Genomic DNA, 112,993 nt, shown 5'->3' with positions numbered 1-112,993 from the left:
TTTAGCTTTAACCACCCGAAGGAAATACCACTGATCCTGGGTTAGGCAGGGGCAATGAAGACACCAACGCCAGATTAAGGATAACGGCAGCTTTACTGAGGCAAGACAGGTGATATAGTCTTTGCAGTACAGCCCAATATCCCAGGGAGGTGACCAGTGACACAGGGGGACCTTGCAGGCTTGCTGGGACTTGCAGTAGTTAGACTGACTTTAGTGCAGGCCACAGTGACTACAGATGGACTTGACTTGACAGAGATGGTGACTGACAATAAGATGACTTGACTTACTGATGACCGACTTGTGGCTGCAGGACTTTAGGCTTGAGGCCTCCAATGCTCTGGATACAGAAACTGGAACAACTCGACCGGACTTGACCTCAGCAATAGTAGCAATGTGCTAAGAGAGCATGGAAAGAGAGTAATTGCAGCCCCTCCCCTGGTTATATAGGGGGGCTGTGCAAGGAGCCCATAGGTCACTTGGGGAGTCACCTGGTCACTAGTGCCTCCTGGGTAACAACCATGTGGTACAAACATTAACCTCTTAAGGACGCAGGGCGTACCTGTACACTCTGCGCCCGGTCCCGGAAAATAACGTGGGGACTCTGGGCTAATAGCGTGTGGCACCGATCATTGTACTGCGCGCTATTAACCCTTTAGTTAATCGCCGTGTCTAAAATGAAAGTGAAAGCTTCCTGGCAGCTCAGTCGGGCTGATCGGGACATCGCGATAAAATCGCGATGTCCTGATCAGCTAGCACGCCAGCGGAGGTCCCCTCACCTGTCTCTGTCGCATCCGATCGGCAATTGATTGCTCCAAGCCTGTGATACAGGCTTGAGCAATCGATTGCCTATAACACTGATCAATGCAAAGCCATGGCTTTGCAGTGAACAGTGTAAAAGATCAGTGTGTGCAGTGTTATAGCCCCCGATGGGAGCTATAACACTGCAAAAAAAAAGTGGAAAAAAAAGTTAATAAAGGTCATTTAACCCCTTCCATAATAAAAGTCACCCCCCCCTTTTCCCATAAAAAAAACATATGTGGAATCACCGCGTGCGGAAATGTCAGAAGTATAAAAATATATCGTTAATTAAACCGCTCGGTCAATGGAGTACGCGCAAAAAAAATCCAAAGTCCAAAATTGCGTATTTTTGGTCACTTTTTATATCATGAAAAAATGAATTAAAAGCTATCAAAAAGTCCGATCAAGACAAAAATGGTACCAATAAAAACTTCAGATCACGGCGCAAAAAATGAGCCCTCATACCGGCCCATATGCGGAAAAATAAAAAAGTGATAGGGGTCAGAATATAAGAATTTTTTACTTAAACATTTTCCTGCATGTAGTTATGATTTTTGTTTCAGAAGTACGACAAAATCCAACCTATATAAGTAGGGTATCATTTTAACCGTATGGACCTACAGAATAAAGAGAAGGTGTCATTTTTACTGAAAAATGTACTGCGTAGAAACGGAAGCCCCCAAAAGTTACAAAATTGCTTTTTTTTCTTCAATTTTGTTGCACAATTAATCTTTTTTCCGTTTCGCCGTGGATTTTTTGGTAAATTGACTAATGTCACTGCAAAGTTGAATTGATGGCACAAAAAATAAGCCATCATATGGAATTTTATGTGCAAAATTGAAAGCGTTATAATTTTTAGATTGTGATGAGGAAAAAATTAAAATGCAAAAACAGAAAAACCCTGGATCCTTAAGGGGTTAAAGAAACAGTACACTTTTATAATACAAACATATATACATTATGGGGATAATATTAGGGGGACCCCAGGGACATGCAGAGACTCTGCCTGACAGGGCAGAAGCAAAGTACGGGGCCACACCATCCCGTCCTGGGACACCACACCATTACGCAAGAGCAACTTTCGATCTTATAGATGATCACTGAATAGTATGAAAACTGCTATTCAAAGCAGCAAACCCATGGTGCTTCCAAGAAAGTACAATAAATATAATAACACCAGCAATTGATCAATACATTGTACGTTAACAAATGATTCACTGTCTGTTTATAGGTTGTAGTAGACCGACCGCACATTTTTTATTGTGACTTTTACTTCATGAAACATATAATAAATTAAAGATTTCATATAAATAATGGTGTTTGTTAATAGTCCGTGACTGGTACCTATTTGCTACTCGTAATTTTGACCTTGGAATAGCGTTCTGTGTTTTACTGCTGCTTGTTATTTTTCATTGTCTTTTGTTTTCTTTAGGTAGAAACACCGTATTGGCTTCCTGCTGGGTAATAAAATGTATTTTGATACATTACCGAATCTGGCAAACAGATGCCCGAAAATATAACAGAGACATATACTCAGCAGCAAATGTATTAAGACCAGAGCCATGTGTGTGGAGGTTACTCAGCAAGCCTTTGGGTCACAGAGTCAGTTGTAGGTTTATAGAGTCATTGCCGAAATTGGTAAGGTTTTCCATATTAAAGTGACACAGAGGTGCTGGTTTGTACATTTCACACATTGTAAACCTTCTGGACTTTTTATGTAGAGTGTGGGGAGTACAAAATGCAAGTGCAAGAAAAAAAAACTGACTTATGACCGGGGCAAATCTAATGCAACAGTAAGACTTATGCAAATTAACCAGTGTGCAACAAAGGAACAAATAACAATAAATCAAAATCAGTTTGTTAGTCCCTGACTACGAATCTGTCAAGAGTGTAATGAACTTTAGAGCGTACCATATTTTTCGCCATATAAGACGCACCCAATTTTAAAGGATGAAAATTTAGAAAAAAAAGATTCTGAACCTTCAACCTGCGGACCTCCAGATGTTGCAAAACTACAACTCCCAGCATGCCCGGACAGCTGTTGGCTGTCCGGGCATGCCAGGAGTTGTAGTTTTGCAACATCTGGAGGTCCGCAGGTTGAAGACCACTGGTATAGGAAGTAACACTCACGTGTCCCCGCCGCTCCGGACCCGTCACCGCTGCCCTGGATGTTGCCGCGTCCCCAGGGTGTCCCCGTCGCTCCGGAACGTCTCTGCTGCCCAGTATCCTCGCTCTCCGTCGCCGCCATCACGCCGCTATGCACGCCGCTCCCATTGGATGATGGGACGGCGTCCGCGACGACGTGATGATGACGACGAAGGAGAGCGCCGGCCATGCAGGGGATCCCGGCACAGAGCAGACACCAACTAGGCAGGTAAGGTCCCTCCCGGTGTCCTGTAAGCTGTTCGGGACGCCGCGATTTTACCGCGGCGGTCCCGAACAGCCCGACTGAGCAGCCGGATTAGTGTCACAGACACAGCGGTCAGCTTTGATCACCGCGTCTGAAGGGTTCATACAGGGCATCCCCGCAATCGGTGATGTCCTGTATTAGCCGCGGGTCCCGGCCGTTGATGGACCGCCGCGATAGGACAGGTTTTAATGTGTATTTGCTGTATAAGACGCACCAACTTTTACCCCCCAGTTTTGGGGAAGAAAAAGTGTGTCTTATGCGGCAAAAAACACGGTACTTCCTTTAGAGCCAAATATGGTGGGTTTAAGTCCTGTCGACCAAAATAAATATTAGTCTTTCAGTGAATCCTACTGTTGTCCTGGCTCATCATGGTAATGTCATAGTGTGATGCATGTTCAAAACCAATTATTTGGTGCAAAATACTGTACAAAGTGGCACGAAAATCACTCTACATTTTCAAAGTGGTAAACCGTATATACTCGAGTATAAGCTGAGTTTTTCAGCACAATTTTTCGTGCTGAAAACACCCCCCTCGGCTTATACTCGAGTGAACTCTCTGCCTTTCAATCCCTTCTCAGTGGTCTTCAACCTGCGGACCTCCAGATGTTGCAAAACTACAACTCCCAGCTTGCCCGGACAGCCATCGGCTGTCCGGGCATGCTGGGAGTTGTAGTTTTGAAACATCTGGAGGTCCGCAGGTTGAAGACCACTGGGGCCTTCGTCGTCATCCAGACCCCCCTTTAGTTTTCTACTCACCTCCCCTCGGTGGGAAGGAAGGGTGAGCTGGTCCGGGCCATCTATGCTGCAGGGACCGTCCGGTGGGAAGGGTTAGTCGTTCCGGGCTGTCCATTTTCACCGAGAGGCCCTCTTCTCGGGTTGTTCCGGGTCGGCCCCGGACTAGTGACGTTGCCTTGACGATGACGCACAGGGACGTCCGTGCGCAGCAGACATACCTGCGCATGAACGTCCCTGTGCGTCATCGTCAAGGCACCGTCACTAGTGGCTGTCCGGGCATGCTGGGAGTTGTAGTTTTGCAACATCTGGAGGTCCGCAGGTTGAAGACCACTGATGACAGGCGATGATGAAGGGGGGGAATGATGATGGGGCTGATGATGACGGGGGTCTGGATGATGACAGGGGGATGATGACGGGGTTATGATGACGGGGGTGAAAATGACAGGGTGATGATGAGGGGAGTCTGGATGATGACAGGGTGATGATGAGGGGGTGTTACTGACGGGGGTCTGGATGATGACAGGGGGGGATGATGACAGGGGGGGGGATGATGTATTTCCCACCCTAGGCTTATAGTCGAGTCAATAACCTTTCCTGGGTTTTTGGGGTGAAATTAGGGGCCTCGGCTTATATTCGGGTCGGCTTATACTCAAGTATATACGGTACATACAAAACAAATTAAAGTTTACACAATGCACTCCAGTTTAGCAAAAGTGGACATGGTGTGGAATTTAGAAACAAAATAAAAAAAAAATAAAAAAAAAATGGTGGAACTGCTTTCCAATCCAACCAAATATAAAGGAAGTATTATTATTATTATTAGACAAAAATCACTTGGTGTATGTGGAGGGTTGTGTAATCACCTTCTGTGACCCACCACTAACACCTTAGAGGCAAAGGCTTTTTAAGAATTATAACCTCCTCCTCTATTGTAGCCAATATCCACATCTGCAGGGGGTGCTAGGACTATCCCGGATCTCATTTATATGGTCCGATATAATGCACAATAAAACAAAAATAAATAAATAAATAAATCCAGAGCTCTAAAGGTATTGGTTATCCTCACTCCAGGTTCCCCTTGTATTATTCATTCTATAAATATATACAGTATACCACCTAGGTTTCAGGTCTGGTAGAGGCACTCCAGGACCAAAATCGCTAGTTCCAAAACTTTTTATTTGAAGTAAAACCTGCATGGTGTCGAATTTAGTCTAGAGTACATTATCCATGGGATGGTGTAAAATTAAAAAATTCTGATTTTTTTTTAAAAAATGTTTCCACTTGACATTGCAACATAATACTTTAAGTATTTTTAGAACTAAATTTATTTTTGAATGTGGTCTGTACATCATCTATTGCGGCTTACTTTGAACTGGAGGCATGCTTGCCATTTCTGATTTGCAGGAATGTTGCATGTATTTTTGCAGCAAATCAGTTTTAATATGATAAAAATGGCACGATTTACCATGATCTGCAAAATCCATCACACGGTTTCAAAAAAATTGTAGTTAAAAATAGCAGTACCATGATGGTGCTTCAGCCGTACTGCAAATAAAACCCAATGTGTGAACACAGCCTAAAATTATCTTACCTCCTTATGGGGGGCATTTATCATTGTTTTCTTTGGTATGTGAGTTCTGAAGTCATTTTTTCTGCTTTAGTTTTGCTACATATTTATCATACCAAAACAAGGGGTCGATAAATGGAGCACATGAGGGAAAGACAAATGCCACAGTTTAGACATTTTTGAGACTTCTTTTTGAGTTTTTAACCCGTTGGGGACGAACCTGTATGCCCTTCACCAACTCCCTTTCCATAACGCGGGGCCACGCCGTGTCATAGCGGGTCGGGCCCAGCCTCTAACAACTTCTGGGACCCGTGGCTAATAGCGCGTGGCACTATTAACCCTTTAGACGTTAATAGTGGCGTTCAAAGTTGATCGCTGCATCTAAAGTGAAACTAAACTGCTGCTGGTTTGTTCAGGGGTCTTTTCGGGATCGCCGCAGCGAAATCGCAGTGTCCCGAACAGCTGAAGGACACGAGTACTGTTGCATGTCCCCCTACCTGCCTCCTGGTGTCCGATCGCCGAATGACTGCTCAGTGCCTGAGATCCAGGCATGAGCAGTCAAGCGGCAGAATCATCGATCAATGGTTTCCTATAAGAAACCATTGATTAATGTAAAAGATCAGTGTGTGCAATAAAAATGTGAAAAAAAAGTTAATAAAGATCATTTAACGCCTTCCCTATTAAAAGTTTGAATCACCCCCCTTTTCCCATAAAAAAAACAGTGTAAATAAAAATAAACGTATGTGGTATTGCCGCATTCGGAAATGTCTGAATTATAAAAACTTATATTAAACTGCACAGTCAATGGTGTATGCGCAAAAAAATTCCAAAGTACAAAATAGCGTATTTTTAGTCCCTTTTTATACCATGAAAAAATTTATAAAAAGCGATCAAAAAGTCCGATCAATAAAAAATGGTACTGCTAAAAAAATAGCCCTCATACCGCCCCCGTACGTGAAAAAATAAAAAAGTTATAGGGGCCAGAAGATGACAATTTTAAACGTATAAATTTTCCTGCATGTAGTTATGATTTTTTCCAGAAATATGACAAAATCAAACCTATATAAGAAGGGTATCATTTTAATCATATGGACCTACAGAATAAAGATAAGGTATCATTTTTACCGAAAAATGTACTGCGTAGAAACGGAAGCCTCCAAAATTTACAAAATGGCACTTTTTCTTTTGTCGCACAATGATTTTTGTTTCCGTTTAGTTGTCGATTTTTGGGTAAAATGACTGATGTCATTAAAAAGTAGAATTGTAGAATTGGTGGCACAAAAAATAAGCCATCATATGGATTTTTTTGGTGCAAAATTGAAAAGGTTGTGATTTTTAAAAGGTAAGGAGGGAAAAACGAAAGTGCAAAAATGGAAAAACCCTGAGTCCCCAAGGGGTTAAAGGTGCTCACAAAAGGCAAATTTGTAAGCCAGGTCAGACCTGGAGTTGACTTGCGACATTTGGAAGAGGTTTGTAACTTTTTTTTTGCCTTTGTGCAACATTTGCACATCAAAAATGTGCAACCAATACAATGTGAAAAGTGCTTAGGTAAGGCTGTTTTTATGCGTACCCACAAAAGTCGCAAAAAAAGTGCTTAGGCGCACATGACACGTGCGTCCAGAGTAGGCAGAAAAAAAGGCTATAAATACCATAATAAATGTTCCCATATCTTTTTCAGCATGTCAAAATCATTTTAGGAGGATTTTTTTTTGGCCTTTTATAGCAGGTATGTTTTCACTCCATTATTGGATTCAAATCCTGATGTTTTAAGTGAATTTCATTTGGACTTTTTTTAATTTTTTTTGCATTTGCCTAGTTATTCTTTACTTGTGCATGTCTGCATTTGCAGTGTTCCAAACCTGCACCCCATTGAGCACATCTGGAACCTCATTGGTTGACAATTGCAAAGGGAGCTGCTTTAGTGCCTTCAGCATGGCAGAAAACTCCTCAGGCAACCATTAATAGCCTTAAAGGGGTACTCTGGTACTTCCAGTACTTATCAGCTGCTGTATACTACAGAGGACGTTGTGTAGTTCTTTGCTGACACCCTTTGTATGTGTCTGTAGATAGGAGCAAATCTCCATAGTAAACCTCTCCTGCTCCAGACAGTTCCTGACATGGACAGAGGTGTCAGCAGAGAGCACTGTGGTCAGACAAGGGTGTGATAACACATTCCATTTTAATTCCCTGGAAAAATTAAGTAAAACACTAATAAAATCACACTTCAAGGATTGAGTCTAAGTTCCCTGACATATTTATACGCACATGTTTGTCTGTAATTGGCAAAAGAAATTCCCTTTTGTTTTTGCCGACTACAGACAAAAATTACAGACCCACAAAATAATGTGAGGACATTTTTTGCAGTGTGAACTTAATTTAAAAAAGGAAAACTGAAGCTCCTTAGGACATCTTAGTATACAATAAGGCATATAATAGCTCATGTATACAACCTTTTTGCCATAGTAGATGTAATATAATAAGCTTGAAAAGTATGAGAACTGTGTAGATTATCCCAAAATCCCTACAAGTATACTCATTTCTCAGTATAATTGCCTATGTATTATATATAACTTGGTGTAACATCAATCAAAATCAAGATGTAGCAAGTTGTTATCAAGATGGAATGATATCATACCGCCCTGCGGCGTCCACGTGAGTCATCTCTGACTAGACAAAGTTACATCTTCACATTTTTCCACCTCGTATAATTATTATAACAATTGTTATGTGCTGACGTATTGCAGATGTAAACATAAAGTCGGGGAGACAAAAAGGAAATGCAAGCAATATGCTTTCCTCATCTACTGACGAAGGGCGCCATTTTGTTGTTTAGATTCTGGCTCTAACTTTTTATAATACAAAAAGGGTGTATTCAGTAATGGCATTTTGGTCATATGTTTGTTATTATCTTAAATGATGATGTTCTGTATCTAGTGTTTTGCAGTAGAGAAGAGTACATTTCCTCACGAGCCATCTAACCAAATAAAATCTTTATGCTCCCAAAGTTATTTTCTCTTGGAACTCCCCATAATAAAGAGCATTTCAGGTGATTGTCAATAGGAAGATTCTTTCGTCATTCTGTCAAAAAATTTTTAATTCCCCATTTATTCATTATGTAAGGCTGGGTTCACATATGTCTGACATCCGGCATCTCGACAGCCTAGATCTCGACGCAACTGATGCCACAACTGATGACAAGTTGTCATCAGTTGTATGGCATCCGGCACTCATTGTTGCAAGCTGCGATCCCCTGACCATTGCCCTCCGGCGTGTCCAACTATCCAGTGTCAACATTGAGACACTGGATGATAGTGAACTGTCCCATTAAAATGAATGGTATATGTTCTAGCATCAGTTTCCCTCCATTGCACCCCGGAGGGAAACTATGGCGGATGCTGTGAACCCAGCCTTACTTAACTGGAAATATACACGTCATTACTGAGGGTCAGATATTGGCAATGTATAAATTAGCTTAATATATTTTATTTAGCCTACTACAGTCCAACTACACTCTTAGGTTCCCAGCTTGGAACCATGTACCATGTACAGTATATATATATATATATATATATATATATATATATATATGTGTGTGTGTCAAATATTTAAATGTGTCCAAAACAACTTGATTTAGTAGTAAGAGTCAAATGTTACAAATGCAGATTCTGCAGTTCCTGATGAATTATAGATTTCCTAGGCTTGTCATGAGTTCCTTGTGGGAGGAATATTCACATAAATAGATTGTGGGACATAATAAAATAATGCAATAAACATAAATGAGAATTGTAAAACAATACTGCAGTGTGACTGATATTCCGGCAGTACTATTCCACTGATACTTCAGTATGGAACTGGTAAAAAGGTCCAGCAATAGGAATATATGGTTAATATATAAAGAATGTCCAAAACCAGTGTCCAATATTGAACAGGTTGACCACTGAAAAGTAAATATGAAGTTATATTACCCGATCTGCTGTGCCTTCTCAATCTCGCTTGTGAGCGTTGAAGTAAGCTGACCTGTGGGCGTTTGCAGGTGCCTGAGGAAGGGGTTGAATACTTTGTATAAAGCACCCCGAAACGCGTTTAACCTGAATGCAGTGTGACTGGTATATGGACTTTTTAACCATCATTCATATGGACTTTTAGCTACCATTTGTCTGACATCCATTCCAGTTACATTCCAGCCATAGTCCGAGCAAAGATCCAGTATTGCCATCATGATCCATTTTCTAGTGCTGTGAACCATCGGTTGCCACTTGTTACACTTACTGCTTCTACTATCCATCTGCTAATTCATCTGTTGCCTATTACATCTGCTGATCCTGAAGGAGTTCAACGAGAAACACTGCTAGCATCCAGACCTCTGCAGCTACTGCACGGCAAACAGTGCCGTCTGAACCAGCTGCGCCAACGCCTGCAAGCGCCCACAGGTCAGCTTACTTCAACGCTCACAAGCCAGATTGAGAAGGCACAGCAGATCGGGTAATATAACTTCAGATTTACTTTTCAGTGGTCAACCTGTTCAATATTGGACATTGGCTTTGGACATTCTTTATATATTAACCTTATATTCATTTATTCCTATTGCTGGACCTTTTCACCAGTTCCATACTGGAGTATCAGTGGAATAGTACTGCCGGAATATCAGTCACACTGCAGTATTGTTTTATAATTATCATTAATGTTTATTGCATTACTTTATTATGTCTCACAATCTATTTATGTGAATATTCCTCCCACAAGGGCCCTGTGAGGGGAAATTCTTTGAATATATTGTTTGCATTTGTACTTTAATACATTTTATTCATTTGATATTTGAAGCATGGTCTCAGCCATCAAATAAATTTACCAAATTGAATATCAATATATTACTGTCCTAGGGGTGTGGGCTGGTTTCTTTTATTCTACAATTTATTGCAAATTTGCACACCTTGGGTATAGGTTTATTGCCTTATCCACCTCGGCCAGTATATAAGAGTGAGCTGCTCCAGCATTTTCCCTTTGTCATGCGTTCCATCTGATATTCTTAATGGAGAAGTATCATAAACATTATACCCTATCCGCAGGATAAGGGATACGTTTTTGATCGCAGGGGGGTCTGACCGCTGGGACCCCCGCGATCTCCTGTACAGCCCCTAGCTCTCTCTAGGAATAGAGCATTTCGACCCCCACACTAAGTGGCAGACAACACCCCCCTCCATATATCTCTCTATGGGAGAGCTGAAGATAGCTGAACAACTCTCCCCTAGAGATATATGGAGGGGAGGGTATCAGCCACCGCTTCGTGCGGAGATGGACATGTCCCGTTCCCCATATAGGAGATTGTGGGGATATGTTTTTGTTCATGAAATATCTACTTTAAAGCAGAAATGAAGGAAACAGCATAGCAAGGGATTACACTAAGCATTAAACTGCTGCTGCCACTGCATTTACTTTTCACGCACAGTGTGGACCCTCTGAAGCAGGCAGACAAGCTCACAGTTTAGGCTGTTTTTACACTTTGCTAAGCAGTTTACAGTCAGGTCTGTGTAACAAAAATTGTGGTACAGGTCCCAGCACATGGGCAAAGAAAGCCTTGGCCTCCCCCCATATACTCAACAGAGACAACAAGTGTGTCCTTTTGGCCTCTGTTCGGGATGTATGTGGCAGAGTTAAATGAATGGATAGAGATTGGTGCAAGTCAGGGGTGAAGCATGTTAGCAATAAACTGGGCACTACTTTCTTTCAGAAGAGGATGTAAATCTGAGGCTCAGGGGATATAAATTTTACAAGATGCATGTGCCCCCTGAACCTGAGATACACAACCCCTTCTGAAAGAAAGTTACTGTCATGGTGGCTACTGGAGGAAAGATGTTCATACAGTAAAATCCCCATCTCAGGAATGAGGAGACATAGAAACAAAATACAATATGAAATGTATCCAGGGCACCACAGACTACAAACCGATATAAACAACTAGAATTTAAAGGGAACCTGTCATTAGTTGCAGCATTTCAGAGTCAATAATAGATGGTTGCAATAAGGGAGCCTGTGTTTGTTTCATATTGCCTGTGGTTTGGGGATCATGAAACAGGCATAGGTTCCCTTTTAAATCTTCATTAGATGGTATTTCCCAAGCAGTAGTTTAGAGTATAAAGTGTAGCAGATGTCTTACCTATCTTGATACCCAGGTATGCTATCTGGTCAGACCATTTTCATGCTTTAACAAAGGTTAAAGGGGTACTCCACTGCCCCAGCATCCGGAACATTTTGTTCCAAACTCTCGGTGCGGGCTGTGGGGGTCGTGACGTCACCCCACGCCCCCTCGTGATGTCACACCACACACCCTCAATAGACTTGCATTGAGGGGGTGTGGTGTGACATCACAAGGGGCGTGGCATGACATCATGACTCCTGCAGCCCCCAACAAGTGTTCAGAACAAAATGTTCTGAACGCTGGGGTTGTGGAGTACCCCTGTAAGGTAGTTAGGGGACACTTATTTATAGCATCTACCTTTCGAAACATTAAATTCTAACCCAAAATTTAAAACATGTGGCGCTAGATGCCAAAGGGGTTTAGAATTAAACATAATAATGTCGTCTGAAAATAATGAAAGTTTCATTTATTTACCTATATGTTACTGTAAAGATTTGTATATTCAAAATATCTGGTCAAGGACTACGATTACTACGTTTTTTGAAGATTTATATTAGTAAGGAGCTCAAAAATCTCTGGCATTGGCTGCAAAATTGGAAACGTTTAATGTGTATATATGTGAGTAGGAAGCTTTACTCGATTCTTGTGCAGGGTTTGAGGAGTGAGCAATAAAGTTTTAGAAGTGTAAATTAGAAATGCAGTTTCTCAGTACAGATCCTGCTTCCAGATCTACTGGTTGCCATGTGGTTGCAGTTCTGTCACTGTATTTCACTACATTCATTTTGCACTAGTATTTCTCATGTAATTAATACCGAATGTTCTGCATATTTATAATGGCCTGGCATACAATTGTTTTAACTTACGATGGGCTTTTAGAAGCCATTATAAGTTGAATACAGCACCAACTTGTCGGGACCATTAGCAGACTGCTAAATGTGTCCTGTCCTGCCGCCACATACATGTTTGGGGAAGTGGGTGTGTGTGCTGGGTATGGGCGGGCATAGTGACAGCCTTTAGGATGGATGCGCTGATCGCAAGCATGATGTGCTTAAAAACTCACTTCTTTTGGAGTCACCCCAGCCTCCAGCTTGCAAGCTCCACGGCCGCCTGCCTTTAGGATCTGGGAATTGGCAGTAACAGTTTAGTGGGATCCTTGTCCACACCCTGCTGCAGTACCAGTTGGTGATGACTCTTTCTCAGCCGCCACTGGCTATGCTCGGCCTGCAGCTGGGGAAGGATGAGGAGGAAAACGCAGCCCTGCCTTTCAGCGGGAACAGGCTGCTGTCAGGATCCCAGCCAAGGTGGGTGCAATTGCATTTTCTTCTTTGTTTAAATAACTTGGCCATGTTTTATTGGTTACCAGCGGGAAGGCCGTTGTGCAAGGTTGGGTGTGGGTAGAGTATTGCTTATTTGTACTATTTTTCATGTTACTTTGGGTTGACATTTCTAACGCTTCAAAACTAATTACCAGTTTTCCATAGAGTTATGGACTCAACATACAATGGTCGTCCTGGAACCAATTAATATTGTATGTTGAAGGACCACTGTATTGTGAATCTACTACTGAGCTGCCATCTACTGTATTGTGAATCTACTACTGAGCTGCCATGGTTACACTTGTAGGTGCATGTGAGAAAACACCCTATACAAATCAATGCTACATATACTTAAACGGGGTTATCCACCATAAGGGGATTTTAGTACATACCTGCCAGATAGCAATGGACATGCTTAAGAAGGATCTGTGCTTGTCTTGGGACTAAATGGCCGTGTTGTGAGATAACCGAGGATATCATTTTGTGAACTGGGTATTTCCTGTTGGATTTCATTCTCTAAACTACACATCCCATAGTTCTATAGGTTGTAAGTGAAAATCACTTCCTCCCACTCATCAGCCACCCCACCCACTGAAACACAAATGAGTTGCATTCCATGCAAAAAGACCAGTGTTTTCTAACCAGGGTGCCTATAGCTGTTGCAAAGTGATCTCTCTCCCACCAAGTGGTCGCTCCACCCATTGAATCAGGACAGGCTTGCTTTGCACAATTGACTAGTGATGTCACATCTCTACGTACTGCAACCTGGGAAATCCCGAGACCTGAGTCATTTTGTATGCTGTTAAAAATAAACAATGGGGTGAAAATCACATGAGAATTGTGAGACCACTGTCACACACAGGTACAGACACTATATTATGAACTACACTAATTTTTCAGCCCCTGTAGCACAGTCAAATAAAAAAAATCCTGGAATACCCCTTTAACTTGTATAATGTGAATAAAGATGAGCGAACTTTTGAAAAATTCGATCCGGCTGATTTGCCGAATTTTACGAAAAAATTAGTTTCGATCTGAATCTATATTAAAAACGGCTATTTCTGGCCTACAGAGAGCCTGAATAGGGGTGTAGAACACTTTGCTGTGTTCTAACACGTATATGGAGTGTGCTGGTATAGTGAAATAATACTGTTATTCAGAATGACATGCAGATTACCAGCATTACTTTTAGAATCACTGCCGCAGAGCGGCACAATGACAGAGCCTGGAGGTGGCATCAGTGTGAGGAGACCATATAGTGACTGAATGACACAGCATGGAGGTGTTGGCAGCATGAGGAGACCATATAGTGGCTGAATGACACAGCCTGGAGGTGTTCACAGCATGAGGAGACCATATAGTGGCTGAATGACACAGCGTGGAGGTGTTGGTAGCATGAGGAGACCATATAGTGTCTGAATGGCACAGCCAGGAGTTGGCAACAGCATGAGTAGACACTAGGTCTTCACAATCCCTAAGATTAAAAGATGAATTCTGAAATTTAAACCGAAGATTTTGGGTAGCTAGTGCTACCATAACAAAAATTTTATTCCCAGACCCAGCAGCATCAGTAAACCATATATTGCCTGAATGACACAGACTGGAGTTGGCTGAAGCATGAGGAGATCCCAGGGCTTCACAATCCCTAAGAAAAAAGACGAAGTTTGAAATTTAAACTGAAGATTTTGGGTAGCTAGTGCTATCATAACAAAAGTTTTAATTCCCAGATCCAGGCCCAGCAGCATCAGTAAACCATATATTGCCTGAATGGCACAGCCTGGAGATGGCAAAAGCACAAGGAGACCATTGAAATAAAATAATTTAAAATAGAAATGTAAGATTTTGAAATTTAAATTGAGGATTTTGAAATGGAACTTTTAACTCTCAAGTTTTAGTGTCCCGGGCCCCGTTGTGTGGGTACAAAGGACCAAAACTAACAAGGAGTCACATGTCACATGGCAGCACAATGACAGAGCCTGGAGGTGGCATCAGTAGGAGGAGACCATATAGTGTCTGAATGGCATGACGAGACCATTGAAATTTATGATTTTTACATTTAAGATTTTGAAATTGAAATTATGCATTTTGTAATTGAAATTTCACTCCTCTGCCTGACATACTTATTGCATATATGAGGGGAGTACAATACGCTTCACTTCACTTAAAACAATATTTGTCTAGAACAGCAGCAGGTGTATACTATTGGCTGTCCTTTCACAGTATATAGACCCTTGACAGATTAACAGGTACAAAATAGTACACTACTTAGATGTAGGTATGTGGTATGCACTTATGAGGCCAGAAAACAGTACGCTTAAAAATACTTGTTTACCTGTGTCCCAGATTCCAAAATTCCTTTATAATCAGAAATTGTCAGAATTAGTGTTGAGCGGCATAGGCCATATTCGAATGCGCGATTTTTCGCGAATATATGGACGAATATTCGTCATATATTTGCTAAATTCGCATATTAGTAATATTCGCGTTTTATTTTCCTATATGCAAATATTCGCATATGCGAATACGCATAAAAATAAAATAAAATAAATATGCGAAAATAAACGAAAATTAGCATATGCAAAAATTAACATAAGCGAAAAATCACAAATGCGAAAATTTGCATATGCGAAAATTTGCATATGCGAAAATTAGCACGTGCGAAAATTAGCATATGCGGAAAATTAGGCTAAACGAAAATCCGCAAATGCGAAAATTAGCATAAGCTAACAGCATGTGCGAAAATTCGCAAATGCGAAACTTAGCATATGCTAAAATTAGCGTAAGCGAAAATTCGCAAAAGCCTATTTTACACCACACAAGCTGGAAGCAGAGAGGGGTGATCACTGTGATGTGTACTGTGAAGAAAAAAAAAAAAAAAAAAAAAAGAATATTCGTAATTACGAATATATAGTGCTATATTCGCGAAATTGCGCATAAAATAAAATTCTCATTTCGAATATTCGCGAGCAACACTAATTCTGACTAGTGCTGCTCGCAAATATTCGAAATGAGAATTTTATTTGTGAATATCGCATATTCGCGATTTCGCGAATATTTACGAATATAGCACTATGCTAATTTTCGCATTTGCGAATTTTTCGTTTATCCTAATGTTCGCATAATTTTCGTATATGTTAATTTTCGCACATGCTGATTTTCGCATATGCAAATTTTCGCATATTCTAATGTTTGCATATGCTAATTTTCACATATGCAAAATTTTGCATTTGCGATTTTTTGTTTATGCTAATTTTCGTATATACGAATATTTGCATGTACGAAAATAAAAACGCGAATATTACTAATATGCGAATTTAGCAAATATATGACGAATATTCGTCCATATATTCGTGCAAAATCGCGAATTCGAATATGGCCTATGCCACTCAACACTAGTCAGAATGCCACCTGACATTCAAAATAATAAAATGATACATACGTTCTCTGAAGAAAAGGATCCATCATTAGATGACAATATGAGTATTGTGTGTTCCAGTGACATTAGCTCATCGGAGGAACAGGAAAACATGATACAACTTAATTCTACAACTGAAGAACCACAACAAAGAATGAACGACTTAAAGCCAACTGGAACTGAGGAACTTCAAAATGTTAAATCTACCACCTGGGATAGTCTGTCAATTCCAACAGGCGGTGGTCAGTATCCACAGTTCCCTGTTTCTGCTAGTCCTTGGCAATTTTCCTTTTTTTACTGGTCTGGTATCAACGTGGCAATAATGCTGGAAGAGTAACGCAAGGATAGCCATATGTTTCCTACAATACACAGTCAATATATGGAGACCATATAGTGCCTTAATGGCACAGCCTGGAGGTGGCAAAAGCATGAGGAGACCATTGAAATTTAAATTTTAAATAGAAATGTAAGATTTTTAAATCGAGATTGAGGATTTTGAAATTGAACTTTTAACTCCCAAGTTTTAGTGTCCCGGGCCCCGGCGTGTGGGTACAAAGGACCAAATCTAACAAGGAGTCACATGGCAGCACAATGACAAAGCCTGGAGGTGGCATCAGTATGAGGAGACCATATAGTGGCTGAATGATTGCCTGGAGTTTGTGGCAGCATAGGGAGACCATATAGTGTCTGAATGGCACAACCAGGAGGTGGCTGAAGAATGAGGATACCAAATAGTGGCTAAATGGCACAGCCTGGGGGTGGCATCAGGAGCCCTGAAAGTGACCCATATGCAAGGAATTTCTGAAACTGAAGACCAGCACCTTAATTATGATTTGCACTATCCATGGCAGCACAATAAGAGAGCCTGGAGGTGGTAGCATGAGCATGAGGAGACCATAGAACAGCACAATTAGAGAGCCTGGAGGTGGCAGCATCAGCATGAGGAGACCATAGAGCAGCACAATTAGAGAGTTGGGAGATGGCAGCATCAGCATGAGGAGACCATATGGCGGCACATTGACAGAGCCTGGAGGTGGTAGCATCAGCATGAGGAGACCATAAGGTGGCACAATGACAGAGTGTGAAGGCAGTAGCATTAGCATTAGGAGACCATAGAGCAGCAGAATGAGAGAGCCTGGACGTGGCAGCATAAGCATGAGGAGACCATGTAGTGGCACAATGACAGAGGCTGGAGGTGGTAGCATTAGCATGAGGAGACCATAGAGCAGCACAATGACAGAACCTGGAGGTGGCAGCAGCAGCATGAGGGCCATGCCAACTGAGGGATGAGTCTGAGGAACCATCCGACTGTTGACTGGGGGTTTCGGATGTCACTTGGAATGAAGTGGATGACCGAGTAAACCGATCAATTATTGTTGCTGGGTTGCTGGTCATGACATGACTGCTAGCTGACAACGGAAACTCAGACCTCTCGCTGCGACTCCGGCTGCCACACACCCCTACTCTGCTGCGACTTCTGCCTGCGCCTGATGAATTTAGGCCTCTGCCACTCCTCTGTGCACATCTTGGCACTACTCTGCCTGAAAATACTTATTGCGTAAATGAGGGGAGTACAATACACTTCACTACGCTTACAACAGTATTTGTCTAGAACAGCAGCAGGTGTGTACTATTGGCTGTCCTTTCACAGTATCTAGGCCCTTGACAGATTAACCTGTACGAAATAGTACACTACTTAGATGTAGGTATGTGGTATGCACTTATGAGGGCAGAAAAATGCGCTACAATATGCCTAAAAACTCAGAATTTTTTTAAAACACTAGCCGGTGATTACTTTTGTCTGTCCTTTCACAGTATGTAGGCCCTTGACAGATTAACAGGTACAAAATTGTACACTACTTAGATGTACGTATGCGGTATGCACTGATGAGGGCAGAAAAATGCGCTACAGTACCCTTAAAAAATTCATATTTTTTTAAAACACCAGCAGTACACAACAGTGCTGCAGCCAAAAAAAGCTGTGTACTAAATACAAAATTGCACTCTGTCAATGACTATTAGGAATGGACTGCTGGGTATTATACCGTCTACAGACTAGTATAACCAGCAGATGATTTGTTGTGGAACAAGACACTGAATTGTGCTGAAAAATTATTCCTGCCTCCTCTGCTAAGGTTTGTGAAGTTGATGCAGCTTGTTGAAATGTATGAGGCAACACACAGCTATCTGCCCCTCTCTGTAATACTATGCCGAAGAAAGTGACTGGAAGGTTAATGCCTGCAGCTACAGTAAAATTTATTTTCAGTGAAAAAAAACAATGCTCTCCGTCCATGAGAACGCTGATGTGACTAGGAGGATGTTAAACACTGCTGGACTGCGCTTTTCTCTGCTGTAACACACACAGGCTCTGCGTCCTATGATCCTTCTGCAGTGCATTTTAATGAAGTGAGGAGCCGGAATTATGGCTGCCGATTATATAGGGCTGTGACATCACAGGGGTGACTGGCTGCTGATAGGCTGCATCCTGCATGTGATTCAGGGTCATCCCGCCTACTTCTCTTCCCACCTTACCTTCCCAGCATCCCTTGCCCCATGTACTGACATGTGGATCCGCCATTTTAGATGCCCTGGAGCCTGGAACGCTGTAAAATGGAGTTTAATGAAGCGATTCACATGATAGAATCGCTGTGATATTCGCATTCGTTGCAAATCGAATATTTCCTGAAATTCATAACTAATTTGGGTTCGTCAGCTTCAATTCGCTCATCTCTAAATGTGAAGATCCCTTTATTTGTGCATTATAGGACTGTGATCACACTTTCATCTGTACCAAGACTGGAGGAGAGATTTGTCTTTTGAATATCCTTCACACAAACTAGTCTGCTAGAGAGTTGTACCTCCGGCATTCACTACTGCACTACTGTGAACAAGAGACTGGGGAAGATTTATTAAAACCTGTCCAGAGGAAAAGTTGCTGAGTTGCCCATAGCAACCAATCAGATCGCTTCTTTCATTTTTTTAAAATAGTCTCTGAAAAATGAACGAAACAAACTGATTGGTTGCTATGGGCAACTCAGCACGTTTTCCTCTGGACAGATTTTGATAAGCATGTAAAGAACTATACAGTTATTCTGATAAACCTGTTTCTGGCTATGCCATTGCAACTTAAATATTTAGCATCTACTAGATATGCAAAACAGGCCCTGAGGGACAGATTATCTGCACCCCCTGCAGTGAGGAAAGTGTTTAAAGGGGTACTCCACTGCCCCAGCATCCAGAATGTTTTTTTCTGAATGCTGGGTGCGGGCTGCGGGGGTCGTGACGTCACGGCCGCGCCCCTCATGATGTGACATCACGAGGGGCGTGGCCGTGATGTCACGACCCCCGCAGCCCGCACCCAGCAATCTTGGGTGAGTTCCCACACTTTTTCCCCGGGACTTTACCCCTGCTATTGACTGGTGTCCAATGACACCTTTGAACAACACCTGTGAGATGTTCTACTACTACGTGTGTGAATGTGTACGTGAAGTCAAGGAAACTAGCTAGAGCCTGACTTACTCTGCATATGGAAGGCAAGAACTGGTTTTCTGTTTGATATATAGTAATAAGGGTTAGCGCGATAGGTTTGTCATTTGTAGAATAGTTTTAGTTAAGACCAAGGTCAAAATGAGAACAAAGCTTTTAAAAAGGAGCATATCTGCATTAGTTAAGTTATTTCCAGAAGGCAGGAAGGAGAACTGGCTTGGTGAACACATCACTTACTGTCTGCTACAATAAGACAGTGTTACATTAAAGGACCTATTTCAGGTTTGCAGGTTAAAGCAATTTTTTATTGTTTTCAGTTTCTCTATATTTAAAGGAGAACTCCAGAATATAAAAATTGTCCTCCATACTGCCGGCAGTAAAAAAATAAATAGATGCATACCTTCCTTTACTCCCCCGGTGCCTCCGGTAACTGTCTCCGGTCTCCGCCGCGATCCTCTTCCTGGTTGCCGGTGGTCGATGAGTCATACTGCACTCAGCCAATCACCAGCCACAGCGTAGTCCCAACTCGGCCGGCGATAGGCTGAGTGGCAGTGTGAGAACGCTTCAAGACACACAATTCTTCACTACTCCGGCACCTGCTGCCGGGGCCAAAAATATCACACTGCCGCTCAGCCTATCGCCGGCCGAGTCGGGACTTCACTGCGGCTGGTGATTGGCTGAGTGCAGTATGACTTCCGGACCACCGGCAACCAGGAAGAGGATCGCGAGCCGGAGCCGGTTACCGGAGGCACCGGGGGAGTGAAGGAAGGTATGTACCGTATTTATCAGGGTATACCACGCACCGGCCTATAACACGCACCCTCATTTTACCAAGGATATTTGGGTAAAAAAAGTTTTTTACTCAAATATCCTTGGTAAAATGAGGGTGCGTGTGTGTGCATGTGTATACCCCGATACACTGTTTCTGACCCCGCAGAAACCCCCAGGAAAGGCAGGGGGAGAGAGGCCATCGCTGCCCACTTCTCTCCCCCTGCCTTTCCTGGGGTCTAGAGCCCTGCTGCCGCCGCTTCTCTCCCCCTGGCTATCGGCGCCGCTGCCCCATTGCCTCCCCCATCCCCGGTTTTATGATTACCTGTTGCCGGGGTCGGGTCCGCGCTGCTTCTGGCTCCGGTGTGGCGTCTATGCTATGCACTGCGAGGCACAGTGACGAGTGACACGACGCATAGACGCAACACGCAGCTCATAGCAACGACGCATAGACGCCACACCGGAGCCAGAAGCACAGCGGACCCGACCCCGGCAACAGGTAATCATAAAACCAGGGATGGGGGAGGCAATGGGGCAGCGGCGCCGATAGCCAGGGGGAGAGAAGCGGCGGCAGCAGGGCTCTAGACCCCAGGAAAGGCAGGGGCAGAGAAGCGGGCAGTGACGGCCTCTCTCCCCCTGCCTTTCCTGGGGGCTTCTGCGGGGTCCGAAAAACCGGGGGGGATGGGGGTGGTAATGGGGCAGCGGCATCGGCAGTCTCTGGACCCCAGGATAGGCAGGGGCAGAGAAGACGACAGCGGTGGCGGTCTCTGGACCTGCAAAAGCCGCTGTAGTTCATTGATTTAAAGCGCCCGCTTTAAATCATTGAACTGCAGCGGCTTATCGGCGTATAACACGCAGATAGACTTTAGGCAAAAAAAATTTGCCTTAAAAAATGCGTGTTATACGCCGATAAATACCGTATCCATAAATTATTTTACTGCCGGCAGTATGGGGGACAATTTTTGTATTCTGGAGTTCTCCTTTAAGAACCAAGTAATAAAATATCACATTTCACCCAATTTACCAAAGTTGTTTACCAAAACATTTCTCAGTCAGTAAAGTATAATACATGATAAAACGATTACAGCCATAGTATTGAGCAAATACATTTTAGGAGACAGATGATGTTTCAGGATTTGTATATTAATATTTTTTCTTCTTGTTTACATTTCTGGAAATGATGGTCCACAAAACAGGGCCCATTCACCACTAGAGGTCCAGTGGCTAAGGGGTCAGCCTGTGGGGGACGGCACCATCTGCTATTAAAATATCTATATTTTTACAACTCCCTGACCTGCCTCTTGCTGAACTATTAATACTGGTGTCTCTTCTGGGGGTGGATGTGTGTAGGTGGTCTTGGTCTGTTGCTTCAGACTACAAGTACAGTGGTGCCAACATATTCCCCTAAATACCAAGGACAAGAGGCCCAGAACTGCAGCCCTGATGTTTTTAAGGCATCCAAATGGCGAGACAAAGGGGACTTTCAATGTAACATCAATGACGTGTTTAAGAAAACAGTTCAAGTGCCAATACAGATCTGCTAGAGAGCAGAGTATTATTCATCGTCTCATTCCTACACTGAAGACCTGATGGTCTGGAGTGGTAATGTGATTTTATAGTGTGGACAAACTGAGACAGACTAAAGAGAAGATTAACTTAAAGGGGTTGTCCCATAAAAAATATCTTATCCCCTATTCACAGGATAGAGGATAAGTAGCTGATGGCAGGGGGTCCGACGGCTGGGACCCCCTGCAATCTCCAGGACCAAACCCCAGCTGTAGTCGGCACACTCTCCATTTATTTCTACGGGAGTGCCAAAAAGACCTGAGTACAGTACTCAGGCATCTCTGGCACTCCCATAGAAATGAATGGACCGCATGTCGTCTATAGCACTCGCTCTGGAGCGATTTTCCGAGGTTCCGCTCCAGAGATGGCAGGTACCCCAAAGGTCGGACCTCCGCGATTAGCTACTTATCCCTATCCTGGGAATTAGATAGTTTTCACCAGACAAATCTTTTAACCTACTTTTTGGTAGGAAGTAGCATGGTGTTGAGGGTTTAATGTGATACTGTTGAGGGCATAAGTGTTGCAGAGAGTCCTCAAACTGTTAAGTAGAATACCAACTTTGCTGATGGTGGGGGATTAATTTCATATTTAGAGGGTTGCTTTTAGAGAACAGTAGGTCCTAAGCTATATTTAAATCTACACGTGTTCTACTAGTGGTTTGCTTGTTTGCCAAATTAAAGAGAGCTGGGTCTCTTATATCCATATTACAGCCATATTACCATTAACTGTATATGCAGTGGTATAGCTTGTAGGGGGTTGGGAGGGCAGTTGGCCCAGGAGCAATATTCCTAATGGGGTACTCCACCCCTAGACATCTTATCTCCTATCCAAAGGATAGAGGATAAGATGCCTGATTGCGAGGGTCCCACCATTGGGGACCCCTGCGATCTTTCTGCGGCAGCCCAGACATCCAGTGCACAGAGCGAACTTTGCTCTGTGCTGGATGACTGGCGCTGTGGAGCAGATGCTCTTTATATCACGGTCATATAAAGCATCACAGCAATGCCCTCTTAATGCAAGTCTATGGGAGGGGGGCCACTGGAGGCTCGTGACATCACGGCTTTGCCCCGCTCATGATGTCACGGCCACGCCCCTTCAATGCAAGTCTATGGGAGGGGGCGTGGTCATGACGTCATGAGCGGGGCGAAGCCGTGATGTCACGAGCCTCCGGTGCTCTGGCGCTGCACCCAATGCCCTAATGAACGCCGGGTGCAGTAGCGAGATCGCGGGGGTCCCCAGCAGTGGGACCCTTGCGATCATACATCTTATCCCCTATCCTTTGGATAGGGTATAAGATGTCTAGGGGCCAAGTACCCCTTTAAGTGTGATGCCCCTAAGAATGTTTTGTGAGTGGTAATGCCTTACAATGTATGCATTGCCACTTAGTATTGTACAGGAGCAGAGAGTCCAGTGGTAAACTGGAGTCTTTGCTCCTGTCCGTACATACCGTGGTACACTACGCCAATAGATTAGCATGCTACGTAATGTACGTACAGGACGGAAAGTGGGATTAATTTACTTACTGGCGTATTTACACTTTTTCTGCATCAGAGAGGTTCTGTGACAGTAGTGCTCTGTGCACAGCAGCCTCTGGCAGAGCGAGAAGTGATTGCTAGCAAACACTGCATGCCCTGTTACCGGCTGCCACACACACAGCACTAGTAACAGACAGCCTTCCCCAATCTCCTGTATATTCTAATGCATTTAATTGTAGAATACATAGTGGAAAGCTCTGCGGCAGCGCTTGTGCAGAGCAGGGGAGCGGGGACCAGGACATGGGAATCCCTGCAGTTCCGGACACAAACATTGGCGGCAGCAGAGAACCCTTGTCCCTGGTCTCTCAAGAATACCCATTTAGGGTCTATTCACATGTACAGGATCCTACGCAGATTTGATGCGCAGGATATCAAGCTTTATTCAGTCACTCAGTTTACACTGAAATCTGCAGCAGAAAATCCTGCGCATCAAATCTGCACAGAATACTGTACGTGGGAATAGACCATTAAACAAACAAAATAGCTTTGGCCTATAATAATTTATCCAACATTATTAATGGTATGCTGTATGTATCTTGTATCTATGTAATCATAAATAGTGAAAAGATGAGATCACAATTGGACTTCTATTAGTTCATCCATTGTATTGTCAACATGCTGTCAGGATGCATTAGTTCAAACAGTATAATATGGCGGAATAAACGCAAGACTGAGACATGAAAGTTATGAAAGAATAAGATCTGATCCAGCTTTTAGGAAATGATCCTGATGCAGGTCAAAAAGCAGATTTTGCTAATATTTAAGATGCTGCTACATCTTAATAAAATGCATGCAAAATTGACATTTAAAGGGGTTCTCCACTGCCCTGCCTTCCAGAGCTCCGGAAGTTCATTGCAGCGTCCAGAAGTTCATTACTGCAAACGCTGTGTGCGGGCTTCTGTGTTCGAGACCGCCCCCTCGTGATGTCACGCCCGCCCCCTCGTGATGTCACGCTCGCCCCTCAATGAAAGTCTATGGGAAGGGGGCGCAACCGCTGTCGCGCCCCCTTCCCGTAGACTTTCGTTGAGGGGGCGGGCGTGATGTCATGAGGGGTGGGTGTGATGTCACGATGGGGCGGGCGTGATGTCACGAGGGGGCGGCCTCGAACACGGAAGCCCGCACACAGCGTTCGGAGTAATAAACTTCTGGATGCTGCGAGCGGAGCTCCGGAAGGCAGGGCAGTAGAGAACCCCTTTAATGCTTCTTTGGTTCTTTCAAAAATGTCCTAGAAACATGTCAAAAGTTTTGATTAGCAGGAGTCTGAGTGTTCAGGTCCCCACCGATCAGGAGAACGAAGTTTGCAATCAGCGCGGACACACCTGGTTCTGTGTCACGTAGTAAAAACAAATTCTTCCTGTAAGTCTATGAGAGTGTCTCGATCATGTGACAAAGTAAGCGATAGGAGCGTGCCGTAGCGCAGATGGGTTTTTTATGGGAAGAGGTTTTCTATGGGGATTTTCTAATGCTCTGGGCAGTTCCTGACACGGTCAGAGGTAGCAGCAGAGAGCATTGTAGTCAGACTGGAAAGAGCCACACAACTTCCTCTGGAGCATACAGCAGCTGATAAGTACTGGAAAGCTAAAGATTTTTATATCCTGAGTATAGACAATAAAACAGAGTAGTATCGTCTGTAGAAAATTGCAAGTATATGGCTGTGCAAAATTTCAGCTCACCAGTATGCGTTGTGTAAAGACAACAATGACTCTAACAGCATTGGGTGTCTTACGGTGGTGCAGCTAAACCGTGTTCTGCGGTGCAGGTAATCCTGGCCGTGGTGAAGCCGATGTCCTAGACGGATGGAGGGAAAGGTCCTGGTGTTCTAGAGAGCTATCCACCACAAACAAATGTTCCAAACACTCAGGTCAGATTAACCTAAGCATATATTTATTCATTCAGCCAAACACAGACGTATTTTGATACAACAACATTTCTTACTCAATCTGATTGCAGGCTTAAAGGGGTACTCCGCCCCTAGACATCTTATCCCCTATCCTTTGGATAGGGGATAAGATGTCTGATCGCGGGGGTCCCGGCACCAAGAACCCCCGCAATCTATCCTGCAGCACCCTGTGTCATCTGCTGCACCGAGCGAATTTCGCTCTATGCCTGATGACATGCCATCATGACGTTACGGCCCCGCCCAGTCGTGATGTCACACTCCATCAGCTCAATGCAAGTCTAAGATCACAAGGGGGGGGCCATGACATCATGATACTCCCCTGTATCGCCTGTCATCAGGCACGGAGAGCAAAGTTCGCTCGGTGCAGCAGATGACACAGGGTGCTGCAGGATAGATCGCGGGGGTCCACAGCGGCAGGACCCCAGCAATCAGACATCTTATCCCCTATCCATTGGAAAGGGGATAAGATGTCTAGAGGCGGAGTACCCCTTTAATGTTAAATCAAAGGAGGACAAGACATATATAATGATTTGTTTTGCTCTAAAAGCAGGTTAGTGATGGTTAGAGATGACGTATGTAAACAATGACAAAATGTAAACGATAAACGTGATACGGCGTTATTTAAAAAACAGATTAGTACAAACCATAAGTAGAGGTATAAAATCTAGTCATCCATTAAAACAACTGTTACCGTTAATATCTCAATATGATTTAGTGTCCGGTCAAGCTGAGAGGCAAACATAAAAAAGTATATACTGGGTTTAAGCTTATACTGCTCACAGATACAGTGTTTCATTGCATGTACCCTTGTTAAATAAAAATGGTGAGCTTTATTATACTGCACGATCCATATACAATCTCTATTCGGCATAAATGGTATGCTGGAAAGTTACCTACCGGATGCAGGCGCCGGCGTTTGTGCACCAGATTAAATCCCCAGTGTAGTGTTTTTACATAAGTTGCTGCATGCAAATTGGCATAAGGCTCCCGAAGCTACTGACGCTCACCATTTTTATTTAAAGGGATACTCCAGTGGAAAATATTTTTTGTTTTAAATCAACTGGTGCCAGAAAGCTCAACAGAATTGTAAATTACTTCTATTTAAAAATCTTAATCCTTCCAGTACTTATCAGCTGCTGTATTCTACAGAGGAAGTTCTTTTCTTTTTGAATTTCTTTCTGACCACAGTGCTCTCTGCTGACACCTCTGTCCATGTTAGGAACTGTCCAGATTAGAAGCAAATCCCCATAAAAAACCTCTCCTGCTCTGTACAGTTTCTAGACTACTCCACAGACAGGTGTCTGCAGAGAGCACTGTTGTCAGACTGGAAGGAACTTTACAAATTTCTCTGCAGTATATCTGTAGTATACAGCAGATAATAAGTACTGAAAGGGTTAAGATTTTTAAATAGAAGTAATTTACAAATCTTTTTAACTTTCTGGCACCAGTTGATTTGAAAAAAACTTTTTCCCATCGGAGTTCCCCTTTAATCTGACCTAAGTGTTTGGAAATTTTCGCGGTGGATAGCACTCTAGAATACCGGGACCTTTCCCTCTATCCAACTAGGACATCTAAAAGATTTTTATATAAAAGCAATTTACAAATATGTTTAACTTTCTGGCACCAGTTGATTTAAAAACATTTTTTTTCCACCCACGTGCCCCTTTAACCCCTTAAACCCTTAAATCCATTTTTGCATTTTCGTTTTTTCCTCCTTACCTTTAAAAAATCATAACTCTTTCAATTTTGCACCAAAAAATCCATATGATGGCTTATCTTTTGCGCCACCAATTCTACTTTGTAATGACATCAGTCATTTTACCCAAAAATGTACGGTGAAATGGAAAACATTGTGAGACAAAATAGAAAAAAACACACCATTTTGTAACTATTGGGGGCTTCCGTTTCTGCACAGTACATTTTTCGGTAAATATGACACCTTCTCTTTATTCTGTAGGTCCATATGGTTAAAATGATACCCTACTTATATAGGTTTGATTTTGTCGTACTCCTGGAAAAAATCATAACTACATGCAGGAAAATTTATACGTTAAAAATTGTCATCTTCTGACCCCTATAAAAAAAAAAATCCGCGTATGGGGTGGTATGAGGGCTCATTTTTTGCGCCGTGATCTGATGTTTTTATCGGTACTCTTTTTGCATTGAGAGGACTTATTCATTTTTTCATGATATAAAAAGTGACCAAAAATGCACTATTTTGGACTTAGAATTTTTTTTGCGCGTACGCCATTGACCATGCGGTTTAATTAATGATATATTTGTATAATTCGGACATTTCTGCACGCGCTATTAGCCACTGGTCCCGGCCGTGGCCCCGCATTATAGAACGGGAGTGGACTCATGATGTACCGGTATAAAGGCTAGCTCCCACCATCCGTTTTTTTTTCTGTCCCTGCCTATTGCACATCTATCCCTAACCCCCTCCCTGCCTTTAAATTTTTTTTTTTTACTTTATTAAAATGGCTTTTTGTCTGCCTGGTAGTGTGCTCGCTACCAGGCAGACTTCCCCAGCAGGCGTGACGTCTCTGATGCCTGCTGGGGCCGACACTTCCGTTCTTAGTTCTCCTAACAGGGTGCCTCCAGTTGTTTCACCACTACAACTCCCAGCTTGCCCTGACATCTACTGGCTGTCAGGGCATGTTGAGAGTTGTAGTGGTGAAACCGCTGGAGGCACCCTGTGGTGAAAACAATAACTTTGTTATCGCCGCGTTGCTACCCTGAACCCCGCACCCCCCCAGCCATACCTCTAGTGCAGAGCCTGCTGCGGCGCTACCCCGAACCCCGCTCCCCTTCAGTTATACCTCTAGTGCAGAGCCTGCCGTGGCGCTACCCCGAACCCCGCTCCCCCCCCCAAAGCCATACCTCTAGTGCAGAGCCTGCCGCGGCACTACCCCAAATCCTGCTCCCCCCCAGCCATACCTCTAGTGCAGAGAAGCAGCGGCAGTGGCGTGTAGATGCCGGGAGGCGGGGACGGCGTGTGAAGCCAGGGTGCCAATGCGCTCTTAGCGCTCGCTCCCCCCTGTCTGATTGACAGGCAGGGAGCGAGCGCAGGCTGAATTAATTAGGTCGGTCCTAATTCAGTGGTGACGTCACGCCAGCCTGCAAGCGGCCACTATTTTAATGAAAAAAGTTTTTTATAGGTTTATATTAGAGATATGTTGTAGTACATAAGTACTACAACATATCAAAAAAAAAGTTTGGTGACAGTGCCCATTTAAGGGGTTAAGGACCAAGCCCGTGAGCGTTTTTTGCTAATCTGACCACTGTCACTTTAAGCATTAATAACTCTGGAATGCTTTTACCTTTCATTCTGATTCCGAGATTGTTTTTTTTGTGTGACATATTCTACTTTAGCATAGCGGTAAATTTTCAGCGTTACTTGCATCCTTTTTATGAAAACTTTGCATTCTTTTAACTTTGAAACTCTCTGCTTATAAGGAAAATAGACATTCCAAATAAATTATATATTGATTCACATATACAATATGTCTACTTTATGTTTGCATCATAAAGTTGACATGTTTTTACTTTTGGAAAGCACCAGAGGGCTTCAAAGTTCAGCAGCAATTTTCCAATTTTTTACAATATTCTAAATCGGAATTTTTCAGGGACCAGTTCAGTTTTGAAGTGGATTTGAGGGGTCTTCATATTAGAAATACCCCATAAATGACCCCATTATAAAAACTGCCCCCCCCTAGAGTATTCAAAATGACATTCAGAAAGTGTGTTGACCCTTTAGGTGTTTCACAGGAATAGCAGCAAGGTGAAGGAGAAAATTCAAAATCTTCATTTTTTACACTTACATGTTCTTGAAATTTTACAAGGGGTAAAAGGAGAAAAAGCCCCCCTAAATTTGTAACCTAATTTCTCTTGAGTAAGGAAATACCTCATATGTGTATGTAAAGTTTTCTGCGTGTGCACTACAAGGCTCAGAAGGGAACGAGCGACAATAGAATTTTGGAGAGTGAGTTTTTCTGAAATGGTTTTAGGGGGCATGTCACATTTAGGAAGCCCCTATGGTGCCAAAACAGCAAAAAATAAAAAAAAAACACATGGAATACAATTTTGGAAACTACACCCCTCAAGAAACGTAATAAGGGGTACAGTTAGCCTTAACACCCCACAGGTGTTTCACAACTTTTCGTTAAAATTGGATGTGTAAATGATTTTTTTTTTTCACTAAAATGCAGTTTTTTCCCCAAATTTTAAATTTTTGACAAGGGGTAATAGTAGAAAATGTCCCCTATAATTTATAACGCCATCTTTTCTGAGTATGAAAATACCCCATGCGTGTATGTCAAGTGCACTGCGGGCGTACGGCGATGCTCAGAAGAGAAGGAGCGTCATTGAGCTTTTTGAAAGCAAAATTTTGCTGAAATGGTTTTTGGGGGCATGTCGCATTTAGGAAGCCCCTATGGTGCCAGAACAGCAAAAAAAAAAAAAAAAAAAAAAAAAAGAAACATGTTGCATAGTATTTTGGAAACTACACCACTCAAGGCACATAGCAAGGGGTTCAGTGAGCCTTAACACTCCACAGGTGTTTCACAATTTTTCGTTAAAGTTGGATGTGTAAATTAATGAAATTTTTTTCCCACTAAAATGCTGGTTTTCCCCCAAATTTTACATTTTTACAAGGGGTAATAGGAGAAAATGTCCCCCCCCCCCCAAATTTATAACCCCATTAATTCTGAGTATGGAAGTACCCCATATTAGGACGTAAAATGCTATGTGGGCGAACTACAAGCTCAGAAGAGAAGGAGTCACATTTGGCTTTTGGAAAGCAAATTTAGGAAGCTCCTACGGTGCCAGAACAAAAAAACAAAAAAAAAACACATGGCATACTATTTTGGAAGCTACACCCCTCAAGAAATGGAACAAGGGGTACAGTGAGCCTTAACACCCCACAGGTGTTTCACGACTTTTCGTTAAAGTTGGATGTGTAAATGAATTGAATTATTTTTTTTCACTAAAATGCTGGTGTTCCCCCCTAATTTTACATTTTTACAAGGGATAATAGGAAAAAATGCCCCCCAAAATTTGTAACCCCTATCTCTTCTGAGTATGGAAATATCCAATGTGTGGACATCAAGTGCACTGCGGGCGAACTACAATGCTCAGTAGAGAAAGAGTCACATTTGGCTTTTGGAAAGCAAATTTTGCTGAAACGTTTTTTGGGGGGCATTTAGGAAGCCCCTACGGTGCCAGAACAGCAAAAAAATAAATAAATAAATAAAAACACATGGCATACTATTTTGGAAACTACACCCCTCAAGGAATGTAACAAGGGGTACAGTGAGCCTTAACAGGTGTTTGTTAAATGTTCATTAAATTGGGATGTGAAAAGGAAAAATTTCATTTTTTTATACTAAAATGCTGGGGTTACCCCAAATTTCATTTTCACAAGTGGTAATAAGAGAAAATTTCGCCATAAATTTGTAAATACATTTCTTTGGGATGCAAACTGCTCTGCGGGTGCACAACAGGTCACTGAAGAGCAGGAGTGCAGTCAGGGGCATTGAGCTTCTACATAGCTGCCTATGGAGCCAGAACAGTGGGACCCCCCCTACATGGGGTACACTAAGTTACTAAAGCAGGGTACGGTGGGCTGTAAAATAATAAAATAGGTTATGCTCCCAGAATGATGACCCAGAGCATAGCCAAAACTAAAAAATATGCCCACCCCAAACCCTATGCTCTAAATCATCATTCTGGGAATGTGATGTATGTGGCCATCCCTAACCTGTTGCCTCAAATGCGCACCCCGCTCAGGTGGAAAGAGAACGCTGCACATTTGAGGCAACAGAAAAAAGTCCCCGATGATAGTGACTCATGACCCAGAGAAAAAAAATACCCCCAGAGGTCTTATCAGTTTTTTTTTTTATAAGAGTTTTTTGGGCAATTTAGTGGTTTATGGGGTTAAAATTTGGAATGTACTCTGGACTCTGGACTCTGTACATTGGGGTCAAATTATGTCAAATTAAAATGTAAAGAGAAAATGTTGTACTGCATGGAAGTGAGATACTCCCTGAAGCAGTTTTTAATGCAGAGGCCCAGATGATCAGGGCAAGTGTCACATTGATAGGTGGTGTCCTTCCAAATCCCCCTCTTGTGACACACTCTGCATTTTTTTTTGGGGGGGGGGGGGGATCGTCCCTTCTTTCCAGTGTGGGGGACCTCACTTGGAAAGTGCTGGCCTGGGATGATCCTGGCACCTATATTTCCAGTTCCTTGGGAAGTCCGGCCTGCTCTTTCCCGGTCACCAAAGATCAGGACCTTTTGGACTTCTTCTTGGAACTGGAGGAATGTCCCTTTGTTGCCAGCGTACTGGGACAGTACAAAAGAGTTGTACATGGCAACCTGTACCAAGTAGACCGCAACTTTTTTGTACCATACCCGTGTTATCCGCTTGGCCATGTATGGCTTGAGGACTTGATCAGAGAGATCAACTCCCCCCATATACCGATTGTAGCCCAGAATACAATCAGGCTTGAGGACTGTTGTTGTGGTACCTCGCACAGGGACAGGTGAGCTGCCGTTACCATGAATTGGGATTAGGTTGTGGACACCTAGAGGAGCATGTCCACTTTTGTTTTTACATGTTGCTTCTTGGTATATAAGGTGGTACTAGGACTAGCACTATATATGTGAGTGAGCCGCTTGTGCATAGCTATTTTTGTATGTAATATATACATCCAATGAAAATAGGTTCAATACCTCAGAGTAACAAAAAAGGTTACCCACTATACATAATGTCCAAAGAAATAAGCTTAATCTAATTTCAGACAACATGATGTAGAAAATTCTAATTTTATTAAACATGATAAAGTTACACCCAAAAATTACCCATAAAATCATTTACACAGATAGATTACATTAAAATCCGTGGGGGAGCCAGTAATTTCATATCAAATCAAATATGCATAATCAAATAATATAGGTCAAAGTTTTGTAGCAGCAACAAGGGGTTAATAGGATGCCAAAACACCAACTAATAAAAATGTATGCGATAGACTATGCGAACTAGATACCAGTGTCTGTCAAAACAGCATAGTAACTGTTGGGAGTTATAACCCCCTAGTTAGAGACAGCATGTTATTGTAGAGAGAGCATCAAGATCATAATATTGCACATAATAAGAAATAGCAGCTAGTTAAAGGGGTTGTGCGCTGCCCTGCAGTTCAGAGCTCTGCTCACAGCGTCCGGAAGTTTATTACTCCGAATGCTGTGTGCAGGCTTCCGTGTTCGCAGCCGCCGGGCGTGACGTCACGCCCCCCCCCCCTCAACGAAAGTCTATGGGAAGCGATCGCGCCCCCTTCCCATAGACTTTGGTAGCGCACAACCCCTTTAATAGATAAAGTTCATCATAGTAAGATATTGCATCATAATAGAGAGAGCCTAAGTATCCAAAAAGTGCATGGCAACCAGAATATTCAATAAAGGTACTGATACTGTAATGAAAAATATGTTCCGACTTTGCTGAATAGCCAACCCAATGCAGCATGTAGCATAACCAGCTCCCCATCTTACCCTCCAACGCGTTTCGCCTCGGCTTTGTCCAAGAGCGGTGAGGTAGGGGAACGGTGTGTGTCTTTAATACCTGTGGAGTTTAATGATGGCCAATGACTGTGCAGGCGACATTACCGGGCACTTCCTGCATGCCGCGCGCCCTCCGCCCTGGCCGGGGCCGCGTAAGCTAGCTCCGACGATGGCGCACTGATACGCCGTCATCGGAGCCCGGTCACGGGGTCCCGGACGGAGCCGCGCATCCGCCCAGGAAGTGCACAACATCTGCCGCCATCTTAGTGAAGGGAAACATTCCCTTCACTGGTTGCAATAAAAAGAAACGATTAGCAGCAATGGTGGGACCTTATAATACAATAAAACTGGGTCATGTGTATGTTGAGAATGTGTGTGATAAATACATTTGATGTGCAAAATGAGAATGATAGTGTTGGTGTAAAGAATCAGCGTGAATAAGAATGTGAAAATTAGTTGTGATGAAATTATACTAGTGTAGAGAAGTGTGAATAAAAACTAATAATCTATGAATATACAACTTAAAAATATATAACTAGAAAATATTTGGCCAGACACCTAATAGGAAAATAATACATAGAATAATCAACTGTAACATAATTCATGAAATGTAATTCAGGAAAAATAAAATCCAAAAATGTGTGTACCTATGAAATTATAAAATAATTACAAAAATATAAAAATAAATGTGATATGTAAATTAATGTAAAATAAATAATATAGAAAGATATAATTCATGTTATATAGAATATAGCTCCACCCCTATATAAATAATGCAAAGAAAAAAATCTATAATTCATAGTGTGTAGTATATATGTATAGCTCCACAAACATAGTGTATGATAAATTGTAAATTTATACTGCGGACATCATTTGAACAAAAAATGCCCATGAAGAATACGTGTAAGTGCGTAAAAGATGGTAAAGAATGTGCATATAAAACATGTGCATGGTGACTCTATATAAAAATATATACAATAGATTATACTTAATATACATAAGTATGTGATAAAATACAAATAAGATTGGGCCAAATAAATTGTGAAAAGTAACAAAAACTAAAAATGTGAACAAATGCAAAAAAAATATATACAAAGTACATTAATTGATAGAAATATCATGACCATATACATGACTTCACACTGAATAAAATAAAATGGATAGCTTGTATCGACACAGCATAAATTCCAACTGTCTTGCTGATGACAGATCCCAATCCACATCATGGGGTAGCGCAACGTGGGAAAATCATATGGAGACGAAATAGAATAAAGATAAATATCAACAATGTCAATTCATCATATACCCCCACACAGTCAGATTAAGGATAACTCACACAACCCACACCGTTCACTCCCACCTAAAAACATTTCAAAGCTAAAAACCAAGTATATCCCTGAGAATGGTGGACTATAGGAAACACGAGAAACCCAAGTGCTCGTTAAGGCCTAATGGAGACATGGTCTCCACTTACATTCTATTTGTTCAAGTTTTTTCTTTACATCTCCACCTCTCATCTCCAAATGGATACGATCAACTCCTCTGAATTTTAATGATTTAGCAAGGCCATTATGAAGTACCGTATTTTTCGCCATATAAGATGCTCCGGCATATAAGACGCACCCAATTTTAAAGGAGGAAAATCTAGAAAAAAAAAGATTCTGAACCAAATACTATAGTAAAATATTTTATATCAGTATAGTTCCCCCAAAATAGTTGGCAGTATAGTTCCCCCACAATAGTTGGCAGTATAGTTCCCCCACAATGGTAGGCAGCAAACCCCCCCCCCCCCCTCCACAGTGGTTGGCAGTATAGTTCCCCCACAATAGTTGGCAGTATAGCTCCGCCACAATAGTTGGCAGTATAGTTCCCCCACAATGGTAGGCAGCTCCCCCCCCCCCACAATGGTTGGCAGTATAGTTCCCCCACAATAGTTGGCAGTATAGTTCCCCCACAATGGTAGGCAGCACCCCCCCCCCCACAATGGTTGGCAGTATAGTTCCCCCACAATAGTTGGCTGTATAGTTCCCCCACAATGGTAGGCAGCTCCCCCCCCCCCCCACAGACATACAGCTTCCAGCCATGTACAGTGTACGGCTGGAGGCTGTATGTCTGTGTGCTGCCCCCACAGTGTTCCGGTCACCGCTCCTCTGGCCCGGTGTCACAATCTACTGCTATGGACTATGGACCATAGCAGTAGGTGCCGGGACCGGAGGAGCGGTGACCGGAACACTGAAGATTATGCGCCGCCGGTCACTCAGCAGGCCCCGGCCGGCGCGCAACTTTCTCTGGTCCTCCTGTGCCTCTATGGTTGTACGCACGAGACGTCACTGAGGTCCTGTGCGTACAACCATAGAGAGGCGGAGGATCGCAGGAAGACCACAGGAGGACCGGAGGAGGACGCGCATCGGCCGGGGAATGGTTAGTGACCCGCGGACATCCTTATGTCACACAGGGATGTCCGACATAGGAAAACCTATGATTATCTGCCCAGGCCGGCTCCTGTTTGCGACTGCAGACGGGGGCCGGCCAGAGCAGGTAAAAACTAATCCATGTATACTAAAAACCATGGTGCCTCCAGCTGTTGTGAAACTACAACTACCACATGCCCGGACAGCCTTTGCCGGTCCGGGCATGCTGGGAGTTGTAGTTTCACAACAGCTGGAGGCACCCTGGTTTTTAGCATACAGTTATTAATAATTCACCTGCCCGGCGCCCGGAACTGTATGTTCCAGGCGTAGGGCAATAAACATAGCCGGTGTGAGGTAAAAATTCACCGGCGGTCATGAGGCTGCTACGGGCGCAGCCTCTGTACTTACCGCTGACTTCCCGCTCTCACCCTCAGCAGCCTCGGGCGTATATTCGCCGTATAAGACGCACCAACACAAAAAGTGCATCTTATACGGCGAAAAATACGGTATTCTAAAGTGTCTTGGAATTGGTTTAAATTTTCGGATCCCCTCTGTATCAGATAATTCCACTCGCATGGCCGCTCTAATGTCTCTGATGTGTTTCTGTGCTCGTATGTGTAATTCTCTAGTTGTCATACCGATGTAAATAAATCCACATGGACAAATTGCATAATATATAACTGAGGTCGACTTACAGTTAATATGATGAACAATGTTGTATTGTTTGGCATTGCTAGAGTCCATAAAAGTATTGGTTCTAATCTGCGGGCATACCGAGCACTCTCCACAGGGTACTGATCCCCATCTTGGTCCATGTGAGGAAAAGATATAGGGGAAGATTTATCAAAACCTGTGTAGAGTAAAAGTTGACCAGTTGCCCATAGCAACCAATCAGATAGCTTCTTTCATTTTCATGGTACCCAGTGATAATTCTCACCTCTCCCTTTTCTTGTTTTTTTCTCCTTGGGTTCCAATAACCTCTGCGATTAATTGCCATAGCCCTTGAATATCCATTGGACACAATGCGTGGTGAATAGCCCCTCCTTAGGAACCGTCTCTCAAGTTGAAATGCTTGATTTTCTAATTCCTGTTCAGAATCACATATTCTCCTTGTCCTTAGAAATTGTCCGTAAGGGATTGCACGTATAGTGTGGGATGGGTGAGAAGACCTTGCATGAAGTAATACGTTGACACTTGTTTCTTTGTGATGTATGGTGGTATGCAGGGGTCAAGTCCTGGGAAAATAAGTGTGGGAACTCACCCAAGATTTTCACTCAAGGGCTAGTCCTGCAGGACTCCAGCTAATGGAAACAGTGTTCCTGCTGTAAAAAAAGGGCAGGAACTCCGTTCCCATGCGTTCCTGCAGGACTTGAGCCCTGGCAGTATGTACCTGTCCCTTATTGTCTGTAAAAATCTTTAAGTCAAGAAAATCAATTACCTGTTGACTAATGGTATGAGTAAGTCTGATGTTTTGGTCATTGTTATTCAGATCCTGAATCAATGTTACAAGTGATTAAGACATATCTTGGCAGATGAATGAGATATCGTCTATAAATTTCATCCCGGGGATGACAACCATTTTCAGATGCATCATAAGTAAGCACTTGTTGCTGCTCTCATTTACCAAGAAATAAATTTGCATACGATGGGGCGCATGTTGTGCCCATTGCCACTCCTTGCGTTTGCTGATAACATTTATCTTTAAAGAGGAAAACATTGTGGTGAAGTATGAACTTCAATAAGTGCATCAAAAGTTCCAAAATTTAAGAATCCAAACCCTGCATCATCAGAAAGTACCGACAGGCTGACAACCCGTGACTATGTTGTGCATGACATGATACATACTTTTGAGAAATATTGGCCCTTATTGTCGCAGGACCCTGATATAAAGGGGATTATCACCCCTCGACCATTGGTCACAGTGAGACGAAGTGAAACTTTGCGAGAATATCTGGTGAGAAGTCATTATGTGTCACTTAAACAATATATCATTTCCTCACAGGGAAGATGGGGATCAGTACCCTGTGGAGAGTGCTCGGTATGCCCACAGAAGATTAGAAATAATACTTTTATGGACTCCAGCAATGCCAAACAATACAACATTGTTCATCATATTAACTGTAAGTCGACCTCAGTTATATATTATGCAACTTGTCCATGTGGATTGATTTACGTCGGCATGACAACTAGAGAATTACGCATACAAGCACAGAAACACATCAGAGACATTAGAGCGGCCATGCGAGTGGAATTATCTGATACAGAGGGGATCCGCAAATTGAAACCAATTCCAAGACACTTTAGAATACATCATAATGGCCTTGCTAAATCATTAAAATTCAGAGGAATTGATTGTATCCATATGGGGATAAGAGGTGGAGATGTAAAGAAAAAACTTGAACAAATAGAATGTAAGTGGATCTGCACTTTAAAAACCATCTCTCCATTTGGCCTTAATGAGCACTTGGGTTTCTTGTGTTTCCAATAGTCCACCATTCTCAGGGTATAATTGGTTTTTAGCTTTGAAATGTTTTTAGATGGGAGTGAACGGTGTGGGTCGTGGGAGTTATCCTTATCTGACTGTGTGGGGGTATATGATGTATTGACATTGTTGATATTTATCTTTATTCTAGTTCTTCTCCAAATGATTTTCCAGCGTTGCGCTACCCCATGATATGGATTGGGATCCGTCATCAGCAAGACAGTTGGAATTTATGCTGTGTCGATATAAGATATCCATTTTATTTTATTCAGTGTGAGGTTATATATATGGTCATGATATTTCTATCAATTAATGTACTTTGTATATATATTTTTTTGCATTTGTTGAAATTTTTTGTTTTTTGTTCCTTTTCACGATTTATTTGGCCCAATCTTATTTGTATTTTATCCTATACTCATAAGTATAATTCATTATATATATTTTTATATAGAGTCACCATGCACATGTTTTATATGCACATTCTTCACCATCTTTTACGCACTTACACGTATTCTTCATGAGCATTTTTGTTCAAATGATGTCCGCAGTATAAATTTAAAATGTATCATACACTATGTATGTGGAGCTATACATATATACTACACACTATGAATTATAGATTCTTTTCTTTGCATTATTTATATAGGGATGGAGCTATATTCTAGATAACATGAATTATATCTTTCTATATTATTTGTTTTACATTCATTTACATATCAAATTTATTTTCATATTTAAGTAATTATTTTATCATTTCATAGGTACACACATTTTTGGATTTTATTTTTCATGAATTACATTTCATGAATTATGTTACAGTTGATTATTCTATGTATTATTTTCCTATTAGGTTAACTAATTTTCCCATTCACATTCTTATTCACGTTGATTCTTTACACACACACACACAATTCTTTACACCAACACTATCATTCTCATATTACACATCAAATTTATTTATCACACAAAATCTCAACATACACATGACCCAGTTTTGTTGTATTATAAGGTCCCACCATTGCTGCTACTTCACTAAGATGGCGGCGGACGTTGTGGGCACATGCGCGGCTCCATCCAGGTGCGGGACCACGTGACTGGGCTCAGATGACGGCGCATTAGTGTAACTTTATCATGTTTAATAAAATTAGAAATGTCTACATCAGGTTTTCTGTAATTTGATTAAACTTATTTCTTTGGACATTATTTTTGTGAGTATACTTGTACGAATATCTCTGCAAAAAAAAAAAAAAATCTTTTCTTTCACAAGATTTTTACATAGAAGTAATTTACTAATCTGTTAAACTTTCTGGCACCAGTTGATTTTAAACCAATTGTTTTCCACCAGAGTAACCCTTTAAGAACTATCTTCAGCAGAAAGGAAGAACATGGAGTCCCGGAAGTGATGTTTTGCCCTCCACAAAGCCTCGATCTTAACATTATTGAGTCTGTGTGGGATTACATGAAGAGACAGAAGAAGCTGAGTGAGGCTTCATCCACTAAAGATCTCTGGTTATTTCGTCAAGATGTTTGAAACAACTTTCCTGCCAAAATCCTTCAAAAGCTGTGTAAATGTGTTCCTAGAAGAATTGATGCTATGTTGAAGACAAAGGGTAGTGGCACCAATATTAATTTGTTTTACATTCCTCTTCTGCACATTTACTTTGCATTTAGTTCATTAATAATGATAAACTATTAACATTTCTATTCTTGAAAGCCTTTTCACTCTGTAGCATTATTTTTCAACACCTGCCTAAAACTTTTGCACAGTACTGTATGTCATTTGATCATTAAAAAAAATCTTCTATACATGCATTCAGTAATAAAACTAAAGGCTAGTTGCTACATGAGTAAATACTGTGACTATTAATTAACTGTAATCATTATAATCTAATTACTGAGAAATCTTTGCACTATAACCTGATACTAGGGGAATGAATGAAGCCAAGACGGACAATCTAGACATTTTCTTGATTTATAACTTGACCAAACAGTGACCTCTAATGGTCACCACTGTTATCACAGACCTTGGAGAATTACGATCCATCTCCAAGAGATAAGAGAGGCTCTTTTCCAACGTTATGTGTCATCTCTTTTCATGCTGAGAACATAAGTTATACATTTACTTCAGCAGTAAATAGCAAAACAACTAAAACATGGCTAATTCCATTTCATCTCTCTCTGGATAGTTACCAGCAGCATGTACAATGAGGATTTGCGTGCAAATCGTACTATAACCCAAGGCTTTACATAAACTAAATGCTCAGGTCATTGGGAAATAACTGGTATTTCCAGTTCTATCTTTGTACTTTTCTGCACGCACACTACAGTAACAATGATCTAAGCCAGCTTGAGAGGGAGAGGTGAGGAAAACATCCTAAATGCTAGTTCTGGTCTCACCTCATTCATCTTATTTGAGCCATTCATCCAATGTCTGAGCCTTTACTTGTGAAGAATATGTTTCACGCTGCATATAGGATTTATGTTATCCCAGGCATATGTCCCTATAAATATAAGATTAGTACATGATGATGTCCTTTCTAGGACCCTTACCTACTTTTAGCTGGTCCTTTTCCAACTTATAGACCTAGGATTCTGGTGCTGGTCAGATATTTCTATAACTGGAGAAAGAACCCTAACATAGTGCCTCATACAATGTAAACCACCGCCAGCATAGACCTAGAACAATAAGAAGACTACCATGGAATTGAGCCTGATATGCTGAACATGATTATTAAATAGGTACTCCGCCGCTAGACATGTTATCCCCTATGCAAAGGATGGGGGATAACATGTTTGATCGTGCAGGTCAGGCAACTGGGGACTCCTATGATCTCCTCTGCAGCACCCCAGTCATCAGGTGTACGGAGCGAACACCGCTCTGTGTCGAATGACTGGTGATCACATCTCCCACACCCTCTCCATTCATGTCTATGGGAGAAGGTGTGACAGCGTTGTACTAGCCATCATGCCCCCTCCCATAGATATGAATGGAGGAGGCATGGCGTGACATCACGATCACGAAAGCCCCAGACTACCATGACCGTAACGCCGCAGTGCCAGATCTTGGGGGTCCCAGTGGCCTGACCCCCCAACCCACCCCCCCCCCCCCCCCCCGCAATCAGACATGTTATCCACTATCCTTGGGATAACATGTCTAGGGGTAGAGTACCCCCTTTAATGTTTGCAGCATATGTGACTTTAGTTACAAATATTGTTCACATTTACACTTACAATTTATAATATTAAGACTTTATTATTTGAGTATATGATTTGTAGGGTAATATTGCACATGCGTTCTCTGAGCAATATACAGGATGACAGCTTGATGGTAGAATTGTAGCTGAAAATATATATAATCTTTGCAAAACATAGCAGGCTAACATACCGTAGGTTATTATATTTGATATAGGTTAATAAATAATACATTAACCCCTTTACAGGCCATAACACTTTTACCTGAGCAGAATTGGAGTTAGTAAGGTGGACTACAGCCCGAACCCTGGAGAGGAGTCCTTTCCCGGTAGTTTAATTCTTTATATGCCATGGTCAATAAAGACTGCACCAGGTAAAAGGAATGACAGGAGGGAACTCCATCTGTCACTGCAGGCTGTCGGGCCACACAGGAGCAGCAGGGTCCCAGCTATAACAAAGGCATAGAGTAATACATTATATTACCTGTCTGTGTAATACTGACGGGTAATAATAATGCTTTGGTATACTCAGTATAACAAAGCATTATATAAAAGTGATTAAAAAACAATTAAAAGTATTTAATAAACAAAAATAAACAGAAAAATAAAAACAAATTTGTTTTTCATAAAGATTGTTTTATTTTGTAACATTAGTGACATTACATCATAAGCCCCGATAAAAAAAAAGCCAAAAAAAACATGTCCAGTAGAGACCAAAAGTTTGGACACACTTTCTCATTCAAAGAGTTTTCTTTATTTTCATGACTATGAAAATTGTAGATTCACACTGAAGGCATCAAAACTATGAATTAACACATGTGGAATTATATACATAACAAAAAAAGTGTGAAACAACTGAAAATATGGCATATTCTAGGTGGAAAGTGTCCCCAAGTGCAGTCACAAAAACCATCAAGAGCTACAAAGAAACTGGCTCACATGCGGACCGCCCCAGGAAAGGAAGACCAAGAGTCACCTCTGCTGCGGAGGATAAGTTCATCCGAGTCACCAGCAATCTCAGAAATCGCAGGTTAACAGCAGCTCAGATTAGAGAGCAGGTCAATGCCACACAGAGTCCTAGCAGCAGACACATCTCTAGAACAACTGTTAAGAGGAGACTGTGTGAATCAGGCCTTCATGGTAGAATATCTGCTAGGAAACCACTGCTAAGGACAGGCAACAAGCAGAAGAGACTTGTTTGGGCTAAAGGACACAAGGAATGGACATTAGACCAGTGGAAATCTGTGCTTTTATCTGATGAGTCCAAATTTGAGATCTTTGGTTCCAACAACAGTGTCTTTGTGCGACGCAGAAAAGGTGAACGAATGGACCCTACATGCCTGGTTCCCACCGTGAAGCATGGAGGAGGAGGTGTGATGGTTTGGGGGTGCTTTGCTGATGACACTGTTGGGGATTTATTCTAAATTGAAGGCATACTGAACCAGCATGGCTACCACAGCATCTTTAGTTGGACCAACATTTATTTTTCAACAGGACAATGACCCCAAACACACCTCCAGGCTGTGTAAGGGCTGTTTGACCAAGAAGGAGAGTGATGGGGTGCTGCGCCAGATGACCTGGCCTCCACAGTCACCAGACCTGAACCCAATGAAGGCAAAAGGGCCAACAAGTGCTAAGCATCTCTGTGAACTCCTTCAAGACTGTTGGAAGACCATTTCAGGTGACTACCTCTTGAAGCTCATGAAGAGAATGCCAAGAGTGTGCAAAGCAGTAATCAAAGCAAAAGGTGGCTACTTTAAAGAACCTAGAATATGCCATATTTTCAGTTGTTTCACACTTTTTTGTTATGTATATAATTCCACATGTGTTGATTCATAGTTTTAATGCCTTCAGTGTGAATCTACAATTTTCATAGTCATGAAAATAAAGAAAACTCTTTGAATGAGAAGGTGTGTCCAAACTTTTGGTCTGTACTGTATATATACACATTATCATAGCCCCAAGAAAAACTTCAGCTCATCCTACATAAAACAAGCCATCACACAGCTTGGAATGCAGCGACGCAAAAATAAAAAAAAATTCATAAAAATACGGGAAAAAGATATAAATAACTGTTTTACTGCATTCATACAGACCCAAGGAATAAGGATAAATGTTGATTCGTTCGACTTATGTGCCCAAGGGCTATGTGAAACATGGTGCTGCTTGGCCCCACAAACTTTGACAGACAGGAGACATGTTTACAACAAGGTCTAAGCACAAACACAGTGGCAACTCTTTTTGTCTTTGAGAGTGCTGATCTTTGGTACAGTGGTTGTGGGGGTAGTAAGGGGGTTTCAGAATATACTTGCTAGTCATACTTCAGGCATTATTGTATGTACAACATATATGGGATCTGAGCTAAAGTAATCCAGCATGGCCATTGCCATGGACTGTCTACTTCTTGCTCTGACTGTGTATACAAGCACCATAACTTTGATGGGGGTGCCGGGTATTGGACCCTAAACGATGAGTTGATAGTCCATCGTGTCCATAGGCCATCAATAAAAAGTTTCGGAAAACCACATTACTGCTTCCCTGCATAAATATGATATGAATCTGATATGAATATTCTTTAGTGCACTACAGGGTGTGTCATGCAGAAAACAATATGGAAAAGTGCACATAAATGAAACAAATAAAAAAAAATGGTTATAAGTCATGCCAGTCATAAAAGAGAAAATTGCTGTACATGCGATCAATATAGAGATATAAATATGCTGTATGCAAGCAGATCTAGGCAGGCGGACATTGTTCTTCTAATTCCACATCTGAGGAGAACATTCAGGTTTAATATCCAATTTGTTCTTGAATCCCAGAATCCAGCCGTTTTTCTTCCATTCGCAGCCACTCAGCGGCCATGTTTTGATAAGCTAAGCAGTTTTTCTTTTTCCTTTGTAAGGATATTTCTATCTGATATTTATAGGAAACAGATGGACTGCAGTGCTTTAAGTATATAAAGTCTGGTAAGGTTTAGATTTACTGGGTGTTGCTTATGTCTATACTTCTTTATTTGTATAACCAGATGTTTTTGTTTAACGTACCTGTAAGGCAAACATAAAATGCGAGGTGTTTCATAAAAAGAGTGTAAAACATGCAAATTTACACAAAATGGCTTTAAACGTTTAAGCAGCCTCTAAAAATTACAAGTAATCTGTGACTGACATGTCCTCCATAAACTGCAGATATATCTTTAGGATGTCCTTGTGTAGGAAATTTAGAGGGAGGTAGATGTGCTCAATAAACAGCTCTCTTTACTTACTAGGAGGGCTAAAAACTTTACGTCCTGTAGATAAGAAGGTTCTAATGTCCTGGGATGTCTATAAAATAACTTGGCTGGAGGGACATACTATAGAGAGAAATAAAGGGTTACCAAATACTTCTGGATTTCTTTAGGTATTGACTAAATGACAATGCCTGTCCCCAACTGGAGACGTGACATAACGCCATGCCCCCTTGTGACGTCACATCACGCCCCCTCCATTCATGTCTATGGGAGGGGGCATGACGTGAGATCACGAGGGGGGTGTGGTGTTACGTCACATCTCCAGTCCCGAAAACTTCTGGTTTCCAAACCTGGAGTGTGCTGCAGGGAGATTGCGGGGGATAAAATGTCTAAAGACGGAATACCCCTTTGAGTTATAAATCATAAGTTCAGTAAAATTTAGATTCAGTATAATGTGTAACTTATTGATTAATTCCCTGTTCTTTTCTCAGGAGTCCAGTGGGCGGTGTTACTTAATAACAGGATCACCAGCTGGACTCCTAATAAGAGAAACAGCAGGGATTTCAGTCAATGAATGACAAGTTCATCTGAATATTTTTCTATAAAGATATATATATATATATATATATATATATCAATTTGCTTCTGCCCTTTAACATGAAGCCAATAGTGTAGATAGCATTTTCATGGTGACAGGTGATGTTTGAATCTTTGTAGTATATCTGTACGGTTCTGTATCCATGAGACATAATAGGTTTAAATCTCAGGGGTGTGATCATTGACTGATTTTATCTCTTAAAATATTGACAAGGAACCCCCAAATTCTTATGGACAGAAATGAGGACACCAGCATATTGCATTGTATATAAAAATGAAACAGGGAAAAGTTATAGTCATCTTCCTGCGATAGGAATTGATCACCTAAAAGCTCCTACATTATCCTGATGCCTGGAAAATATTATTTAAATATATCCAATCTGAATGGAGTAAGAGTAAGATTGAGCTGACGGGCAGATGCTGAGACACTACTTCCTACTAGACCTAATAACTGACTGATAATTAAGTTAACTAAAAACTACTAAAAAGTGAGAAACACAATGGGGGTCATTTACTAATGTTATTACGACTGTTTTTTCTCAGGTTTTTCGCCCATATTGGCCCTCATTAACTAAGAGTGGAGTGTCGGTTTGTGTTTTATTTTTTCATTTCCAATCTTTTTTTTCTATTGGTATTTACTAATCTGTCGCATTTTTCCCAATCTTTTTAGTCGCATGGGAGAAATCTGTTGCACGGTTTCTGTTGCAGGGTTCATCTGTCGCAACGTAAAATCTGTTGCAGGGTTAATTCTGTCACATATTAAAATCTGTCGCATGCATAATTCTGTCGCACTGAAAATTCTGTCGCAATGCAACAGATTTTTTTTTTTTAAACACCGGGAAACATATAGATCCATCAATGTACAAGTCGTGGTTGGCCCATATTTTTATATAATTCACGTAGTGGCCAATTATCTGGGTTCCTGCTATGATGTATTCATTTTAAGGAATACTGAATTGTATACTCGATTTGAAGGGGACTATGGAGAGTCTGTTAGGTGAGTGTATGTTTCTACAGTAAAGCCAATAGGTAATCATATTTTTTTATAAAGACTTAATGAAGCATTGAACTGGAGCTGAAGGTTAAAAAAAATTTCTTCCCAGAAAATTCACATGATTTTCAGAGTGGTTTTGGATGAAATGTAAGGAACATGCCTCTTTTCCCGAAAACCAAGTCCATTTTGTAGGGTTTTTTTTCCCCCTCTGAGTGATTTGGATTCTGTCGGGTTTTTTCTGTCGCACGGTCCGTGCAACAGAATTTAGGTGCAAAACTCATCAAAAAGAGTCAGAATCCTGTTAATAAGTATTGTGTTGCACACTCTGTGTGCCAGAATTTGTGACCAAGAAATCCAAAAAACTGACCAACTCTCCATTTTACTCAGAAAACCAGAAAAGGGGTGTGGTCGCTAGTGAAAGGGGCATGGTCATCAAAAAGGGGCATGTCCCCAAGAGTATAGAAAAATCCCAACATATTTACTAATGTTCCCACATAAAATGTGGTGGATTTGAGCTCCTGAAAACCCTACAGCTCAGCAGTTGTAAAAAGAGCAAAATGTAGGGAAAAGTGCTAAATTAATAAATACTGTAGAAAAATACCTGCAGGGTAAAAGACCCCAAAAAGAAAACTACACTCCACTCTTAGTAAATCAGGCCATTTTCTCATTCATTTTTCACATGCTTTTTAAAAACTTGACTAAATACATAAATATATCTGCAAACTCTCTCTAAAGTGGCAATTATTACAATAGTCTACAGTAATAACCACCAACTACATTGTGTACTTTTAGCAGGATAAGTAGGTCATTGTTTCAGATACTGAAATTAAAGAACATAATTCAACCGCCATGTGTGAACTGAGCCTGATGGATATGATGGACATGTCATTGACCACAGTCTAACATCTAAAGTGTGCCTGCCATGTATAAAAACTTTTGACTTGTCACAAAGACATGTCAAAAGTTTTGATTGGTGGTGGTATTAGGGCTGAGACCTCCACTGATCATTAGAATGAGTAGTGAGAAGTGCCTTATCTGCATGGTCATGCTGGCAAGGAATTATAGGGGGAGATTTATCTAAACCTGTCCAGAGGAAAAGTTCTCCAGTTGCCCCTAGCAACCAATCAGCTCGCTTCTTTCACTTTTAACAAGACCTCTGCAAAAATGAAAGTAGCAATCTGATTGGTTGCTAGGGGCAACTGGGTAACTTTTCCTTTACACAGGTTTTGACAAATCTCCCCCATAATCATTATTATAATTTTTCTGTATTATTTTGAGCTGTCCTTGTGGTTCCTGTTAAAACAGATGTAGTCCAGGAGGACTGGGGACATCTTTTATTTTTTATTCTTCATATGGTTTATTGTTAATCCTTCTGTTGTGTCTGACCTTGACACTGTACTTTGCAGGTTCTTTTGTTTTTGCTGCCTATCTATGCATAAAGCTACTTGTTGCTCACTTGGCTTCAGCTGTTTGTGCTTGTAGGTATCATGTTTTATGCCATGTACCATATCAGATGCTCCATGTTGTTGTGGGTATTAGGGCCAGCCCAAGGCATTGTGTTGCCTGGGTCTGAGAATTAAATGCTGGCGCACCAGGGCCGCACTATACACCACACTGTGACAAACAAGTGCAGTGAATAAAACTACTGTAAACAGACTTGTATCCCCCCCCCCCCCCAACAATACATAGGATCTAAATACCATATAAGTGATTACAGTCTTTTCCGATCAGAGTCATCCTCTTTCATTTTCTTCTCCATGTGGCCCAGACCACCATGATGACTTATTCCAGCCAAAACATAAGTCTTCAGCATCTGCAGGGCAAACATGTTAGACTTTTCCTGTGCCCAGTACAGTATTATCCCTAGTGGGATAATACGTTTCTAAGTAGGTAGTTAGGTTGCTAGCTAGGTAAGTTCTCATCAAAATACAGTAAAAATGGAATTCCATTTGGACAGTTTGTTAGATTGAAAAAGGAACAATACATCCGAAGAGACTTACTATGAGCAGGCAGATGATCTAGAAAAAAGATTAAGAGAAAGGGCCTATCCGGAGAAATTAATAAGAAAAAGTAGATTAAGAGCAGACAAAAAAGAAAGACAGGATCTCCTACAAACTAAACCCAAGCAGAGTATGAAAAACGTTTCACATTCATCTGTGAAAATTCTCCCATGAACAGGACAATAGAGTCAGCTATTAGATGAAATTGGTACATATTGGAAGTGGATCAGGACTTAAAAAATGTAGCAAGTAAAAAACTTCTTATCACATATGAACGAAATAGAACGATAGGGGATGCACTAAAAAATACAGAAAAAACAGAACGGAATAAAAATACATGGTTGGGTGATCTCATACCAAAAGGGAATTTTAAATGTAAAAACTGCAATTTTTGTAATTATAACATGGCAACAAAACATCTGAGGATAGGACCGATTCATCACTCATTAATAACGAGTTAACATGTCGCTCAAAAAACATAGTATATGCTATTTTCAGCCCATGCGGCTTTTATTATGTGGGGAAGATGGGAGGACAACTGTTCGTGCGGATCAGAGAGCACTTTTACTCCATTCTCACAGGTAAACAGGGAGCTCCCCATCTTCTCTCCCACGTAAGAAATGGAAATAACCCAGAGGTCCTGTGTTTTGCAGGACTTGAAAAAGTGGAGCCAAAGGCAGGCGAATGCACAGATAAGAAACTCCTTCAAAGGAAGTTGCAGTGGATTATCAGATCCAATGCAACAGGGTTAAATGACAGAACAGACATAGCAGTGTGATTTTGAACCTCCGACTATTCGTCTTTGACGTTGAACGTGGGTGTAACCTGAAGTGAGTGATCACCTGTACAGCTTACCTGTATATATGATGCGTATGGCCAGAAGAAGCACTGCGAAACGGAGCTTGTTGCCTATCTGTACCCCCCCCCCAGAATGTATTGTGAGTATATCGAATAAAGAAGTTCTGAAGACATGAGTTGAGGAGTGGCCGGCTTTCATTTTCCTTTGATTGAATTCTATTTTTATAGTTCGGGCATTTTTTTTACACACGATGATACCACATATGTTATGTTTATTTTTGTTTACATAATTTTATTTGAAAAATGGGAATAGGGGGATGACTCATACAATGGGAGCAGGACCAGGGCATATATTTATGTACTTCATCCTTAAGGGGGTTAATAATATGAATAAGCACCTTCCCTAATAAAAGTTTGAATCACCCCCTTTTCACATTTTTTTAAATAAAATAATGTGAACAAAAATAAGTATAAACAAACGCCCGAACTATTATAAAGTTAATTAAACTGCACGATCAATGGTGTACACGTCAAAAAAAGTGTGTAATAAAATTGATCAAAAAGTCAAAACAAATATGGCACCGATAAAAACTACAGGTTATGGTGCAAAAAATGAGCCCTTAGCCCCTGTATACATTACAAAAGTGTCATAGGGGTCAAAAGTGGTCCATTTTAAGCACACTTGTTTTCTTACAAATGTTATAATTATTTTTAAAGTAGTTTAACCCCTTCATGACCCAGCTAATTTTTTTTCTTGCTCACGCTTTCTTCTTCCTTAACTTCTAAGACCCATAACCTTTTATTTTTAGACCGACAAAGCTGTATTAGGGCTTATTTTCTGTGTGACGAGTTGCACTTTCCACAGCTACACTTTTTTCTATCATACAAAGTATTACGGAGCCAGAAAAAAATTATATGTAAGGCAAAATGGAAAAAAATATTTGCACAATTTTGTAGAGCAATAATTTTTTCGGACAATTACGCATGCGGCGTTACCAAATATGTGTATTTTTTTCTTGTTTGTACATTGTTTTATTTAACAAATTAGAAAAGGAGGTGATTTGAATTTTTATTAGGGGAGTGATTTTTTTAAATCTTTAAAAAAAAAAATTACATTTTTTTCTAAACACACTTTTTGGCCCCCCCTAGGGGCTTATCAGAAGCTATCATCAGATGGCTTACATAGATCAATGTAATGCTATTGCATTACATTGATCCATGAAATCTGTGCTCTGTTGCTAAGGGCTGACAAAGTCAGCCTTAAAGGAGAACTCCAGAGTATAAAAATTGTCGCCCACACTGCTGGCAGTAAAAAAATAAAGGTGTACATACCTTCCTCCGCTCCCCCGGGCCTCCGGTAACCGGATCTGGTCTCCGCCGTGATCCACTTCCTGGTTGCCGGTGGTCGGAGAATCATACTGCGCTCAGCCAATCACCAGCCGCAGCGAAGTCCGACTCGGCCGGTGATAGGCTGAGCGACAGTGTGAGATTGGTTCAGGACACAAAATTCTTTACTACACCGACACCTGCTGCCGGGGCCAAAAACGTCCCGGCCGAGTCGGAACTTCACTGCGGCTGGTGACTGGCTGAGCGCAGTAAGACTCTCCGACCACCGCAACCAGGAAGAGGATCGCGGCGGAGGCCGGAGCCGGTTACCGGAGGCCCCGAGGGAGCGGAGGAAGATATGTACATCTTTATTTTTTTACTGCCGGCAGTATGGGGACAATTTTTATACTCTGGAGTTCTCCTTTAAGCAATTACAGAGCCATGGAAGATGCCAAGTACAAGGTAAGGCATCGGGCTTTCCTAGCAACCCACAGCAGCTGACATGATGTGGACCCGACCTAAAGGCCTGCTTCATGTCCGCTCACCTGACCCATGATGTACATGTATGGGCCGATAAGGGGTAAATAAAACAAAACCTATATGAATTGAGTATAGTTGTAATCATATGGACCTATAAAATAATCAAAAAGTGCACTGCATAGAAATCGAACCCCTCAAAACTTGCTAAATGGTAGACCTCAAACCAGGACTCAAAACAAATACACGACCCAGACCAGAATAAATGAAGAACCTAATGCACAGTGGATGGTGCAGTTAAAGGGGTTGTGTGCTGCCCTGCAGTTTGGAGCTCCGCTCACAGTGTCCGGAAGTCCATTACTCCGAACGCTGTGTGCGGACTTCCGTGTTCGCGGCCGGCGGGCGTGACATCACGCCCGGCCCCTTCGTGACGTCTCGCCCGCCCCCTCGTGACGTCTCGCCCGCCCCCTCGTAACGTCTCGCCCGCCCCCTCAACGAAAGTCTATGGGAAGGGAGCACGGCCGCTGTCACGCCCCCTTCCCATAGACTTTGGTAGAGGGGGCGGGCGTGACTTTACGAGGGGGCGGGCGAGACGTCACAAGGGGGCGGCGAGACGTCACGAAGGGGCCGGGCGTGATGTCACGCCCGCCGGCCGCGAACACAGAAGCCCGCACACAGCGTTCGGAGTAATGGACTTCCGGAAGAGTTATGATTTTTAAAAGGTAAGGAGGAAAAAATGGAAATGCAAAAATGGAAAAACCTTCCGCCCCCAAGGGGTTAATATATAAAAACAATATTTTGTACAAAATAAAATAAATAAATAATCAGCTTTGTGTGTTGCCTAGTAGTGTTGAGCGGCATAGGCCATATTCGAATTCGCGATATTTCGCGAATATATGGACGAATATTCGTCATATATTTGCTAAATTCGCATATTAGTAATATTCGCGTTTTATTTTCGTATATGCGAAAACTAGCATATGCGAAAATGAGCATAAACGAAAAATCGCAAATGCGAAAAGTAGTATATGCGAAAATTAACATATGCGGAAATTAGCATATGTGAAAATGCGCAAATGCGAAAATTAGCATATGCGGAAATTAACAAATGCGAAAATTAGCATATGTGAGAATTCGCGAATGCGAAAATTAGCATATTCAAAAAAGCTAATTTTCGCATTTGCGAATGTTCGCATATGCTAATTTTCGCATTTGTTAATTTCCGCATATGCTAATTTGCGCATTTGCGCATTTTCACATATGCTAATTTCCGCATATGTTAATTTTCGCATATACTACTTTTCGCATTTGCGATTTTTCGTTTATACTCATTTTCGCATATGCTAGTTTTCGCATATACGAAAATAAAACGCGAATATTACTAATATGCGAATTTAGCAAATATATGACGAATATTCGTCCATATATTCGCAAAATATCGCAAATTCGAATATGGCCTATGCCGCTTAACACTATTGCCTAGCAAAGGTTGCTTATTGGAAGAGTTTTTTCCAGGATGGTTGTTTAATATGAAAGAGAAAAACACTTTTTGGATTTGACGGGAGTATGGGGAGGGTGCTACAGAATTCTCCCTCCTGGATTTTCACACTTACCTTAATAACATCTGACCCAAAGTGCAATTTATTATTTATTTTGAGAAACATAAAATAGGCGTTTTACACAGTAGTGAGAGATGACAACTCATTAATTCATGAAAAACAAAGTTTCCATTCATTTTTACACCTTTCCCTCTTTCCTCTCCAGGTATATCCATCTCATCACGATCGGATTAAAGGACGGGCACCCAGGGGGGTATTTATCAAAGGATTTATGTGTTTTTTTCACGTAACTTTGGCGCAATACTTTGGCGCAGTGTCTTTTTGCGCCAAAGTTTGACGCATCTTCTCCACTGTCATTTTTACAACTTTCTCAAAATCACACGGTCCTGTGTGTGATTTCAACTTTAGTCAGTAATTCATCATTTGCGCCAAAAGATCTTTGGCACAATTTTGGCGCAAATTCCATTTTTTTGGCGCAAATCCCTGCCAAGAAATTTTGCACATGGAAAACACACTTAGCAATGTCAGAAAATGTAAAGGCGTCAAAATACATTAAACATTTTGGTTTGTGAAAGCAGCGACGCCTCCAGGGCTGCTCAATACTATCCTGCGACATAGTTGTCTCTGAGGAACCTTCACCCTCCGTTGAGCCGGCATTGGACATGGCCGCACAGGTTCAGGAAAGGTGAGCACTAAAGCAGTGGTCTTCAACCTGCGGACCTCCAGATGTTGCAAAACTACAACTCCCAGCATGCCCGGACAGCCAACGGCTGTCCGGGCATGCTGGGAATTGTAGTTTTGCAACATCTGGAGGTCCGCAGGTTGGAGACCACTGCACTAAAGTAACAAAACAAAAAAAAACTACCCAAGTTGAAAATAAAATCCATTTCACATGGTGGCTATAAATCCCACAAAAGAAAATAACTCCTGTCGCTTGCTGATATACTGCAGGAGGGACTCCGAAATGGCCGCTCTACAGGGTAAAATACGCGTCTTCTGTGGGGGTAAGTTCTGTGTAAAAGGCGCTGTGAACGGCTTATTTCAACATTTGAGCCAAAATGACTAATAACTTGCACCAAATGATAAATTTGGTGCATGTCCACGAAAACCAAAGTGAAAAAAAAGGGTAAAAAGAAACTGTCAACAGACAAAATTGATAAATACTCCCCCCCCCCCCCCCCCCCCCCAGTGTTTATGTCCAGGGACTACAACCACTTAGCATAGGAAAAGGTCCTAAATAAGAGAGAGCAGTGGCTGTTCATGGCATTATGTGACGCCATCTGTTCAGTTTCACACCAGCATTTGCTACAGGAGCCTTCTCCTTGGGTAGGAATCTGGGATTCACTATGTCCAAATCTCTTCATCAAATATAGACAAGGAGAAGCGCTCCTAGTGTGATAACGTATTGTAAAAAGGAGATGGAAAAAGCAATAATGCTCACCGAGTATAGTTGTACTACAGCCAAGTACAACTATGGTGTAAACATGAGATAACCCTCAACGGGCGAAGATCGGCAACCGCTCCTGGTAACACAGGTGAAGCACTCAGACGGATCCCTCCAAGGAACAGCACAGGATAAAAGCGGCGCACAAGACTTAAAAAGGTAAAATTATGTATTTACCCGGCATGCAACGCGTTTCGCTGGACAACCAGCTTCATCAGGCATGAATGCCTGATGAAGCTGATTGTCCAGCGAAACGCGTTGCATGCCGGGTAAATAAATCATTTTACCTTTGAAGTCTTGTGTGCCGCTTTTATCCTGTGCTGTTCCTTGGAGGGATCCGCCTGAGTGCCAAATCTCTTCATGGATGTTTAATGTGAAGAAGGCAACATGCTTAAACTCCAATCCTAGGTTTAGATCAATGCCATAACCTGAGCAACCAGGTGGATCCACAGCATTTGGTCTACTTGAGAGGTGGACTGTAGTTTCAGCCCTGTTTAACTAGAGGACTAGGGACGGACTGGCCATCGGGCAGACCGGGCATTTGCCTGGTGGGTTGGGCCGTCCGTGGGCCGTGCCATCAGCCTGCCCTAATTTAATACACCAGTTTTCTCCACTAAACCAGCCACTACTTTGAAAGTATCAGCCGCAAACCTTGCCCCCTACCCTAAAAGGTGCCTCGATCCAGGCCGGTGATGGTCCCCCGGTCCCAAGTGCAGTGAGCTGGGGCAGAGATGCTGATGCTTTAAGAGCAGCAGGAGACGTCCGTGCGCAGGCACCCCCCTTACATCCCGGACGTCCCTGTCCTGGCTGCTGCGCTCCGAGGAGGAGAGGGACCAGGAGCGTGAACTAGCCCCCTATGCAAGGTGAGAGATGAAGGGGGAAAGGCTGAAAGTTTAAAGCAGGATAATGAAAGGGAGGGAGGGGGAGTAGCAGAGGAGAAGAAGGCTGGGCAGAAAAATGTGAAAGAGCATGACTGGGGTCTTGGGAGCAGAAAAGTGTAAAGGGGGATGACTGAGGGGTGGGGAAGAGGAGAAGGGGGCTGGGGGGCAGAAAAGTGTGAAGGATGACTGAGGGGTCTTGGTCGGGTGGGGAGGGGTCTGTATGTGCAGTAAACTGTGAAGGAGGATAACTGAGGGGTCTTGGAGGGAGCAGAAAGTGTGAAGGAGAATAATTGAAGGGGGGTGCGGAGGAGAAGGGGGCTGCGGGGATTTCGTTCTCGTTCACACTGGGGACATTCTGTCAGCGGAAATCAACTTGCAGCAGAATCCCATTGTTTTCTCTGGGATTCTACTGCTCTGTGCATAGTGTGGAATCGCTGCAGCGGAATGGACGTCTGCCCAAAAAAATAACATGTCCATTCTTTGTGCTGAATTTAACCCGACTGCATTGCTATCTATGCGATGCAATGACTTTGGTAGAGCCTGCTGCAAGCGGACATTCAGCTGGCTGATTGTCTGCAATGTGGATATGAGCCTTTAGGGGTCCGAGGACAGGACAGGCTTGAGAGTCTGCTAAACAGAGGAAACAGTGTGTGGCAGAGTTATATTCGGGAGGTGCAGTGTCTGGCAGGGTTATAATGATTAATAATTGTCTTTATACAGAAGATGAGCAACCAGTGATGTCTGAGCATTAGACACTGCAGATAAAGATGGCGCTGGAAGAAGTCCTGACGTCTGGACCAGATGAAGAAGAAAAGGAAAGACAACAGAGAAGACATCACTCAGGTCACTGATATTGTGTATTCTCCTGATTGTCCTATCACTGCTGAAGTCCCTTATCATTTCTGCAGTGGTGATGGGTGAAACTGTACCCCAATCTGTGGCTATCCCGCTGTTATAAAACTACAACTCCAATCATGCCTGAAACTCTGCAGGCATTATGGGAGTCGTAGCTTTGCAACAGCTGGAGAGCCACTTTAACCATGGTGATTTTAGACTATGCAGCCTATTTTATTTAGGTGGGGGTCTGACTGCTGGGACCCACACCCAAAGAAATGGGCTGCATAGTCTAATATGCCCGGGCCAATTTTTGGTCCCAGTCCGGCCCTGTAAAGGACTGAGGGAATTTAGAGAAAGAGCAGAAGCCAAAAAGGTCCCTTGGAGGAAAATAAAAGTTTAAAAAGTAATATCAATTATAATAAATATTTATTAATATAGCACCAACATAATGCACAGCATTTTATTATATATAATGCAAACATAATCCTAAGCACTTTACAATTTCTAGGTTACATATCCAGACAGAATCAGACAGACTGTTGGACCAAGAAGAAGAGTGATGGCCCTCCATAATGATCCAAACTTAACACAATTGAGATGGTTCAGGATAAGCTGTATGACAGCATGAAGATAAAGCAGCCAACAAGGGCTCAGCACCTCTGGGTACTTCTTTAAAGGGGTACTCCATGCTTCGCTCCCTCCGTTCATATCTAGGGGAGGGGGCATGTCGCCTGACATGCCCCCTCTAATAGACATGAAAGGAGGGGGTGTGGCATGACAACACAAGGGGCGTGGCCTTGACATCATGACCACCTCCACAGGAACCCAGCATTTGTTCAGAATGCCAAGTGCTGCGGAAGATCACTGGGGCCCCAGCGGCCTTTTGATAGGGGATTAAATGTCTAGCAGCGGAGTACCCCTTTAAGACTGCTGGAAAACCATTCCAAGTGACTACCTCATGAAGCTGAAAGAATGCAAAGAGTGTGCAAAGCAGTCATCAAAGCAAAAGGGGACAACTCGAAAATATTAAAAATATTCTGGCTTAACATTTTCTTGTTTACTACTTTATTTCATATGTGCTCCTTCAGGTTTTATGTCTTTTAGAATGATCTACAATGTAGAAAAAAATGTGAAAAATAAAAATGTGACTGCTACTCTATTTCCCTATAAAAATAAACAAGTTACAATGCAATAATAGATAGAATCCATGAATTGTCTGGGCACTAGTAGCCTCTTCTCTGTTCAGAAATCCAATACTTTCCTCCACAAGTGGCCAGTCCAGACCATGGTACCATCCAGGATAAACATTGTGAAAAATCTAGTTCTCACTTTCCACAGGAACAAGACACTGAAAAACAGATTACATAAACATTATGAGAGCTATAAACAAATTGACAAAATTGGCAGCCGGCACTATTTAAAAAGTCCTTGTTAGTACAAGTCAGGATTAAAAGCACTTTGGCAAGTTGTCCTGCGGATGCGGTTACATGCTAGACTCTTGTAATAAAAATGCAGTTACACTTAAATTATAAAATTAGATCTATGTATGATGGATATATGAGCAAAAAGTTAGCTGTGTTGACAATAAGGAATTTCAAGGGGTTTAAAGAGTAGGTGATAAATGCAAGATGGCTTGAAGTCACATCAGAGTGATATGGGACTGACAGATACCCATAGGCTTTGAATGGAGTGGCAGCATAAGAGTGATTGATGTGGTCCCAGCAGTAGAGACCCCAGGAATCAATCTGGTGAATAAGTAATACATGTCCTTTGGGAAAAACCCTTTAATGCATACAGCTCATGTAATTTGGAGGGGCAAGCTGTGCATAACTAGCTTGCCCCCTGACTGGTGAGCAGTTAAGGGGTTAAGAAATGTACAGGCAAGGTTTTTAGAGCCCTCCCCCGCCTGTAAAACCTGTGGGTAAATATAGTGGTATGTCCCATGGGTGGGGGGGAAGGAGTGCACCAATCAGGGGTTTAATAGTTTCCCGGGCTTTCAGGGGCCCTCCCCTGGGTATTTATAGCTGTGGTGCCTCCCTCCCCCCCCCCCCTCAATCTGCCCAGGACCCAGAGTTTTGCCCTCCCTCCCTCCCTTTTTTGTATCTCTGTTTATTGTAAGTCACAGCTTGGCGGTAAGAAGACGGTGAAAGCGGGGTCAACCCGGGGTAGACCTCTACACAGGACAGTGTGGCAGCACCTCTCGGGTTGGCAAGAAGCCAATCGGTGTCTTTGTTACAGTTGGATTGTTATTTATATAAATAATTTTATAAATAAAGCTGTCGCCGATCCCCACCCACGGAAAAGTTGAATTGTTGTTGTGTCAGTTATTATTTAATTAATTATTGTAATAAGGGGGAGGGATAGTTATAGCCTGCTAGGAGCTAATTGGGTTTCAACAGTCTGGATATTTCTTAAAGTGGGAAACCATTGAAAAAGAAGACAAGGCTATAAAAATAAAAAATGAACTGTGTTTACCTCACTTTTTCCCCCATGCAAACTGGGTCCCCACTAATCTCTATTTCCTGGTTCCCCTCTAGGCACAAGGGAAGGGCCTGCTCAGCCAATTACAAGAGGTGTGTCCCCGCTGTAGCCAGTGATTAAAGGGGTATTCTGGCTTTATACATCTTATCCCCTATCCAAAGGATACCCACAATTGGGTGCATTCTGTGCCTGGTGCTGCCTCTGAGATGGGGACGTGACATCAAGGCCATGCCCCCTAGTGACGTCACGCCATAGACATGAATGGAGGGGGAGTGAGGTGACGTCACTAGGGGGTGTGGCCATCACATCCCTGTCTTGGAGGCAGCACCCAGCACAGAATGTCGGGGGCGGCACCGATATATCGCGGGGGTCCCCAGTGGCGGGGACCCCTGTGGTCATACATCTTATCCCCTATCCAAAGAATAAGGGGACAAAATACCCCTTTAACAGAACAGGCATTTTTTGTGTATAGAGATGGAACCGGGAAGTAGGGATCAATCGGGACCAGGTAGTGTTAGAATGGCGATGGTGGGGTCAATCTGTGTGACATCTAAATGGTTTATAGGCATCTATTGCCCCATCGGCACCTGGTCAGCATGACTGCTGGGACACAGATTAATTTCCACGGCAGAAATTCAAGTATGCCATTTACTTTCACTTACCCGACTGTGCATGTGAGAGGGCCGGATTGTTCACCTGTCAGCTTTATGTTGACAGGATAATACACTTCAGTAGTAGTGCAGTGTATTATATGAACAGGAAATTACAGTTCAAAATCCCCTTTCAGGACTTAAGGAGTAAAAAGTTAAAATTAGTTAAATATGATTTTAATATAAAAAGAATCCCCCCCCCCCCCCTCCACTTACAATATAGAAATTAACACAGATTTGGTATTGCAACGTCTTTAACAACCTGATCAATGATCATTATTAATTCTACATGGTGAACATTGCAAAAAATAGATATGCTGGAATTGCTGTTAAAGGGGTACTCCGCTGCTCAGCGTTTGGAACAAAACGCTTAGAGACGGCGCCGGGAGCTCGTGATGTCATAGCCCCGCCTCTCATGACGTCACACCCCGCCCCTGCAATGCAAGTCTATGGGAGGGGCATGACAGCCATCAGGCCCCTCCCATAGACTTGCATTGAGAGGGTGGGGCATCATGAGGGGGCGGGGCTATGACATCACAAGCTCCCAGCACCGGCTCTATGCATTCAGATCATTTTGTTCCACACGCTGAGCAGCGGAGTACCCCTTTTATTTTCCTCCCAATGAAACAAAAAAGGAACAATCAAAAAGTCATATGTACCCCAAAATGGTGCCATCAAAAAGTGCAAAAAAACAAACAAAAAAGCCCTCATATGGGTATGCCGACAAAAGAAAATGTTATGGTTCTTGGATTGCAACAATCAAAAAAAGAAAAACATTGCTTGGTCATAAAAGGCTAAAATTCTGCATCCTGCAGCCTCCACTAGGAGGAGCTCATATGCTTACTGAAGACAGATATATTTTTGCATTCAATAAAAACTGTATATATCTGTACGCATAAAGCCCCCTCTAGTGGTTTTTGCAGGCATCCACATCCTGTTCAGGACTTTCACATTAAAGGACATCAGCAGCGTGATTTACACTTCTCCCCTATCCTGTGTTTGATTGCGGGGGTTCCGACCGCTGGGACCCCCTGTGATCTCCTGTACAGGGCTGTCCCGTGCAGGGGACGTGCCGGCAGCAGCATGACGTTGCAGCCGGCACGCCTCCTCCATACATCTCTATGGGAGAGGGGGGGAGGCAGCCTTCGTGCCTCCCCGTCTCCCCCATAGAACTGTATGGGGAAGAGGAGGAGAGGGGGGGGCCCCGTCGACCTCTAGGTCGGCGCTACGCGCCTTAGCGCTCACCATGAGCGCTAATGGCGGCGCCCCGTTAGGGAGATCGCAGGGGGTCCCAGCGGTCGGACCCCCCGCAATCAAACACTTATCCCCTATCCTGTGGATAGGGGATAAGTGTCATACCGCTGCAGTTGTCCTTTAATATTCCTTATATAACAGCAAACAGCAGGAAAACCTTAGACAGCCTTATGTATTCTGGAACCTATGGAACTTTATTATGACCAATGGAGTCCCATGTGGAGTTTTATATGATTGACTGAGTTTTCCTCTAGAGCAGTGCTTCCCAACTACCTCCAGCTGTTGCAAAACTACAACTCCCAGCATGCCCAGACAGCCATTGGGCAGCCTTGGGCTAAGTTTCCACTTTTAACCAGAAAAAATAAAATAAAAAAATGCCCAGATTCACGCACACAGCAGGTAGGTCACTTCAAAGATGCAGCTTTTCTGGCATTTTTTCAAAAATAGTGGATGTTAGCATTGCCATTTTTTCCCCTACATTTTTATGATGACAAGTCATGGGATTCTTTCATTATGTGACTGATGGATTTCTTGGGGGGGGCAGAAAAAACACTAATGCTAAACTCTCATGGTGTTTTATATGGCTTTATTTATTAATTAATCTTTTTGCTCCCTTAGGGTACGTTCACACGTGCGGATCTGCTGGTGAAGGCCCCGCTCTATGCTGGCTTTATATGTGCCTGCTGGTAGCGGCAATACGCCGCTACCAGCAGACACCCTGCAGCGATGTGTGCGGCGTACTCACACATCGCGGCCACTCTCCCTGCTCTGAGCTAGGTAGAGAGCTCCCGTGATGTGGGAGTATACTGTGAATCGTACATCGCAGTGTGCCTACTGGTAGCGGTGTATTGCCACTACGAGCAGGCACTTGTAAAGCCAGCATAGAACGGGCCTTCACCAGCGGATTTGCAGCGTAAAATACACTGTAAATCTGCGCATGTGAACGTACCCTTAGACTTGTATGGGAGAGAATCGCCAAGATTTAGTCCAAAATAAAAAATAAAATTAGTGTTGAGCGGCATAGGCCATATTCGAATTCGCGATATTTCGCGAATATATGGATGAATATTCGGCATATATTCGCTAAATTCGCATATTCGTAATATACGCGTTTTATTTTCGCATATGCGGAAATTTGCATATAAAAAAATTAGCATAGGTGGAAATTTGCATATGCAAAAATTAGCATATGCAAATTTTCGCATATGCGAATATTCGCACACCAGTCTTTACACCACACAAGCTGGAAGCAGAGAGGGATGATCACTGTGATGTGACTGTGGAAAAAATAAAAAATAAAAAAAAACAATATTCGTATTTACGAATATATAGTGCTATATTCGCAAATATTCGCGAATTCGCGAATATGCAATATTCACGAATAAAAATTTGCATTGCGAATATTCGCGAGCAACACTAAATAAAGTGCCATAGTCTCAACATTCTGTGACTGAGGCCAAAACACACACACACAAAAAAAAAAAAAAAAAAAAAAGAGTAAAAAAAAAAGAAAAAGATAAATCCCAAAGAAAATCCCCAGTGACGGTCAGCTAACAACTGACTATACTTTTTTTTTACATAAAAAAAAAATAATAATAATAATAATAATAATAAAACGCCGTGCGGCGTTGGTGGCTTTTTTGGGTGTTTGTGCAGAAAAGAAATAAATAAAAGAAAGAAGTGGAAACCTAGCCTTACAGTGATTTTCCTATCTTGCCAAAGTAAATGTCAATATGTTATCGCTTGACATGTCAGCATACAGGGCCGTACAATAAAGCTTCCAATGAAATCCGTTTAATAGGTTTGGATATGCAGCCTTCTATTATTTTCTATTGCCAGCAATGTCATAATGTCATAAATCTCTGAATGAGCTTGTTCAAACACAAAGAACAGAAGTACAATTGTGTATTCAGGAACTGCCACAAGTGTAATGTCTCAATTGAAACATTATCAGAAGTTTACTATGGGGAGTTGTGAAATCTCATTGACATCCTGTGGTTGGGTTGAAAATTAAAGGGGTTATCCAGGAAAAAAACTTTTTTTATATATCAACTGGCTCCAGAATAAACAGATTTGCAAATTACGTCTATTAAAAAATTGTAATCCTTCTAGTACTTATGAGCTGCTGAAGTTGAGTTGTTCTTTTCTGTCTAAGTGCTCTCTGATGACACCTGTCTCGGGAACCGCCCAGTTTAGAAGCAAATCCCCATAGCAAACCTCTTCTACTCTGTGCAGTTCCCGAGACAAGCAGAGAGGTCAGCAGAGAGCACTGTTGCCAGACAGAAAACAACAACTCAACTTCAGCAGCTGATAATTATTGAAAGGATTAAGATTTTTAAATAGAAGTCATTTACAAATCTGTTTAACTTTCTGGAGCCATTTGATTAAAAAAAAAAAAGTTTTTTCCTGGAATACCCCTTTAATACTACTGGCGCATATCTCCATCCCGATATTTGCAGTGAGATATTGATCTACCATACACGTGCATTATATGTATTTGTCTAAAGCCAGATTCACGCACACAGCAGGTAGGTCAGGGTTTTGGGACATTTTGTGCAGTGTGCAGAAATTCCTAGGAAGGCGTAAAACATAATAAATATATTTGGCAGTCCATGTACGCTTTTATGTGGTCAGTATGTGCCGGATTTCTGGCATATTTTGCTTTGTTAATCTCCCCATTGTATTCTTGTATTGTATTGTATATTGTTGCTGTTGTGGTGTTGGACCCCATGGTATTTTGTATAAAAGGTTTTAGGGTATGTTCACACAAAACAGTTTTTGTTTTTTTGTATCTGAAGGGGTTGTTACTGTAGCACATGCATGTGTTTAGATCAGTGTTTCCCAATCAGGGTGCCTCCAGCTGTTGCAAAACTACAACACCCAGCATGCCCGGACAGCCTTCGGCTGTCCGGGCATGCTGGGAGTTGTAGTTTTGCAACAGCTGGAGGCACCCTGGTTGGGAAACACTAGTTTAGATTAAAGGGGTTATCCAGGAAAAAACTTTTATATATATATATATATATATATATATATATATATATATATATCAACTGGCTCCGGAAAGTTAAACAGATTTGTAAATTACTTCTATTAAAAAATCTAAATCCTTTCAGTACTTATGAGCTTCTGAAGTTAAGGTTGTTCTTTTCTGTCTAAGTGATGACACCTGTCTCGGGAACCGCCCAGTTTAGAAGGTTTACTATGGGGATTTGCTTCTAAACTGGGCAGTTCCCGAGACATGTGTCATCAGAGAGCACTTAGACAGAAAAGAACAACTCAACTTCAGAAGCTCATAATTACTAAAAGGATTAAGATTTTTTAATAGAAGTAATTTACAAATCTGTTTAACTTTCTGGAGCCAGTTGATTGATATATATATATATATATATATATATATATATATATATATATAATATATACAAGTTTTTTTCCTGGATAACCCATTTAAGAGGACAATGCAGAAATACAACCAATCTGCAATGTGTGAATGTACCCTTGCAAGAAACAAATAACTGTTAACTTACAGGGTTCATTGCCATTTGTTTTTCCGTTTCACTGTTTATGTATTATTACATTTAAAGGGGTACTCCGGTGGAAAACTTTTTTTATTTTTTTTTAAATCACTGGTGCCAGAAAGTTAAACAGATCCGTAAATTATTCTATTTAAAAATCTGAATCCTTCTAGTACTTATTAGCTGCTGAATACTACAGAAGAAATTATTTTCTGTTTGGAACACAGTGCTCTCTGCTGAATCACGAGCACAGTGCTCTCTGCTGACATATCTGTCCATTTTAGGAACTGTCCAGAGCATCATATACTTGCTATGGGGATTTTCTCCTACTCTGGACAGTTCTTAAAATGGACAGAGATGTCAGCAGAGAGCACTGTGCTCATGATGTCAGTAGCTCTGTGTTCCAAACAGAAAATAATTTCCTCTGTAGTATTCAGCAGCTAATAAGTACTGGAAGGATTAATATTTTTTAATAGAAGTAATTTACAAATCTGTTTACAAGTCTAACTTTCTGGCACCAGTTCATTTAAAAAAAAAAAAAAGTTTTCCACCGGAGTACCCCTTTAATGTTGTTTTATACAAAAGCATAGTAAATTATATTATTGTTATACAGCAAAATATTAAAAAAAAAAAAAAATACATACATTGCAAAGTGTTTTTGTTTTTTTTTTCAACGTAAATATTTGGAATACAGTGGCAAATTAGACATCCGGCCCCTTTCACACTATAGGTATAAACCAGTAAAAACCTCCCTTATAAAGTCCTGAAAATGGCTGTCAAAAAATCCCATTCATGCCAACGTTTTTTTTTTTTTGACCATCCTTTGCATCACGTATGTCCGTTTGGCTGCGTTCACACGGCTGTCTAGACCCGTCCCGTTCATCTCCCGTCAAAAAAAAAACGGACTTTAAAAAAAAAAAAAAAACAGACAATAACAGTTGCAAACGGATGTTATCTGTTTGTAACCGTTTTGGATCCGTTATTGTTCAGTTAATAAAAAAAAAATAAAAAATAAATATATATATATATATATATATATATATATATATATATATATATAAAAATTTTTGTTCTGAGCATGCTCAGAAATAAAAATGGATCCAAAAAACGGATTTAAAAAATGGATGCAAATGGATGACATTAAAGGCTCATCTGTTTTCCATAGACTTCAATGTTAAACTTACTGTATCCGTTTTATTTCCGTTTTTTTCGTTGGAAGAAAAAATACTGCATGTGCCGTTTTTTCTGCTGTCAAAAAAACGGAAAGGTGTACAAGATGGGTACAAACGGATGTAAACGGATTGTAAAAAAATCCCATTGACATGAATGGGATTTTTTTAAAACCATTTTTAATCCATTTAAAACCTGCAAGAACGGAACCGAAATGTGGATGGACAGACGGCCGTGTGAACGCACCCTTATTTTTAATGGCATAAAAGACGGTGCATGCACTCATTTTTGGTCCGGCAAAAATAATGGTGAAAAAACGGACGTTAAAATTTAACATTGAAGTCTGTGGGAAACGGATGTTAAAAAAAACATCCGTTGTCATCATCCGTTTTTTTAACATATGTTTTTTGTACTGAACATACTCAGTACAGCTTTAAAAAAAAAGGGTTAAAAACCTGATTTTAAAAAACGGATGTAACTGGTAATAACGGATGAACAACCTCAGGTTTTTTTAAAGAAAGAAAACATTAAAAATGATGGATGATGGTCATCAGTTATCTGTTATTACTTATTACCAGTTATTGCATCCGTTTTATTTCCGTCAGTTATTGTAAAATAACGGAAGTAAAAATGCAGGATGATACCGGAAGTGTGAAAGGGTTATAAAAGATGAAATATGAGCACAAATGCAGTGAGCCCAGCCCAAGGATAAGTTTCTACTTGGTTTTTTGTCCTGCGTTTTTTTGTTTTTGTTTTTTTTGAAAAAAATGCAAGAAAAAAAATGCAAGAAAAAACGGCAGTGCGATTTCCTGCGTCTGGCGTTTTTTCTGGCTTTTTTCATTTGTGTGGAAATTGCATTTTTTTGGCCCCTTGGCAGTTTTTCCAGCCTTTTCAAGTAGAATTTTTTGAACTTTTTGGCTGACTCCAGAGAAAATGGCTGCTGCTCCTCTTCCTGGGAATAGCCCCTCACAGGTGAAAAAACGACAAATGCAAAACATACATGATGTTTTTTCTATGGGAGAAAAATGTCACGATTTTTGAAAACCGCCATGGAGCTGAAAAATGGCAAAAAAGAGAGAAAAAACACCAAAAGGATAAAAAAAATAAAATGAAAATAAAAACGCCAAAATGAAAAACGCCAAGTGGAAAAAGAATTTAGCGATTTCTCATTGATTTACAGCTAACCTCTGGCCACAGCGTTTTTTGGCCGGAAAAATGTCATGCAGCAGATTTGGCGTTTTTCTCTGCGTTTTTACAAAAACATTTAAAAAAAAAGTAGAAACTTATCCTAACACTTTTTATGGACATGCTTGTGAAGTTTTAGACTTAGAAATAGCTTAGATTGTGTATTTATTTGTTAGCTACAAAAATTAAAAATAATTTTTTTTGTACCATTTCAGAAACTTATCTATACAGACAAATATGGCCGGTTCACAATCTTTTTTTTTTATCAACATAAAAGTATATACAATATATATATATATATATAATTATGACATCACAAACACAGAAGAAAACGCTAATATCTGCAAACTATCTTCTAATAGGGGTTCAATGATCACACTTGTATAAAGGAAATACTGATACATAATACAGTTTGATCATCAAGTTGTAATATTTTTGGTTCCTTATTGTATCCTTTTTTGTTTTGTATTTTTTGTTTGTTTGTTCTTCTTGATTAAAGAATAAACTATTTGTTTGCTGTTCTGGTTACGTTGCTGAAATATGGATGTAAAAATACAAAACAATAATGCAACTAAGAACTATAGAAAACCAGAACGTGCATTCTTACATTCCACATATTGACTTATATGGGCTAAAATTGGTACCAATATGGATCCACTGGGACATAATACTGTATAGAATGATAAAAAAAGAAAGAAAAAAAACAGACATATGGCAATGTGATGTATTGATAACCTATTTACAAAGATAAAAATGGAATAAATATGGATCCAATATACAGAAGTGTGAATGAGCCCTTAATAGAACAATGGCAATATCTCCTATTCTGCATCTGTACGAAATCCTAAGAAATGCCTAAATCCGTGTTTCCCAACCAGGGTGCCTCCAGCTGTTGCAAAACTACAATTCCCAGCATGCACAGACAGGCTTCTCCAAATGTCAGCATGTATCTATGTAATGTAAAATATTCATGTTTCTGCAATCAGAGGATGTTAGATTATGACAGTGTTTCCCAACCAGGGTGCCCCCAGCTGTTGCAAAACTACAACTCCCAGCATGCCTGGACAGCCTTCTACAAATATCAGCATGTATCTATGTAATGTAAAATATTCATGTTTCTGCAATCAGAGGATGTCAGATTACGACAGTGTTTCCCAACCAGGGTGCCCCCAGCTGTTGCAAAACTACAACTCCCAGCATGCCTGGACAGCCTTCTACAAATATCAGCATGTATCTATGTAATGTAAAATATAAATTTTTCTGCAATCAGTGGATGTTAGATCACGACAGTGTTTCCCAACCAGGGTGCCCCCAGCTGTTGCAAAACTACAACTCCCAGCATGCCCGGACAGTCTTCTACAAATATCAGCATGTATCTATGTAATGTAAAATATTCATGTTTCTGCAATCAGAGGATGTCAGATTACGACAGTGTTTCCCAACCAGGGTGCCCCCAGCTGTTGCAAAACTACAACTCCCAGCATGCCTGGACAGCCTTCTACAAATATCAGCATGTATCTATGTAATGTAAAATATTTATGTTTCTGCAATCAGTGGATGTTAGATTACGACAGTGTTTCCCAACCAGGGTGCCCCCAGCTGTTGCAAAACTACAACTCCCAGCATGCCTGGACAGCCTTCTACAAATATCAGCATGTATCTATGCAATGTAAAATATTTATGTTTCTGCAATCAGAGGATGTTAGATTACGACAGTGTTTCCCAACCAGGGTGCCCCCAGCTGTTGCAAAACTACAACTCCCAGCATGCCCGGACAGCCTTCTCCAAATGTCAGCATGTATTTATGCAATGTAAAATATTTATGTTTCTGCAATCAGAGGATGTTAGATTACGACAGTGTTTCCCAACCAGGGTGCCCCCAGCTGTTGCAAAACTACAACTCCCAGCATGCCCGGACAGCCTTCTCCAAATGTCAGCATGTATTTATGCAATGTAAAATATTTATGTTTCTGCAATCAGTGGATGTTAGATGACGACAGTGTTTCCCAACCAGGGTGCCGCCAGCTGTTGCAAAACTACAACTCCCAGCATGGCCGGACAGCCTTCTACAAATATCAGCATGTATCTATGTAATGTAAAATATGAATTTTTCTGCAATCAGTGGATGTTAGATTACGACAGTGTTTCCCAACCAGGGTGCCCCCAGCTGTTGCGAAACTACAATTCCCAGCATGGCCGGACAGCTGCTGGGAGTTGTAGTTTTGCCACAGCTGGAGGCACCCTGGTTGGGAAACACTGGCCTACATGACCAGCGGATACTAAAAGCATGGAAAACATAGGGGTCAACTAGACAAGTGTGTGCAGATGTCTTTAGTGGCTTCATTCACACTGATAGCAGAGGTGTTATCTCTGTCATTAAATGATGTAGATATGATGTTTCATTTGGCTCTGCTATTATGTACTACACTTATTGTGTCCATACAGTAGTGGTACTAGGCAGGGGTATATAGTCCTGGGGGAAAAAAAGTGAGGGTACTCATCCAAGATTTCCCCTCAAGGGCTGGTCCTGCAGGACTCCTGCTAAAGGGAATAGCATGACTGCTGGGGGAAAAAAGTGCAGGAACTCAGTTCCCATGTGTTCCTGAAGGACTAGGACTCATCGTAATCCAGTGTTTTGTTTTTTTACCAAGGTGCCTCCAGCTGTTGCAAAACTACAACTCCCAACATGCCCGGACAGCCTTCGGCTGTCCGGGCATGCTGGGAATTGTAGTTTTGCAACAGCTGGGGGCACCCTGGTTGGGAAACACTGTCTTAAACTATCATTCTCTGATTACAGAAACATGAATATTTTACATTCCATAAAATACATGCTGATATTTGTAGTTCATCTTGTTGTGAGAAGCTTTTGCATGCTGTGATTATCCTGGGGTTAGTTTTGCTAAATATTAATCTGAATTTAATGAGTCCAACCATAGAAGAGATCTTCACACTGAGAAAGAAGAATGCACATATATATTTAACCCTATTAAGGCTTACTGGTCAGATGTAACTCACCTTACCCTATCCATGCAAGGGTTAATGGGTGACAATTCCTTAATATGAGAAGACCCTTTGATTTCCGGATGAAGTCAGCTTCTATAACTTCTCACTGAGGAGGGAAGAAGGAAAATCAGAAGGATCCAGGAGCTGCACAGCTTTCCAATAAGTGGTGTAATTGCTAAGGGTCCAATGGTGAGGAACTGGGCGGTAACTAAAGGGTGCCTCCCGGGGAGGAAACTTGTCCCACAGCAGGACAAGAGGGGGGCTTTCTATAAAAAGTCCTGCAGAGGACCTGGAGAGCAAGTCTTACCTACCTCCCAAAGGGAGAACAGCATCAGTAGGGAAGGAAAAGTCTTCTAAGGATCCTCATTAAACACCAAACATCTCCAGAAGAATCAGTTTGTATGATAGAAGAGAGTTATTAGAAGTCACCTCTCCAGAAGAATCAGTATGTATGATAGAAGAGAGTTATTAGAAGTCACCTCTCCAGAAGAATCAGTATGTATGATAGAAGAGAGTCATTAGAAGTCACCTCACCAGAAGAATGAGTATGTATGATAGAAGAGAGTTATTAGAAGTCACCTCTCCAGAACAATGAGTATGTATGATAGAAGAGAGTCATCATTAGAAGTCACCTCTCCAGAAGAATCAGTATGTATGATAGAAGAGAGTCATTAGAAGTCACCTCACCAGAAGAATCAGTATGTATGATAGAAGAGAGTTATTAGAAGTCACCTCTCCAGAAGAATCAGTATGTATGATAGAAGAGAGTTATTAGAAGTCACCTCTCCAGAAGAATGAGTATGTATGATAGAAGAGAGTCACCTCTCCAGAAGAATCAGTATGTATGATAGAAGAGAGTCATTAGAAGTCACCTCTCCAGAACAATGAGTATGTATGATAGAAGAGAGTCATCATTAGAAGTCACCTCTCCAGAACAATGAGTATGTATGATAGAAGAGAGTCATCATTAGAAGTCACCTCTCCAGAAGAATGAGAATGTATGATAGAAAAGAGTTATTAGAAGTCACTTCTCCAGAAGAATCAGTTTGTATGATAGAAGAGAGTCATTAGAAGTCACCTCTCCAGAAGAATCAGTTTGTATGATAGAAGAGAGTTATTAGAAGTCACCTCTCCAGAAGAATCAGAATGTATGATAGAAGAGAGTCATCATTAGAAGTCACCTCTCCAGAAGAATCAGAATGTATGATAGAAGAGAGTCATTAGAAGTCACCTCTCCAGAAAAATGAGAATGTATGATAGAAGAGAGTCACCTCTCCAGAAGAATGAGTATGTATGATAGAAGAGAGTCACCTCTCCAGAAGAATGAGAATGTATGATAGAAGAGAGGCATTAGAAGTCACTTCTCCAGAAGCTGCTTAATGAGAAGGGTGTAAAACTATTAAGACAGTCATCAAAGTGGTGGATGCATCATCTCCAGACCAGGTAGATCTATGGTGGGAGAAGGCTGAGGTCTGACTACCAGGGATTCTAAAGCACTAGAGCAGTGTTTCCCAACCAGGGTGCCTCCAGCTGTTGCTGGAGGCCATCTAGTTATGTTTTTATTTTATTTTTTTACCTCTAGTATGAGTTATTTATTTATTCTTTTTTTGTTGTTGTTGTTTTTTTTTTTACCTAATTAGGGATATAGGCTGAACTTGATGGTCTCTGGTCTTTTTTTTTAACCTTATGAACTATGTTACAATGTAAAACTGCAACTCCCAGCATGGCATGGGAATGCTAGGAGTTGTAGTTTTGCAACAGCTGGAGGCACCCTTGTTGGCAATCACTGATGTGTATATAGAGAAGGGAAGCAACCTGGACACCGACTGGCTAAAAGGCTGTCTTGGGTATGCTTGGAGTTGGAGTTTTGCAACAGCTGGAGGCACCCTTGTTGGCAAACACTGATGTGTATATAGAGAAGAGAAGCAACCTGGACACCGACTGGCTAAAAGGCTGTCTGGGCATGCTTGGAGTTTTGCAACAGCTGGAGGCACCCTGGTTGGAAACCCCGCCTTAGAGGATTATAACTGCAGACAGTGTATGGGAGACAGATCGCCTTGGCAGGTGGTTATGCCAGGAGTGCCCTGCATTTTAGGAAAGTATCTCTAGGTGGTGGAAGTGAGTTTTGGAAGAGATTTCTAAGGATTTAGTTCCATTGCAGTATAAACCGTTATTACTATAGTGTTAGAGTCCAGTGTTTCCCAACCAGGGTGCCTCCAGCTGTTGCAAAACTACAACTCACAGCATGCCCGGCTGTCCGGGCATGCTGTGAGTTGTAGTTTTGCAACAGCTGGAGACACCTTGGTTGAGAAACACTATGTTAGACACACTCTGATAGTGCAAAATGGGGAGTAGAATAATTTTATGGACTTTTTGGGTGGGTTTGATTAATCTAATCCTGTTCTTTTTGTGTCTGACTTCAGGACTACTTGACAAGGTTGAAGATGCAAGAAGAGGTTTCTCCTTCCTCTGGGTACAGTCTACTGCTCTCGGTGCTGTGTGCCCTGGTGGCCATCTATATCTTTAAGTGGCTCCAGCTTTGGATCCTACCCAGATGGCTTGAGGCACATCACCCCCCTGGCCCCTTTCCATGGCCCATCATAGGCAATGCCCTGCAGTTGGGCAGCTCTCCTCACTTGGCATTTGTACAACTAGCCAAAAAGTATGGGGAGGTTTTCCAGATCAAGTTGGGGAGTCAAAAAGTGGTGGTCCTGAATGGAGACAAGGTGATCCGACATGCTCTACTGCAAAAAGGAGCAGACTTTGCCGGTCGACCAGATTTTGCCTCCTTCAAGGTTGTGTCGGGGGGCAGAAGCCTGGCATTTGGGCTCTACAATGAGAGGTGGAAGGCTCATCGCAAAATTGCCCAGTCCACGGTAAGAGCCTTCTCCACTTTGAACGTGGACACCAAGAGAAGATTGGGGCAACATGTCCTGAATGAGACCCATGACTTGATCCGACTCTTTTCTGCCCTGGGAGAGGAAGGCAAATACTTTACCCCTGGAAGACACCTTGGGGTGGCAGTGGCTAATGTCATGTGTGCAGTCTGCTTTGGCAAGCGCTATAGCCACCAGGACTTAGAGTTCCAAGCTCTGGTAAGCAACAATGACAAGTTCAGCAGGACCGTGGGGGCGGGGAGCCTGGTAGACGTGATGCCCTGGCTCCAGCGCTTCCCTAACCCAGTCAGGACTGTATTCAGTGACTTCCAGCAGGTCAATGGAGAATTCTACAACTTTGTTTATAGAAACTTTACAAGGCATCTCAAGACAGCAGTGTGGGGAGTCAACAGAGACTTACTGGATGCCTTCATCCACATCTTGGGAGAAGTCAATGGGAAAAGTATTGTCACAAGCCAAGACCCAATAGAAAAGAAAAAGGAGGTGAAGAATGGTTATACAGGGCTTCATCTGCTAGAGACTGAGCACATCCCAGCCACAGTGTGCGATATATTTGGTGCCAGCCAAGACACCCTGTCTACTGCCCTGCTCTGGCTCGTTTTCTACCTTATCAGGTAAGAGATCATGTCACCTCTCTAGGGCTGTAGAGTTCTGTTCTACACATATATGATGATGATATGGGGGTTTTATCAGGTCGGAGATCATGTCACCTCTCTAGGGCTGTAGAGTTCTGTTCTACACATATATGATGATGATATGGGGTTTTATCAGGTAGGAGATCATGTCACCTCTCTAGGGCTGTAGAGTTCTGTTCTACACATATATGATGATGATATGGGGTTTTATCAGGTAGGAGATCATGTCACCCCTCTAGGGCTGTAGAGTTCTGTTCTACACATATATGATGATGATATGGGGTTTTTTATCAGGTAAGAGATCATGTCACTTCTAGGGCTGTAGAGTTCTGTTCTACACATATATGATGATGATATGGGGTTTTTATCAGGTAGGAGATCATGTCACCTCTCTAGGGCTGTAGAGTTCTGTTCTACACATATATGATGATGATATGGGGTTTTTATCAGGTAGGAGATCATGTCACCCCTCTAGGGCTGTAGAGTTCTGTTCTACACATATATGATGATGATATGGGGTTTTTATCAGGTAAGAGATCATGTCACTTCTAGGGCTGTAGAGTTCTGTTCTACACATATATGATGATGATATGGGGTTTTTATCAGGTAGGAGATCATGTCACCTCTCTAGGGCTGTAGAGTTCTGTTCTACACATATATGATGATGATATGTTTTTTTTTTATCAGATAGGAGATCATATCACCTCTCTAGGGCTGTAGAGTTCTGTTCTACACATATATGATGATGATATGGAGTTTTATCAGGTAGGAGATCATGTCACCTCTCTAGGGCTGTAGAGTTCTGTTCTACACATATATGATGATGATATGGGTTTTTTTTTTTATCAGGTAGGAGATCATGTCACCTCTAGGGCTGTAGAGTTCTGTTCTACACATATATGATGATGATATGGGGGTTTTATCAGGTAGGAGATCATGTCACCTCTCTAGGGCTGTAGAGTTCTGTTCTACACATATATGATGATGATATGGGGGTTTTTATCAGGTAAGAGATCATGTCACCTCTCTAGGGCTGTAGAGTTCTGTTCTACACATATATGATGATGATATGGGGGTTTTTATCGGGTAGGAGATCATGTCACCTCTAGGGCTGTAGAGTTCTGTTCTACACATATATGATGATGATATGGGAGTTTTATCAGGTAGGAGATCATGTCACCTCTCTAGGGCTGTAGAGTTCTGTTCTACACATATATGATGATGATATGGGGGTTTTATCAGGTAGGAGATCATGTCACCTCTCTAGGGCTGTAGAGTTCTGTTCTACACATATATGATGATGATATGGGGGTTTTATCAGGTAGGAGATCATGTCACCTCTCTAGGGCTGTAGAGTTCTGTTCTACACATATATGATGATGATATGGGGGTTTTATCAGGTAGGAGATCATGTCACCTCTCTAGGGCTGTAGAGTTCTGTTCTACACATATATGATGATGATATGGGGTTTTTATCAGGTAGGAGATCATGTCACCTCTCTAGGGCTGTAGAGTTCTGTTCTACACATATATGATGATGATATGGGGGTTTTATCAGGTAAGAGATCATGTCACCTCTCTAGGGCTGTAGAGTTCTGTTCTACACATATATGATGATGATATGGGGGTTTTATCAGGTCGGAGATCATGTCACCTCTCTAGGGCTGTAGAGTTCTGTTCTACACATATATGATGATGATATGGGGGTTTTATCAGGTAGGAGATCATGTCACCTCTCTAGGGCTGTAGAGTTCTGTTCTACACATATATGATGATGATATGGGGTTTTATCAGGTAGGAGATCATGTCACCTCTCTAGGGCTGTAGAGTTCTGTTCTACACATATATGATGATGATATGGGGGTTTTATCAGGTAGGAGATCATGTCACCTCTCTAGGGCTGTAGAGTTCTGTTCTACACATATATGATGATGATATGGGGTTTTTATCAGGTAGGAGATCGTGTCACCTCTCTAGGGCTGTAGAGTTCTGTTCTACACATATATGATGATGATATGGGTTTTTTATAAGGTAGGAGATCATGTCACCTCTCTAGGGCTGTAGAGTTCTGTTCTACACATATATGATGATAATATGGGGTTTTATCAGGTAGGAGATCATGTCACCTCTAGGGCTGTAGAGTTCTGTTCTACACATATATGATGATGATATGGGGGTTTTATCAGGTAGGAGATCATGTCACCTCTCTAGGGCTGTAGAGTTCTGTTCTACACATATATGATGATGATATGGGGTTTTTATCAGGTAGGAGATCATGTCACCTCTCTAGGGCTGTAGAGTTCTGTTCTACACATATATGATGATGATATGGGGTTTTTATCAGGTAGGAGATCATGTCACCTCTCTAGGGCTGTAGAGTTCTGTTCTACACATATATGATGATGATGATATGGAGTTTTTATCAGGTAAGAGATCATGTCACCTCTCTAGGGCTGTAGAGTTCTGTTCTACACATATATGATGATGATATGGGGTTTTTATCAGGTAGGAGATCATGTCACCTCTAGGGCTGTAGAGTTCTGTTCTACACATATATGATGATGATGTGGTTTTTTTTATCAGGTAGGAGATTATGTCACCTCTCTAGGGCTGTAGAGTTCTGTTCTACACATATATGATGATGATATGGGGGTTTTATCAGGTAAGAGATCATGTCACCTCTCTAGGGCTGTAGAGTTCTGTTCTACACATATATGATGATGATATGGGGTTTTTATCAGGTAGGAGATCATGTCACCTCTAGGGCTGTAGAGTTCTGTTCTACACATATATGATGATGATATGGGGTTTTATCAGGTAGGAGATCATGTCACCTCTCTAGGGCTGTAGAGTTCTGTTCTACACATATATGATGATGATATGGGGGTTTTATCAGGTAGGAGATCATGTCACCTCTCTAGGGCTGTAGAGTTCGGTTCTACACATATATGATGATGATGATATGGGGTTTTTATCAGGTAGGAGATCATGTCACCTCTCTAGGGCTGTAGAGTTCTGTTCTACACATATATGATGATGATGATATGGTTTTTTTTTATTAGGTAAGAGATCATGTCACCTCTCTAGGGCTGTAGAGTTCTGTTCTACACATATATGATGATGATGATATGGGGTTTTTATCAGGTAGGAGATCATGTCACCTCTCTAGGGCTGTAGAGTTCTGTTCTATACATATATGATGATGATATGGGGTTTTTTATCAAGTAGGAGATCATGTCACCTCTCTAGGGCTGTAGAGTTCTGTTGTACACATATATGATGATGATATGGGGTTTTTATCCGGTAGGAGAGCATGTCACCTCTCTAGGGCTATAGAGTTCTGTTCTACACATATATGATGATGATATGGGGTTTTTATCAGGTAGGAGATCATGTCACCTCTCTAGGGCTGTAGAGTTCTGTTCTACACATATATGATGATGATATGGGGTTTTTATCAGGTAGGAGATCATGTCACCTCTCTAGGGCTGTAGAGTTCTGTTCTATACATATATGATGATGATATGGGGTTTTTTTTTTATCAGGTAGGAGATCATGTCACCTCTAGGGCTGTAGAGTTCTGTTCTACACATATATGATGATGATATGGGGGTTTTATCAGGTAGGAGATCATGTCACCTCTCTAGGGCTGTAGAGTTCTGTTCTACACATATATGATGATGATATGGGGGTTTTTATCAGGTAAGAGATCATGTCACCTCTCTAGGGCTGTAGAGTTCTGTTCTACACATATATGATGATGATATGGGGGTTTTTATCGGGTAGGAGATCATGTCACCTCTAGGGCTGTAGAGTTCTGTTCTACACATATATGATGATGATATGGGAGTTTTATCAGGTAGGAGATCATGTCACCTCTCTAGGGCTGTAGAGTTCTGTTCTACACATATATGATGATGATATGGGGGTTTTATCAGGTAGGAGATCATGTCACCTCTCTAGGGCTGTAGAGTTCTGTTCTACACATATATGATGATGATATGGGGGTTTTATCAGGTAGGAGATCATGTCACCTCTCTAGGGCTGTAGAGTTCTGTTCTACACATATATGATGATGATATGGGGGTTTTATCAGGTAGGAGATCATGTCACCTCTCTAGGGCTGTAGAGTTCTGTTCTACACATATATGATGATGATATGGGGTTTTTATCAGGTAGGAGATCATGTCACCTCTCTAGGGCTGTAGAGTTCTGTTCTACACATATATGATGATGATATGGGGTTTTTATCAGGTAAGAGATCATGTCACCTCTCTAGGGCTGTAGAGTTCTGTTCTACACATATATGATGATGATATGGGGGTTTTATCAGGTCGGAGATCATGTCACCTCTCTAGGGCTGTAGAGTTCTGTTCTACACATATATGATGATGATATGGGGGTTTTATCAGGTAGGAGATCATGTCACCTCTCTAGGGCTGTAGAGTTCTGTTCTACACATATATGATGATGATATGGGGGTTTTATCAGGTAGGAGATCATGTCACCTCTCTAGGGCTGTAGAGTTCTGTTCTACACATATATGATGATGATATGGGGTTTTTATCAGGTAGGAGATCATGTCACCTCTCTAGGGCTGTAGAGTTCTGTTCTACACATATATGATGATGATATGGGGTTTTTATCAGGTAGGAGATCATGTCACCTCTCTAGGGCTGTAGAGTTCTGTTCTACACATATATGATGATGATATGGGGGTTTTATCAGGTAGGAGATCATGTCACCTCTCTAGGGCTGTAGAGTTCTGTTCTACACATATATGATGATGATATGGGGGTTTTATCAGGTAGGAGATCATGTCACCTCTCTAGGGCTGTAGAGTTCTGTTCTACACATATATGATGATGATATGGGGTTTTTATCAGGTAGGAGATCATGTCACCTCTCTAGGGCTGTAGAGTTCTGTTCTACACATATATGATGATGATATGGGGGTTTTATCAGATAGGAGATCATGTCACCTCTCTAGGGCTGTAGAGTTCTGTTCTACACATATATGATGATGATGATATGGAGTTTTTATCAGGTAAGAGATCATGTCACCTCTCTAGGGCTGTAGAGTTCTGTTCTACACATATATGATGATGATATGGGGGTTTTATCAGGTAGGAGATCATGTCACCTCTAGGGCTGTAGAGTTCTGTTCTACACATATATGATGATGATATGGGGTTTTATCAGGTAGGAGATCATGTCACCTCTCTAGGGCTGTAGAGTTCTGTTCTACACATATATGATGATGATATGGGGTTTTATCAGGTAGGAGATCATGTCACCTCTCTAGGGCTGTAGAGTTCTGTTCTACACATATATGATGATGATGATATGGGGTTTTTATCAGGTAGGAGATCATGTCACCTCTCTAGGGCTGTAGAGTTCTGTTCTACACATATATGATGATGATATGGGGGTTTTATCAGGTAGGAGATCATGTCACCTCTCTAGGGCTGTAGAGTTCTGTTCTACACATATATGATGATGATGATATGGGGTTTTTATCAGGTAGGAGATCATGTCACCTCTCTAGGGCTGTAGAGTTCTGTTCTATACATATATGATGATGATATGGGGTTTTTTATCAAGTAGGAGATCATGTCACCTCTCTAGGGCTGTAGAGTTCTGTTGTACACATATATGATGATGATATGGGGTTTTTATCCGGTAGGAGAGCATGTCACCTCTCTAGGGCTATAGAGTTCTGTTCTACACATATATGATGATGATATGGGGTTTTTATCAGGTAGGAGATCATGTCACCTCTCTAGGGCTGTAGAGTTCTGTTCTACACATATATGATGATGATATGGGGTTTTTATCAGGTAGGAGATCATGTCACCTCTCTAGGGCTGTAGAGTTCTGTTCTATACATATATGATGATGATATGGGGTTTTTTTTTTATCAGGTAGGAGATCATGTCACCTCTAGGGCTGTAGAGTTCTGTTCTACACATATATGATGATGATATGGGGGTTTTATCAGGTAGGAGATCATGTCACCTCTCTAGGGCTGTAGAGTTCTGTTCTACACATATATGATGATGATATGGGGCTTTTTATCAGGTAAGAGATCATGTCACCTCTCTAGGGCTGTAGAGTTCTGTTCTACACATATATGATGATGATATGGGGGTTTTTATCGGGTAGGAGATCATGTCACCTCTAGGGCTGTAGAGTTCTGTTCTACACATATATGATGATGATATGGGGTTTTTATCAGGTAGGAGATCATGTCACCTCTCTAGGGCTGTATAGTTCTGTTCTACACATATATGATGATGATATGGGGGTTTTATCAGGTAGGAGATCCTGTCACCTCTCTAGGGCTGTAGAGTTCTGTTCTACACATATATGATGATGATATGGGGGTTTTATCAGGTAGGAGATCATGTCACCTCTCTAGGGCTGTAGAGTTCTGTTCTACACATATATGATGATGATATGGGGGTTTTATCAGGTAGGAGATCATGTCACCTCTCTAGGGCTGTAGAGTTCTGTTCTACACATATATGATGATGATATGGGGTTTTTATCAGGTAGGAGATCATGTCACCTCTCTAGGGCTGTAGAGTTCTGTTCTACACATATATGATGATGATATGGGGTTTTTATCAGGTAAGAGATCATGTCACCTCTCTAGGGCTGTAGAGTTCTGTTCTACACATATATGATGATGATATGGGGGTTTTATCAGGTCGGAGATCATGTCACCTCTCTAGGGCTGTAGAGTTCTGTTCTACACATATATGATGATGATATGGGGTTTTTATCAGGTAGGAGATCATGTCACCTCTCTAGGGCTGTAGAGTTCTGTTCTACACATATATGATGATGATATGGGGTTTTTATCAGGTAGGAGATCATGTCACCTCTCTAGGGCTGTAGAGTTCTGTTCTACACATATATGATGATGATATGGGGGTTTTATCAGGTAGGAGATCATGTCACCTCTCTAGGGCTGTAGAGTTCTGTTCTACACATATATGATGATGATGATATGGAGTTTTTATCAGGTAAGAGATCATGTCACCTCTCTAGGGCTGTAGAGTTCTGTTCTACACATATATGATGATGATATGGGGTTTTTATCAGGTAGGAGATCATGTCACCTCTAGGGCTGTAGAGTTCTGTTCTACACATATATGATGATGATATGGGGTTTTATCAGGTAGGAGATCATGTCACCTCTCTAGGGCTGTAGAGTTCTGTTCTACACATATATGATGATGATATGGGGTTTTATCAGGTAGGAGATCATGTCACCTCTCTAGGGCTGTAGAGTTCGGTTCTACACATATATGATGATGATGATATGGGGTTTTTATCAGGTAGGAGATCATGTCACCTCTCTAGGGCTGTAGAGTTCTGTTCTACACATATATGATGATGATGATATGGTTTTTTTTTATTAGGTAAGAGATCATGTCACCTCTCTAGGGCTGTAGAGTTCTGTTCTACACATATATGATGATGATGATATGGGGTTTTTATCAGGTAGGAGATCATGTCACCTCTCTAGGGCTGTAGAGTTCTGTTCTATACATATATGATGATGATATGGGGTTTTTTATCAAGTAGGAGATCATGTCACCTCTCTAGGGCTGTAGAGTTCTGTTGTACACATATATGATGATGATATGGGGTTTTTATCCGGTAGGAGAGCATGTCACCTCTCTAGGGCTGTAGAGTTCTGTTCTACACATATATGATGATGATATGGGGTTTTTATCAGGTAGGAGATCATGTCACCTCTCTAGGGCTGTAGAGTTCTGTTCTACACATATATGATGATGATATGGGGTTTTTATCAGGTAGGAGATCATGTCACCTCTCTAGGGCTGTAGAGTTCTGTTCTACACATATATGATGATGATATGGGGTTTTTATCAGGTAGGAGATCATGTCACCTCTCTAGGGCTGTAGAGTTCTGTTCTACACATATATGATGATGATATGGGGTTTTATCAGGTAGGAGATCATGTCACCTCTCTAGGGCTGTAGAGTTCTGTTCTACACATATATGATGATGATATGGGGTTTCCATACTTAGAATGAAACAATAGGAGTAATGCACTTTCATTAGGCAGAGCTCCACAGCTGGGCGCTATGTTGTGGGATTTACACTTACTTGAAAAAACTTTAAAGAGGTACTCTGCTGGAAAAACCCTTTTTTTTATTATTATTTTAATCAACTGGTGCCAGAAAGTTATACAAATTTGTAAATGACTTCTATTAAAAAATCTTAATCTTTCCAGTACTTATAATCTGCTGTATGATCCACAGGAAGTTCTTTTCTCTTTGAATTTATTTTCTGTCTGACCACAGTGCTTTCTGCTGACACCTCTGTCCATGTCAGGAACTGTCCAGAGTAGGAGCAAATCCCCATAGCAAATCTCTCCTGCTCTGGACACTTCCTGAAATGCACAGAGGTGTCAGCAGAGAGCACTGTGGTCAGACAGAAAGGAAATTCAAAAAGAAAATAACTTCCTGTAGATCATACAGCAGCTGATAAGAACTGGAAGGATTAAGATTTTTTTATAGTAGTAATATACAAATCTGTTTAACTTTCTGGCACCAGTTGATTTAAAAAAAATATATATAAAAAATAAAAAATTCCAGTGGAGTACCCCTTTTAATGACTCTTTTATTCCAGTTACATTTGGAGAATATGATTCTTGCACTGTGCTATGTAGCTAAAGTTACTGCTGTATATGACTCTTGCTGTCTTTAGCTTGCCCATTAATAATACATTTTTAGAAGGTTGGTAGTATGAGTGTTCCTACATACCGTACATTGGTGCTTCCCAACCCGGGTGCCTCCAGCTGTTGCAAAACCATAACTCTTTATTTTATTTTTTGCGCTTAAATATTAAAAAGCACTTACAGCTACCCCATGTGAAAAGCGGGGCAAAAAAACGCCACTATGCTAAAATTTGCCCCAAATACAGACAATAAAACTGCTCCCCCAGAGGACGGTTTCTCATGGGCAAAAAATGTCCGGAATGTGTGGACATTCCGCACAGTTGGCTAACTGTAAGAACTGTCCGGAGTAGGAGAAAATCCCCATAGCAAACATATGCTGCTATGGACAGAGATGTCAGCAGAGAGCACTGCGCTCATGATGTCAGCAGAGAGCACTGCGCTCGTGATGTCAGCAGAGAGCACTGCGCTCGTGATGTCAGCAGAGAGCACTATGTTCCAAAAAGAGAAGAATTTCCTCTGTAGTACTCAGCAGCTAATAAGTACTAGAAATAAAATAAAAATAAATAAATAAATAATAGAAGTAATTTACAAATCTGTTTTTACTTTCTGGCACCAGTTAATAAAAAAAAAAAAAAAAAGTTTTCCACCGGAGTACCCCACTAAATTTATCATTGTCCTTGCGACTTTCTGATAAATTTGTCACACATCAAAACCACTGTCAAAAAAACTAATGGGGGGACTACACTAGGTATTCTTTGATAAATGTCAGCCTAGGTTTGTAACTACTGGCATGAGTGTTCTCAATCACTAAGGCTGTGTTCACACGGGTGAAAAATGTGCGGAATGTCTGCACGAAAAACAGGTGAGGACACTCTGCACATTTGACCCCTTGTCAGGCGCTAGGACCCCTTGGAAATGGGCCGTCTTATAGAATGCAGTGCATTTCCTTGCAGACTTCTTTCAGTGTCTGAACTGGCGCAAAAATTCTGCCATTTGAACAGTGTTGCAGAACCCCATAGACATCAATGGGACTCTGCGGCAGCGGAATGTTTGTGAAACACAGGGGAAATGTATTATTTGCAACTTTCACCCCACTTTTCGAGCTTGCAATTTCAGTTGCACAAAATTCATCATATGTTGAATTTGCATGTTTTTTCCATGAATTTTTCATGTGGATTTTTTGCCACCCATTGGAATGAGAATTTTGTAAAATTTTAAGTCAACTTGTGTAAAAAGTCACAACACTTAAAAGGGTACTCCACTGGAAAACCATTTTTTTAAATCAATGGGTGCCAGAAAGTTAAACAGATTTGTAAATTACCTCTATTTAAAAATCTTAATCCTCTTAATCCTTCCAGTACTTATCAACTGCTGTATAATACAGAGGAAGTTCTCTTCTTTTTGATTTTGCTTTCTGCTGACATCTCTGTCCATTTTAGGAACTGTCCATAGTAGTAGCAAATCCCCATAGAAAACCTCTCCTGCTCTGGACAGTTCCTAAAATGGACAGAGGTGTCAGCAGAGAGCACTGTGGTCAGACAGAAAATAAATTAAAAAAAAGAAGAGAACTTCCTGTGTAGTATACAGCAGCTGATAAGTACTGGAAGGATTAAGATTTTTTTAATAGGCCATTTGCAAATCTGTTTAACTTTCTGGCACCAGGTGATTTAAAAAAATGTTTTCCAGTGGAGTACCCCTTTTAAACCTTTAAAGGCTGACAATGAAATATGTTGAGCATAGGGGAAAAGCCACAAAAAATAGTGCGATTGATGTGTCTAAAAAGTCAGTCAGAAAAAATAGTGCAAAATGAACTGAAAACATTCTTCAAAGTCTATTAGTAATCAACATAAAACTGGAAACCCCCCATATTAAAGGGGTTATCCAGGAATAGAAAAAAACAGTGTTAATTTATTCTAAAAACAGCACCACACCTGTCCTCAGGTTGTGTGTGGTATTACAATTTGGCTCAATTCACATATATTAGTATTTTCCAAACACTGTCTCCAGCTGTTGCAAAACCACAACTCCCAGCATGCCCGGACAGCCTTTGGCTGTCCGGGCATGCTGGGAGTTGTAGTTTTGCAACAGCTATAGGCACACTGTTTGGAGAACACTGACTTAAAGGGGTACTCTGCCCACAGACATCTTATCCCCTTACCAAAGTGTGGTGTCCCGGTACCGTATTGCATACCGTACCTTGTATGGTGGTCCCCAAAGTCAGAGTTAGTAGGTTCAGGTAGGGTCCCCCAGGTGGGACAGCCCCTAGTCGCCTCCTCCTTCTCTAATTTCATAATGCTATTATGTATATATTTAGTAATGTGTATATTTAATATAGTGTATGTTAGTATATTTGCCTTGTTAGTGTCGCAGGACCTTTGGTCATGTGACCATGTTAATCCCTCTATGGTATGTTGGAGGTCCTTGGGTCACATGATTACCCATAACTCTATGGACAGAAGATTGACAGTTGCTATGGACCAGTGAGCTATAGTCCAGCCCCTGCCCATATAAGGGAGCTCTAGCCAATGATCGCTCTCTTGGGTTGCTAGCGGACTAGTAGGACGGATCTGCGCAACTTTCAAAGACAAGCTAGGCCAGAAACCTGCCGGCCTCAGCCTAAACTAAACCGTGAGTTAACATCTTAATCCCCGCTAAAGCTAGCATGATTACTGGACCGAATCTAAACCCCTAAATTCAGTGTATCACCGCAACAATTACCTTCCTTAGCGCAATAGACTCACAAGGTCCCAACCACTTGTCAAGCTCTAATAGACTCTTTTGTATGGACTGTTCCTGTTCTTTATTGCCTAACATCTTCAGTAAAAGTTCCGACAAGTTTCTGCAAACCTCCGGTTGTGGACAATCAATTATTTCCTATCTCCCTATTGCTCTTGGGAAGGGTGGCGGTAGGACAAGCATACAGAGAATAGCCCTCACCCTGGCGTCATAAATAGAAAGGGTTAAGCAAGCACCCTTAGTAATTGCACAGCTACTCTCCCTACACCCAACTCCCCCAGGCTATCACAAAAGGATAGGGGATTAGATGTCTGATCGCAATCTCCATGCAGCACCCATAGACATGAATGGAGGGGGCGTGGTGTGACAGCACAAGGGTGCGTGGCGTGACGTCATGCCTCTGGCCGCAGAAACTACAGTGTTCTAAACATACTGTTTAGAATGCTGGGTGTGAAATGGGTGCTGCCGGAGATCACGGTGGGACACATAACGTGCCTGTGGGGGGAGTACCCCTTTAAATGAAACTGAGCTGCAATACCAAAGCTCTGTGTTTTTTTTGTTTGTTTTTTGCTATTCCCAAAAAACCCCATTAACTGCTGTGGCATTTAGTTTTTTGTGCAATAGCATAAAGCAAACCGCTCCGTCCTCCACCTTGGCAATACTTGTGCACAGACGGGGTGGTAGCGTTCCCTTCCCCAAACAGCAAATGCAACAAGTTGTTGTCCAGCAAAAGGTACAGTGCAAACCTGGATCTTTATTATTGTAGGATCAACAGAAATACATCAAGCAATGATACTTAGTCACGGCCTGTCTGTACAGACTTCCCATGACTAAGGATCATTGCTGATCCAAAATGCGTCTGTTTCTTGATGTATTTTTGTTGATCCTACAATAATAAAGATCTGTTTTTGCACCGTACCTTTTGATGGACAACTCCTTTTTTTTGTGTGTGTTGGTTCACTATATAACAGTGGAAAATATGAACTGTGGACACAGTCTAGAATAAGGAATGTTAAATAATTATAATGTATTAGGTCTCGGCTGTTCTCCAACTGAGCTTTAGATATATTATATTGAGCACTTACCAGCCAGCAGACAGTCCGTATATAATCTTTGTGACTCTCCCAGTATTCATCTTTTCCCCTGAACCCACTGTGTAGAGGACTATAAAATAGCTGTGTTTATGGCCCATCCAGAATAGTGTGTGTATACAGCATGTTTCAGTGTTATCAATAAATCATTGTTATTGCGTCCACTTACTGTGCTTACACAATGTATTCAATATATTTAAGCCGGCAGAAAAAAAGGTCTTTATCAAAACTCCCTTAACTGCAGTTCATTGAAGAAACAAATGTGATAATTCTATGTCAGTAAAATATTAACTAACCTTCTAGTTACTGACAACCTACAGGGAATTCCATTGAATGAAACCCAGCAAAAATGTACAGTTTAAAACTGCATTGACTCAAAGGGGTACTCTGATGGAATTCTTTTAAATCAACTGGTGCCAGAAAGTTAAAGGGGTTCTCCACCATAAGGTGATTTTAGTACGTACCTGGCAGACAGTAATGGACATGCTTAGGAAGGAGTCTGCGCTTGTCTTGGGATAAATAGCTATGTCATGAGATAACCTTAACACTGTGGCTAGCTGTTTGTGAACTGGTATTTCCTGTTCGACTTTTCTTTTTTTGACTACAAATCCCATAATTCCCTTTTCCTCCCTCCCACACATCAGCCACCCACCCATTGAAACATAAATGAGTTGCATCCATTCAAAGACCTGTGGTTTTCAATCAGGGTGCCTACAGCTGTTGCGTTAGTTGCAGATTGATCCCTCCACCCATTGAAGCAGACAGGCTCCCTGTCATCAGCTGACTAGTGAGTCAGGTCTCGCCCGCATTGCAAGCTGGGAAAAATCTGAGACAACAGTCATTTTGTATGCTGGTAAAAATAAATATTGGGGTGAAAATCACAGAAGAATTGTGAGAAAACCGTCACACACAGGTACAGACACTATATTATGAACTACACTAACTTTACAGCCCCTGTAGTATAGTCAAATAAAAAAAAAAATCGTGGAATACCCCTTTAACTCCTTAAGGACACATGACGTACCGGAACGTCATGTGTCCGCTCCCGATCTATAACGCAGGGCCACGACGGGTCGGGCCCGGCCTCTAACAACAGCCGGGACCCGTGGCTAATAGTGCGCGACACCGCGATCAATGCCGCGCACTATTAGCCACGGGTCCCGGCCGTTGTTAACCCTTTTTCAACTTTGAACGCTGCGTCTAAAGTGAAAGTGAAATTATGCCGTATAGCTCAGTGGGCTGTTCGGGATAGCCGCGGCTAAATCGCTTACAGGACAGCAGGATGGTCCTACCTGCCTCCTCGCTGTCCGATCGCCGAATGACTGCTCAGTGCCTGAGATCCAGGCATGAGCAGTCATGCGGCAGAATCGTTGATCACTGGTTTCTTATGAGAAACCAGTGATCAATGATAAAGATCAGTGTGTGCAGTGTTATAGGTCCCTATGGGAGCAATAACACTGCAAAAAAAAAGTGGAAAAAAAAAGTGAATAAAGATCATTTAACCCCTCCCCTATTAATAGTTTGAATCACCCCCCTTTTCCCATAAAAAAAAAAAAAACTGTGTAAATAAAAATTAAACATAAACATATGTGGTATCGCCGCGTGCCGAAATGTCCGAATTATAAAAATATATAGTTAATTAAACCGCACGGTCAATGGCGTGCGCGCAAAAAAAAATCAATCAATAAGTCCTATCAATGCAAAAATGATACCGTTAAAAACTTCAGATCACGGCGCAAAAAACGAGTCCTCATACCGCCCCATACACGGAAAAATAAAAAAGTTATAGGGGTTAGAAGAGGACAATTTTAAACGTATACATTTTCTTGCATGTAGTTATGATTTTTTCCAGAAGTCCGACAAAATTGAAACCTATATAAGTTGGGTATCATTTTAACCATATGGACCTACAGAATAAAGATAAGGTGTCATTTTTACCGAAAAATTTACTATGTAGAAACGGAAGCCCCCAAAAGTTACAAAAAAAGCTTTTTTTTTCAATTTTGTCTTACAATGATTTTTTTTTCCGTTTCGCCGTAGATTTTTGGGCAAAATGACTGATGTCATTGCAAAGTAGAATTGGTGGCGCAAAAAATAAGCTATCATATGGATTTTTAGGTGCAAAATTGAAAGAGTTATGATCTTTTAAAGGCAAGGAGGAAAAAACGAAAATGCAAAAACGGAAAAACCCTGGGTCCTTAAGGGGTTAAACAGATTTATAAATTACTTCTATTAAAAATTCTTAATCCTTCCAGTAATTATTAGCATCTGTATACTACAGAGGAAATTCTTTTCTTTTGGGATTTCTTTTCTGTCAAGACAATGGTGCTCTCTGCTGACACCTCTGTCCATTTTAGGAACTGTCCAGAGCAGCATATGTTTGTTATGGGGATTTGCTCCTACTCTGGACAGTTACTAAAATGGGCAGAGGTGTCAGCAGAGAGCACTGTGGTTGTGACAGAAAATTAATTAAAAATGAAAAGACTTTCTTCTGCAGCATACAGCCACTAATAAGTACTGGAAGGATTTAGATTTTTGTTTTTTATAGAAGTAATTTAACTTTCTGGCATCAGTTGATTTAAAACAAAAAAAAAAATATTCCACCGGAGTACCCATTTAATAGACTGTAGCCATTTTATCTGAAATTGAGTATTCGGTAGAAACCTATGCAAACGCGGCAAACATACAGCGCAAACTCCATGTAGAACCAAGGTCTCTAACACTACAAAACAATAATTCTAGCTACTGAGCTACTTAACTCAGCAATATTATATGTACATTTTATTTGTTTATTATTTATTTATTAATTTATATATTTCAAATAAGAATGACAAAACACTGTATCGAATTGGTGCTTTAAACAAAAAAAAACAAAAAAAAACACCAGGGCTGAAGCCCAGAGTCACGAACAACCCTCTAATCCTACTCCTAAAATAACTTTTATTACAATCATTAAAGGGGTACTCCAGTAGAAAACGTTTTTTTTTTTTTTTTTTTTTAAATCAACTGGTGCCAGAAAGGGCAAAGATTTGTAAATTACTTCAATTAAAAATGTTTTAATCCTTCTAGTATTTATCAGCTGCTGTATGCTCCAGAGGAAGTTCTTTTCTTTTTGAATTTTTTTTTTCTGTCTGACCACAATGCTCTTTGCTGACATGTCAGGAACTGTCCAGAGCAAGAGCAAATCCCCATAGCAAACCTATCCTGCTCTGGACAGTTCCTGATATGGACAGAGGTGTCAGCAGAGAGCACTGTGGTCAGACAGAAGAGAAATTCAAAAAGAAAAAAACTTTCTGTGGAGCATACAGCAACTGATAAATACTAGAAGGATTAAGATTTTTAAATAGAAGTAATTTACAAATCTGTTTAACTTTCTGGAACCAGTTAATTTAAAAAAAAAAAATGGTTTTCCACAGGAGTACCCCTTTTTAAATAGAAAAATCAATCCTGAAAGACACTTAAAATATATAATATTGTGATGGGAACTGTGTAATAGTAGCTATATCAGATACAGGGTAACTTCCCTGTTATGCAATAACTCCACTGCGGCAGTTCACCGTATTATGCCCTATCACAGTGTGGTGTTAAAACTTTACAGTCACGCCATTCCCCAACATGTTTCGCCGTAATAACGGCATCATCAAGAGGCAATATATGGCAATGGCCTTTACCATAAATTGCCTCTTGATGAGACATTGCCATAAATTGCTTCTTGATAACGCCGTTATTATGGCGAAACATGCTGGGGACTGGCATGACAGTAATGTTCTAACATCACACTATGATAGGGCATAATACAGCGAACTGCAGCACCAGAGTTATGGCATATGTTAGAAAATGGACCAAATCCAGTCACAGTGGCTCTTTGGGCCCATCAGCAACATATATGCTGTATGTGGTCAGCCAAAAGTATTACTTTACAAATGAGAAAATGGAGGTAAATACTCTTTAGTTTTGAGGGTAATAGGAGGGCACTGGCACAGTAGATATGGTCATCAGGCAGAAAGTTTAACTGCTACCTCCTTATGGCCGTAAATCAACCAAAAAACCAACTGGAATGTTCAACAAGTAAATGCTCCGGTGTCTGGTTACTTTGATAAATGACCCCTTTAATTAAAATGACCCTGGATGAGAAATCCAATAGAGATGATTAAGATTACACATATTTCATTGTTTTATGTTTTTCCAAGCTTTTTATTATCACTATGTAAAGGTCAATCATGTGGTACTACGGAGGCAAAAAGTTCTTTCTGCTAAAGCATCTATTCAGTAATGTACGAAGGACATTGTACATACTGTACTGAACAGCCAGAACACATAATCCAGGCTTGGGATGTTGGATGTGCTGTCCGTCCAGTATCCAGTCATCCGTTCCACTGTTGTATCTGTTCTGATTCCAGCATCAATGAAGGGGGTTTTCTCAGCAGGCGTACAGTGGGATATAGGCTTTACACATAATGGGGCAACATCACAACTCTGGACATTCAAAGTGACCAGATATCAACCGTACCAGATAATACCGATTCCTTATTATGACAGAGGCAACCAATCTATAAAATCAAGTTGTGTATATAAAAAGATAGCTAGTACTATATACCGTATTTTTCGCCCTGTAAGACGCATCGGAACATAAGACGCTCCCAATTGTAAAGGGGGAAAATCTGGAAAAAAAATATTCTGCGCCAAATACAATGTAAAGTATAGGACAGTGATCTTCAATCGTAGGACAGTGATCTTCAATTGTAGTTTTGCAACATCTGGAGGTCCGCAGGTTGAAGACCTCTGGTATAGGAAGTAGTACTCACGTGTCCCCGCCGCTCCGGACTCGTCACCGCTGCCCTGGATGTCGCCCTCCATTGCTGTCTCCGTGTCCCCGTTGCTCCCGAACGTCTCTATTGCCCGGTATCCTCGCTCTCCGTCGCCGCCATCACGCGCAACGACGTGATGACGACGAAGGGGAGCGCCGGCCATGCAGGGGATCCCGGCATGGAGCAGACACCGAGGAGGCAGGTAAGGTCCCTCCCGGTGTCCTGTAAGCTGTTCAGGACGCCGCGATTTCACCCCGGCGGTCCCTAACAGCCCGACTGAGCAGGCGGGTTAGTGCCACTTTTGCTTCAGACGCGGCAATCAGCTTTGATCGCTGAGTCTGAAGGGTTAATACAGGGCATCACCGCGATGTCCTGTATTAGCCTCGGGTCCTGGCCGTTGATGGCCGCAGGGACCACCGCGGTATTTGCCGTATAAGACGCACCAACTCCCCCCCCCCCCCCCCCCAGAAAAAGTGTCTTCTACGACGAAAAATACGGTATATGGTTGTACCATATTGAAGTTGCTACTTAATATTTGTAATCATGTGTGGACATATCCCAGCACTTACGTTAAGCGGAGCCTGATGTACACTGCTTAAAGGGGTACTTTTATTTATTTATTTATTTATTTTTTATTAACTGGTGGCAGAAAGTTAAACTGAAAGAAATGGTGCATCCATACATTATACAGAGAGCCCATCAATGTTGTGCTGTCCCAGTACTGGACTCGGTCCCGTACCTTTGTCGTCAGTCCCCACAGTCAGAGTTCCTCCATGCTGGTAGGGATTTCTTGGTGGGTTAACCCCCTAGTCGCCTCTTAATGTCATTAAAAATATATATATTTAATATATCTTAGTATAGTGTAATTAATGTACAGGACCTCAGGTCATGTGATAACTAATAATTGTGTTATGCTAAGGTTTAAGGACCTTTGGGTCATGTGATGTAACCATAATGCTTTGTGCTAGGACTGACAGGTTTGGGGACCAATAAGCTTTGATCCTGCCCCTTCTGTATATAAGGGCGCTGTTTCCAATAATCGCTTTCTCTTTCCCTTGGGATCTCAAAGTAAGCAGATCTGTTATCGCAGTGACAAGACAATCTAGGCCTGAAGCCTTCCACATCAGCACCTTGTTAAACCGTGAGTCAATCCAGCTCAAATCCCATCAATCCTACGTGACTACTGAACCTAAACATACCCCTAAATTCAGTGGAACAGGGGGAGATTTATCAAAACCTGTGCAGAGGAAAACTTGCCCAGTTGCCCATAGCAACCAATCAGCTTGCTGCTTTCATTTTTATGAAGGCCTGTGAAAAATGAAAGAAGTGATCTGATTGGTTGCTATGGGCAACTCAGCAACTTTTCCTCTGCACAGCTTTTGATAAATCTCCAACACAGAGTACAAAAAGAATCAAAGCCTATTTACTACAAAGTCTCAGCCAACCTGTGAGGAACCTAACTCCCGGTCCTCTGTAAAGACTGTTTGTTATTCATCCTGCATAAAATCTGCAGTAAAGTTAATTACAATTCGGGCGGTGGACAATCCTTTATTCCTCCCTATCGTAGGACATATATATCTAGAGGAAGCCCTCACCCTGGCGTCACAACAATCAAGGGTTAATGCTACACCCTGCAACACTACTCTGCAACACCCCTGTTCACCCTTCATCCCCCAAGCTCACCACAATGTCTATAAGCCACATGCACTACTTAGTTTTCAGTGTGGGGTGGCGCGGCCAGGTTACAGCTTTCAACTAGGTGTCCTAGCTAGAAGATGTTCCATGATCAGGGAACCTCTCTAACAAGAAGGGATTGTCCATAGAGGACAGCTGCTTTTCTGAATTTAGGATTTTTCATAGCATGGACTTCACTTCTGGTCTGCACTAGTTTTCAAAGATATTGGAGCACTTTTATCACCTTTACCAATACTTCAAAGAAAGAACATGAACAATAATTGCACAAATTCATGCTATTGGCCAAATTTAAGTTAGTATTAAGTACATAATACTTTTCAAGTTGTTTAGTTGCATCCCTTTAAAGGGGTACTCTGCCCCTAGATATTTTATCCCCTATCCAAAGGAGATGTCTGATCGCAGGGGTCCCACTGCTAGAGACCGCCGCAATCTCGGCTGCGCCACCCAGGACATCCAGTGCATGGAGCAAACTTCCCTCCGTGCTGGATGACTGGCAATGCAGGGCGGAGGCTTGTGATGTCACAGTCACGTCCCGCTTGTGATGTCACTGCCACGCCCCCCTCAATGCAAGTCTATGGGAGGGGGCGTGACAGCCATCACGCCCCCTCCCATAGACTTGCATTGAGGGGGCGTGGCCATGACATCACAAGCAGAGCAATCGGACATCTTATCTCCTATCCTTTTGGATAGGGGATAAGATGTTTAGGGGATTACCCATTTTTTAATAAAATTTTTCTGTTCTATAATGCATGTTACAGTACAAGATTAAAATGGCGTACGTATTCCACACATTACTTATACCTTTTTTAAAGCATGTTGTACTAATCACATTATGCTTGGTAAATGTGACCTATTATAATGCAGGGTTCTTAAAATAATGGGAATAAATAAATCCTTATCGCTAGAATATGCTATGACTTCTTGGCTGATGGAGATCCAGTCTGGCCAATGAAGGTGCAGGGAACTATAACACAGCATTTGAATTCAGCTGTGCTGCAGTTTCCTAAACAATTGAAGGCCCTAGGAACATGGTATACATGCAACTTAAATAGAGACAAGTGGATAACAACACTACTCTGGCTGGCAGAATATAAAGGTATCCCTAGGTTTTTACTAGAGCCCACTGCAAGGGATGGTCTTAGCTGCTAGCAGTGGCTACCTTACCTTACGCATTGGGCGCAAGAAAGGGGGCCAATCTGGCACTCACTTTCTAATGTGGATCCGGATTTCCAGATCCCCAAACGAAAGAGCGCCACTTTTAGCTGTATGCGCACAACGTTAGAGCCTTCTTTTTTGTGTTTTTCCTGGACTTCTGACCTTCTGCCATTTTCCTTTTGACCATCACTCTGGGTTGTAATTTGGACCACACGTGATCTCCTTATGTGACCCACTTGACTTCTGGTATTGTACTTGGACTCGGTTTTCTGATGTTGCCCTCTGGTCCTTACCCCAGTCTGACTCTGGTTTGTTGACTATCTCTTCTTTTCCTCCCTGTGCACTTAAAGGGGTACTCCGCCCCTAGACATCTTATCCCCTATCAAAAGGGATAGGGGATAAGAAGTCTGATCATGGGGGTCCCACTGCTGGGACTCCTCGCGATCTCCCTGCAGCACCCGGCATTTATTTATTTTTATTTTTTTAGAACGCCGGGTGTGGCATGAGGCTCTTGATATCACGGCCACGCCCCCTGCGACATCACGCAACCCTCCTTAATGCAAGTCTATGGGAGGGGGCTTGGCGGTACGAGGGTAGCAAAGTTCACTCCATGCACCAGATGACTGAGGTGATCGCCGGGGGTCACATCGGCGGAGTACTCCTTTAATCACTGTAGGGACCATCGTTCAGTTGGGGACCACCATTTATGGCAGATCTCCCAAGTACTTAGGGACAGTGGGTTTGGATAGTTCAGGGCTCGCTGTCCCCCTTTGAGATAAGCATTGCAAAACACAGCCTTCAGAATTGTTGGTTATATACTTGTGGCAGACTAAATGGGATTGTTCTTCCAGTATTATATTAAATAACGCTAAAGTCTGGGAAAGGTGCCAGGAGCCGTATCCAAGGCTAAACAGTTCACTGCAGACTGGGCGTTATCATAATGCTTTCACCCTGGGAAGCATTAATTTAATAAGTCACCTATTTGCCAATATAAAGCTCAGTATTGTTCAATAATAATATTATCATCATAAAACATAATCAGTATATAGGGGCTAGAAAACAGTATAATCTGGATGCATCGGTAACCTGCAGAGGTTATGTAAGAAATGCAATGATAGCATTTGGACAAAACATATATCAAGATTCCCCATCAGTAATTCTGGTATATTGATGCAGTGCCAGGTCCTGGTCCATCATATTATAGTCTATAGATATGGAAACAAATTCCTGCTTATATGGAACAAAGGAATTCCGACTTGACCTTTTTGTTGAATCCCTGCAGTCCCCATGTTACCTTCTAGTATTGTTAACTAATAAGGATGTGACGTGTTATAGTAATGAGGACCCATCATTGATATACACATTTGACTTACATAATCATTTAGAATCTTGTATTGATATTGCAATCTACATTGATTAAAATGACTATCTTCCTATATCGAAGTGTGGTGTCCCGGTACAGGACCTGGTCCTGTTCCTGTCTAGAGTCCCTCAGCTAGAGTCCCTCCATTCTACAGGGCTCTCCTGCAGGGCTTGCCCCTCGGTCGCCTCATAGAAATGTATTTTTGTATAGTGTACAAATGTATAGGACCTACCCTGGTCACTGTCACGATGCCGGCTGGCAGGTGGTGGATCCTCTGTGCCAGAGAGGGATTGGCGTGGACCGTGCTAGTGGACCGGTTCTAAGCCACTACTGGTTTTCACCAGAGCCCGCCGCAAAGCGGGATGGTCTTGCTGCGGCGGTAGTGACCAGGTCGTATCCACTAGCAACGGCTCACCTCTCTGGCTGCTGAAGATAGGCGCGGTACAAGGGAGTAGGCAAAAGCAAGGTCGGACGTAGCAGAAGGTCGGGGCAGGCAGCAAGGATCGTAGTCAGGGGCAACGGCAGAAGGTCTGGAAACACAGGCAAGGAACACACAAGGAACGCTTTCACTGGCACTAAGGCAACAAGATCCGGCAAGGGAGTGCAGGGGAAGTGAGGTGATATAGGGAAGTGCACAGGTGAACACACTGATTGGAACCACTGCGCCAATCAGCGGCGCAGTGGCCCTTTAAATCGCAGAGACCCGGCGCGCGCGCGCCCTAGGGAGCGGGGCCGCGCGCGCCGGGACAGAACAGACGGAGAGCGAGTCAGGTAGGGGAGCCGGGGTGCGCATCGCGAGCGGGCGCTACCCGCATCGCGAATCGCATCCCGGCTGGCAGCGGAATCGCAGCGCCCCGGGTCAGAGGACGTGACCGGAGCGCTGCCGCGGGGAGAGTGAAGCGAGCGCTCCGGGGAGGAGCGGGGACCCGGAGCGCTCGGCGTAACAGTACCCCCCCCCTTGGGTCTCCCCCTCTTCTTAGAGCCTGAGAACCTGAGGAGCAGACTTTTGTCTAGGATGTTGTCCTCAGGTTCCCAGGATCTCTCTTCAGGACCACAACCCTCCCAGTCCACTAAAAAAAAATTTTTCCCTCTGACCTTTTTGGCAGCTAAAATTTCTTTGACCGAGAAGATGTCCGAGGAGCCGGAAACAGGAGTGGGAGGAACAGATTTGGGAGAAAAACGGTTGAGGATGAGTGGTTTGAGAAGAGAGACGTGAAAGGCATTAGGGATACGAAGAGAGGGAGGAAGAAGAAGTTTATAAGAGACAGGATTAATTTGACACAAAATTTTGAAAGGACCAAGATAGCGTGGTCCCAACTTGTAGCTAGGGACACGGAAGCGGACATATTTAGCGGAGAGCCATACCTTGTCTCCAGGGGAAAAAACGGGGGGAGCTCTTCTTTTCTTATCCGCGAACTTCTTCATGCGTGATGAAGCCTGTAAGAGAGAATTTTGGGTCTCTCTCCATATGATGGAAAGGTCACGAGAAATTTCATCCACAGCGGGCAGACCAGAGGGCAAGGGAGTAGGGAGGGGGGGAAGAGGGTGACGGCCGTACACCACGAAAAATGGGGATTTGGAGGAAGACTCAGAGACCCTGAAGTTATACGAGAATTCGGCCCATGGGAGGAGATCTGCCCAGTCATCCTGGCGGGAGGAAACAAAATGTCGCAAATAATCACCCAAGATCTGGTTAATCCTTTCTACTTGTCCATTGGACTGGGGATGATATGCAGAAGAAAAATTTAATTTAATCTTGAGTTGTTTACAGAGAGCCCTCCAGAATTTAGACACGAATTGGACGCCTCTATCCGAGACAATCTGCGTAGGCAACCCGTGAAGACGAAAAATGTGTACAAAAAATTGTTTAGCCAACTGAGGCGCAGAAGGAAGACCAGGAAGAGGGATGAAATGTGCCATTTTGGAGAATCGATCAACGACCACCCAAATAACAGTGTTGCCACGGGAAGGGGGTAAATCAGTAATAAAATCCATACCAATCAGAGACCAAGGCTGTTCGGGGACAGGCAGAGGATGAAGAAAACCAGCGGGCTTCTGGCGAGGAGTCTTATCCCGGGCACAGATAGTGCAGGCTCGCACAAAGTCCACAACATCCGTCTCCAGAGTCGGCCACCAATAGAAGCGGGAGATGAGTTGCACAGATTTCTTGATACCCGCATGACCTGCGAGATGGGAGGAGTGACCCCATTTGAGGATTCCGAGGCGTTGGCGAGGAGAAACAAAGGTCTTTCCTGGAGGAGTCTGCCTGATGGAGGCAGGAGAAGTGGAGATCAGGCAGTCAGGTGGAATGATGTGTTGCGGAGAGAGTTCAACTTCTGAGGCATCCGAGGAACGAGAGAGAGCATCGGCCCTAATGTTCTTATCGGCAGGACGAAAGTGAATCTCAAAATTAAATCGGGCAAAGAACAGAGACCACCGGGCCTGGCGAGGATTCAGCCGTTGGGCAGACTGGAGGTAGGAGAGGTTCTTGTGGTCGGTGTAGATAATAACAGGAGAACTTGATCCCTCCAGCAGATGCCTCCATTCCTCAAGTGCTAATTTAATGGCTAGAAGCTCTCGATCCCCGATGGAGTAGTTCCTCTCCGCTGGAGAGAAGGTCCTAGAGAAAAAACCACAAGTGACAGCATGCCCGGAAGAATTTTTTTGTAGAAGAACAGCTCCAGCTCCCACTGAGGAGGCATCAACCTCCAATAGGAAGGGTTTGGAAGGGTCAGGTCTGGAGAGGACGGGAGCCGAAGAAAAGGCAGACTTGAGTCGTTTAAAGGCGTCTTCTGCTTGAGGGGGCCAGGACTTGGGATCAGCATTTTTTTTGGTTAAAGCCACGATAGGAGCCACAATGGTAGAAAAATGTGGAATAAATTGCCTGTAATAATTGGCGAACCCCAAAAAGCGTTGGATAGCACGGAGTCCGGAGGGGCGTGGCCAATCTAAGACGGCAGAGAGTTTGTCTGGATCCATCTGTAGTCCCTGGCCAGAGACCAAATATCCTAGAAAAGGAAGAGATTGGCATTCAAACAGACATTTCTCAATTTTGGCATAGAGTTGGTTGTCACGAAGTCTCTGAAGAACCATACGGACATGCTGGCGGTGTTCTTCTAGATTGGCAGAAAAAATTAGGATATCGTCCAGATATACAACAACACAGGAGTATAACAGATCACGAAAAATTTCATTGACAAAGTCTTGGAAGACGGCAGGGGCGTTGCACAGTCCAAAGGGCATGACCAGATACTCAAAGTGTCCATCTCTGGTGTTAAATGCCGTTTTCCACTCGTCCCCCTCTCTGATGCGGATGAGGTTATAGGCGCCTCTTAAGTCCAATTTAGTGAAGATGTGGGCACCTTGGAGGCGATCAAAGAGTTCAGAGATGAGGGGTAAGGGGTAGCGGTTCTTAACCGTGATTTTATTAAGACCGCGGTAGTCAATGCATGGACGTAGGGAGCCATCTTTTTTGGACACAAAGAAAAATCCGGCTCCGGCAGGAGAGGAGGATTTACGGATAAAGCCCTTTTTTAGATTCTCCTGGACGTATTCGGACATGGCAAGAGTCTCTGGGGCAGAGAGAGGATAAATTCTGCCCCGGGGTGGAGTAGTGCCCGGGAGGAGGTCGATAGGGCAATCATAAGGCCTGTGAGGAGGTAGAGTCTCAGCTTGTTTTTTGCAGAAAACATCCGCGAAGTCCATATAGGCCTTAGGGAGACCGGTTACTGGAGGAACCACAGAGTTACGGCAAGGGTTACTGGGAACCGGTTTTAGACAGTTCTTGGAACAAGAGGACCCCCAACTCTTGATCTCCCCAGTGGACCAATCCAGGGTAGGGGAATGAAGTTGAAGCCAGGGAAGTCCAAGGAGAATTTCCGAGGTGCAATTGGGGAGGACCAAAAGTTCAATCCTCTCATGATGAGATCCGATGCTCATAAGAAGGGGCTCCGTGCGGAAACGTATGGTACAGTCCAATCTTTCATTATTTACACAATTGATGTAGAGGGGTCTGGCGAGACTGGTCACCGGGATGTTGAACCTGTTGACGAGAGAGGCCAAAATAAAATTTCCTGCAGATCCAGAGTCCAAGAAGGCCACTGTAGAGAAGGAGAAGGCAGAGGCAGACATTCGCACAGGCACAGTAAGACGTGGAGAAGCAGAGTAGACATCAAGGACTGTCTCATCTTTTTGCGGAGTCAGCGTACGTCTTTCCAGGCGGGGAGGACGGATAGGACAATCTCTCAAGAAGTGTTCGGTACTAGCACAGTACAGGCAGAGGTTCTCCATACGGCGTCGTGTCCTCTCTTGAGGTGTCAGGCGAGACCGGTCGACCTGCATAGCCTCCACGGCGGGAGGCACAGGAACAGATTGCAGGGGACCAGAGGAGAGAGGAGCCGAGGAGAAGAAACGCCTCGTGCGAACAGAGTCCATATCTTGGCGGAGTTCTCGTGCGGCCAGAACATCTTTAATGTTGCTGGATAGGCCTTTTTTGAAGGTCGCGCAGAGGGCCTCATTATTCCAGGACAATTCTGAAGCAAGAGTACGGAATTGTACGGCATACTCGCCAACGGAAGAATTACCCTGGACCAGGTTCAACAGGGCAGTCTCAGCAGAAGAGGCTCGGGCAGGTTCCTCAAAGACACTTCGGATTTCCGAGAAGAAGGAGTGTACAGAGGCAGTGACGGGGTCATTGCGGTCCCAGAGCGGTGTGGCCCATGACAGGGCTTTTCCGGACAGAAGGCTGACTACGAAAGCCACCTTAGACCTTTCAGTGGGAAACAGGTCCGACATCATCTCCAGATGCAGGGAACATTGGGAAAGAAAGCCACGGCAAAACTTAGAGTCCCCATCAAATTTATCCGGCAAGGATAAGCGTATCCCAGGAGCGGCCACTCGCTGCGGAGGAGGTGCAGGAGCTGGCGGAGGAGATGACTGCTGAAGCTGTGGTAGTAACTGTTGTAGCATAACGGTCAGTTGAGACAGCTGTTGGCCTTGTTGCGCTATCTGTTGTGACTGCTGGGCGACCACCGTGGTGAGGTCAGCGACAACTGGCAGAGGAACTTCAGCGGGATCCATGGCCGGATCTACTGTCACGATGCCGGCTGGCAGGTGGTGGATCCTCTGTGCCAGAGAGGGATTGGCGTGGACCGTGCTAGTGGACCGGTTCTAAGCCACTACTGGTTTTCACCAGAGCCCGCCGCAAAGCGGGATGGTCTTGCTGCGGCGGTAGTGACCAGGTCGTATCCACTAGCAACGGCTCACCTCTCTGGCTGCTGAAGATAGGCGCGGTACAAGGGAGTAGGCAAAAGCAAGGTCGGACGTAGCAGAAGGTCGGGGCAGGCAGCAAGGATCGTAGTCAGGGGCAACGGCAGAAGGTCTGGAAACACAGGCAAGGAACACACAAGGAACGCTTTCACTGGCACTAAGGCAACAAGATCCGGCAAGGGAGTGCAGGGGAAGTGAGGTGATATAGGGAAGTGCACAGGTGAACACACTGATTGGAACCACTGCGCCAATCAGCGGCGCAGTGGCCCTTTAAATCGCAGAGACCCGGCGCGCGCGCGCCCTAGGGAGCGGGGCCGCGCGCGCCGGGACAGAACAGACGGAGAGCGAGTCAGGTAGGGGAGCCGGGGTGCGCATCGCGAGCGGGCGCTACCCGCATCGCGAATCGCATCCCGGCTGGCAGCGGAATCGCAGCGCCCCGGGTCAGAGGACGTGACCGGAGCGCTGCCGCGGGGAGAGTGAAGCGAGCGCTCCGGGGAGGAGCGGGGACCCGGAGCGCTCGGCGTAACAGTCACATGGTATATGATAGTGGTTTTATAGATATTTAGGACCTTCCGAGGTCATGTGGTAATGTCATGTGATGTACCCAGAGTTCTCTGGGTTCAGAACTTACAGGCTTTGCAGCCAATGGGATTATTCCAGCCCCCCTTGTATATAAGGGGCTGAATTAATTAAATTCTCTCTTGTTCCTGCACTCTCTTGCTCTTAGTTCCTGCTTTTAGTTCTGGAATATCAAGTAAGCACAATCAGCATATCTTCATTCATCTCAACTGGGCCAAAGCCTAAAGAACCAGCAGCCACTAAAACCGTGAGTTATAAAGCTCAACCTACAAATCCTGTGTGACTACTATTCCACTCAAATCTTATAATTAGTAGCACAGTGGCCTGCATAAAGCTAAAGACTATTAGTCCCAGCAAAGCCTGTGAGGAACCTGCATCCTGGTTACCTTAAGAGAAACTGTACAATTGTAAAGACAGTTGCATAAAGGTTCAAGCAAATGTTTCCAGTTATCTCATAAAATCTGCTGTGGACATTCCGTTTATTATCCCTGCCGTTTGTGGGCCGGTTGGCGGCAGGATCTCTAATACTAAGCAAACTACATTCTGGCGTCACGACAAGTAAGGGTTAATGCCACCAGACCCTTTATTCAACATTGCAACACCCCAGACACCACATAAGGCATTGCTTAGTGACATGTGTAGGTGAAATAACGCTTGTGAACAATTTCATATGTGAGTTATGTTGCTGCGGTTCTAACAATAGATTGTATTTATGAAGTATAGTTTTCTACTTTATAGATTTTTCATTATAGGAAGTAGCTGTCCAGAGCAGGAGCAAATCCCCCATAACAAACCTATCCTGCTCTGGACAGTTCCTGACATGGACAGAGGTGTCAGCAGAGAGCACTGTGATTAGAAAGAAAGGAAATTCAAAAAAGAACTTCCTCTGTAGCATACAGCAGCAGATAAGTACTGGAAGGATAAAGATTGTGAAATCAAAGTAATTTACAAATCTGTTTAACTTTCTGGCACCAGTTGATTAAAAAAAAAATGTTTTTTCCACCGGTGTACCCCTTTTTAACCCCTTCCCGACCTATGACATACCTGTACGTCATGGGTGGCAAGGTGTTCCCGACCCATGACATACAGGTACGTCATGGACATTACTGCCGCTACTCGCGGCATCCCGCAGCGCCCGGAAAGATGGTGGCTATCACTGATAGCCAGCCATCTTACCGTGCGACCACGGGGGGTTTCGTCCCCCACCCCCCCAGCGATCGCTGCTATCAGCTGGTCAAATCTGACTAGCTGATAGCAGCGTTTCGCTATCAGAATACTTAGCAGCGCGGTGTGTGAGTTCCGATCACGGGGATCGGGACACACACCGCTCTGCTAAGTGTCCCTGACCCGTCCCCCGGCGTCACTTACCCGTCGGAGCGGTGTCCCGAGCGGTCCCGGCGTCCTCCATGCGGTCCTGGTGTCCTCCGTGCGGTCCTGGCTGCGCTGCGTCCCGGAGGTGAGTTTCCAGCAGCAGTGCGGCATCTTCATTGGCAGCAGTGAGATCGCCGTAAAGCGATCTCACTTCTGCCTCTGAGAGTTTCAAAACTGCAACTCCCAGCATGCCCAGACAGCCTTTGGCTTTCTGGGCATGCTGGGAGTTGTAGTTTTGCAACATCTGGAGGTCCTCAGTTTGGAGACCACTGTATAATGGTCTCCAATCTGTGCTCTTCCAGATGTTGCAAAACTACAAATCTCAGCATGCTCAGTCTGTCCAGGCATGCTGGGAGTTGTAGTTCTCTAACATCTGGAAGAGCACAGATTGGAGACCATTATACAGTGGTCTCCAAACTGTGGACCTCCAGATGTTGCAAAACTACAACTCCCAGCATGCCCAGACTGACCAAGCATGCTGGAAGTTGTAGTTCGGCAACATCTGATCCTTCAGATATTGCTGAACTACAACTTCCAGCATGCCTTGGCAGTCTGGGCATGCTGGGAGTTGTAGTTTTGCAACAACTGGAGGCACACTAGTTGGGAAAGATTGTCCGTTTCCTACCTCAGTGCCTCCAGCTGTTGCAATTGTTGCAAAACTATAACTCCCAGCATGCACTGACAGACCATGCATGCTGGGAGTTGTAGTTTTGCAACAGCTGGAGGCACACTGGTTTGGAAACACTAAGTTTGGTTGCAAAACACTTGAAAGTTTATTACTTAACTTAGTGTTTCCAAACCAGTGTTCCTCCAGCTGTTGCAAAAATACAACTCCCAGCATGCACGGACAGCCAAAGGGCATGCTCGGAGTTTGCAACAGCTGGATGTTTGCCCCCTCCCCCCAATGTGAATGTACAGGGTACACTCACATGGGCGGAGGTTTACAGTGAGTGCTGCAAGTTTGAGATGGCGCAAATTTTGCACTGCAGCTCAAACTTCCAGCGGCAAACTTGCTGTGAACCTCTGCCCATGTGACTGTACCCTAAAAGCACTACACTACACTGACACTAACCTAAAATAAAAAGTAAAAAACACTACATATACACATACCCCTACACAGCCCCCCTCCCCCAAAAAAATGAAAAACGTCTGGTACGCTACTGTTTCCAAAACGGAGCCTCCAGCTGTTGCAAAATAATAACTCCCAGTATTGCCGAACAGCCATTGACTGTCCAGGCATGCTGGGAGTTTTGCAACAGCTGGAGGCACCCTGTTTGGGAATCATTGGCATAGAATACCCCTATGTCCACCCCTATGCAAATCCCTAATTCAGGCCTCAAATGCGCATGGCGCTCTCTCACTTTGGAGCCCTGTCGTATTTCAGGGCAACAGTTTTGGGATACATATGGGGTATCGCCGTACTCGGGAGAAATTGCCTTACAAATTTTGGGGGGCTTTTCTTCTTTAACCCCTTATGAAAAGGTGAAGTTGGGGTCTACACCAGCATGTTAGTGTAAAAAAATAAATTTTTTACACTGACATGCTGGTGTTGCCCTATACTTTTCATTTTCACAAGAGGTAAAAGGGAAAAAAGACCCTCTAAATTTGTAACGCAATTTCTCCTGAGTACGGAGATACCCCATATGTGGGCGCAAAGTGCTCTGGGGGCGCACAACAAGGCCCAGAAGGGAGAGTGCGCCATGTACATTTGAGGCGATTTGCACAGGGGTGGCTGATTGTTACAGCAGTTCTGACAAACGCAAAACAATAAATATCCACATGTGACCCCATTTTGGAAACTACACCCCTCACGGAATGTAATAAGGGGTGCAGTGAGCATTTACACCCCACTGGTGTATGACAGATTTTTGGAACAGTGGTCTGTGAAAATGAAAAATTAAATTTTTGATTTGCACAGTCCACTGTTTCAAATATCTGTCAAACGCCAATGGGGTGTAAATGCTCACTGCACCCCTTATTAAATTCCATGAGGGGTATAGTTTCCAAAATGGGGTCACATGTGGGGGGGGGTTCACTGTTCTGGCACCATAGGGGCTTCCTAAATGGGACATGCCCCCCAAAAACCCTTTCAGAAAAACTCACTCTCCAAAATCCCATTGTCGCTCCTTCCCTTCTGAGCCCTCTACTGCGCCCGCCGAACACTTTACATATGAGGTATTTCCTTACTCAAGAGAAATTGGGTTACCAATTTTAGGGTGATTTTTCTCCTTTTACCCCTTGTAAAAATTAAAAAATTGGGTCTACAAGAAAATGCGAGTGTAAAAAATGAAGATTTAGAATTTTCTCCTTCACTTTGCTGCTATTCCTGTGAAACACCTAAAGGGTTAAAACACTTACTGAATGTCATTTTGAATACTTTGGGGGGTGCAGTTTTTATAATGGGGTCATTTATGGGGTATTTCTAATATGAAGATCCTTAAAATCCACTTCCAACCTGAACTGGGCCCTGAAAAATTACGATTTTGAAAATCTTGAGAAAAATTGGAAAATTGATGCGGAACTTTGAAGCCCTCTGGTGTCTTCCAAAAGTAAAAACTTGTCAATTTTTAATGCAAACACAAAGTAGACATATTGTATATGTGAATCAATATGTAATTTATTTGGAATATCCATTTTCCTTTCAAGCAGAGACTTTCAAAGTTAGAAAAATGCTAAATTTTCAAAATTTTCATGAAATTTTTAGATTTTTTACCAAGAAAGGATACAAATATTAGTGAAATTTTACCGATAACATAAAGTAGAATATGTCACGAAAAAACAATCTCGGAATCAGAATGATAAGTAAAAGCATCCCAGAGTTATTAATGTTTAAAGTGACAGTGGTCACATTTTCAAAAAATGCCCAGGTCATGAAGGTGAAAATGGGCTGGGTCATGAAGGGGTTAAAGGTGCCAGAAATACACGTAAATTGCACCAAACACTAAGTGAAATTAAAGATGGTGGCAATTAAAACTACACAGTCTAAAAATGCACTACTTAAAATTCTGGTGCATTTGTAAAATGTCTAGTCTAAGCTAAGTTAATTTTTATTTTTATTTTTAATTAAGCTTTATTTATTTATTTATTTTCCCCCCCTGTTGTCTTACCGCTAAATCATGTTGTGGATATTCTGGAGTAGCGGGAGGAGAAAAAAAAAAGTGCAATTATTTGTACAAAGTAAATATCGTGTGAGTCAGTGGTCTCAAACGGTGGCCCTCCAGATGTGGCAAAACTTCCACTCCCAGCATGCCCGGACAGCCGATGGCTGTCCGGGCATGCTGGGAGTTGGAGTTTTGCCACATCTGGAGGGCCACCATTTGAGATCACTGGTGGGAGTAATGACTGGATACAAGGTTTTTTTTTATACATAAGTCTTGAAATACAACATTTAAGCCTCGAAGGCAAAAACTCGAAAGAGAAGAATGTGAGAAAAGTCATGGTTTAGGTAGATCTGTGAGATTTGTAGATGTGATAACATAATATGTCTCCATATCGGGAGAGGAGAGTCATTGGCTCTAGACTATGGCTGTTTTCTGTTAGAGATTGCATGACAGTGAAGGAGAATGGGTAGACCTTTTTGTACAGCTTGTGTATACTTCACGCCCTCTCGGGAAGCGTGCTTTGACACAAGCACATGTAGTACTCAGCTTTATGTTGACTTTAGAGTGGAAGTGGCATTTTTTACTGCCAGAGGCTGAATGACTTCTGGTCTGCCTGAGCAAGTCTTTATTTGTGTCTTTCTGTTCAAAGAAATCCAGCCACACACCTTGTGAAACAGATAAGCTACGCCGAATATTTCCCATGCTAAATGCACGTTATACAACACGGCGCCGCGACCATTCTGTTTCATGTTATAAGTTCAAAAGATAAGTGGCGTACAAACACCATCATAAATTATAATGAAAGGGGAAGGTGAGCTTTTCCATTAAGTCATATCCTTATTTATATATTTTTACTTTTAGGGATCTATGTTAAATGTCACCATTAAAATGTAGCTGTCCACACAAGGTACGGAGGTGCAGACACCAATAGTTAAAGGGGTTAAGGGGATAAGATGTCAGATCGCCGCGGTCCCGCTGCTGGGGAGCCCCGGGATCACCGCTGCGGCACCGCGCTATCATTACAGCACAGAGTGAGTTTGCTCTGTGCGTAATGACGGGCGATACAGGGGCCGGAGCATCGTTACGTCACAGCTCCGCCTCTCGTGACATCACAGCCCGCCCCTTTCAATACAAGTCTATGGGAGGTGGTGTGGCAGTCATCACGCCCCCTCCCATAGACTTACATTAAGGGGACGGGCCGTGATGTCACGAGGGGCGGAGCCATGACGTCACGCTGCTCCGTCCCCTGTATCACCCGTCATTACGGACAGAGCAAACTCACTCTGTGCTGTAATGATAGCGCGGTGCCGCAGCGGGGATCCTCGGGGTCCCCAGCAGTGGGACCGCGGCGATCTGACATCTTATCCCCTATCCTTTGGATAGGGGATAAGATGTCTAGGGGCAGGGTACCCCTTTAAGGCAAAAGGAGATAAAACAGAATGAACCTTTATTACCTAAACCTATATTCGTCTTGTATTCGCACTGGTACTCCAGTGGAAAATAAATATATATATATATATATATATATAGTATACTTTTTTTTTTTTTTTTTTAAATCAACTGGTGCCAGAATGTTAAACAGATTTGTAAATTACTTCTGTTTATAAATTTTAATCCTTCCAGTACTTATCAGCTGCTGTATACTAAAGAGGAAGTTCTTTTCTTTTTGAATTTCTTTTCTGTCTGACCACAGTGCTCTCTGCTGACACCTCTGTCCATGTCAGGAAATGTCCAGAGAAGGACAGGTTTGCTATGGGGATTTGCTCCTGCTCTCGACAGTTCCTGATATGGACAGAGGTGTCAGCAGAAAGCACTGTGGTCAGACAGAAAATAAATTTCAAAAGAAATGAACGTCCTCTGTATTATACAGCAGCTGATAAGTACTGGAAGGATTAAGATTTTTAAATAGAAGTAATTTACAAATCTGTTTAACTTTTCTGGCACCAGTTGATTTAAAAAAAAAAAAATGTTTTGCACCGGAGTACCCCTTTAAGCTGAAGAGTCGGAGAGGCCGGCAGAGTCTCAGTGAACGCCTTCTCTCTGCTCCTAGCATGGAGCCCTGTACGTCAGTTGTGCAGGTCAGGGTGAGGAGGAGGTGTGCTGCTGCGATTCTGCCGGCCTTTTCCACTGTTCGGATAAGGTACAAGACAGTGTGGATATAGGTGTAAAGAAAGGTACATTCTGTTTTATCTCCTTTTTTTTCCTAACTATTGGTGTCTGTACCCCCCCCCCCCCCCATACCTCGTTTGGAGGTGACGGAGGCACACCTCTGTATGACATCATGGGTACTCTACATGAGATATCTGTTCTTTTTGCATTTGGCTAGAATTTCTGTATTGAGACATAAAAAGTAGTAGTAACAGTTTAAAAGGTGTTTAAAAAAGAAAAAAAAATCCTATAATTTATTCCAGAAACAATGCCACCCCTGTCCCCAGGTTGTGTGCGGTATTACAACTTGCTTTCATTCATTTTAATAGAACTGAGCTGCAATCCTACATATAGCCTAAGGACATGCATACGCATTAGATTAAGTTGTACATATGCATTAGATTAAGTTGTACATACGCATTAGATTAAGGTCAGTTGATTGCTCTAATGTGTGTTGTATCTGTTCCTAATGGCAGATGCCAGGAAAAGAATGTTCAAGTTTTCAACTTTACATAGAAGCCAACTAAAGGGTTATATTGAAAGTTGTAATTTATGATCAGTGAAAGGTACTTTCCTATGGAAAATTCAAAACACCTCCTGCAAAAAAACAAAAAACTGAATTACTCACCCCACTGATCCCCTTGCACTGTCGGTCATGCTTAGAGTTCCCGCTGATCTTCACCTTCTGGTCCGGTCTCTACACACAGGAAGGGGCTGGGAGGTAAGTCACCGCTGCAGACAGTCACTGGCTGAGTGGGAAATTCCAGCCATTTACTGTGTCAGACAGGGCCAGGAAGAGACCAGGGACCCAATGGCAGAAGCAGGGGATTGGTCAGGTGCATAACCTTTATTTATTTTAACTTATTTATTTTGAATCTGTCTGTATCATTGTGTCTGTAACTTTCTATTTAATAAACTGTGTTTCTATTCTCCTGTCCAGGTACCCAGAAATTCAGAAGAAGATGCAACAAGAAGTGGATAAGGTCATCGGAAGAGATCGCTTGCCCTGTGTAGACGATCAGTCCAGTTTGCCGTATATCATGGCGTTTCTTCATGAATTAATGCGCTTTAGTAGCTTTGTTCCTGTCACCATTCCTCATGCAACCACACAGGACACAAACCTCATGGGTTACAATATTCCCAAAAACACTGTGGTATTTGTCAACCAGTGGTCAGTCAATCATGATTCACTGAAGTGGTCAAACCCAGAAGAATTTGACCCATCAAGATTCCTGGATGATTTGGGATTTCTCAATAAAGACATGGTGAGCAAGGTGATGATCTTCTCCGTCGGTAAGAGAAGATGTATAGGAGAAGAGCTATCAAAGATGCAGCTGTTTCTCTTTGCATCCATCTTTGCTCATCAATGTACATTTACTGCTAATCCAGGAGAAAGTCTGAACCTGCAATGTGAATATGGATTGAGCATCAAACCGAAGCCATTTAGCCTCAGGATGAGCCTCCGGGATGGTAATATGGACTTACTTAATAGTACAGTCCAAAAATTGATGACAGAAGAGTAAAATGATAGCGATGTCCATCAGACATGGGATTTATTATTACTGGGAACAACATGCTGCATTGACACTTATATTTCTGATTCCTTTCCAGAACAGTAGTGGACGTGTTTAACTATACACAACATATATCTTAACAATGTTACAGCAATGCCATAGATCTTCCTATCATTACACATAAGGTTAGGTTTCTACACAAGTTTTTTTCTGGCGTTTTTTTGTAAAAATGCCACTGTGGTTTTTGAGCCAAAGTCAAAAGTGGATCCAGTAAGAAGAAGTGTAAGTCTTTCCTTTTTTAGATTTTCTTTTCCTCTTGAATATACTTCTGGCTTTGGCTAAAAAAAACTGCATTGGCAGATATCCAAAAAAAAAAAGGCCAGAAAAAACCTGTGTGTAAACCTACTGTAATGATGATTTCTGGTTACCAGAAGCCCCGCCCCCTCATCGCGGCTGGCATGCCTCCTCCCATAGACTTGCATTGAGGGAGTGGGGCGTGACACCATGAGGGGACGGGGCTATGACGTCACTGGCTCCTGGCGCTGGCTCTAAGCATTCAGAACATTTTGTTCCAAAAGCTGAGCAACGGAGTACCCCTTTTAAGTTCTCTTTATGTTCGTATGTCTTGAAACTAGCAACTTCTGCCTGTAACAAATATTAAGAGTCAGAGTTTGTTCTTACTGGAACATGTCAAAAGTCTGTTGTATTCAAGAGTATTTAAAATTGTTACTTACTATTCCCATCCAGACAGTTTAGTTTCGACTTTTGCAAAACAATTTAGACACACGCTTAAAAAAACCTCAAAACTAAACAGATTTGTTATTGATAATATGCTGGGGGGGTTTCAAAATCTAAAAGTGGTCAGAAACATTCAACAGAACTGTGAAGGTAGGGCAAATTACTTTGGGTTTGTTTGTTTATTTGGCATTATATCAGTAAATCTGGTGAGAAAACCCCAGTTGAATAAAACCTAAATAGGGAAGAAACATACGTAAATCTTGGGCTTGGCCAATATTAGGCAGTCAGTTCTTTAGGGGGTTCTTGGCATGTACTCTTGTTTTACCCATTTCCATTATAGTTGTTGCAAAATGTATGATCATAACCAGAGTTGGGCTCCGTTTCTTTGGGGCTTAAAGAGTACCTGCCACCAAGTAAAGAGGGATTAGGTTCTTTTTGAGTTAATCCTTTGTAAAGTCTGTGTTGTGACCACAAGAGAAAATAAAATCCGGCACTGCCACTGTGCGTCCTATTCAAATCTTGCCTTGAATGGTATAGCCAGTACTGGTTTATAATGAAAATGTATTTTGCTAATGGTGATGCTGCACCACTCTGCCGCCTCCCTGCTTGTTCACTGAATGGACATGAAGTGAAGTATCCTGCTGCCATCAACTTAACAGGTGAGTTGCTCCGCACCTTTCTCTTCATTATATGCACCTTTATAAAGTCTGCTCACTGCCTGGGAGCTTTTTCTGCTGCACAGCGCTCTCTCTCCCGCCTACATGATTATCAGGCGGGTAGCAAGAGATATGCATAGCCGCACTCACGTCCCGCCCCACCAGCACTTCCCGGAGTTCAGACTTGTGCCAGTCCGGCACAAGTCCGAGGGCTATTCAGGGCCTGCTGAACGCTACAGAACAGAGACCCCTAGTGGCCACTTTTTCAAATGTAAAAAAACTGATGAAAAGATAGATTTTTTTACTTATTTATTTTTTTATGAAGATATATGGCAAGTAGGCATAACATTACCATAACGAAAAGTTTTACATAATGACAGGTACTCTTTAAAGGGGTGCTCTGGGAAAGTTAAGAAAAATAAAAATTCCCCAAAGCCACCACAATACCTGTTCTGTGTCCCCTGTAGTTATCCATATGGTTTTGTGGCCACTGCAGCCTCCTTAATATTCGTTTTCCTTGCTTGCAGCCCAAACTACAACTCCCTAAAGTCAGTGCAGCTCTGTGTAATGGATGCCAGCTAATTTCTCTCACTATCTGTGTGAATGCTGTGCTGTTGTCAGCAGCCCACACTACATGTGTTTTTTTGTTTTTTTTTACTATTCTCCCCCCCCCCCAGCAATAAATCATGCTATGCTCTGGCAGTAGTCAGTGATAAGATCTACAGCAGGAATGGAGCAGCCTCATGTGCTGAGTTGTGACTAAGAATCTTCACTGGGCTTCTCTGGTCAAGCTCCTCATACAGAGAGGGGAGGGGGAGGGGAGGTGTGGCTGGGAAGCCAGAAATCACATGGGGGGACATTTATCAAAGCATTTAGTAGTTTTTTTTTTTACTTAAAATTGTCGCAAAATTGTTGCACGTGCGCCTACGCTCTTTTTTTCTGCGACTTTTTGCTTGTTCAGTGTCCTAAGCAAAAACTAAAAATCTTGCTTACCAAAGCAAAAAGTGATTTTTGACTTGCAGTGGTCAGAGATTTATCAAGTGCGAAAGTCGCAAAACAGTCGCATCGCATGAAAAAAACTACTAAATCTACTCCAGCTCAGACATGGAGCAGAAAAAGCCACTACAAAAGCAAAAAAAGAAAAAATTGCTTAAGTGAAAGAAATTTATCAACAGGCTGAAAGCAGTTGATAAATACCAGTAAGTCGCACATAAGCAAAAAAATAGTAAGAAAAAATAACTAAAACAAAGGAATACATAAGCAAACATTGATAAATGTCCCTCCATGGTGTTTGTCTTGCAGGAAGGGGGGGGGGGGGGATAGGTCTTATTGAGGGGTTTACACAAAGACAAGCAGGATCTGAATATGACATCTTTCTTTCTCTCACTATATAGCTAATGAATGGGCTATGGGTTTAGTTCCCCCGGAGTACCCATTTAACACAGAATACAGTACAGTGGATCTATATAACATATGTAAAGAACATATGCAAGTCCATTTTTTTTATTGAATTGTAAACTTTGTTAATGATTAAGTACATTTGAACAATAAAGCTTATTCCTTGAGGTTAGATTAAAATTCACCAACATTTTTTTAACAGCCTGGTCCAATTGGAGAACTGCATATTAGTCAGATAAGTCAGTTCAGATCATTGTTTTAGGTAGACTTTGATTGCATTTATTTCAGTAAAATTTTACACAATTTGTCACATTTCGAATAAGTAAATGGGGTAGTTGGAGAAATTGGCATCAAATCTATTAAGACACTGACATCTTGATAAATGTGACACACTTTTAGCTGCCAGAATAGAGTCACATTTGAGATGAACCGTCAGGTTTGAGCTGAGTTGTCAAATTTGATGTAGATTTAAAAAGTCAAAATAAGCATTTTTCCCTCCTATTCTTAAAGGGTACCTCTTATCAAAAAAACTTTTGATATATTATAGATTAATGTATGCAGAATAACTTCACAATTGCATGTTATTAAAAAATAGGCTTCTTTCTATTACATTTTCCACTTTGAAGAAATGACCACTAGGGGTCTCCCTACCAGTCCTGGCAGCAAGCATTTCAGACTCAAGCTGGAGTCCTAAACACTACGAGCTGCCAGTCTGCTTTGTTCACAAAGGAGAACACTCAGAGCTGCCAGCCTGCTTTGTTCACAGCCTGTTTGGCTGTGAACAAAGCTGGCTGGCAGCTCTGAGTGTTTAGGACTCCAGCATGAGTCAGAAATGCTTGCTGGCAGGACTGATCAGGAAAAATACAATAGAAAGAAGCATATTTTTCATTAACATGCTATTGGAAAGTTATTCAACAGTCATTAATCTAAAATATATCAAAAGTTTATTTGATGATAGGTACCCTTTAAAACAAAAATATCCTAACTTGTCTCCTTTCTACCTTTATTTTATTTTAAATACTTTTCAAATTTTGTTTAGCAATGAAGTGTGAGGTTGAGTTGTCAAATTTGATGGAGATTTAAGTCAGGATTAGCATAACATTGTTCTCTCCAAAAAAAAAAAAAAAACTAAACTATGTCTCCTTTTTGATACTTTTCAAATTTGGCTAGCAATAAGAAAATTTGCAATATTTATTTTATTTAAAAAATTTAAAATTATATATAAAAATGTATTTAAAGATATACAGCCTTGGAAACAGCAGTCTGTACAGTGTAGGCCTGCATAATCCTTCACTGCTGGTGCTAGTACTTACTGGATGACCTACCCAAAGCTCTCTGTCTCAAGCATTGCATATGGCATCTAGTATCGCTATTCACAGCACTGCAGTTTTCTAATAGGGTTGTGAATAGGTTTATGAAGTAAATGTAAAATTCTTAAAATCCCCTAAATAAAAAAAAAATATGATAGTAATGACAGTTACACTATAAAGGGGTACTCCGCCCTTGACATCCCCTATCCAAAGGATAGGGGATAACGTGTCTGATCGTGGGGGTCCCACCGCTGGGGACTTCTGCGATCTCCCTGCTGTACCCAGCGTTTATGTAGAGCATCAAGTGCAGCTCATGACGTCACGGCCACGCTCCCTCAATGCAAGTCTATCGGAGGGGGCGTGACGGCCATCACGCCCCATCCCATAGACTTTCATTGAGGGGGCATGGCTATGATGTCACGAGCCTCCGCCCCACATCAGCAGTCATCCAGCACAGAGTAAAGTTTGCTCTGTGCACCGGATGTCTGGAATGCCACAGCAGAGATCGCGGGGGTCCCCAGCAGTGGGACCCCAGTGATCAGACATCTTTCCCATTTCCTTTGGATAGGGGATAAGATGTCTAGGGGTTGAGAACCCCTTTAAGTAAAGAATATGTCATTATGCCAGAACCCCACAGCATGTACAGAAACCAGAAGTGTAAAATCTGCCAGGAACGGGGTAACTAGTCATAACGGCGGTCCCAACAGAGGTTCCCACCCCTTGACTTAGCTGACACGTCTCTACCTATACACACATAAGGAGAGACCTGTAAACTAAACCTGGCAAGGCAGGGAGCAGCCATCAGGGACCACTCTGATGACTAGTTACCCTGTTCTTGGTGGGTTTCAAGTCTGTGGTTTCTCTGAAATGCTGGAGCCTTTTTAGATTAAATCATAGTTTATTTTCCTAATAGGTTCTGACTCTGTTTCATGCTAGCCATGGTTTGGGCAGCATGAAATCTCTGACAGGTAGCCTTTTAAGGTCATTTTTAAATGTGTAAGCTAAAGTTGGTTCATATAGCTCTTATTAATACACCGTGAATTCATAATATGCTATTTCTCACTTTGTCTTTTTTTTATTTTTAGCTGCAACATTTTAAGTCATGAAATGCTAATGTCTAAAACAAGTATTTTGAATTTTTTT

General features: G+C 42.3%; 1 protein-coding gene and 2 long non-coding RNA genes across 6 annotated transcripts; 2 read left to right on the top strand and 1 right to left on the bottom strand.

Annotated features, from left to right (window-relative positions):
• The first annotated feature begins 36,571 nt into the window (after positions 1–36,571).
• Positions 36,572–39,909, top strand: LOC130362658 (uncharacterized). Its single transcript, XR_008891510.1, has 4 exons — positions 36,572–36,629; positions 37,603–37,720; positions 38,234–38,355; positions 39,428–39,909. It is a non-coding gene; the product is annotated as an uncharacterized LOC130362658 (long non-coding RNA).
• Positions 39,910–47,437: 7,528 nt separating this feature from the next.
• LOC130362655 (cytochrome P450 1B1) lies at positions 47,438–108,997 on the top strand. Of its 3 annotated transcripts, none has more exons than XM_056567525.1 (3): positions 47,438–47,568; positions 71,091–72,178; positions 107,175–108,997. In XM_056567525.1, exons 2-3 carry the CDS (start codon positions 71,112–71,114, stop codon positions 107,755–107,757), a joined length of 1,650 nt encoding a protein of 549 aa, XP_056423500.1. In that variant the 5' UTR covers positions 47,438–47,568; positions 71,091–71,111; the 3' UTR covers positions 107,758–108,997. The 3 variants fall into 3 exon arrangements, with proteins under 3 accessions (XP_056423500.1, XP_056423501.1, XP_056423499.1); XM_056567526.1 differs by lacking the exon at positions 47,438–47,568 and adding an exon at positions 69,741–69,761; XM_056567524.1 differs by lacking the exon at positions 47,438–47,568 and adding an exon at positions 69,863–70,110.
• Positions 55,750–90,807, bottom strand: LOC130362656 (uncharacterized). 2 transcript variants are annotated; one of them, XR_008891508.1, is made up of 3 exons: positions 90,754–90,807; positions 68,680–68,773; positions 55,750–56,760 (listed from the first exon to the last, which is right to left on the bottom strand). It is a non-coding gene; the product is annotated as an uncharacterized LOC130362656 (long non-coding RNA). The 2 variants fall into 2 exon arrangements; XR_008891509.1 differs by lacking the exon at positions 90,754–90,807 and adding an exon at positions 90,294–90,374.
• Positions 108,998–112,993: the final 3,996 nt, after the last annotated feature.

The sequence above is a fragment of the Hyla sarda genome, chromosome 3, assembly GCF_029499605.1.
Source record: "Hyla sarda isolate aHylSar1 chromosome 3, aHylSar1.hap1, whole genome shotgun sequence".
Taxonomy (NCBI): Eukaryota; Metazoa; Chordata; class Amphibia; order Anura; family Hylidae; genus Hyla; species Hyla sarda.
This window is presented reverse-complemented; position numbering and strand designations above follow the sequence as displayed.

Bases quoted from the DNA above. Each gene is read 5' to 3' on its own strand.
- LOC130362655 (XM_056567525.1), top strand. From the start codon at position 71,112: ATGCAAGAAGAGGTTTCTCCTTCCTCTGGGTACAGTCTACTGCTCTCG. The intron at 72,179-107,174 runs GTAAGAGATCAT...TCTCCTGTCCAG, and splicing joins CTCGTTTTCTACCTTATCAG to GTACCCAGAAATTCAGAAGA.